Below are 144179 nucleotides of genomic sequence, written 5' to 3' on the forward strand. Positions count from 1 at the left end.
GTTAAGTATTGTCATTTCCTTTTTGTAAGAAAACTCACTAATACGATTTGCTTGACTTATTGTCTAGCGATCCGAGACAGCAGGCTTTCTAATCACCCCATCTTTGACGACTAAGCATGATTCATCAGTCTCACCGTATCGCAATATGATTTCGTTGCATTACGTGACACCGTCAACAATTAGCAGCTTCTATGGCAGCTCTATTCTAGACGACCACGGAAGCGGAAAGGAGAGGTAAAGTTTCTCGCTGAGATGAAAATACAGTTAAGAAGATTTGCTATTAAATTTCCGCCGGCTGAAGTGGCCGAGCGGTTCTAGGCGCTACAGTCTGGAACCGCGCGACCGCTAGGGTCGCAGGTTCGAATCCTGCCTCGGGCATGGGTGTGTGTGTTGTCCCTAGGTTAGTTAGGTTTAAGTAGCTCTAAGTTCTAGGGAACTGATGACCTCAGAAGTTAAGTCCCATAGTGCTCAGAGCCATTTGAACCATTTGTTAAATTTCCTAGAAACTTTATTTCAGATATATTTGATGCGGTCTGTTTAGTAGCCGGCCGTATAAGCATTTCATTAACTTCCAGTTGCGACCTCACAGTTAAAAGTCGGAAAACATTGCCAATTCAAAAGCTCCAATTCATTATCCAGACAGTAGTAAAAAAAGAGACCAGAAGAGTATAACCGTCTGGTCCTGGAACTGGATGATGATCTCTGTGATGCTTTCGTGCTGACTGAACCAACCTGTTTGCCCTCTACCAATGCTTCCTGGTAAGCTGCGATTTCTAAAACTGGATAAAGTGAAACCAAACCCGCATTTGTCTCACGTGACACACTGAAAGCTTTGGATCAAGGCAACCAGGCAGATGCAGTGGTTCATGATTTCTGAAAAGCATTTGACTCGGTACCGTACCAAAGCTTATTGTCAAAAGTACGATCATATGGGTCACAAGTGAGATTTGTGACTGGACTGAGGGCTATTGGCCAGGAAGGACGCAAACACGTTAGCTTGGATGCAAAGTCATCGTCAGATACACACAATGTGATCAAAAGTACCCGCACCCCCCCCCCCCCCCTCCTTATAACATACGTTTTTCATATTAGGTGCCAGGTACTCCATATCAGGGACCTCAGTAGTCATTAGACATCGTGAGAGAGCAGAATGGGGCGCTCTGTGGAACTCACGGACTTTGAACGGGCTCAGGTGATTGGGTGTCAGTCTGAACGCCAGATTTCCACACTACTAAACATTCCTAGGCCCACTGTTTCCGATGTGATAGTGAAGTGGAAACGTGAAGGGACACGTACAGCACAAAAGCGTACAGGCCTACGTCGTCTGTTGACTGACAGAGACCGCCGACAGTTAAAGAGGGTCGTAATGTGTAAATCCATTAAACAGGAATTCCAGACTGCATCACGATTCACTGCAAGTACTACGACAGTTAGGCGGGAGGTGAGAAAACTTGGATTTCACGGTTGAGTGGCTGCTCATAAGCCACACATCACGCCAGTAAATGCCAAACGACGCCTCGCTCGGTGTAAGGAGCGTAAACACTGGACGATTGAACAGTTGAAAAACGTTGTGTGGAGTGACGATTCACGGTTCAGAACGTGGCGATCCGACTGGCAGGGTGTAGGTATGGTGAATGTCCGGTGAAAATGGTTCAAATGGCTCTGAGCACTATGGGACTTAACATCTGAGGTCATCAGTCCCCTAGAACTTAGAACTACTTAAACCTAACTAACCTAAGGACATCACACACACCCATGCCCGAGGCAGGATTCGAACCTGCGACCGTAGCAGTCCCGCGGTTCCGGACTGCAGCGCCAGAACCGCACGGCCACCGCGGCCGGCGAATGTCCGGTGAACGTCATCTGCTAGCGTGTGTAGTGCCAACAGTAAAATTCGGTGGTTCAATGGTGTGGTCGTGTTTTTCATGGAGGGGGCTTGCACCCTTCATTTTCCGTGGTGCTATCACAGCACATGCCTACATTGATGGTTTAAGAACCTTCTTGCTTCACACTGTTGAAGAGCAATTCGGGGATGGCGATTGCATCTTTCAACACGGTCGAACACCTGTTCATAGTGCACGACCTGTGGTGGAGTGGTTACACGACAGTAACATCCCTGTAATGGACTGGCCTGCGCAGAGTCCTGACCTGAATCCTGCAGAACACCTTTGGGATGTTTTGGAACGCCGACTTCGTGCCAGGCCCCACCGACCGACATCGATACCTCTCCTCAGTGCAGCACTCCGTGATGAATGGGCTGCCATTCCCCGAGAAACTTTCCAGCTCATGATTAAACGTATGTCTGCTGGAGTGGAAGCTGTCATCAAGGCTATGGGTGGGCCAACATTGAATTCCGGCATTACCAATGGAGGGCGCCACGAAATTGTAAGTCATTTTCATTCAGGCGTCCGGATACTTTTGATCACACAGTGTAGAAGTTACTTCGGGCGTACACCATGTAAGTGTGTTGGTACCACTGCTGTTCATTTTGTACACTAACGACCTTGCAGAACATATGAATAGGGTTGCAGATGATGCAGTTATTTATAATCAAGTGCTGTCCGAAAGCAGCTGCATAAATATTCAGTCAGATCTTAATAAAATTTCAGTGTGGTGCAGAAATTGGCAACTTGCTCTAAATCTTCAGAAATGTAAAATTTTGCTGTTCACAAAACGAGCAAACGTAACATCCTATGACTACGATATCAATGAGCTGCAGTCGGTCAGCTGATACACATCGTAGTGATATAAAATGGAATGATCACATAGGTTTCTGTCGGGGCTAAAGCAGGTGGTAGATCGGTTTATTGGTAGAATATTGGGAAAGTGTGATCAGTCTACATAGGAGATTGCTTACAAATCAGTCGTGAGACCAGTTCTAGAATATCGCCCGTGTGTGTGGGACCTGTACGGTGGATATTAAACGTGTACAGAGAAGGGCAGCACAAATGTTCACAGATTTGTTTAATCCGTGGGAGAGTGTCACAGAGATACCAAAGGAGACCCTTGAAGACAGACGTAAACCATCCCGAGATAGTCTATTAACAAAGTTTCAAGAACCAGGTTTTAAATGATACTCGAGGGATGTACTACCCGCTGCGTATCGCTCACATAGGGATTATGAGGATAAGAGCAGAACAATTACTGCACGCACAGAGGCGTTCAAACAGTTATTGTTCCCGCCCTCCATTCGAGAAGAAATCCTAATAGCTGAAGTGCGCGTCATTTACGACAGCGGCCGAGTTTAGGTTCATTCTGCGCATCTGACGTCACAAAACACAGTCAGCCAATGAACAGAGAACGACGTTGCCAGAGCTCGACTGCAGAGCAGAGCACGGACGAGTGGCTTCAGTTTTAGAAACGTTCAGTCATAAATAAAGTAATTGAACAAAAGCAGTGTCTTGATAGCAGACTTTCTATAAAAGAAAGTTTGGAAAAAGCATTCTTTATACCAGCTGCTTCATATTCTATTAATTAATTAAAACAAACAAGCAATAAGCCTCCTAATTCAGACGATAGCAAGGAAAGGTGTTTGTATCATTCTCACGAACCGCTTTTTCGCGATAAAGAACAGCGGTAATTGTTTATTTCCTATTCGACGAAATGTGAATAATTCATAGTCATACCAACAGTGTTTGTCGGTATTTTGCGTGATGTTTTGGAGTCTTTCAGGTTTAAATTTGAAAGACCAGCTGTGTTAGCATAACGGTTAAGATGTTTGACTACAAAGTGAAAGGTTTTGAGTTCAAACTTTGTTCGGTGTTTAATATTTTGTTTATTTAAAAAAAATATCGAAGTGTCTTACTTCATGAATTTTATTCGTTTGAATGTAATTTTTAGAAATTTCTAGTTCTTTGTCTCCTCATTATAATCATAATAAGTTTTCGGTTTTTCTAATTTTGTCCTCCAATATTTCTTTTCACAGCAAATAAAAACAATGAAAAGGCACACAAACAATATTCGTGTCATCTGTTTTGTTTGTATATCTTCTCTTCCACAGTCGCTGTTTTACTATTCATATTGAAATATATTATTTGCGACAGTATTAAAAGTATTATTTAGAGCAGAATTTCGGCTCGTACGTTGCCAAGCTACTTGATTGTCTGACGCAATTCTTTGCTTCGCTGCTTTGGGAACATCATCATATTCAATGTTTTCATCAACTGATCTATGTTTTGGCAAGTATATGCTGTCCATGGTTACAAACACAAATTTTTTGCGCATTGCGCCTCACTGACAATTTTAGTTTCTGTGTTTTATTACGTCGACAATTCAGTTTTGTGTACTCCGCCAATTTTAAACAGAACTTTTCAGAAAAAAGCGAAATGACTCTGGTATAAATAAAACTTTTATTACAGTCGTGAAAGATGGAATATTTCTCAATATTATATACGACACCTATCTGGTACTTAAATTAAATGAGATATTGTTATACAGTAAATTTTATACGAAATTTAGGTAGATTGTCCACATTTCATTCTAAACATTGTGGCAACTAAAATCGACCATACGGAAAGTATACGGTATGGACTTTTACCTCTGCAAACTCTTCAAAATTTCGTGCAATGGTTTACTACTTTTAATGCTGCACAATAACTGCGTTGAACATCGAAACAGAATTAAGTCATTTATGGGGGGGGAAGGTATCAGTCAAGAAGATGTGTAAAAATCGAATTTTTGGGCCAAATAGTTTTAGTGAAATCGAATGATAAGTGTGTCAAAGCTGTGGGAACACCATGTGTCTGCACAGGCGAGCAGTGTAGTGATGACAAAATGGCGCACAGCGCGGAATGCGCGGAGCACGTCTCTGTAGCAGCGAAAGGGTTAATGCGGCCGTGGTGGCTGTACTTCATAAACTGCGCGCTCCCCCCTGAACGTTAAGTGTGCGAACTATACTATACTATGGCGCTGCTTCTCTTGGCGCGTACAACTGGCAACGCAGCAATCTCCCGCGTCTGGGCGGGCATGCGCGAGCCGCCAAGATAAAAGAATTCAACTGTAGTACAATTGGACGATCCCTCTGCCATGCACCTCACGGCGGCTTGCAGAGCACAGATGAAGATATAGAATGCAGACAACTGTATCTATACGCGCTTCAGCCCATGGAGCAGCGACGATGCTCATATACTGGTCTGCTGCGTAGATCCTGCCTGGGATTCCCCTGTCACGGTAAGAGGTGGGGACGGTCCTCCAATTGGCTGTTAACAGTTCGCTTCCCGCCCTACGCTCACCCAATCAAGCCGCGATTTGTGCTGTGCGGAGGATCTACGCAACGAGAAGACACCTTGCAGTTTTGTACTTACCGTGTGCAGTTACGGCAAAGTGAAATAACTGCCTTCACGAGCACACCTTTTTACAGTGATTCGTAACCAACGCTCAGACGGTTAGGGCGTAACCTGTTACCCAAGACGACATTACTTCCACAGAAAGTTCTTGTTGTTAGCTTCATCTACACCTACACCTACGTGGATTCTCTGCAAATCACACTTAAGTGCACGGCAGTGGGTTCATCGAATCACCTTCACAATAATTCGCTATTATTCCAATCTCGTAATATCGTGCAGCGCGCGGAAAAAGCTAACGTCTGTACCTTTCCGTGCGAGCTCTGATTTTCCCTGTTTCATTTTGATGATCGTTTCTCCCTACGGAGGTTTTCGCATTCCGAAGACAAAGTTGTCGACTGAAATTTCGCGGAAAAACCGGCCGCAATGAGAGACGCCTTTAAATGAATTTTATCCATAGCGGATGCTGTCGAACTCCGAGACTGTTCCTTTATAGGGTGTAGAAAAGTATCCGCTACCAGTCACAATAAAAGGTTATTTATTTGTCACACGACAGGTTTCGGGCTTGCGCCCATCCTCAGGTGTTTATACATTCATGTACATGTTTATGCTACTGGAGATCACTGTAGAACCACAAAAAAAAATATATATATATATATTTGCTTGTGACTAAACACATACAAGTGGGACAATTGTAAGTGGCAAGGCACCATTTGACAAAAATATATCTGTACTTACATAAAGATGAAGCACCATTATTACAGTTACGCAGTTTTGCCACAATTAGTTACACATTTATTTTCATTTTCACGTCCATGTTTCAGTTTTACCAAGTGTAAAAAAAAAAATGGTTCAAATGGCTCTGAGCACTATGGGACTCAACTGCTGAGGTCATAAGTCCCCTAGAACTTAGAACTACTTAAACGTAACTAACCTAAGGACATCACACACATCCATGCCCGAGGCGGGATTCGAACCTGCGACCGTAGCGGTCGCGCGGTTCCAGACTGAAGCGCCTAGAACGGTATGGCCATTACCAAGTGTAGTTGCATATTTCACTATTACGATGTGAACTCGTGAAATACACTATGTTTATATACCAACATTGTAAGAGGTATGTGCTGTCTGCGATATGTAAGCTATAAGAGAATCTGAGACCAGAGAGCAGTGTTGACTGCAGTACGAACTGTGTAGCAGTTGCAGTAAATTGTTGCTAGTCTGGAGTCTGCTCTGGTCTGGTCTGGTCTGGTGTATCGTGTTGGCTGGGCCGGTCGCGGTGCAGCGATGCTGGAGCCTGAGTATTATTGTATAAGGTAAAAAAGCAGCCTCGCACATATCTAGTAATATTATGTAAACTCACATGTAAATCTTTTAAAAATATCCTAATAATAATCTTTGTCTAATTTCTAACAAGCATTCATTTCAATTTAAAGAATTTAATATTTTTTTTAATGCATGATCATTCCGATTGTTGCAAAAGAAAAATCATTTGCTTCCTTTCATAAATAACAAATGTATAGGCCAGCATTGCAAAGAGCTGTGCTGGAAAAGAGCTATTGTAAGAGCAGATAGTTGCCGACTTTATCGAGGTGAGAACTTTTGCTTTTTATTCAGAATGATCTAACAGGGCCATGACGCAGCACTGCTGTCGTCCAAATTTTACCAGGTTACTGAATTTACTTTTTATTACGAGATTTAGGAAATTTTCTGTTTCGAGCTTATATTAAATGAGAAAAGAATTTTGTGGGTACATTAAATGGGAACCAATTTTGTTCAGAGGTTACACAAAAAATAGAATCATATTATTATTATTAATTAAGTTTTTTTGTGAGGTTACACAGAAATTAGAATCATTAACCAAATAATATTTAAATTATTTCGTGTGGGGAGGTTACAACATGTGGGCTGTGGCCAAAGAACTTAAATGTAGCAAATGTATGAGCAACATCTTTACATCTCCTACGTCTAAGTTCTTTGAGCACTGCCAACATGTTCGTATGTAAACATAGTGTATTTCACGAGTGCACATCGTAATAGAGAAATATGCAGCTAAACTTGGTAAAACTGAAATATGGACGTGAAAATGATAATAAGTGTGTAACTAAGTGGCAAAACTGTCACCACAGTGTAACTATAATAATGGTGCTTCAGATATATTTTCGTCAAATGCTGCTATGCCACTTACAACTGACCCACTTGTATCTCTTTTTAGTCACAAGCAAATAATTTTTCTCGTGTTTATACAGTGATCTCCAGCAGTATAAACATGTACATGAATGTATAAATACCTGAGGATGGGCGCAAGCCCGAAACCGGTCGTGTGACAAATAAATAACCTTTCACTGTGACTGGTAGCGGATACTTTTCTACACCCTAGAAACGCCTTTGTTTTAACGATATAAACCACAAACTCTATATCATGTCCGTGACACTCCCTCCCCAGTTTCTCGATAATGCAAAACCTGCTGCCATTATATGAACTCTCTCGCTGTACTCCATCAATCCTATCCAGTAAGGATCCCACATCGCGCAGCAGTATTCCAAAAATGGACGGACAAACGTAGTGTAGGTAATCTCTTTAGTAGATCTGTTGCATCTTCTAATTGTTCTACATAAATCGCATTCTTTGGTTCTCCTTCATCTAACAATACCACCACTTGCAAAGTAGGTTAGAAATCAGATTAATAATATTGCTCACGCAGCATATGTTCGCTTTATCGGGCAACAACAAAGTTATTGACTGTGAATGGTATCGTCAGAATGGAAATAATGAAGGTACTGTTAAAAATTTATAATTTTGGCACTTATCTTGAATGGATTCCCACGTAGATTTCGTCGAAGTTATTATGGCTCATCTTGTTGATTCTAGGGTGATTCCACTTAGACTACTACAAGGTCCGGATCTGTATTTTAACAATATTTGAAGACCTAACAAATGCGTTTTTCAGGAAATTCTTAATGTTCAAACAGTCCCAGATCAGAACAATGGTATGGCAGAAATTATTTTTGACTTGGTGTTGACAATCCACATTTTTATTAAACTTCTTGTAAATTCACATATGTTGTTGTGGTCTTCAGCCCTGAGACTGGTTTGATGCAGCTCTCCATGCTACTCTATCCTGTGCAAGCTTCTTCATCTCCCAATACATACTGCAGCCTACATCCTTCTGAATCTGTTTAGTGTATTCATCTCTTGGTCTCCCTCTACGATTTTTACACTCCACGCTGCCCTCCAATACTAAATTGGTGATCCCTTGATGCCTCAGAACATGTCCTACCAACCGGTCCCTTCTTCTTGTCAAGTTGTGCCACAAACTCCTCTTCTCCCCAGTCATATTCAATACCTCCTCATTAGTTATGTGATCTACCCATTTAATCTTCAGCATTCTTCTGTAGCACCACATCTCAAAAGCTTCTATTCTCTTCTTGTCCAAACTATATATCGTCCACGTTTTACTTCCATACATGGCTACACTCCATACAAATACTCTCAGAAACGACTTCCTGACACTTAAATCTATACTCGATGTTAACATATTTTTCTTCTTCAGAAACGCTTTCCTTGCCATTGCCAGTCTACACTTTATATCCTCTCTACTTCGACCATCATCAGTTATTTTGCTCCCCAGATAGCAAAATTCCTTTACTACTTTAACTGTCTCATTTCCTAATCAAATTCCCTCAGCATCACCCGACTTAATTCGACTACATTCCATTATCTTCGTTTTGCTTTTGTCGATGTTCATCTTATATCCTCCTTTCAAGATACTATCCATTCCGTTCAACTGCTCTTCCAAGTCCCTTGCTGTCTCTGACAGAATTACAATGTCATCGCCGAGCCTTAAAGTTTTTATTTCTTCTCCATGGGTTTTAATACCTACTCCAAATTTTTCTTTTGTTTCCTTTACTGCTTGCTTAATATACAGATTGAATAGCATCGGTGGAGGTTACAACCCTGTCTCATTCCCTTCCCAACCACTGCTTCCCTTTCATGTCCCTCCGCTGTTATTACTGCCATCTGGTTTCTGTACAAATTGTAAATAGCCTTTCGCTCCCTGTAGTTTACCCCTGCCAACTTCAGAATTTGAAAGAGAGTATTCCAGTCAACATTGTCAAAAGCTTTCTCCAAGTCTACAAATGCTAGAAACGTAGGTTTGCCTTTTCTTAATCTAGCTTCTAATATAAGTCGTAGGGTCAGTATTGCCTCACGTGTTCCAATATTTCTACGGAATTCAAACTGATCTTCCCCGAGGTCGGCTTCTACCAGTTTTTACATTCGTCTGTAACGAATTCGCGTTAGTATTTTGCAGCCGTGACTTATTAAACTGATAGTTCGGTAATTTTCACATCTGTCAACACCAGCTTTCTTTGCGATTGGAATTATTATATTCTTCTTGAAGTCTGCGGCAATTTCGCCTGTCTCATACATTTTGCTCACCAGATGGTAGAGATTTGTCAGGACTGGCTCCCCAAGGCTGTCAGTAATTGTAATGGAATGTTGTCTACTCCTGGGGCCTTGTTTCGACTTAGGTATTTCAGTATCATATCTCCCATTTCATCTTCATCTACATCCTCTTCCCTTTCTATAACATTGCCCTCAAGTACATCGCCCTTGTAGAGTCCCTCTATATACTCCTTCCACCTTTCTGCTTTCCCTTCTTTGCTTAGAACTGGGTTTCCATCTGAGCTCTTGATATATATACAAGTGGTTCTGTTTTCTCCAAAGGTCTCTTTAATTTTTCTGTAGGCAGTATCTATCTTACCCCTAGTGAGATAAGCCTCTAAATCGTTACATTTGTCCTCTAGCCATCCCTGCTTAGCCATTTTGCACTTCCTGTCGATCTGATTTTTGAGACGTTTGTATTCCTTTTTGCCTGCTTCATTTACTGCATTTTTATATTTTCTCCTTTCATCAATTAAATTCAGTATTTCATCTGTCAGCTAAGGATTTCTACTAGCCCTCGTCTTTTTACCTACGTGATCCTCTGCTGCCTTCACTACTTCATCCCTCAAAGCTACCCATTCTTCTTCTACTGTATTTCTTTCCCCCATTCTTGTCAATTGTTCCCTTACGCTCTCCCTGAAACTCTGTACAACCTCTAGTTTAGTCAGTTTATCCAGGTCCTATTTCCTTAAATTCCCACCTGTTTGCAGTTTCTTCAGTTTTAATCTACAGCTCATAACCAATAGATTGTGGTCAGAGTGCACAACTGCCCCTGGAAATGTCTTACAATTTAAAACCTGGTTCCTAAATCTCTGTCTTACCATTATATAATCTATCTGAGACCTGTGAGTATCTCCAGGCTTCTTCCATGTATCCAACCTCGTTTTATGATTCACATATACTTCTTCTTAATTGTCACATAATCAAGAAAACAGTTTCGTATCAATCTTCATATATTTAATTTCCGCTTAAACCAAACACAAGACTTGACTGTTCTTTTAGAAAGCGAAATAGCAACTTAACTTCTGCAAAGTGAAATAAATACTGCTCTGTGCGCATTCGTGCCAAAACGTTTACAAGTAAGTCACAAAAATATGTCTGTTACTTCGCAGAAAAGTAATACGATATTACTGGTATCGAGAACTGGGTTTGGAGTGTCGTAATGGTCACGTAAATAAAGAACCATTACACCCACCACAGTTTCTATGTGTTCTCTCCAATTTAAGTTCTTCGTAAATGCAATTCCTAGGTATATAGTTGAATTTACGACCTTTAGATTTGACTGTTTTGCCGTGTAACCGAAGTTTAACGGATTCCTTTTAGTACTCATGTGTATGACCTCACACTTTTCATTATTTTGTGCCCATTACCATTTTTTTCACCGTACAGATATATTTCCTAAATCGTTTTGCAATTTGTTTTGGTCTTCTGATGACTTTACTAGACGATAAACGACAGCATCATCTGCAAACAACCCAAGACGGCTGCTGAGATTGTATCCTAAATCGTTAATATAGGCAAGGAACAGCAGAGGGTCTATAACACTACCTTGGGGAACGCCGGAAATCACTTCTGTTTCACTCGACGACAATCCGTCAGTTACTACGAACTGTGACCTCTCTTACAGGAAATCGCGAATCCAGTCACGTAGCTGAGACGGTATTGCATAAGCACACAATTTGACTACAAGCCGCTTGTGAGGTGTAGTGTAAGAAGCCTTTTGGAAATTTAGAAATACGGAATCAATTTGAAACCCCTTGTCTGCAGCACGCAGAGCTAGTTGCATTTCGCAAGCTTGATAGTGCTTGGCGGGCTATTTTTAAAAAATGGCTCTGAGCACTATGCGACTTAACTTCTGAGGTCATCAGTCGCCTAGAACTTAGAACTAATTAAACCTAACTAACCTAAGGACATCACACACATCCATGCCCGAGGCTGCATTCGAACCTGCGACCAGAGCGATCGCGCGGCTCCAGACTGTAGCGCCTAGAACCGCTCGGCCACTCCGGCCGGGCGTGGGCTGTTTTTCCATGAAGTCATAAGCCTCATTGTTCCAGTTTGAATGTGTGAAAAACGTACGTTGGGGCAACCAAATATCCCCTGGATACATGTATGTTTGTAAAATAACCACAGTACGTTCTTTTCCTTTTTTGCAGGTACGGCGAATGAAAGAATAGTAGAGCCAGTACATCCTGACCTCGAAAATACTATTCACCGATGGATAGTCGAATCTGAATCAGGGGAACATGAAACTGTGAGTGAAGTTGAAGGTATCGATGAAGTTTTATCAGAACCGTATGACGAATTATCCGGCGATAATTCATGAAGAAGTAAGCCACTTACAGAATACCGTTATTATTGGTAGACATGGTTATAAATGCACGTTAGAACCTCTTCCAACCGAAACTGTCTTAACATAGTTTTGAGAATGTTTGGAGCACGTTTCCGACCAAGAAGCTGAAATCAGGAGAAATTGCGGAACAAGTAGTAGAAAAAGCAAGTCAAACACGTAACACGCCAGCCTCGGTTGCAAATAGAAACCAGTCTTTACCCAGGTTTCAACCAAAATAATTTGGCCTTCTTCAGAAGCTACATACTTGACATGGCCAAACTTTGGCATGCAGTTATTTAGTGTCACTGGCTTCTGAAGAAGGCCAAATTATTTTGGTTGAAACCTGGGTAGAGACTGGTTTATATTTGCAACTGAGGCTGGCGTGTTACATGTTGAATTATCACTGTTGCTGAAGGGGTGCACAATGTCAAAAATTCTTAAAAAGCTTGTCTTTTATACAAAATCAACAAAATCGGAAGACAAGAAGTGAGTTATGGACAAGAAGCACGGTATGTAGATGTTGCAGATCTTACTGAGATACTGGCCCTAATTGGCCACCTGTGTATCTCTGGAGTTAGAGACGATTTTTACTTTTCCGTGAACGACATGTTTTCTAAAGAAGGACCAAGAATATATAGCTCCATTATGAGCGGACCAAGGTTTAAATTTTCACTTTCATGCCTTCGTTTTGACGACAAAATTTTATGACATAAATAAGAAAAGCTTTTGCTCCAGTTTTTCGAGTTTGGTTAGCATTTATAGATAACTGTACAAGGAGTTACACTATGTGATCAAAAGTATCCGGACAGCCCCAAAAACATACATTTTTCATATTAAGTGTATTGTGCTGCCACCTACTCCCAGGTACTCCCCATCAGCGACCTCAGTAGTCATTAGACATCGTGAGAGAGCAGAATGGGGCGATCCGCGGAACTCATTGACTTCGAACGTGGTCAGGTGATTGGGTGTCACTCGTGCCATACGTCTGTACGCGAGATTTCCACACTCCTACACATCCCTAGGTCCACTGTTTCCGATGTGATAGTGAAGTGGAAACGTGAAGGGACACGTGCAGCACAAAAGCGTACAGGCCGACCTCGTCTGTTGACTGACAGAGACCGCCGGCAGTTGAAGAGGGTCGTAATGTGTAATAGGAGTAGGAGATTAGTGTTTAACGTCGCGTCGACAACGAGGTCATTAGAGACGAAACGCAAGCTCGGGTGAGGGAAGGATGGGGAAGGAAATCGGCCGTGCCCTTTCAAAGGAACCATCCCGGCATTTGCCTGAAGCGATTTAGGGAAATCACGGAAAACCTAAATCAGGATGGCCGGAGACGGGATTGAACCGTCGTCCTCCCGAATGCGAGTCCAGTGTGCTAACCACTGCGCCACCTCGCTCGGTCGTAACGTGTAATAGGCAGACATCTACAGGGTGAGTCAGCTAACGTTACCGCTGGGTATATTTCGTGAACCACATCAAATACTGACGAACCGATTCCACAGACCGAACGTGAGGAGAGGGGCTAGTGTAATTGTTTAATACAAACCATACAAAAATGCACGGAAATATGTTTTTTCACACAAACCTACTTTTTTTAAAATGGAACCACGTTAGTTTTGTTAGCACATCTGATCCTCTAAAGAAATACGTAATCAGTGCCGTTTGTTGCATTGTAAAATGTTCATTACATCCGGAGATATCGTAACCTAAAGTTGACGCTTGAGTACCACTCCTCCGCTGTTCGATCGTGTGTATCGGAGAGCACCGATTTACGTAGGGATCCAAAGGGAGCGGTGATGGGACCTTAGGTACAGAAGAGACTGGAACAGCACATTACGTCCACATGCTAACACCTTTTTATTGGTCTTTTTCACTGACGCACATGTACATTACCATGAGGGGTGAGGTACACGTACACACGTGGTTTCCGTTTTCAATTACGGAGTGGAATAGAGTGTGTCTGTCCCGACATGTCAGGCCAATAGATGTTCAATGTGGAGGCCATCATTTGCTGCACACAATTGCAATCTCTGGCGTAATGAATGTCGTACACGCCGCAGTACATCTGGTGTAATGTCGCCGCAGGCTGCCACAATATGTTGTTTCATACCCTCTGGGGTTGTAGGCACATCACGGTACACATTCTCCTTTAACGTACCCCACAGAAAGAAGTCCAGAGGTGTAAGATCAGGAGAACGGGCTGGCCAATTTATGCGTCCACCACGTCATGGTAATGTACATGTGCGCCAGTGAAAAAGACCAATAAAAAGGTGTTGGCATGTGGACGTAATGTGCTGTTCCAGTCTCTTCTGTACCTAAGGTCCACCACCGTTCCCTTTGGATCCCTACGTAATTCGGTGCTCTCCGATACACACGATCGAACAGCGGAGGAGTGGTACTCAAGCGTCAACTTTAGGTTACAATATCTCCGGATGTAATTAACATTTTACAATGCAACAAACGGCACTGATTACGTATTTCTTTATAAGATCAGATGTGCTAACAAAACTAACGTGGTTCCATTTTAAAAAAAGTAGGTTTATGTTAAAAAACATACTTCCGTGCTTTTTTGTATGGTTTGTATTAAACAATTACACTAGCCCCTCTCCTCACGTTCGGTCTGTGGAATCGGTTCGTCAGTATTTGATGTGGTTTACGAAATATATCCAGCGGTAACGTTAGGTGACTCACCCTGTATAAAGACCATTACACAGGAATTCCAGACTCCAACAGGATCCACTGCAAGTACTATCACAGTTAGGCGGGAGGTGAGAAAACTTGCATTTCACGGTCGATCGGCTGCTCATAAGCCATACGTCACGCTGGTAAATGGCAAACGACGCCTCGCTTGGTGTAAGGAGCGTAAACATTGGACCATTGAACAGTTGAAAAACGTTGTGTGGAGTGACGAATCACGGTACACAATGAGTCGTGTGAAGTTAGCACCTCTTTTTCGAGAAATATACATTTTTTTCACAGTTCTTGTTAGATGTGCCGTAGTTCTAGAGTTCTTTGCATAAAATTTCAGTAGTTCTGCAAAATGTAACGAAGAAAACAACAATACTCGAAAAAATTTTCGTACCGAAAACATTCTCTGACAATTTCCGCGAAATGTAAATAAGTACAAGAGTTCTGAGCACAGTTCTGAACAGAGTTTCAAGAGTTCTTTCGAAAATCCAAGTAACATTTTTTTCTGCAGCTAATAGTTTACGAGATAATTGCAATTTAAGGAGAAAATCTTTTCACTTACTGTGAAGTTGGCACCCTTTTTTTCAGAAATATATATTATTTTCAGAGTTCTTGATAGATATGCCATAGTTCTAGAGTTCTTTGTACAAAATTTCAATAGTTCTGCAGAATTTAGCGACGAAAACAACAATATAACAATATTCGAAAAAATTTTCGTATCGAAAACATTCTTAGGCAATTTCCGCAAAATGTAAATAAGTACAAGAGTTCTGAGCACAGTTCTGAACAGAGCTCCAAGAGTTCTTTCGAAAATCCAAGTCACATTTTTTTGTGCAGCTAATAGTTTACGAGATAATTGCATTTTAATGAGAAAATCTTTTCACTTACTGTGAAGTTGGCACCCTTTTTTTCAGAAATATGTAATTTTTTCAGAGTTCTTGATAGATATGGCATTGTTCTAGAGTTCTTTGTACAAAATTTCAATAGTTCTGCAGAATTTAGCGAAGAAAACAACAATATTCGAAAAAAATTTCGTATCGAAAACATTTTTTGTCAATTTTCGCAAAAATTAAACTTGTACAACAGTTTTGAGGACAGTTCTGAACAGAACCCCAAGAGCTCTATCGAAAATCCTAATAACATTTTTCTATGGCGATAGTAGTTTGTGATAAATTGATTTAATGTGGGACACACTTTCTCTACAGAAAATACAAATATATTCGTACAACAGTTCTGATGACAGTTCTGGACACCACGTGAAGAGTTCTATCGAAAATCCTAGTAGAATTTTTTAGTGCAGGTAATAGTTTAAGAGGTAATTGCAACTTAATTAAGAACCCCATAAGAGCTCCTACTGTGAAACTGGCGCCCTTTTTTTCAGAAATATATTTTTTTCAGATTTCTTGATAGATAAGTCAGTTCTAGAGTTCTCTGTACAAAATTTCAATAGTTTTGCAGAATTTAGCGAAGAAAACAACATTGTATAACATAGCTGATTCAGGAACCCTTTCCTTCTGATACAATTCTTACTGTTGCCACAATATATCACTTGTGCATAGATTCCAACTGTACTGATCATTACAAAAATACATCCATTGACCAGCGGCGCACATTTCTTGCAGCGTTGTGCAAAGCATTCGGCTTATCTGCTGTGAAAATACCACACTTAACGCTATCGTAAAATTTACGGTGGATGGCTTCCGTTTATCTACAATGTCAGCATCTATCGAATTATCTTCATGCAAACGTGATGCCTGGATTACACACTTCCCCTTTTTAGGTACGGAGGAAACTAGAGTTCAGTCTTGTGGAAGCCAAAAAAGGAAATGTGGGCAGCCCTTCTTTTACTGATAGCAAACTCTAGAGAAATCTCCACGCTTGTTTTTCCTCATCATGCCAACAAAAGAAAAATTCTCCCTTCATAGCTCTATTATCATTCCAGTACTACAAAACCAGTTGTCCGCTTTCACATATCGACCTGACTGATATATAGGTTTACACAGTCACAGAACAAAATCAAAATGTTTATTGCTGAGTTGGTAAATTCTTCTGGTTGCAACACAGCGTATATTTCCAAATTGAACAGGTAAAATACTTAAGAATCCACACTTAAGAATCCATACTCGTTTGTTTTGATTGATACATATTGGCGAAAACTGTACGTTCCACAGAATCCTTCCAGCTTCTTGTCTACTGTAACATTTTCTCCATGGGTGTAAGATTTGTGGTAGTTGCATACAAACACAGTAAATATTTCCCGAATAGCTGTTAGCTTGTCTAATTGTCTCCTTTCATCACGAATAGCACGACTGTAAAATCTAAGGCTCTCCAGAATAAATCTGAAACGTTTTATGTTCACTTGCGAGGTGAAATTTTTCAATGCCATCACCATCAGTTCCACACAGATCTTCCAGGCTTTATCTGTTACTTTTGTTAACAACAATTAAACACAAGAGACTGATGAAGGCTTTCAATTCAATATCATCTATTGATTTTACCCCTCTCTCACGCTGAAATGAGGCTTTGATGCTCTCAAAATTCTGATTGGAATACAAAACTACAGTAGACAAATATCGTTATCTATGAGGTAATTACAGCATCACAAATGCTGCTTTGGCTGCACCTATTGGTACAGGTAAATTTCGAATAATATTATGCTCTTCGAACAATATGCTTTGGATTTCTTCAACATTATCTAGTACTTCCCACTTACAATAATAAAATTCCTATAAAATAACGCAACCAGGCGCAGTGTATTAATCTGAAATTTGACATTCAGACAGCGGACACTGACGATTAAACAGCTCAAACAGAATTTAAGTGCAGTTTACATTCTGAATTAGCTTTGTACTACTTACTACGTTGATAAACAAATAAATTAATCGCTGAAATGAAATACGAAAGGGCACAGTGGATAAAAACGAGCAATCGGCTCATATCTCATCAAGAGAGCATTAGCGTCGATACTGAATCATACAACAATAAAAGGCATACATGAAGTGTATATTTTTAGAATCAGGAAGAACCAGATGAATTTTATTACGTAAAACAGTAATTGTTTTGAGCTCTCATGACATCCAGGACCCACTAACAGCTAAAAATATGCCCAGGACCCCCATGGATGAAAGTTATGTGGCAACATCACCAGACGCTAGGATACATAAAAACATGTGCTGTGTGTAACGAATAAATTTGAAATTCCTGTCGTTAATATTGTTGCAAACATTTGTTCTAGTTAGAAAGGAAGTGTGGAAGTTTGATGAGTTACACTACAGGGAGAGTTAAAAGTCTTTACAGTGTATAGAAATGTTAGTATATTTACTGAATATATCGTACAAACGAACTAAGTAGTATGTCTAAATCCTAATTCAATACATGACTGATAGAGGAGTTATAATGTTGAGGGGATACAGTATTAAAGTTAATAAGAAGTTCGAAATTTGTAAATAAGAACCTCGTTTATTTGGTCCTCAGTAATCCGGATTTCCGGTTTATCCGGATTCATATTTTGTGTCCCTTGGTATTTTTCCCTTTTTTTCTTATAACACGAAGATGTGTAGTCTGTGAGGTACATAGGCTGCTTATCACTAGGCCGGTAATTTAGTCTAGTACTGAGTGATAAGGAACTCAGAGTGTGTAAATGACACTGTTTCTCAAGTATTGTACATTAATATAACGGTGCATTGATGCCCATCAAGTAAGTTGCATAGTAACCACGCCAACAGCACTCCACCACAGCTCATTGTACCTCTGGTGCGATTCTCGACAGGAGTGACACCATCTGGTTAGTGGCGCGTGTGAATGTATCTGCTCTCTCAGCCATCTGTTTGTTTTGCACTGACGAGCCTTCTCTCCTTGAATCATCTAAGCGTGCACATCCCACGCTTCCACCTACAGTTACTACAGTCAGTCTCAAGAAGGTGTACTGGCATTTGTATAGTGCTGAACATTTAGACTTTTTGCATTTAGTAGAATATACATCCGGGTTTTCGATTTTCGGTTTTCCAAAATAAAAGTGAGAATTTACGATCGTCCTCATAGCTGTACTTCCAGCAGTACTTCATCTCCTGCGTTCCCAATTTCGTAGAAGTTGTCCTACGAAAATTGCAGAAGAAGCACTCCTGGACGAATGGATATTGTGAAGATATTCCTTCGTCACAGCCTGGGGTTAGAGACCCGGTCCGGCACACAGTTTTTATCTGCCATTTTCACATCGGCGCACACCCACTGCAGAGTGAACACACAATCTATTTCATAATCTACTGGCACCATAAAAATGTTATGGGATTTTTTGAAAGAACTCTTTCGGTGCTATCCAGAACTGTCAGCAAAAGGGTTGTGCCAATTTATTATAATGTAGACCAAGTGGGTCTCTCGAAAATGCTATTATCTCATTAACTGTTATCCCCACAAACAATGTTATTACAGTTGTCGGTAGAACTCTTAGGGTCGTATTAAGAAATGCCATCAGATCTTTTGTACGAATTTATTACTTTTACATGACAAAAGTGAGTCCCACATTAATTATCTCATATAATGTCATCGTCACAAATAATGTTATTATAGTTTTTGGTAGAACTCTGTGGGTGATATTCAGAACTGTCATCAGAACTATTCTACGAATTTTGCTATATTAGATAAAGTAAGTATCAGATTAAAACAATTATTGTATAAACTATTATCGCTACAAAAAAGTTCTTATCATTTTCAATGCAACTCTTCCGGTGCTATCCAGAACTGCCAACAGAACTGTTATACAAATTTATTTTTTCCAAACTGACAAATAATTTTTTACCATACCAAAATTTTGCCGACTTATTGTTTTGTTCCCGAAATTATGCAGAACTATTCGTGTTTTGAGCAGGGAAATCTAGAACTATTGCATATATATCAAGAACTATGAAAAAAAAATTATGTTTATCGTAAAAGGGGTTCAAACTTCACGGGAAATGCTCATAAGCATTCCTTAATAAGGGCAGTTACTACGTAAACAATTACCTGCACAGAATATGTTACTAGTATTTTCGATAGAACTCTTACAATGCTATCCAGAGCTGGCATCAGAACATACGAACAGACATAATTTTTTTTTTGAGTAAGTGTGCGCCACAATTAATCAATTACCATACAAACTATTATAACCACAAAAAATTTTATTATGATTATCGATAGAAGTCTTGAGGTGTTAACCAGAACTGTTCATCAAAACTGTTGAACGAATTTACTTTTTCTGTGGAGAAAGTGGGTCTAACATCAAAGCAGTTACCATATACACTATCATCGCCACAGAAAGATGTTATTTGGATTTTCGATAGAGCTCTTGGTGTTCTGTTCAGAACTGTTGTACGAATTTCTTTTTGCGAAAATTGACAAAGAATGTATTCGATACGAAAAATTTTTCGAGTATTGTTGTTTTTTTCGCTAAATTCTGCAGGACTATTCAAATTTTGTACAAAGAACTCTAGAACTATGACATTTCTATCAAGAACTCTGAAAAAATATATACACTCCTGGAAATGGAAAAAAGAACACATTGACACCGGTGTGTCAGACCCACCATACTTGCTCCGGACACTGCGAGAGGGCTGTACAAGCAATGATCACACGCACGGCACAGCGGACACACCAGGAACCGCGGTGTTGGCCGTCGAATGGCGCTAGCTGCGCAGCATTTGTGCACCGCCGCCGTCAGTGTCAGCCAGTTTGCCGTGGCATACGGAGCTCCATCGCAGTCTTTAACACTGGTAGCATGCCGCGACAGCGTGGACGTGAACCGTATGTGCAGTTGACGGACTTTGAGCGAGGGCGTATAGTGGGCATGCGGGAGGCCGGGTGGACGTACCGCCGAATTGCTCAACACGTGGGGCGTGAGGTCTCCACAGTACATCGATGTTGTCGCCAGTGGTCGGCGGAAGGTGCACGTGCCCGTCGACCTGGGACCGGACCGCAGCGACGCACGGATGCACGCCAAGACCGTAGGATCCTACGCAGTGCCGTAGGGGACCGCACCGCCACTTCCCAGCAAATTAGGGACACTGTTGCTCCTGGGGTATCGGCGAGGACCATTCGCAACCGTCTCCATGAAGCTGGGCTACGGTCCCGCACACCGTTAGGCCGTCTTCCGCTCACGCCCCAACATCGTGCAGCCCGCCTCCAGTGGTGTCGCGATAGGCGTGAATGGAGGGACGAATGGAGACGTGTCGTCTTCAGCGATGAGAGTCGCTTCTGCCTTGGTGCCAATGATGGTCGTATGCGTGTTTGGCGCCGTGCAGGTGAGCGCCACAATCAGGACTGCATACGACCGAGGCACACAGGGCCAACACCCGGCATCATGGTGTGGGGAGCGATCTCCTACACTGGCCGTACACCACTGGTGATCGTCGAGGGGACACTGAATAGTGCACGGTACATCCAAACCGTCATCGAACCCATCGTTCTACCATTCCTAGACCGGCAAGGGAACTTGCTGTTCCAACAGGACAATGCACGTCCGCATGTATCCCGTGCCACCCAACGTGCTCTAGAAGGTGTAAGTCAACTACCCTGGCCAGCAAGATCTCCGGATCTGTCCCCCATTGAGCATGTTTGGGACTGGATGAAGCGTCGTCTCACGCGGTCTGCACGTCCAGCACGAACGCTGGTCCAACTGAGGCGCCAGGTGGAAATGGCATGGCAAGCCGTTCCACAGGACTACATCCAGCATGTCTACGATCGTCTCCATGGGAGAATAGCAGCCTGCATTGCTGCGAAAGGTGGATATACACTGTACTAGTGCCGACATTGTGCATGCTCTGTTGCCTGTGTCTATGTGCCTGTGGTTCTGTCAGTGTGATCATGTGATGTATCTGACCCCAGGAATGTGTCAATAAAGTTTCCCCTTCCTGGGACAATGAATTCACGGTGTTCTTATTTCAATTTCCAGGAGTGTATTTCTGAAGAAAAGGATTCCAGCTTCACAGTAAGTGAAGAGGTTCCCTCCTTAAATTGCAATTATCTCGTAACGTGTTAGCTGCACAAAAAATTGTAATTAGGATATTGGATAGAACTATTGGGGTTCTGTTCAGAACTGCCCTCAGAGCTGTTGACGGAATTTACTTTTTGCGAAAATTAATAACGAATGTTTGCTATACGAAATTTTTTTTCGAGTATTGTTGTTTTCGTCGCTAAATTCTGCAGAACTATTGAAATTTTGTACAAAGAACTCTAGAACTATGCTACATCTATCAAGAACTGTGAAAAAAATGTATATTTCTTGAAAAAGGGGTGCTAACTTCACACGACTTACACAATGTGGTAATCTGATGGCAGGGTGTGGCTATGGCGAATGTCCGGTGAACGTCATCTGCCAGTGTATTTAGTACCAACAGTAAAATTCGGAGGTTGTGGTGTTATGATGTGGTCGTGTTTTTCATGTAGGGGGCTTGCACCCCTTGTTGTTTTGCGTGGCACTATCACAGCACAGGCCTACACTGATGTTTTAAGCACCTTCTTGCTTCCCACTGTTGAAGAGCAATTCGGCGATGGAGATTGCATCTTTCAACATGATCGAGCACCTGTTCATAATGCACGGCCTGTGGCGGAGTGGTTACACGACAATGACATCCCTGTAATGGACTGGCCTGCACAGAGTCCTGACCTGAATCCTACAGAACACCTTTGGGATGTTTTGGAACGCCGACTTCGTGCCAGGCCTCACCGACCGACATCGATACCTCTCCTCAGTGCAGCACTCCGTGAAGAATGGGCTGCCATTCCCCAACAAACCTTCCAGCACCTGACTGAACGTATGCCTGCGAGAGTGGAAGCTGTCATCAAGGCTAAGGGTCGGCCAACACCATATTGAATTCCAGCATTACCTATGGAGGGCGCCACTAAGTTTTAAGTCAGTTTCGGCCAGGTGTCCGGATACTTTTGATCACATAGTGTGTATTCCTCATGCTCGCTGCAGAAGTGATGAGTAGATATTAGGTTTCAGAGGACACTATCCTTTTAGGGTTTACGTACCATCGAAGCACGTTAAGTACAGGATTAAAATTAATACTGTGTGAAACAGTAGAACGTTCTGTATGATAAGTGCAAGACGCTCCGAGCAGTGAATGTATAGCTAATCACATTGTTAAAAAAAAAAAAATTATCTGCGGAACAAACAGAAACTAAGGCAATGGATAATTATTTTACTTCGATCTCACTGGCGGACGAAGAGTATGAAAAATACAATCTTAGAATTGCTGGCCTTTTGCACCACAATAAGAAGGAGATTCCTGCATTATTATTACCAAACAGGGAAAAGGAACTTTTACAACCTCAGTTTGCATTCATCGAAAATACAACGTTGTTCTCCGTCACATCTAGACGTTCGAAATCTGTTGTTTTACAACTAATTTGGGTACCTGGCTTCATTCAGGGAGTTGACATGAGAGTGTGTGGTGGTTGGAGTAAAAGAATAAAGTATTAGAGGTAAAAAAATAATTGAAAACATATTCTGTTTACAATACTTGTTTATTAACAACTTTTTACATTTTGTTATCCGGGGTATCTACGTAGAAATTTTTCGAATTTACTACTCGAGAGAAAGCTACGTGTAGTTGGCCGCGAGAGAAGCAGGACTCTTTCAGGTTGATGCGTCAATATTTTAAAGTTTGTCCTTGCTCTTTCTTAATTGTAAAACTGTACGCTAATTCGATTGTAAACTGCAGTCTTTTTAAACGGGAAAGGCAGTCCAAGCGATCAGTGCTATTCTGGGGATAAATAGTGTGTGTTCTTTGTACTTTCCAGTCATAAGTTCGGCTTCGACTATGTTATTCGGTAGGTGTTTGACGATCATCCTTGTCGCATTACATACCAGGTGATCAAAAAGTCAGTATAAATTTGAAAACTGAATAAATCACAGAGTAATGTAGATAGAGAGGTACAAATTGACACACATGTTTGGAATGACATGGGATTTTATTGGAACGAAAAAAATACAAAAGTTCAAAAAATGTCCGACAGATGGCTCTTCATCTGATCAGAAAAGCAATAATTAGCATAACAAAGTAAGACAAAGCAAAGATGGCGTTCTTTACAGGAAATGCTCAATATGTCCACCATCATTCCTCAACAATAGCTGTAGTCGAGGAATAATGCTGTGAACAGCACTGTAAAGCATGTCCGGAGTTATGGTGAGGCATTGGCGTCGGATGTTGTCTTTCAGCATCCCTAGAGATGTCGGTCGATCACGATACACTTGCGACTTCAGGTAACCCCAAAGCCAATAATCGCACGGACTGAGGTCTGGGGACCTGGGAGGCCAAGCATGACGAAAATGGCGGCTGAGCACACGATCATCACCAAACGACGCGAGCAAGAGATCTTTCACGCGCCATCTGTCGGACATGTTGTGTACTTTGTTTTTTTTTGGTTCTAATAAAACCCCATGCCATTCCAAGCGTGTGTGTCAATTTTTACCTCTCTATCTACATTATTCCGTGGTTTATTAAGTTTTCAAATGTACACCGACTTTTTGATCACCTGATAGTTCTGGTAAATTGAGATACCTGAATAGTATGTTCAGAGATCCAGTTTTATGTCAGTATCGAACATGTAGCGCAGTTGTTAGAGTAATTGGTGTGAACTGAATATAGTTATTCTGTTTGCTGGTTCAAATCTCACCAGTAACATTGTTTTGGTCAGAGAGCTGGTTGGCCTCTGTAATAAAAAAACTGAGTGGAAGGACTGACAAAAGAACTTGAACGGATGTCATGTGACGTCCGCAACTGCCAAACACAACGATAAACAATGAACAAAATGAAAAAAAAGGAATGTCAATCCTAAGGGCCCGGGTTCGATTCCCGGTTGGGTCACAGATTCTCCCTGCACAGGGAGAGGATGTTGTGTTTTCCTTATCATGATCATTTCATCCCCATCGACACACAAGTCGCCAAAATGGCGACAAATCGAAAGACTTGGTCACACGACATTCACATTTACCATCGCGACGATAGATTTCCATATTTTCTCTTCACCGGGAATTTTGTTTTGATTATTAAAGCTGATATCGTCAACAATATTAGTTTTAGTTGCCAAAATTGCTCTCTCAAATAGCGTGTCCGCATTGGTATAGTTGTGAACAACAGTTGATAAATTTTCTCATTCTCGTTCGTGAACTTAAACGCGCTTCGTCTGTTTCGTTTTTTCGTTGTCCTATTTGTTTTCGCCGGATTGGCTTCAGAACTGGCAAGATCTCCTCCTCTTTTACGTTTGGGTATTGTCTGAAATGTAAATCAAATCAACTTTACGTTAACAAATACGTTAAGTTAACAAAAAATGGTTCAAATGGCTCTGAGCACTATGGGACTTAACATCTGAGGTCATCAGTCCCCTAGAACTTACAACTGCTTAAACCTAACTAACCTAAGGACATCACACACATCCATGCCCGAGGCAGGATTCGAACCTGCGACAGTAGCAGTCACGCGGTTCCAGACTGAAGTGCCTAGATTTAAGTTAACATTCCATACTTTATTTACGATTTAATTTCAGTCGCTATATGACTTGTTCTTTGGGGCCCGCAGTGCAAAATATGTCTTTTAATGACATGATTGTTTATGAATAATATCTAGCTTCACTGCTATGTAAGTTGTTTATATTTTATCTCATTAACAATGAGCCCGTTTCGGAAAACTGCCATCGTCAGGTACACCTGACGATGGCAGTTTTCCGAAACGGGCTCATTGTTAATGAGATAAAATATAAACAACTTACATAGCAGTGAAGCTAGATATTATATATAAATAATTGTTTGTTTTATTCACTCACCACACTACTTTTTCGGTTCCTCTATTCGTCACTGATAAGAAACTGACGTTCGTACCCACAACGAGTCTTGCTTTATAAACCCTTACCAGTTTGCAGCCCCACCAGTGGCGAATTCCAGAACGTACGAAAAAGCCTTCGAATGGTCCACCATGTACCAAAACATTCCACAGGATTCGAGAGTAGTGTTCTGGAATATTTCACAATGATCTGGGATGTTCCGGGACGTTCCCGAACATTCAGGAATCTACCCGAATGGTCCAGACTACTCCCAAACATTACAGAACATTCCACATGATTGTGGAATATTCCATAACATTCTGGAATGTTGTGGATTGTTCCGGAACATGGTGGACCATTCCAAGCCTTTTGGTATGTTCTGGAATTCGCCACTGGTGGGGCTACAAACACTGGATCTAAAAACAGTTAGAAATTGCCACTCCAAATCACTGACAACATGGAGTGTCTCTGATGCGAGAAGATCAGCTTCGAGGACAGCAGAGAATGTTGACGGAGTTCGTAAAACGTTCACGAGGAGCCGTAAGAAATTTCTGCATCAAGGATATCGAGAAAGTTGTCTTTCACGTTACGTAGTTGCAACCGTTCTTAAGGAAGTTCACACTTTTAACGCCGTGGAAGCCACATAATTTGCAGCAGTAACTTCCTGATGACCAAGGCAGGAGAATAGAGTTCAGAGAAATTTGCTCAGGTCGGTATGATGGTTGGCCTGAACCCTTTGAGAACATTCTGCGAACTGATGAGGCAGTTTTCTGCACTGGAGGATTTACGGGGTGAAAATTATTGAACCATATGAAACAAAATCGTGATAACTTCTGAACGGTTTGTGTTAGGACGTTCAAGCTGCAGGGGTGGCTGTGGGGCGTGATGCGGTTTGGTTTAGGGGCGAAGCCACTTGGCTGGGTTCGTCAACGAGCAAAATCGGCGCATTTGGGGAATGACCATTTCCCGATGGAAAAGTCTCTTCACCCTCAATGGGTAACTGTGTGGTGTGCAGTGTCCAGTCACCGAATGTTGTTGTTGTTGTGGTCTTCAGTCCAGAGACTGGTCTGATGAAGCTGTCCGTACTACTCTATCCTGTGCAAGCTTCTTCATCTCCCAGTACCTACTGCAGCCTACATCCTTCTGAATCTGCTTGGTCTCCCTCTACGATTTTTACCCTCCACGCTGCCCTCCAATGCTAAATTTGTGACCCCTTGATGCCTCAGAACATGTCCTACCAACCGATCCCTTCTTCTAGTCAAGTTGTGCTACAGATTTCTCTTCTCCCCAATTCTATTCGATACTTCCTCATTAGTTATGTGATCTACCCATCTAATCTTCAGCATTCTTCTGTAGCACCACATTTCGAAAGCTTCTATTCTCTTCTTGTCCAAACTATTTATCGTCCACGTTTCACTTCCATACATGGCTACACTCCATACAAATACTTTCAGAAACGACTTCCTGACATTTAAATCTATACTCGATGTTAACAAATTTTTCTTCTTCAGAAATGACTGGAAGCGAGGTGTAGCAAAGCTAATGCAGTGAGCGCTCAGCTACGATCTACTCTCTTCTGCAAGAAGGAAGTCAGTACCAAGACAAAATTATGTGTGCACCGTTCAATCTTTCGACCAACTTTGTTGTATGGGAGCGAAAGTTGGGTGGATTCAGGTTACATTATCAACAAGGTTGAGGTTACGGATATGAAAGTAGCTAGGATGATTGCAGGTGCTAGTAGATGGAAACAATGGCAGGAGGGTGTCCACAATGAGGAAATCAAAGAAAAGCTGGGAGTGAACTCTATAGATGTAGCAGTCAGGGCGAACAGGCTTAGATGGTGGGGTCATGTTACACGCATGGGAGAAGCAAGGTTAGCCAAGAGACTCGTGGGTTCAGCAGTAGACGGTAGGGGGAGTCGGGGCAGACCAAGGAGAAGGTACCTGGATTCGGTTAAGAATGATTTTGAAGTAACAGGCTTAACATCAGAAGAGGCACCAATGTTAGCACTGAATAGGGGATCATGGAGGAACTGTATAAGGGGGGCTATGCTCCTGACTGAACGCTGAAAGGCATAATCAGTCTTAAATGATGATGAGAAATGCTTTCCTTCCCATTGCCAGTCTCCATTTTATATCCTCACTACTTCGACCATCATCAGTTATTTTGCTCCCCAAATAGCAAAACTCCTTTACTACTTTAAGCATCTCATTTCCTAATCTAATTCCCTCAGCATCACCCGATTGTATTCGACTACATTCCATTACCCTTGTTTTGCTTTTATTGGTGTTTATCTTACATCCTCCTTTCAAGACACTGTCCATTCCGTTCAACTCCTCTTCCAAGTCCTTTGCTGTCTCTGACAGAATTACATTGTCACGGAATAATCGGTCTGAAATTCCTCGATGGCACGGTGGCTACCGAACGGTACGTGAAGGTTTTGGAAGATCATTTTATCCCCATTATCCAAAGTGACCCTGGTTTCTACAAGATGTTCATACAAGACGGACCTCGACCCCGTCGACGCAGGAGAATGTTTGATGCCCTGGAGGAGCACTTTGGGGACCGCATTCTGGCTCTGGGGTACCCAGAGGCCATGGCATGGGCCTCGATTGGCCGCCATATTCTCCGGATCTGAACACATACGAATCCTTTTTGTGGGACTGTATTAAAGCCAATGTGTAAAGCAATAACCCCAAAACTATAGCTGAGCTGAAAACAGCCATTCAGGAGGACATACACAGCATCGATGTTCCGATACATCAACGGGTCACGCAAAACATCACTATTCGTCTCCACCACATCATCGCCAGTCCGAATATCTTTAGTGACGTTTACATGTTGAATAAAGTGTGTGCACACTGTAGTTTGTAACTACGAGGGTAAGTCAATTATCATCCGCCATTTAGTTACATTTTTGTTTATTTTGGTAGTTCTGTCGTTTTACGTTGATGACGCATGCTTTGTTTATTTGTTGTTGTATCTTTGCAATTTTCAAGCTGCTAGGCTAGTTTCATTACCGCTCCAGTGCTGTTAATCAGGGCTGCTCCGCTGTCTCTTTGCACCAAAGAAGAGCAACGTCCAGTGGTCCGTTTTTTGTGGTCGGAAGTCGTATCAGGGGCCGAAATTCATCGAAGACTTTCGGTACAGTACAGGAACAGTGTTTTGCCACAACGGAGAATTCCGAAATGGCCGCACAAGTGTTACGCACGATGAAGGAGCCGGGCGACCGTTTACCGCCACAAATGAAGAAACCATTGAGCGTTCACGTGAAACGATTCTCTTAGACAGACGTAGTGGCACATCGTTGCAAATTAGTCACGGTTCTGCCTACGAAATCATCCACAACAGACTTGGGTTTCATAAAGTTTCTGCAAGATCGGTCCCGAAACAATTCACACACTTGCGTAAACATACACACTTGGATATCTCCAAAAGAACATTTGCATCGCTATGGTAACGAAGGGGACAACTTCTTAGACAGGATGATTACTGGTGACGAAACACGGATCCATGGCTAATGGTTCAAATGGCTCTGAGCACTATGGGACTCAACTGCTGAGGTCATTAGTCCCCTAGAACTTAGGACTAGTTAAACCTAACTAACCTAAGGACATCACAAACATCCATGCCCGAGGCAGGATTCGAACCTGCGACCGTAGCGGTCTTGCGGTTCCAGACTGCAGCGCCTTTAACCGCACGGCCAGTTCGGCCGGCCACGGATCCATCATTACGAGCCGGAGAGTAAACGGCAGAGAATGAAATGGAAACATCCAAATTCGCCGTGCAAGAAAAAGTTCAAGGCCCAACCGTCCGCAGGAAAACTGATGCCTACGGTTTTTTGGGATGCACGAGGTTCAGTACTGGAACATTACGGGGAAAGGGGTACAACAGTAAACAGTGTGACGTTACAGTTAGATGCTTACTGCCAGGCTGAAGGCTCCAGTTCGAAGCAAACGCCGAGGATTGCTGTCAGAAGGAGTTGTGCTGTTGCACGACAATGCCCGTCCGCATACTGCTGCCCACGCTGCTGAAACGCTCCAGAAACTCACATTGGAAGTACTGGATCATCCTCCGTGTAGTCCCGATCTTGTCCCTTCTGACTATCACTTGTTTGGTCCACTCAAACAGGCATTAAGGGGCCGTCGATTCGCCTCGGACGAAGCAGTGAAACCCGGTCGCTGTGACCGAGCGGTTCTAGGCGCTTCAGTCCGGAACCGCGCTGCTGCTACGGTCGCAGGTTTGAATCCTGCCTCGGGCATGGATATGTGTCATGTCCTTAGGTCAGTTACGTTTAGGTAACTCCAAGTCTAGGGGACTGATGACCTCAGATGTAAAGTCCCATACTGCCATTTTGAAGCAGTGAAAGAAGCAGTGAATTCCTGGCTCGCAGCTCAACCGAAAACCTTCCTTTATGAGGGCATCAGGAAGCTTGTACAACGATGGACCAAGTGCGTTGAAACGCAATGAGACTATGACGAAAAATGATGTTCTTGTAAGTTTTCTATTTGATTACAATAAAATTTTATAATTACTTTGGGGATAGCAATTGAGTTGCCCTCATAGGTACACACACATTTGGGTCGCGCCGCGCCAACGATAAAGCCGGAGTTAAATATCCAAAACATTCCTTTATTTCATTAATGGTGTGGCAAATGATATACTCGCAAAGACGAGAGTATTTTGCCATATGGTTACTACGCAAAAGTCAGTTACCCACAGTGTTACCCCACCAAATACAGACTTTTTTGGGCCATTGGTTGGTGGTGAACCGAGAAATGCTACAGGTTCTGGAACAACGTAAGTGTAGATTTATATGTTTAATTTGTAGTGAGGGTGTGCTTTTTCATAATGGATATAAGAAACCACTGTTTCACAATTCTCTGGCAATTGCGTTTGTACAACATGGTAGAAAGGTGACACTACTTAGCCTTCACTTTGTTATGGAAGAAGAAACAAATTTTAACATGGCAACAAGAGAAATTTGTAAGTTTTACTCAAAATTCGTTGCTCTTGACGCTTCTCTGAAAGTTGTGAATGGTTAACAGGTCAGCCGAAAATAAATCGCTGCATTTTCAGATACTGACCAAAGCAGAAGTGACAGATCATTTTGAATGGCCACCATGCAAGTGTGGGTGTGGAAGACCCCTCCCCTCCCCCCAATTACTACACTACTGGCCATTAAAATTGCTACACCAAGAAGAAACGCAGATGATAAACGGGTATTCATTGGACAAATATATTGTAATAGAACTGACATGTGATTACATTTTCACGCAATTTGGGTGCATAGATCCTGAGAAATCAGTACGCAGAACAACCACCTCTGGCCGTAATAATGGCCTCGATACGCCTGGGCATTGAGTCAAACAGAGCTCGGATGGCGTGTACAGGTACAGCTGCCCGTGCAGCTTCAACACGATACCACAGTTCATCGAGAGTAGTGACTGGCGTATTGTGACGAGCCAGTTGCTCGGCCACCATTGACCAGACGTTTTCAATTGCTGGGAGATCTGGAGAATGTGCTGGCCAGGGCAGCAGTCGAACATTTTCTGTGTCCAGAAAGGCCCGTACAGTACCTCCATCATGCGGTCGTGCATTATCCTGCTGAAATGTAGGATTTCGCAGAGATCGAATGAAGGGTAGAGCCACGGGTCGTAACACATCTGAAATGTAACGTCCACTGTTCATGGTACCTTCAATGCGAACTAGGGATGACCGAGATGTCTAACCAATGGCACCCCATACCATCACACCGGGTGATACGCCAGTATCGCGATGACGAATAGACGCTTCCAATGTGCGTTCACCACGATGTCGCCAAACACGGATGCGACCATCATGATGCTCTAAACAGAACTTGGATTCACCCGAAAAAATGACGTTTTGTCATTCTGCACCCAGGTTCGTCGTTTAGTACACCATCGGAGGCGCTCCTGTCTGTGATGCAGCGTCAAGGGTAACCGCAGCCACGGTCTCCGAGTTGATAGTCTGTGCTGCTCCAAACGTCGTCGAACTGTTCGTGCAGATGGTTGTTGTATTGCAAATGTCCGCATCTGTTGACTCACGGATCGAGACGTGGCTGCACGATCCGTTACAGCCGTGCGGATAAGATGCCTGTCATCTCGACTGCTAGTGATACGAGGCCATTGGGATCCAGCACGGCGTTCCGTATTACCCTCCTGAAACCACAGATTCCATATTCTGCTAACAGTATTGGATCTCGACCAACGCGAGCAGCAATGTCGCGATACGATAAACCGCAACCGCGATAGGCTACAATCCGATCTTTATCAAAGTCGGAAACGTGATGGTAGGCATTTCTCCTCCTTACACGAGGCATCACAACAACGTTTCACCAGGCAACGCCGGTAAACTGCTGTTTGCGTATGAGAAATCGGTTGGAAACTTTCCTCATGTCAGCGCGTTGTAGGTGTCGCCATCTGCGCCAACCTTGTCTGAATGCTCGGAAAAGGTAATCATTTGAATATCACAGCATATTCTGCCTGTCGGTTGAATTTCGCGTCTGTAGCACGTGATCTTCGTGGTGTAGGAATTTTAATGGCCAGTAGTGTACTTAAACCTAACTAACCTAAGGACATCACACACATCCATGGTCGAGGTAGGATTCGAACCTGCCACCGTACCGGTCGCGCTGTAGTGGCTAGAGGCGCTCGACCACTCCGGCCGGCTGTATTGGCTAAGATCCAGTCGTCTTGCTGTGAAATTTAATTACATTTATTTCCTACTATGGAAGTTCACCAGCGGTATCTTCTGCCTTGTGGCCGTTGACATTCCGGTTATCTGCCCTGGTCGTTGACGTAATTTTCAGCGGTGTACTTTCCTCGTCGTGTTGTTGCTGTCCAGCGCGGCGTGTAGTTCGACGGCTGAGGTGCTGTTGGTCGCCGTGGGCGCCGATATTCTGTGAGTCGTTGTATTGACATCTTGTGTTCGTTTTGCTGGTTGCATCGGGCGGAATTGATTTGGTTGATTGGCCAGTCGGCTGTCTGTCTGTCGATTGGGTTGCCTTCCGATTAAGAGATTGTTGTTCAGGCTGCCTGTCTCGCTTAAGCGGGTGTTAGTGTTACAATTCCAGGTCGACCCTTGGAAACTTCTGAGCGCCGTTCCGTGTATGTTACATAGTAACTTCCCTGTTTGAGTTTCAGTTTTTGATGTGTGGCCTTCAGACGAATTTTATATATCCTGAATTCATGTTCTCGTGTTGCCGTTAGGGCATGAGATTGTTGTTCCTATAGGGGCCTCACCCGAATTTTACATCAAACCTTTTAAGGCCTTAAGCCATTAAATTATTGTGTTGATGTGTGGCCTTCAGCCAAGTTTTAATATCTCTTGAATTAATGCTCTTGTCTTGCCCTTGCGATATTTTGCATCGGCCTTCAGCCGAATTTGCTTCAGTTGTTTTAAGATTGGGCCTTCTGCCGTTGGACTGAAACACTTCTTATTGCTTAATATACGGCCTCCAGGCGAGTTCCATTAAAATTAAAGTGCTAAAGCCCTTAGCCTGTTTAGATTGAAGATTTAGAATATATTCTTGGGTGAAACCTCCAGAAGAACCTTGTATGCCAGGCGGTGTGGCCGAGCGATTCTAGGCGCTTCAGTCTGGAACCGCGCGACCGCTACGGTCGCAGGTTCGAATCCTGCCTCGGGCATGGATGTGTGTGATGTCCTTAGGTTAGTTAGGTTTAAGTACTTCTAAGTTCTAGGGGACTGATGACCTCAGATGTTAAGTCCCATAGTGCTCAGAGCCCAGAACCTTGTATTTTAATTTCTTGCTTAGGCCTTGCTTCTTGCATATTGAGTGTGAGCTTCAGCCAATCTAAAGTTAATCAAAGGAGATCCATTACAACCTTGATTGTTTTACTTTCTTGTGTAATATTGTGTGTGGACAAATAAAGTATTTATGTTGAGTGCAACTGACAGCAACCTCGTTTTGGCCCCTTTCCGCAACCTAACCCGCTCTGGTCTGCTAGCCCAGTCATTTTAAAAGTGTTTCAGACAACATTGTCAAAATCTTTCTTTATGTCTACAAATGATATAAGCGTAGGTTTGCCTTTCCTTAACCTATCTTCTAAGATAAGATCAAATGGTTCAAATGGCTCTGAGCGCTATGGGACTTAACAGCTATGGTCATCAGTCCACTAGAACTCAGAACTACTTAAACCTAACTAACCTAAGGACATCACACACAACACCCAGCCATCACGAGGCAGAGAAAATCCCTGACCCCGCCGGGGATCGAACCCGGGAACGCGGGCGCGGGAAGCGAGAACACTACCGCACGACCACGAGCTGTGGACTCTAAGATGAGTCATAGAATCAGTACTGCCTTGCGCCTTGTTACATTTCTGTGGAATCCAAACTGATCTTCCCTGAGGGTGGTTTCTACCAGTTTTTTCACCCTTCTGTAAGGGATTCGAGTTATTAGTTTGGAACTGTGACTTAACGTTCTCCTCCTCCTCCTCCTCCTCATCATCATCATCAGCCAATTCAATCATTAAATGATGTGTCCCATCTGTCTGGTGGTCTTCCTCTAGGCCCCCGGTGCTCTCTCGGACTCCACTCCAGTACTAGCTTCGTCCATCTCTTGTCTTTTTTCTTGCGACGTGGCCAGCCCACTGCCATTTTGAGTAACCTACTAAGATGTCGTTGACCTTCGTCACAGACCGGATGTCATCTGCCCTTTTCCTGTCCTTTCTTGTAGAGCCCAGCATTGATCTCTCCACGGCTCTCTGTGCTGTCCTAAGTTTCCCTTTTGTGAATGAGTTCAGTGTCCATGTCTCGCAGCCATACGTCATCACAGGAAGAGTGCGTTGGTCAAATACTGCTTTCTTCAGATTTACTGGCATTTTTGATCTGAATACTGTCGAATTCTTCCCAAATGCTTGCCAGCCAAGCTTGATGCGTCGATAGATTGCTGGCCTTATGTCTCCCTTCATATTTATAATCTGGCCAAGGTAGACATATTCACTGACCTCTTCTAGTAGACTGTCCTTGACTTTCACATCTCTTATTCAGCATTAATTACAATATTCAAAGATGGGATATGTATCAGTTATTCAATGGACTTATTTTTAGTGTAGAAATAATCTTTTTGAAAGTTTCAGCATATTGGCATGAAAATGACAAGATTCTTTAGTAAAGTACCAGAAATTAATCTACACCACTGATTCTTCACAGAATCGAAGTACCGTATATTAAGCAGCTTCAGGCCTCTGATAGCATTACAAATTAGTTCACATGTTAAATATTTGACCTCAAGTGTATGAGCGATAAAAACTCTGGAAAAGGGCTCAAATTACGTATAAAGTTTGTTCTAAGTGGCTAACTACTTTTGAGCCGTGTATCGGCTCGTGCTACACCTTGTGTTTAGATTGCATTGGTTTTCCTTTTCTTACCCTGGCATGTTTGTTTGATGTGTTGTCTGCCATTAAGTGGCTGCTTGGTTGTCTTTTCCCTCTGCTATCGATATCTGCGTTTTTGCTTCTGGGAAACTGCTATGGAGGAAGTGAGGTCTTTGACCGGTGGTAACCTCGTGTGGTGGCGCGGAAGTAGGGGCGTTGCGCGCAGAGAGACTCTGGTCGACACGGGAGGGCAGTGTGGCTCTCCAGCGAGAAGCAGGCGTGGTCGGCTGTACCGAGTCGCCACGTGATGTACGAGGGCAGTTCAATAAGTAATGCAACACATTTTTTTCTGAAAAAGGGGTTGTTTTATTCAGCATTGAAATACACCAGGTTATTCCCCAATCTTTTAGCTACACAACACTATTTTTCAATGTAATCTCCATTCAATGCTACGGCCTTACGCCACCTTGAAATGAGGGCCTGTATGCCTGCACGGTACCATTCCACTGGTCGATGTCGGAGCCAACGTCGTACTGCATCATTAACTTCTTCATCATCCGCGTAGTGCCTCCCACGGATTGCGTCCTTCATTGGGCCAAACATATGGAAATCCGACGGTGCGAGATCGGGGCTGTAGAGTGCATGAGGAAGAACAGTCCACTGAAGTTTTGTGAGCTCCTCTCGGGTGCGAAGACTTGTGTGAGGTCTTCCGTTGCCATGAAGAAGGAGAAGTTCGTTCAGATTTTTGTGCCTACGAACACGCTGAAGTCGTTTCTTCAATTTCTGAAGAGTAGCACAATACACTTCAGAGTTGATCGTTTGACCATGGGGAAGGACATCGAACAGATTAACCCCTTCAGCGTCCCAGAAGACTGTAACTGTGACTTTACCGGCTGAGGGTCTGGCTTTAAACTTTTTCTTGGTAGGGGAGTGGGTGTGGTGCCACTCCATTGATTGCCGTTTTGTTTCAGGTTCGAAGTGATGAACCCATGTTTCATCGCCTGTAACAATCTTTGACAACAAATTGTCACCCTCAGCCACACGACGAGCAAGCAATTCTGCACAGATGGTTCTCCTTTGCTCTTTATGGTGTTCGGTTAGACAACGAGGGACCCAGCGGGAACAAACCTTTGAATATCCCAACTGGTGAACAATTGTGACAGCACTACCAACAGAGATGTCAAGTTGAGCGCTGAGTTGTTTGATGGTGATCCGTCGATCATCTCGAACGAGTGTGTTCGCACGCTCCGCCATTGCAGGAGTCACAGCTGTGCACGGCCGGCCCGCACGCGGGAGATCAGACAGTCTTGCTTCACCTTGCGGCGATGATGACACACGCTTTGCCCAACGACTCACCGTGCTTTTGTCCACTGCCAGATCACCGTAGACATTCTGCAAGCGCCTGTGAATATCTGAGATGCCCTGGTTTTCCGCCAACAGAAACTCGATCACTGCCCGTTGTTTGCAACGCACAACCGTTACAGACGCCATTTTAACAGCTCCGTACAGCGCTGCCACCTGTCGGAAGTCAATGAAACTATACGAGACGAAGCGGGAATGTTTGAAAATATTCCACAAGAAATTTCCGGTTTTTTCAACCAAAATTGGCCGATAAAAAAAATGTGTTGCATTACTTATTGAACTGCCCTCGTATGTCGGCTGTGTGTAACGAGCGGGTCGAGTTGGCGGAAGAGCTCCCGGCGTGATGGTTGTATACAGAATCGCCCCACGAGTAGTTGCTGTTCGTTTCGCCTCGGTGGGACGTTAACGAGCTTCTTTAAGTCCTCCGTTTCAACGCTGGAGTTTAAAAGGAGACACCTAACACGAAGGAGCGGTCACTACCCGTCAACGTTGCAGAGAAGACGTGAACTCCGGTGACAGAGCGTGTTGTCGCGTGACCGTGGCGTGTCGGGTACGCCGGCGACGCGTGCGTGGTCGGATGTGTGGATGCTGGCCATCGGAGGTCGTGTACTGCCTGTTCGAGCATAATTGCAAGTTAAGTTCGTCGAAGGTTTAATCATTAGGTAATAAGTTTGCGTAACCAGCGCCTCTTCTACCTTGTGGCCTCCGCCGACCGGGTTTCCTGTCCCCAGCACCGGTGTAATTGAAGACAGTGATCTTTCCTCCTCCTCTCGTTACTATCCGACGGCAGTTTAATTGTTTCGCTATTCTGTCGTGGGTTATGAGTAAATTCGTGCTTCTTGTTGGTCGATCATGTGGTCTCTCATTCAGGACTGTGTGGTGTAATGTTTCCTTGCACGAGGTTAGCTCTAATTCTGTCAGCAAGTTAAGCCATGTTACAACAAGTTGTCGCTGGCTAAAAGTCTGTGCAGTGACCAGCCTGAGAGTGGCCATTGTGTTTACGGGCGTATTTAAATTGGTCAGTATTCTGCCCAGCCTGAGTGGGTGATTTGTGGCCGCCTTACACGGGTCAGTCATACCTGTGATGTTCTAATGATATTCCAGGACACTTTTTTTTTAAAAAAAAAATTCCTCCAAGTTCGTAAATTCTTTTATTGGCATTAATCGTGTGTTTGCTGAGACCTGTTTAATTTTTTTAATGGCGGTGTTGGTAGCTTCACTACCTCAACGTACTTTATTAACAAAGTTCTGTATATACTTTAGTAGCCTGTTTACTAATGTTCTTTAATTTTTTTTACATTGTTGTATTGCTATAAATTACTTGATTGCCGTTAGCGGCGTGTTTAAAAGGCTGTTTATTGCCGTACTGCTAGTTTCTGTAAGATACGAATAAAACATTTGTGAAAATCTCAACTCGACAGTACACTACTAGAAATTTGGCCCCGTTTCCCAACTTGTGGTGTGGCTTGTAGTAACCGTAACCACTGTGTGTGTCAACTCTCTTTAGTAAATACAGGATGGAAATTCTGGGTAATTCGTGCGTCACTAGGTATGCTACCTCCAGACACACACACACACACACACACACACACACACACACACACACACACACACATTGTGTCTCATTGTTTACTTACCTTATTGCGTTAAACCTTGAACACAACGCTTAAAATGGTTCAAATGGCTCTGAGCACTAGGCGACTTAAAAGCTGAGGTCATCAGTCCCCTAGAACTCAGAACTAATTAACCCTAACTAACCTAGGGACATCACACACATCCATGCCCGAGGCAGGATTCGAACCTGCGACCGTAGCAGTCGCACGGCATAACGCTTATTTGAGTAGGTTATAACAATATTTTCAATTTTTAAATTCGGTCAATCTTTATGTGAAATATTGAATCAATTTTTCTTCTCCTCGATGCTGTTAGATAGGCAATCGGTCAAGCTGCTAATTGGATTATGCACTATGTTCACTGTTTAGCAGTATAGCCATAATGTAGAAAGTAACTTCTTGAACTAAAAAAAAAAATTTTTTTTTGAGCGAAGACACGTGTAAATGTTAGTAACTGAAATAATTACTGTGATTTAGTAGAAAATTGTCTTTTAGAACTAACTGTTTATAGAATGTGTCTCACGAAAATTAGGGTAAAAATGACAGTACATAAAAGTCAAACTCTGTTAGACCGAAAAAATACGTGAGATATTCTCATTGGCGCTTGTGTGAATCCCTGAAAGCCTTGATTTAACTGTGGAGGAAGTTGAGGAGATACTGTAACATACAGAAAATATCAGATGACTTTATTAAACCTTGAACAATCTGAAATACTCAACTTGAAAACAATCCATGCCCACAGGAATGATGCAACGTATTCTTTTTACTTCCGCTGTACGCACACTGCTGTCGTGAGGTACCAATTTGACAAGGGACCTCGTTCTTCAGACGACACCGCACGCCGTTGGCTGTATAAAATATTTATTGTTACTATTACAATTTCAGCCTTACGGCCATTTTCAAGTAACACTGCAAAGTTACATTCTGTCAGAATATAAAACTACCTGACATGAGTACATGTCGTCGTCAAAAATGCAGCCTTTTGACTGTGAGAGTCCCACAAGATCCGATGAGTACGACACTTATTACATCGTAATATGTTGTTAAATACCGGATGATCAAAAACTGAGTATAAACTTGAAAGCTTAATAAACCGCGGAATAATGTAGATAGAGAGGTAAAAATTGACACACATTCTTGGAATGACATGGGGTTTTATTAGAACAAAAAAAAAAAAAAGTATTGCTAGACGCGTGAAAGATCTCTTGCGCCCGTCGTTTGGTGATGATCGTGTGCTCAGCCGCCACTTTCGTCATTCTTGGCCTCCCACGTCCCCAGACCTCAGTCCGTGCGATTATTGGCTTTGGGGTTACCTGAAGTCGCAAGTGTATCGTGATCGACCGACATCTCTAGGGATGCTGAAAGACAACATCCGACGCCAATGTCTCATCATAACTCCGGACGTGCTTTACAGTGCTGTTCACAACATTATTCCTCGACTACAGCTATTGTTGAGGAATGATGGTGGACAATTGAGCATTTCCTGTAAAGAACACCATCTTTGCTTTGTCTTACTTTGTTACGCTAATTATTGCTATTCTGATCAGATGAAGGTCCATCTGTCGGACATTTTTTGAACTTTTGAATTTTTTTGGTTCTAATAAAACCCCATGTCATTCCAAGTATGTGTGTCAATTTGTACCTCTCTATCTACGTTATTCCGTGATTTATTCAGCTTTGAAATTTATACTGACTTTTTGATCACCCAGTATATACTGAACTGTCTATGTTACCTTCGTTCTAATAATCTATCAAACATACTCTTGGAGTATGTGTGATAGATTGTTAGAACGATGGCTGCATTTTGACGACGACATGTACTCATGTCAGGTAGTTTTATATTCTGACAGAATGTAACTTTGCAGTGTTACCTGAAAATGGCCATAAGGTCGAAATTGCAGTAGTAACAATAAATATTTTATACAGTCAACGGCGACTATGTACTCTTTTAAGAAATATTTCATGACTGTGAATCCCAGCCATGAGAAGTTTTCGATATATCGTCGCAATGAACCAGAATTTACAATTTAAACTTTTGTATTTCTTTTTTTTTTTTTTTTGTTCTAATAAAACCCCATGTCATTCCAAGCATGTGTGTCAATTTGTACCTCTCTATCTACATTATGCCGTGATTTATTCAGTTTTCAAATTTATACTGACTTTTTGATCACCCCGTATGTTTCATCGTGACTTGCGGCGCGTCGCAAAAACCTTCAGGCGCCGACGCTACACTGCAACACACAGCCGTCCGGCTGGTTGCCTGCTCAGCCCCTGCGACTACATGACATAACGGCTCCGCACTTCGCAGCACGACCTGCAAAGGGCCTTCACGTGCCCTGGACAAAAGTACCGAGGGCGTGTAAATCGGCAAGAGAAGTCGCTCCTGCCGCAAACCTTTTGCTACATCCACCACTGTGGCGCGCAGCCGTTCAGGAGGAGTCTACCGCCACCTAGCGGGTATTTAGAGCCACGCCCGTCCCGATCACAGCAGTTACGATGCAGCCAGCCAAGAGAAGAAGTTGGAACATGTACATTTGTACGAGGGTCATTCAGTAATTAAAGAGAGAAATTGCTCTGGGGGTAAAAACTGTTTGTAGAGCAAGTTTGATACTTTTATGGCTTTAAGTTGGCATCACTGGGATGAGCCCTAATCACCTGATGTGTCGATATTGTTTTGTTTATAACCTCAAAAATACATTTCAAGATGGCGAGTCCGCTTGAAACGTCCACGTTAGTTGAACAACGTTCTCTTGTTCGTTTTTTTCTTGCCGAAGGCGAGAAACCAGCGAATATATACTGTAGAATGTCTAAAGTTCATGGTGGAGGTAGTATGAATCGTGCAAATTTTTACAAGTGGGTGGAGCAGTTCAGTGACTGACGAACACCGTTCTGGCCGACCAGTTGCAGTTTCAACTCCCTCACTTGAAAGTCGAATTGATGTCATTATTTGTGCCGACCGCTAGTGACTATGGAAATGATAGTTGAAAAGGTTCAAGTTAGTACTGGTACAGTTCATAACATTATCTGTAACAAGCTGAAGTGCCGCAAAACATGTGCAAGATGGGTCCCAAAAGAGATGACGCAGCTACACAAGAAAACAAGGTTGAGAATGTGCATAGAGCTAAAGGAACGTTACGAAAGAGACAGTGAGCCCTTCCTCAACAAAATTTTAACTTGTCATGAAACTTGAGTTCACTATTATGAGCCAGAATCAAAAAGACAAAGTACAGACTGGAAGAACACCAACTCACCTGTCAAGAAAAAATTCAAAACCCGAGCGTCAGCAGGAAAAGTCATGTAGACGCTGTTTCGGCATGCTGAAGGTCCAGTTTTCTGTGATTATCTCGAAGAGCAGCGTCCAATGAACAGTCAATACTACTCGGATTTGCTTTTAAACAAAGTTGAGCCAGCTATGAGAGAGAGACGTCTTGGATCTCAGAGTAGAGGTGTGACTCTCCAGCAAGATAACGCACGTCCTCATATTGCTCAACTAACCCCTGAAACCGAGGCCAAAATGAGCAGGGAAGTACTGCCTCATCCCCCTTACAGTCCTACTTTAGGGCCTAGCGTTTTCCATTTGTATGCTGCCCTGAAGGAGGCATTACGTGGGAAGAGGTTCCAAGACAACGGGGACGTGAAAAAGTTTGCGGGAAATTGGTTCAAACATCGAGATAAGGACTTCTTTGTAGCCCGAATGAAAAAAGCTTGTATCCCATGGGAACAAGTGCATAAATGTTCAAGGGGATTAACTGAAAAGTAGAAACAGTGTTTTGTAAAAATAAACGCTTTTTTCTCCAGACCAATTTGTGTCTTTACTGAATGACCCTCGTATATATATATGTGTGTGTGTGTGTGTGTGTTTATTAAAATCCCAGTCTTAAAACGCTATAGATAGAGAACTGCAGCTCAGAATGATGTCAAATATATAAAAAAAATTAAGATAGGGTTTGGCCAAACTGAAAAATATATTCATCTTCAAGTAGTTTTATACAGAAACCACATCACGTGATGTGGTTTCTGTCTAAAAATATATATATATATATATATATATATATATATATATATATATATATATATATTCCTATCAAACGCAGTGATGTTTGTGTATAAAACTACTTGAAGATGAATATATTTTTCACTTTGGCCAAACCTTAATTATTTAGGAGAAAACGACATTTTGTCTATGGAGTGCATGATTGATTCATTTGTTAATTTTTTTTTTGTTTATTTAAGACGCAATCACATGTGTATGACACAATCATAACCGGTTTCGGCTATATATTCTCCACCTTCAGATTCTAAAGGCGGCCTGCATTGGACACAGGTTCATGCGTTGTCAAAGTTTTGACAACGCATGAACCCATGTTCAGTGTATGCCGCCTTTAGAATCTGAATATGGTCATTGTATGGCCGAAACGGGTTACGACTGTCACAAACATGTGATTGCGTCTTATCTTTATGATGGAATTCAGAAATTAAAAGCCTGCCGTACCAAACATGTAAGAACAGGTGGGAACTAATTTTTTAAATAAATTTAGTTTTTTGTACCAAAAAGGTTTACTCTTTATTAACCTTACTTCCTGTGCCTCCATTGCGCTATAGTGTACCCACTGGTTGCAAAAATGAATTGAAATACACCGCTGAATTAAGCTTGTGGACATTCTTTAAAACACACGTTCCTCTTAAGTGAGTGTTTTTATTTGTCATATTTACACATAAATTACAACTGTACACTTATAAGAAAAATATACATTTACTTCACCAGTAATTAACTGCCCCTCTTCAAAGTTAATAGCTGTTCATTTCCTGCGTGTGTGTCTCTCGTTTTCTGACAGAGTCTCCAGTTTGAGGTTGGTCGTCCAGTGTGCGGCAAACACGACTTTAGACTTCTGTGAAACAGTGGGAGTCGTAGTTTAGTGCGTGAGTGACGTCTGTACACAGCAGCGGGTTGTCTGACAGGCGAGGCGGCGTGTCTGCGCAGTACAGGTCTCTGGTCCCGCCACAGCGCGACGTCACGGCGGCGGCCACGCCCCCCAGGGGGTGGCGCCCAGTGCTGCCAACCTCGCAGACTAGTAGGTGTAGATGACGTAGTCGGTGCGGAAGCCCCTCCTGTCCACGGAGTACTGGTTGTCCGCCTGACACTCGTAGTAGCCGGCGTCCTTCTGTGTCGCGGGGTCGATCTCCATCTTGGACTTCATCGTGTCGTTCCCTGTGGGCCACTCGTGCACCTGCAACAACACGTCCAGCCACAACAGTGTTAGCCACCGGGCCCAGAAATTCCTCAACCCAAAAACCCAGTTCTTCCGAGGCTGGCCGTGCTTTTTGAGTAGCTAGACAGCTCGTGTCTGTCCGCAGTACTACGGCGGCTATTCAGAAAGTAGGGAACGTTTCGGCATTAAAAAAAACTAAGGACAGCAAATACATTTTATTATACAGGGTGGTCCATTGATAGTCACTGGGCGAAATATCTCACGAAATAAGTGTCAAACGAAAAAACTACAAAGTACGAAACTTGTCTAGCTTGAAGGGGAAAACCAGATGGCGCTATGGTTGGTCCGCTAGATGGATATCAACTGCGTTTTTTTAAATAGGAATCCCCACTTTTTATTACATATTCGTGTAGTACGTAAAGAAATATGAATGTTTTAATTGGACCACTTTTTTCGATTTGTGATGGATGGCGCTGTAATGCCGGTTTACGTTGCCGCTGTTGGTGAATGACGCTTCGTCGCTAAATAGAACGCGTGCAAAAAGTCTGTCATCGTCCCGTGGCCAGTGGCATAGAAACATGGTACAGGTGCAATCGATGTTGATGTAGCATTCTCAACACCGACGTTTTTGAGATTCCCGATTCTCGCACAATTTGTCTGCTACTGATGTGCGGATTAGCCGCGACAGCAGCTAAAACACCTACTTGGGCATCATCATTTGTTGCAGGTCGTGGTTCACGTTTCACATTTGGCTGAACACTTCCTGTTTCCTTGAATAACATAACTATGCGGAGAACGGTCCCGACACTCGGATGATGTCGTTCAGGATACCGAGCAGTATACATATTGTGGTGTCACCGCCAGACACCACACTAGCTAGGTGGTAGCCTTTAAATCGGCCGCGGTCCGTTAGTATACGTCGGACCCGCGTGTCGCCACTGTCAGTGATTGCAGACCGAGCGCCGCCACACGGCAGGTCTAGTCTAGAGAGACTCCCTAGCACTTGCCCCAGTTGTACAGCCGACTTTGCTAGCGATGGTTCACTGACAAAATACGTTCTCATTTGCCGAGACGATAGTTAGCATAGCCTTCAGCTACGTCATTTGCTACGACCTAGCAAGGCGCCATTACCAGTCGCTATTGATGCTGTAAAACATGTACCGTCACGAGCGATGTTCACCAGTTATTGATTAAAGTTAAGTATTCCAGCAGCTACGTACTTTTTTTGCTAGTATAATTACTTGACCTGTTCCAGACCTCCCGCCAGCCTGCGTGAGCTTAAACGCGTGCCTTTCGGCTTCCTCCAAGTGGCTTGGCTGTCTTGCCAGATCACAACACATAGCACACTGCCGTAGGGCATTTTGATCACAATAGCCATACATCAACACGATATCGACCTTTTCCGCAATTGGTAAATGGTCCATTTCAACACGCGTAATGTATCACGAAGCAAATACCGTCCGCACTGGCGGAATGTTACGTGATACCACGTACTGATACGTTTGTGACTATTACAGCGCCATCTATCACAAAGCGAAGGAAGTGGTCCAACTAAAACATTCATATTTCTGTACGTACTACACGAATATGTAATAAAAGTGGGGATTCCTATTTTTAAAAAAACGCAATTGATATCCGTTTGACCTATGGCAGCGCCATCTAGCGGGCCAGCCATAGCGCCATCTCGTTTCCCCCTTTAAGCTAGACGAGTTTCGTTCCTTGCACTTTTTCGGTTTGACGCTTATTTCGTGAGATATTTGGCCCAGTCAGTATCAATGGACCACCCTGTATACATCAGAAAGAGCGACTGACATACCACTTTTCTACACAGTCACCACCGCCCAAGCACATCGTATCTACGACGGAATGGAACGAGCTTTTCTTCGTGAGCGAATACATACAACACGGAGAGACTTGGCAAGAACGGATCAGGAACTTCTGGACATTTTCTATCAACTAAGTAGCAGAATGCATTGAGACGACTGGGACAAGATCGACAGCATCACTCACAGGAGCATGCAGAACAAACTCGAGAAAAAGTTTCAAAGATGCCGGAAGCAGACCGACAAGGCGATTCCCGACATGTCACACACAGTGGTCAACCTCACTGAACGACAATTGAACGAAGTGTCTGTTCTTCAAAAAGGAGGGAATTTCGCTATCATCCCGAGAACTATACCTATGGAGGACATCATTGCCAACGCCGAAGCAGCCATTCGGACACTTCCCTGTGAAAGGGCAGAGGAAATACGCACTGAAACAGCCAGAATACTGCGCCGAGCAAAACCACCAGCTTGCAACCTGAAGAAAGAAGGGGTACAAGCCATTAAGGATCTCAACGCCGACAAGAGTATATTGGTACTGCCTGCCGATAAGAGGAATGCGACCGTTGTAATGAAGACCGAAGATTATGAGCAAAAGATCCGAGACCTATTAGATCCGACGACGTACCGAAAACTAAGCGCAGATCCGACGCAGCGTATCACTCGGAATACGAATCGATTAATCAAGGCGTCTTCTCTGCCGGCGGACATACAGAGAAACCTGCGCAACACAGAAGCCCTACCACCTCGGCTGTACGGATTACCCAAGATCCATAAGAACAACGTTCCACTGAGACCGATCGTTAGCGCTCCTGGCTCACCAACGTATAAACTGGCGAAACACTTGGCCTCTCTGCTCCAGCCACACGTGGGGAAGACCGACACATACATTAAGGACTCAGGACATTTCATTGAGAAGCTGAAGAAACTGAAACTTGCGCCAAACGACATCCTGGTCAGTTTTGATGTTGTTTCGTTATTTACGAAAGTGCCACTCAGCGACGCTGTGGAGCACATCGGTTCCATTTTCCCGCAGGACATCAAAAAGCTCTTCCATGCATGTCTCACCACGAGCTATTTCACGTGGAATGGCGATTTCTACGAACAGCTGGAAGGTGTCGCCATGGGTAGTCCTCTCAGTCCAGTGGTGGCCAACTTCTTCATGGAACAATTCGAAGCACGAAAGTATCGTCGACGTACCTGTACCACACCAATTCGAAGCACAGGCACTGGACTCGGCGACTTGCAAACCTAAGGTGTGGTACAGGTGCGTCGATGATACCTTTGTGGTGTGGAGCCACGGTGAAGAACAGCTCGGTGACTTCCTGAGACACTTGAACAGCCTCCATGCCAACATAACATTTGCCATGGAAGTAGAAAAGGACAAGAAACTGCCATTTCTAGATGTGCTGGTCACAATGGACGGCGAAAACCTGGGACACAGCGTGTACCGAAAACCGACACACACGGACCGATACCTGCACAAACTGTCAAACCACCACCCGAGCCAGAAAAGAGGCATGATTAGTACGCTCGTAACGAGAGCAGGACGAATATATCAGCCGCAACACCTCAAACGAGAAATGCAACACCTGGAAAGTGTTCTGAGGAGCAATGGGTACTCCACAAATTACATTAGAAGTGTAACAGAGCCAAACACTCGGCGAAGTAAGGAACCGGAAAAAGAAATGTCGGATACGGCCTTTCTGCCATACATTCCCAGAGTGACGGTCAGAATCGGCCGTATATTGCGCAAACACGGCATAAAGACGATTTTCAAACCGACAAGGAAGATCAAAGAGTATCTTAGATCGGCGAAGGAGAAAAGAGACCCACTTGCAATGTCGGGAATATACCGTATACCATGCACATTCGGAAAAGTTTATGTCGGAATGACTGGACGATCAATTAACACCAGGATCAAAGAGCATAAGCGACATTGCAGGTTGGGGCAGGTGGAGAAATCGGCCGTGGCAGAGCACGCACTGAATGAGACCGACCGCGTAATAAAATTCGCCGACGGGGAAGTTCTGGCTGTAGAGAAGCACTATCACACGCGCTTGTTCAGAGAAGCTGTGGAAATACAAAAACACGCGAACAGTGTGAACAAGAAAGAGGAAAGCCTTAAGGTAAACGGATCCTGGCTTCCCGTACTGCAGTGAACGACCGTCGCAGGTAGCAAGAGGAGAACCGCACCGGAAATGACCGCGGAGAAGCCCTCGGACGTCGGCGCGCCAGGTACATATAGTCTGCGGCCGCGAGCTCGCTTCCAGCATTCCGAGCTGTGCTTCCGAAGCGTGCGGACGCTGTTCTTACTGCGCTCCGCCGCCTTTGTGTTGTCACGGCTGGGGATTTCCGACTGCCGCTCCCGCCACGGAGTGGCCTCCTCGCTGCTTGGGACTCGTGCGCCTGTCGCCGTCCTTGGTAGCTCCGTCGACTGCAGGCTCGTTTACGAGCGTGCAGTAGCAATCTTGTCGTTGTTTTATTTTATGTTCATGATGCTCGTCGTGATTCCAGGCTAGCTGGACTCTAGGCTGGTTAGTGAGGGAAATTGTGAGTCAGGGCCCCCTTCACGTGGGACCAGCCCGCGCTCACAGAGGCAAAGGCAGATTACAAAGCATAATATCCGACTGTCTGAGATTCTAGAATCATCCTATCACCCACCCCAGCCCGCCGTGGTCCCCCCTGGGGCTCCCGCGGCCGAAAATCATCCGACTACACACACAAACCACACTGACTTACATACAGACAATGCATCACCTTCACTAGGCAATATGGCGGGGAACGATCAAAAACCCAAAAAAAAAAATTAAGCGCAAGAGCGACACAAGCCAGGCAGAGGGTTCATCTGACTCAAAGCGGAAGATCGAGGCTTCTGACTCTGAACAGGCACCCAATGTAGACGAAACCATGGAAGCGGAATCAGTACAACCACAAGTACCAACCCAAAACCGCTTTAGCGAACTTCCTGACAATGACCCAGGCCACAATGCAGTCCCTCCAAACAAGGAAAGGACATAGTTCAATGTGCCACCAATAGTAGTCTTTGACACGAAAAGCTACACCAAAATCCTTCAGGTGATCAAACCGACCCTCAGTGGAACGCTGAAGTCTCACTCCAGGGGAGGAAGAATAACATATCAATTCAGCGAAGCGAAGGACTTCAATGCCCTATGCACGCTACTGAAGAACGAAAACATACCGTTCTACACTCACGAAATAAACCAGAAACGACCCCTAAAGGTGGTGATAAAGAAACTATTAGTCACCATGGAACCAAACCTAGTACATGAAGAGCTCTCCCTTCTTGGATTCCCAGTACACAAGGTCACCCAAATGTCCATCCTGGACGTAGGCGCCACGGAGAGGAGGTTACGACCAAACTTCATAGTAGAACTGGAAAACTCAGATGAAGGCAGAAAAGTATACAAACTTAAGTCACTCCTTCACCTCGGAGTGACTGTAGAGTCATACAGGGCCCCCAAAGGCCCAACTCAATGTCACAACTGCCAAGGTTTCAATCATGGCGCCAGGAACTGCCATCTAAAACCAAACTGCGTAAAATGCGGCAAACAGCATGCGACCGCTACCTGCACCAAGAAACGGGAAGAAAAACCAAAATGCTACAACTGCCAGGGAGAGCATACTGCAAATTTCAAAAAATGCCCAGTTTACCTAGAAATTCTCAAGAAAAGGGAGGAGAGAAAAAATGCCTCCACCACAGCCACGAATCAAACTAAACAACCACCAGTACCTGCGATGACCGGGAAAAGCTGGCCAAATCTATGGCACCGACAAACCATAACAAATCAAAATCCGGCAAACGCACCGACTTCAGCGGCCCAGAACGAGGCACCAACCGCGCAAGACGGAGGAGCCAACACCCCCTTCCCTGGAATCGCAAGCCTGGGAACAGATGTAAAAGAAATTCTCGGCCTCATCAATCAGTTCAACGTCCCAAAAATACTGGGAACAATTCAGAACACAGCAGCCCAGCTAAGGCAAGCTGCTGATCCGATCTCAAAATTCACGATTATATGCCATGCAGTTGTCAGTCTTCTCGGGCCTTAATCAAAGAAGCACAATCATGACTTGGAATGCCAATGGCATTCTATTTCAAAGGAATACCCTCCAAGAATTCCTTGACTCATACAACGTTGGTGTGGCACTAATTACAGAAACGCACCTAACACCAGATGATAAATTTAAAGTACGGAACTACACAATGTACAGAACTGACAGGCCAAACCGGCAAGGGGGCGGTACAGCCGTGTTAGTCAAAAACAGATTGCCGCATAGAAGACTAAACACGCCAAGACTCAGAAGAGCAGAAGCCACAGCAGTAGAAACGACAATAGAGGGGAAAACAGCCACCCTAATCGCTGTGTACAACCCTCCATGTAAACCAAATATACAACCTGAAGACCTAACTGACCTGACAAACATGGCCGAATATATCATTATAGGTGGGGACTTAAATTCCAAACATGGCACATGGAACTGCAGGGCCACCAACACCAATGGAAGAATACTACGGAAATACCTGGACAACCATAGGAGCCTAACAGTCCTAGCGCCAGACACCCCTACTCACTTCCCATACTACTCGACACACAGACCAGACATACTGGACATATTTATATGCAAAAACCTGAGACACCAGGCCACCATTACCGTGGTAAATGATCTGGACTCAGATCATAATCCAGTTTTAATGACATTAGATGACAACCCGGCAAGGCAGTTCGACACCAGAACTATTAAATCGTTTCACACAAACTGGGAAACGTTCAACAACATTGTTCAGGGAAAAACACCGGAGATTCCTCAGCTCCACACAAGGAGAGCAATCAACACAGCAGTAGAAAACATCAGCAAAATCATAGTAGAAAGCGGGAAGAAAGCCACTACTGCTATAATCCACACCACATCCAGAAATGCTCTCCCTCAGCACATCCAAGACTTACTGCAAGAAAAGAAATACCACCGCCAGAGATGGCAAACCCTTAGGGACCCAGCAGACCGAGCCAGAACCGACAGACTCGCCAGAAGAGTCAGACGAGAACTTCAGGCCTTTAGAGAATCCACCTGGGGAGATGTTCTACGCGATGCAGACAACAACACCGAAAAGTTCTGGAAACTTGTCAAAACCAGAAAGGGGAAACCAGTTGACAATAAGCCACTCCACGGCAGGAACGGAATCGTTTACGAACCGGAGGATAAGGCTGAAACAATGGCCGACACTCTCGAACTACAATTCACCACGCCAGCAGCTGTGGATGACGAGAGCGACGATCACGAGGAACACGTCATAAGACATGTCAACAGAATACTCAGAACCCCAAGCGACACCACATTTCCACCAGTGGACTCTGAAACAGTCAGAACATGCTTCAGAAACATAGGAAACAAAAAGCCGCCTGGACCAGACAACATCCTACCTCTTCAACTGAAACATCTACCTCAAAACGCACTAGAGTTTCTAACAGCAATCTACAACGCTTGCCTAACCTTGCAGTATTTTCCCATGGCTTGGAAACAAGCTAAGGTGATAACCATACCAAAGCCAAATAAGGACCACCTTTTCCCCCAGAACCACAGACCAATTTCCTTACTGAGTTTCTTGGGGAAAGTCCTAGAAAGGTTCATCTACAAGGAGCTCCAGAAATTCAGCACAGAAAACAACATCATCATACAGGAACAGTTCGGCTTCAGGGGTGAACACAGCACCATTCACCAATCGATGAGACTGACTGACGAACTATGCAGAGCTCGAAGTATCAGGCACAGCACAGGGGCAGTCTTCCTTGACATAGAGAAGGCCTTTGATAAGGTCTGGCACCAGGGCCTTATCTACAAGCTCAACCTACAAGGCTGTCCCAAACACATCATTCAAATCCTGACATCCTTCCTTAGGAACAGAACTTTTTATGTAAGACTATCAGGTGCCCAAAGTAACATCAGACAAATAGAAGCTGGAGTGCCCCAAGGTTCAGTATCGGGCCCAGCTCTCTACTCTCACTATACAAATGACGTACCAAAGCAACCAGGGGGCCACCTGTCACTGTTTGCTGACGACACTGCTGTGTACAGGAGCAGTAAAAACTTACTGTTCATCGCCAGGAAACTCCAGGATCACCTACAATTAATCCAGAACTGGGCTAACCTGTGGAAGATAACCATAAATAGTGCCAAAACACAGGCTATTATGTTCATCCACAGGAGAATGAGCCCAAACATAGCCATTAGATTTAACAACGTAAACTTAGAATGGAATGATCATGTAAAATACTTAGGCATAACATTTGACAAAAGACTGACATTCAGCGAACATGTCACCCAAATCTGTAACAGAGGGTCACAGCACATATGTACATTATACCCCCTCCTCAAAGGAGAAGGACTATCAGTAAATACCAAGTTAAAACTATACAAATCAGTAGTGCTACCATCCATACTATACGGTTCAGAACTCTGGTCACTGGCTTCAAACAAGAACATCAAAAAAGTTCAAGCAGTGCAAAATAGATTCTTGCGCTTGGCACTAAATGCGTCCCGCTATTTGCCAAACAGACACCTGTACCTCTTGGCAAACATCGAGCCAATCTCGCAACTCATCAAAACAAAATCCGAAAAATTCTTTGCCTCAGCCTCCATTTCTAATCATCCAACCATCAGAAGCTTAGGAATCATTCCCGACAACCCCACAGCAAAATACCCGAAAATGACGCTCACGCGCCAATTTCACGTCTAAAAACCAAACAATCCGACTAACATTCAATCATGAAACACTACCCAATTCATTATCAAACACATCCCTTATCATCCTACCACTTTATCATGCAACATCACTCATGACGCACTCCAAACCCATCATTCCAATCCCCACATCTCAGACAGAAGGTATGGGCTTCAATCAGTCCCGGTCCTTCGAAACAAATAAGGGGTCCAGAACCCATCCGACATCCCACACGCTCGCTTCCAGTTCACCACCGGCAATGGAGGGTGAAGCTCTGACAATGCCAGCCACTCGTGCTGGCGAAACGTCAAAAAAATCATTAGATGAACGTCGGCCGAAGAACCCGAGACAGAAGCCAATAGGTAGTTTGTCAACAAGTGGCCACGAAAGCCTTAACAATTTTGAGTCACCAAACACATTGAGGCTCTTATCATGGTGGTGGACAAGCTTTGAAAGGCCTCCGTCGTAAAATTCTGCCGTCTGAGACTTCAGCCAGGGAGTGACGCCCGTCTTGAGTTCCACGGCGTCATCAGAGCGCTTCGTTGCAAACCATCTTGGGAAACAAGTGGAAGTCACTTGGTGCAAGATGGAGGTTGTAGGGTGGATGAGGGAAAATTTCCCATGTGAGTGAGTTAAGGAGTTCTTGAGTGCGGTTTGCCGTGTGAGGTCTGGCATTGTCATGCAAAAAAAAAAAAAATTTGGACGTCACCTTTCCTCGGCGTTTGTTTTGAACTGCTCTTCTAAGGCTGTGCAAAGTTTGACAGTACCGGGCAGAATTTATGGCGGCTCCACGTTCGAGAAAATCAGTAAGAAACACACGTTGCCTATCCCACAACACTGTCGCCATCAACTTCCCTACTCAAAAGGTTTGCAAACATTTTTGAGCAGCTAGGCAGCTGGTGTCTGTCCATAGTACCGGGTGATCAAAAAGCCAGTATAAATTTGAAAACTTAATAAACCACGGAATAATGTAGATGGAGAGGTAAAAATGGACACACATGCTTGGAATGACATGGGGTTTTACTAGAACCAAAAAAAAAAAAAAAAAATTCACAAAAGTGCGACAGATGGCGCATGACGAGCGTGTATAAAAGGAGCTGTAATGAGAGAGACGTGACGGGTGAGAGGTACGCCGATATGTTACAGAATCGCATCATCCCCAGCCTGGCTGATAAACACCTGCTGGAACGTACGATGTTTATGCAGGATGGCGCTCCACCCCATATTGCTTGACGCGCGAAAGATATCTCTTGCGCGCGTCGTTTGGTGATGATCGTGTGCTCAGCCGCCACTTTCGTCATCCTTGGCCTTCCAGGTCCCCAGACCTCAGTCCGTGCCATTATTGGCTTTGGGGTTACCTCAAGTCGCAAGTGTATCGTGATCGACCGACATCTCTATGGATGCTGAAAGACAACATCCGACGCCAATGACTCACCATAACTCCGGACATGCTTTACAGTGCTGTTCACAACATTATTCCTCGACTACAGCTATTGTTGAGGAATGATGGTGGACATATTGAGCATTTCCTGTAAAGAACATCATCTTTGCTTTGTCTTACTTTGTTATGCTAATTATTGCTATTCTGATTAGATGAAGTGCCATCTGTCGGACATTTTTTGAACCTTTGTATTTTTTTTTTTTTTTTTGCTCGAATAAAACCCCATGTTATTCCAAGCATGTGTGTCAATTTGTACTTCTCTATCTACATTATTCCGTGATTTATTCAGTTTTCAAATTTGTACTGACTTTTTGATCACCCGGTACTACGACGCCTATTCAGAAACTAGGGAAAGATTTTGGCATTATAAAAAACTAAGGACGAGAAATACATTTTATTATATACACCTGAAAGAGCGAGTGACATATTACTCTTCCACATAGTCACCAAACACATCGAGATACTTATCAAATGGTTCAAATGGCTCTGAGCACTATGGGACTTAACATCTATGGTCATCAGTCCCCTAGAACTTAGAACTACTTAAACCTAACTAACCTTAGGACATCACAACAACACTTATCAAAGCACGCCAAATTCAAAAGAACACAAATTCCCCAAGATTGCCAAACTTTGACAGAAGTTCGAAATATGGCGCGTACTTCAATGCGAGATGCTTTTAATAATTCCACAACATAATTCTGTCTCGAAATCTGGCGGAAAACCCAAAGAGATTCTTGTCATACGTAAGCACACCAGTGGCAAGACGCAATCAATACCTTCACTGCTCGATAACAACGGTGAAGTCACTGATGACAGTGCCACTAAAGCAGAGTTATTAAACACCGGTTTTCCGAAACTCCTTCACCAAAGAAGACGAAGTAAATATTCCCGTATTCCATTGAAGAACAACTGCCAAGATGAGAAACATAGAAGTAGATATCTTCGGAGTAAGGAAGCAGCTTAAATCACTTAACAAAGGCAAGGCTTCTGATCGAGATTGTATACCAGTCAGGTTCCTCTCAGAGTATGCTGATAAAGTAGCTCCATATTTAGCAGTTATACACAACCACTCGCTCACAGAAAGATCCGTACCTAAAGACTGGAAAATTGCTCAAGTCACACCAATACCCAAAAACGGAAGTTGGAGTAATCTGCTGAATTACAGGCTTATATCACTAACGTCAATTTGCAATGGGGTTTTTTGAACATATACTGTCTTCAAAGATTATGAAGTACGTCGAACAAAACGATTTCTTGACACACAGTCAGCACGGTTTCAGAAAATATCGTTTTTGTGAAACACAACTAGCTCTTTATACACATGAAGTAATCAGTGCTATCGACAGGGGATGTCAAATTGATTCCATATTTTTAGATTTCCAGAAGGCTTTCAATACCGTACCGCACAAGCGTCTTCTAACCCAACTGCGTGCCTACGGAGTATCGCCTCAGTTGTGTGACTGGATTCGTGATTTCCTGTCAGAAAGGTCACAGTTCGTAGTAATAGGCGGAAAGCCATCGAGTAAAACAGAAGTAACATCAGGCGTTCCACAAGGAAGTGTTATAGGCCCTCTATTGTTCCTGATCTATATTAACGACATAGGAGACAATCTGAGTAGCCGTCTTCGATTGTTTACAGATGATGCTGTCATTTACCGTCTTTTAAAGTCATCAGATGATCAAAACAACTTACAAAATGATTTAGATAAGATTAAGATACCTGTATGGTGCGAAAAGTGGCAATTGACCCTGAATAAGGAAAAGTGTGAAGTTATTCACAAAAGTAGTAAAAGAAATCAGCTAAATTTCGATTACGCGATAAGTCACACAAATCTGAACGCTGTAAATTCAACTAAATGCTTAGGTATTACAATTATAAGTAACCTCAATTGGAACGATCACATATATAATATTGTGGGTAGAGCAAACCAAAGACTGCGATTCATTAGCGGAACACTTGGAAGGTGCAACAGGTCTACTAAAGAGACAGCTTACACCACGCTTGTCCGCCCTATTCTGGAGTACTGCTGTGCGGTGTGGGATCCGCATCAGGTGGAACTGACTGATGACATCGAAAAAGTACAAAGAAGGGCAACTCGTTCTGTATTATCACAATATAGGGGAGACAGTGTCACAGACATGATACGTGAACTGGAGTGGCAATCATTAAAAAAAAAGGTGTTCTTCGTTGCGACGGGATCTTCTCGTGGAATTTCAATCACCAGTTTTCTCCTCCCATTGCGAAAACATTCTGTTGGCACCCTCCTACATAGGGAGAAATGATCGTCACGATGAAATAAGAGAAATCACGGCGCGCAGAGAAAAATTTAAGTGCCCTTTTTTCCCGCGTGCCGTTCGAGAGTGGAACGGTAGAGATAGCTTGAAGGTGGTTCATTGAACCCTCTGCCATGTACTTTATTGTGAATAGCAGAGTAATGACGTAGATGCAGATGTAGAGAAAGCGATGCAATGATGATATTTTCTCTTCATGTTCTTGTGGTATTTTCTGAGATATTTTGATCCGTTTCATAAAGCTGTAGCACCAGCCAACTCCACCCTTAAAGTCTGTCAAGTTCTACTGTAGCCCTAGCTTACGAGCGTGTATTCGGATCATTTTTGTATTAATGCCAATGCCATTTTGACGGTGTCCTTGACTCCATTTCAGTACGTCATCTTCTAGTATTGGCCATTTTGCATTCAGTCGTCTTTTTGCATATTTAGCCTTCCTCATTTTTTTCAGTTGTTCTTTACTAGCCCGCCAATCGTGGATGCTTTTTTCTGTTGGTGGAGGGCCGAAATGCCGCTCAAGTGCTCTGTTTCCACGTTCTTCTGCGTATGCTATTACTTTCAATTTATAGCTCGCATAATATGAATACCTTTTATTTTTTCCGATTACGAAACTAGCTACTAACGAAAACATTTTACTGTTACTAATAACACAACTCACTTTCCATTCACTGGAACGGTAGACTGCAATGATGCGTCATAGGCTAGACGGTAATCTGGGTTTGTCGTGGCAGGGCGAGAGCGAGATAGTATTAGCGAGATTGCGAATACCAGCAACTCACGTTCGTCGCATTGGTGCGCTGCTGTTAAAGTTGAATCCAGTGTTGCCAGATTGAGATAGGTTTCCCGCAGCATCGAATATACACTCCTGGAAATTGAAATAAGAACACCGTGAATTCATTGTCCCAGGAAGGGGAAACTTTATTGACACATTCCTGGGGTCAGATACATCACATGATCACACTGACAGAACCACAGGCACATAGACACAGGCAACAGAGCATGCACAATGTCGGCACTAGTACAGTGTATATCCACCTTTCGCAGCAATGCAGGCTGCTATTATCCCATGGAGACGATCGTAGAGATGCTGGATGTAGTCCTGTGGAACGGCTTGCCATGCCATTTCCACCTGGCGCCTCAGTTGGACCAGCGTTCGTGCTGGACGTGCAGACCGCGTGAGACGACGCTTCATCCAGTCCCAAACATGCTCAATGGGGGACAGATCCGGAGATCTTGCTGGCCAGGGTAGTTGACTTACACCTTCTAGAGCACGTTGGGTGGCACGGGATACATGCGGACGTGCATTGTCCTGTTGGAACAGCAAGTTCCCTTGCCGGTCTAGGAATGGTAGAACGATGGGTTCGATGACGGTTTGGATGTACCGTGCACTATTCAGTGTCCCCTCGACGATCACCAGTGGTGTACGGCCAGTGTAGGAGATCGCTCCCCACACCATGATGCCGGGTGTTGGCCCTGTGTGCCTCGGTCGTATGCAGTCCTGATTGTGGCGCTCACCTGCACGGCGCCAAACACGCATACGACCATCATTGGCACCAAGGCAGAAGCGACTCTCATCGCTGAAGACGACACGTCTCCATTCGTCCCTCCATTCACGCCTGTCGCGACACCACTGGAGGCGGGCTGCACGATGTTGGGGCGTGAGCGGAAGACGGCCTAACGGTGTGCGGGACCGTAGCCCAGCTTCATGGAGACGGTTGCGAATGGTCCTCGCCGATACCCCAGGAGCAACAGTGTCCCTAATTTGCTGGGAAGTGGTGGTGCGGTCCCCTACGGCACTGCGTAGGATCCTACGGTCTTGGCGTGCATCCGTGCGTCGCTGCGGTCCGGTCCCAGGTCGACGGGCACGTGCACCTTCCGCCGACCACTGGCGACAACATCGATGTACTGTGGAGACCTCACGCCCCACGTGTTGAGCAATTCGGCGGTACGTCCACCCGGCCTCCCGCATGCCCACTATACGCCCTCGCTCAAAGTCCGTCAACTGCACATACGGTTCACGTCCACGCTGTCGCGGCATGCTACCAGTGTTAAAGACTGCGATGGAGCTCCGTATGCCACGGCAAACTGGCTGACACTGACGGCGGCGGTGCACAAATGCTGCGCAGCTAGCGCCATTCGACGGCCAACACCGCGGTTCCTGGTGTGTCCGCTGTGCCGTGCGTGTGATCATTGCTTGTACAGCCCTCTCGCAGTGTCAGGAGCAAGTATGGTGGGTCTGACACACCGGCGTCAATGTGTTCTTTTTTCCATTTCCAGGAGTGTACAAGGTGTGACAATAAAGCAATTAGACTGATTTTCTTTGCAAGATGTGGCAACCCTGCAGGCTTGGGTAGGCACAATATCATTGACCTTGGGTCTATAAGCTGCTTCTAGTCCAAGCAGCACACCAATGCAACTGCTCAGTCTTGAGTTGTGCTGTAATAAGTTAACACATGTTTGTGTCTCTCATCACGGAAATGGAACCGCATAATATTGCGCAACGGTATCCCATTTCTTTTTGCATTAAATTTGGTGAAAACGCGACGACAACTTACGGTAAGCTTCAGAAGGCTTCTGGAGAGGAGGTAATTTCAAGAGCTCAAGTTTTCCCTTGGCATAAAATGTTTAGTGAAGGCAGAACGAATGTCGAAGATGAAGACCGCAGTGGACGACCATCAACATCAGGGACGGATGTCAACTTGGCCAGGGTGCGTGAACTCGTACGATCTGATCGAAGATTATCCGTGAAAATGACTGCAGAAGAACTGAACATCAATCGAGAAACGGCTCGTCTAATAATAACTGAAGATCTTGGTATGAGAAAGATTTGTGCAAAAATTGTCCCCCAAAACCTTACACCACAACAGCGAGAAACACGGAAAAATGTGGCAGCCGATTTGTTAGAGAAAACGGAAATCAATCCAGAATTATTGAGCCATGTTATCACTGGTGATGAAAGTTGGTTTTTTCAGTACGATTCAGAGACAAAATGCCAAAGTTCGCAGTGGTGCTCAAAGGGATCACTCAGACCAAAAAAAGCTCGCATGTCAAAGTCAAAAGTGAACTGCATGGTTGTGTGCTTCTTTGATTCCAAGGGAACTGTTCGTAAAGAGTGGGTGCCTACTGGACAAACAGTTAACCAATTTTAGAAAGACTTCGTAAAAGAGTTCTTCATGTCCGTACTGCTCTGTCAGTACAGCAGTTTTTCTCAAAACAAATTTCACTGCTACTACAGCCACCTTATTCACCAGATATCGCTCCATGCGACTTTTTGTAATTCCAAGAGTCAAAACGGCGCTGAAGGGACACCATTTTCAAACAACACAAGAAGTCCAAAAAGCTGTGACGAGGGTCTTGGAGGATATTGCAGAAGATGAGTTCTAGAAATGATACCATCAATGGCACAAGCGCTGGAAAAAGTGTGTGGAATCAGAAGGGAGCTACTTCGAAGGAGACAACACTACACTTGACTAAAACGGTAAGCAACATTTCTTTTCACATCAGTCTCGTTACTTTATTGTCGCACCTTATATGGCCATTTTTAAGACTGGTGGGAATTTTAAATCAAACACTGCATATGTCCGTACTAACATCGAGTAAACGATGTAACTGAATTTTGGAGGCCATTTTTGGTAGGAAAAAGTGCGTCTTATAGTCCATAGAATGCGATAGATGCATGAACAGCATCCCCACGAAACAACCGACGAAAGTTTAGTACTGGCAACAATGCTTCGATAATTTGAATGTAATGACTGATCTCTCTTGTTGTGCAACTTCACATATTTCAACGATAAGCAACTAAACATTTGCATTGACTTTTTTCCGTTAGCAATGGCAACAATGCTTTGATAATTTGAATGTAACGACTGATCTCTCTTTTTGTGCAACTTCACATATTTTAACGATATTTCAACATTTGCAATGACATTTTTTTAAAAAAATGCGTGTATCCCAGTCACACAAAAATAAAATTTTACTACCCATATTGGTTGTACATATTACGAATTTTTAAACACTCTGTTAATACAGAGCATAGAGACACAAGTGTAACAAATTAACCTTAGACAAGGGGGGGGGGGGGGGGGAAATCTATTGTATTCATAAAGCTCCGAGTGCTAGCGTTTAAATATGGGGTGTCCCAGTAGGAATGGCCAGTATTCACGAATATGACAGGAATAATCATTCCGAGAAAAAAATTCTACCAAAGATAAACTCTAAAACCGATACCCAAAGAGCTACAAGCACTTCTTTATCTTCGAAACTGTGAAACAAATTTCTTCTACTGTTAGCTCTTTGCTTTCCAGTTTTGGAGAGGAGATAGCACGTACCAAAACAAGAAAAAAACGTCTGATAAACATGGCCTCTAAAATGCATGCTTCGTGATCTGTGAGCACTTGTTCATCATCGCTACTGTGAAACACATCTCTTCCACAGAACAAGTGCTTATAGCTTTTAAGGCATACATTTGAGAGCCATGTATACTCGGCAGTTTCTTTTTGTTTTGGTGTATGCTCTTTGCTCCAAAAATATGGAGACCAAAGAGCTTGCAGTAGAAGAGATTTGTTTCACAGTATCGAGGAAGTGCTCGTAGCGCTTAAGGTATGCATTTAAGACGCCGTGTTTACGGGACTTTTTGCTTTCAAAGATCGTTCCTGTGATACGCCACACCTGTTGGGACAACATGTATAAAAACATTGTGAAAGGACAAAACCCTTTCCAAATCAAATTCAGCCATAGATACGAGGGATATTTTTTTCAACCTCTGGTCAGTTGTGAGATGGAAACAACAGAGAGAATACACTACTGGCCATTAAAATTGCTACACCAAGAAGGAATGTACATGATAAACGGGTATTCATTGGACAAACATATTATCCTAGAACTGACATGTGATTACATTTTCACGCAATATGGGTGCATAGATCCTGAGAAATCAGTACCGAGAACAACCACCTCTGGCCCTAATAACGGCCTCGATACGCCTCGGCATTGACTCAAACAGAGCTCGGATGGCGTGTACAGGTACAGCTGCCCATGCAGCTTCAACACGATACCACAGTTCATCGAGAGTAGTGACTGGCGTATTGTGACGAGCCAGTTGCTCGGCCACCATTGACCAGACGTTGTCAATTGGTGACAGATCTGGAGAATGTGCTGGTCAGGGCAGCAGTCGAATATTTTCTGTATCCGAAAGGCCCTTACAGGACCTGCAACATACGGTCGTGCATTATCCTGCTGAAATGTAGTGTTTTGCAAGGATCGAATGAAGGGTACAGCCACGGCTCGTAACACATCTGAAATATAACGTCCACTGTTCAAAGTGTCGTCAATGAGAACAAGAGGTGACCGAGACGTGTAACCAATGGCACCTCTTACCATCACGTCAGGTGATACGCCAGTATGGCGATGGCGAATACACGCTTACAATGTGCGTTCACCACGATGTCGCCAAACACGGATGCGACCATCAAGATGCTGTAAACAGAACCTGGATATCATCCGAGAAAATGACGTTTTGCCATTCGTACACCCAGGTTCGTCGTCGAGTACACCTTCTCAGGCACTCCTGTCTGTGATGCAGCGTCAAGGGTAACCGCAGCCACGGTCTCCGAGCTGACAGCGCGTGCTGCTGCAAACGTCGTCGAACTGTTCGCGCAGATGGTTGTTGTCTTGCAAACGTCCCCATCTGTTGACTCAGGGATCGAGACGTGGCTGCACGATCCGTTACACCCGTGCGGATAAGATGCCTGTCATCTCGACTGCTAGTGATACGAGGCCGTTGGGACCCAGCACGGCGTTCTGTATTACCCTCCTGAACCCACCGATTCCATATTCTGCTAACAGTCATTGCATCTCGACCGACGCGAGCAGCAATGTCGCGATACGTTAAACCGCAATCGCGATAGGCTACAATCCGACATTTATCAACGTCGGAAACGTGATGGTACGCATTTCTCCTTCTTACACGAGGCATCACAACAACGTTTCACCAGGCAACGCCGGTCAACTGCTGTCTGTGTATGAGAAATCGGTTGGAAACTTGGGTTATGTCAGAACGTTGTAGGTGTCGCAACCGGCGCCGACCTTGTGTGAATGCTCAGAAAAGCTAATCATTTGCATATCACAGCATCTTCTTCCTGTCAGTTAAATTTCACGTCTGTAGTACGTCATCTTCGTGGTGTAGCAATTTTAATGGCCAATAGCGTGAAAAAGTGTTTTATTTGCATCATTTAGCTGCACCTTCGAAGTACTCTACAAAGAAGTCAGTCTGAGTTAGATGTTTGTCATGGTGCCATCTGTCCAATACCATCATCATAGAAGGCAGACACCCGTGACTTCGGCCAGTTCTATACACTGGTCTGCAGCTCGTTCTCTGTGCGAAAATGCAGTTCTCATAGCCAGCGGTTCATGTGAGCCAACAGATGAGAATCAGAGCGAGTCAACTCCGGGCTGTGTGATGGGTGTTCCAACAGTTCCCATTCAAAGCACTGCAGGACCATCTTCATTGCCCCTGCAGTGTGGGGCTGAGAATTGGCATAGAGAAGAAAATGCATGACAGGTATGTTATGGGGGCTGTAGGAAATCAGGGGGAACCCCTCAGCAGGCACCCGACACTTGACGGGAGACAGTGTTCTTTGCGTATTTATGTGCTCACTATGTGCTCCGAAGTGAAAAGTGTTATGTGACACTATAGACACATCCAAACCTTCACCGCTCTTGCACTTAATATTGTGACCCATCGGAGGCTGACGAAAAGAAGAACGGAATTCATACCATTAGGGTTTAGCTGAATGGCATACTGACCTGGAAGTACTTGTGGCCGAAGAGCTCGATGCCGTCCTTGAACCAGGTGATGTGTGGCCGGGGGTAGCCCTGGGCCATGCAGAAGAAGGAGATCTTCCGGCCGAGCATGTAGTCCAGCTCAAAGTGCGACGCCTTCACGATGCGTGCTCCCTGCAACCGTGCAACATCTCTCAGCATGGCTTGAGCCTTGTGTGTGTGTGTGTGTGTGTGTGTGTGTGTGTGTGTGTGTGTGTGTGTCTGAGCATACTTCAACCACTCATACACTACTGACCACTAAAGCTTAAACATTGTCAAGGCAGCTCACAACAAACATCAAGTTGTCATCAAGGGTGCTACATCATTGGATATGAAAATTAAATGCAACTGCCCAAAGTAGCATGAACTAACACCATGTGGACAGTATGCTACTCGATATTTTATTTTAGTATATAAGCTGATGTGGTAGATGGACACAGTCAACTGTGAGTAATCTATTACTGCTATCCTTGTCCATCGAGGACAACGTACTGGGTTCTATTAAGAAGTCTTCGAGCCACTCACATACTTGGTAACCAATCCCATATGCTCGTACCTTAGTTAGGAGTCTGCAGCCGGCCAGTGTGGCCGTGCGGTTCTAGGCGCTTCAGTCTGTTCAGTCTGGAACCGCGTGACCACTATCCTTAGTTGTTGGATGTGATTTCTTTCCTTGTTTTAAATTTGTTTTGTTCGACAATTTGATGTTGCATGTGAATTAAAATATGTTTTTTATCATTTTGGCAGTCATAAGAATGCAACTTTGACTGTATATATATATATATATATATATATATATATATATATATATGTATATACCTGTAGGTAATGGCGGAGTCATGCTTGGATAGCTCAGTTGGTAGAGCACTTGCCCGCGAAAGGCAAAGGACCCGAGTTCGAGTCTTGGTCTGGCACACATTTTTAATCTGCCACGAAGTTTCAAACCTGTAGATAATCTGCCCATTACTACTCAATACAATATATTGGTTATGAACTGCAGATTGAAACTGAAGAAAATGCAAAAAGGTGGGAATTTAAGGAGATGGGACCTGGATAAACTGAAGGAACCAGAGGTTGTAGAGAGTTTCAGGGAGAGCATAAGGGAACAATTGACAGGAATGGGAGAAAGAAATACAGTAGAAGGAGAATGGGTAGCTCTGAGGGATGAAGTAGTGAAGGCAGCAGAGGATCAAGTAGGTAAAAAGACGAGGGCTAATAGAAATCCTTGGGTAACAGAAGAAATATTGAATTTAATTGATGAAAGGAGAAAATATAAAAATGCAGTAAATGAAGCAGGCAAAAAGGAATACAAACGTCTCAAAAATGAGATCGACAGGAAGTGCAAAATGGCTAAGCAGGGATGGCTAGAGGACAAATGTAAGGATATAGAGGCTTATCTCACTAGGGCTAAGATAGATACTGCCTACAGGAAAATTAAAGAGACCTTTGGAGAGAAGAGAGCGACTTGTATGAATATCAAGAGCTCAGATGGAAACCCAGTTCTAAGCAAAAAAGGGAAGGCAGAAAGGTGGATGGCGTATATAGAGGGTTTATACAAGGGCGATGTACTTGAGGGCAATATTATGGAAATGGAAGAGGATGTAGATGAAGATGAAATGGGAGATAAGATACTGCGTGAAGAGTCTGACAGAGCACTGAAAGACCTGAGTCGAAACAAGGCCCCGGGAGTAGACAACATTCCATTAGAACTACTGATGGCCTTGGGAGAGCCAGTCATGACAAAACACTAACATCTGGTGAGCAAGATGTATGAGACAGGCAAAATACCCACAGACTTCAAGAGGAATATAATAATTCCAATCCCAAAGAAAGCAGGTGTTGACAGATGTGAAAATTACCGAACTATTAGTTTAATAAGTCACAGCTGCAAAATACTAACGCGAATTCTTTACAGACGAATGGAAAAACTAGTAGAAGCGGACCTCGGGGAAGATCAGTTTGGATGCCGTAGAAATGTTGGAACACGTGAGGCAATACTAACCTTACGACTTATCTTAGAAGAAAGATTAAGAAAAGGCAAACCTACGTTTCTAGCATATGTAGACTTAGAGAAAGCTTTTGACAACGTTAACTGAAATACTCTCTTTCAAATTCTAAAGGTGGCAGGGGTCAAATACAGGGAGCGAAAGGCTATTTACAATTTGTACAGAAACCAGATGGCAGTTATAAGAGTCGAGGGACATAAAATTGAAGCAATGGTTGGGAAAGGAGTGAGACAGGGTTGTAGCCTCTCCCCGATGTTATTCAGTCTGTATATTGAGCAAGCAGTAAAGGAAACAAAAGAAAAATTTGGAGTAGGTATTAAAATTCATGGAGAAGAAGTAAAAACTTTGAGGTTCGCCGATGACATTGTAATTCTGTCAGAGACAGCAAAGAACTTGGAAGAGCAGTTGAACGGAATGGACAGTGTCTTGAAAGGAGGATATAAGACGAACATCAACAAAAGCAAAACGAGGATAATGGAATGAAGTCAAATTAAATCGGGTGATGCTGAGGGGATTAGATTAGGAAATGAGACACTTAAAGTAGTAAAGGAGTTTTGCTATTTAGGGAGTAAAATAACTGATGATGGTCGATGTAGAGAGGATATAAAATGTAGACTGGCAATGGCAAGGAAATCGTTTCTGAAGAAGAGAAATTTGTTAACATCGAGTATAGATTTAAGTGTCAGGAAGTCGTTTCTGAAAGTATTTGTATGGAGTGTAGCCATGTATGGAAGTGAAACATGGACGATAACCAGTTTGGACAAGAAGAGAATAGATGCTTTCGAAATGTGGTGCTACAGAAGAATGCTGAAGATAAGGTGGGTAGATCACGTAACTAATGAGGAGGTATTGAATAGGATTGGGGAGAAGAGAAGTTTGTGGCACAACTTGACTAGAAGAAGGGATCGGTTGGCAGGACATGTTCTGAGGCATCAAGGGATCACCAATTTGTTACTGGAGTGCAACGTGGAGGGTAAAAATCATAGAGGGAGACCAAGAGATGAATACACTAGGCAGATTCAGAAGGATGCAGGCTGCAGTAGGTACTGGGAGATGAAGAAGCTTGCACAGGATAGAGTAGCATGGAGAGCTGCATCAAACCAGTCTCACGACTGAAGACCACAACAACAACAACAACGGGAAAGTGGCACAAGTTGCCCACTTCAGATAACTGGGAGAGATAATCCAACCATTAGGTCTCAACTCAATAGCCAATAAAGATAGAATCTCCAGATTACAAAAAGCATATAAGCTCACTTGGAATCACTATAATAAGAAATCTAGTTCTGTCAATGCGAAACTAAGGCATTACAACACAGTAGTACTACCAGAAGCACTTTATGCTGCAGAAACTACAGTGATTCATAGTCATACGAAGATCAGAGAGATTGGAAAGCAAGAAAGAAAAATTGTGAGGAAAACATATGGACCAGTGTTTCTGGAAGGAATTAGGATGAAGAGACCAACGAGAGAGATTTACAAAGATATAGAATCAATAACAGACACCATTAGAAAGAGAAGAATGAAATTTTATGGGCATATCAGCAGGATTAATAAAGGCAGACTCACAAGACAAATCTTTAAGATAGTAAGCAAGAGCAAAAACAAGACAAAGTAGGTCACTGAAGCAGAAGAAGACATTAAAAAACTTGGGATCATACAAGACAACATAAGCAATAGAGAACAGTTTAGAAACATCATACAGAAACACACACTTAAACAAGAACATACGGAGAACAGAACCGGAAAAAGATGGTCGGAAGAATGGAAGAGAGAACGCAGTGAACGTATGAAGAGAATGTGGGAAGAACGAAGAAAGAATCATGACCACTCAAGTTCAATCGCTCTCTCAAAAGGGAATAATCGAAAATAATAATGATATATATGTGTGTGTAAGCAGTCAAAGTTGCATATATATTATATATTCATAGAAGATGTTGAAAGTGGCCCCCTGTAACAACATTACACAATTCTACACATCTCAGGGTATTTAGATACTATTGGCTGCAACTTCACTGTTTATGTAGCCTTTCAGTTCCTGTATTGTGTGTGCATTTGTTTACTAGACATTGCTCTTCAAGCGTCCCCATAGGAAAAAAAATCACATGTTGTTAGATCCTTACAACGTGGTGGCTATAAATATTTCCTGATACTTCGTTCCTCAGTGAAGACATACGGATTCGTTCCAGGGATGCAGTAGATGTGTGGCATGTTGCCCCATCTTGCCAGAAGAAGCAGTGTTGTCTTTCATATTCAGTGAGTTGTATAAAGAATTTCCATACATGCAACCATGTCGAAGGTATTGTCGAGGAATATCGGTGCAATGTTGTGCGTTCGTGTTGCACCTCACCAAACGCCGATTTTTTCATAACAGAGTGGTTGCTGACACACAATGTAAAGATGGTCTGATACCCAGTACCTTGTGTTCTGTGAATTCACATGACCAGAAAGATGAAACCATGTGTTATCACTCACGATGTAATGGAAAGGTTTACCAAATCATCATTGGCCACAAGCAGTAATCTACACTTTTTGGTGTCGTCGTCCCATAATTGCTGCACAACCGTCACATGATATGGCATCAACACACGCTGGCAACACCTCCTATTTACATGCGCCTCTGAATAATCCTTCAACGGATTCCTGCTATAACTTCTGGTGTGCGAACTGAAGGAGTTCTTTGTCATTTTACGTTTTACACAGATCTGTAGGTGCGCCTGTTTTTATACAGACTCTGTATTGCTCTCTTTACTGGTAGTTCTCTATCTGGGTGCTTGACTGAAATATGCTATTGTTATACCTTTGCATAAAAAGGGGGATGGATCTGATGTCAACAATTACCGTCCAATCTCCCTTCTAACAGCTTTATCCAAAATTTTTGAGAAAGTAATGTATTCAAGAGTAGCTTCACATATCTGTAAAAATGAAGTACTAACAAAATGTCAGTTTGGTTTCCAGAAAGGTTTTTCAACAGAAAATGCCATATATGCTTTCACCAGTCAAATTTTGAATGATCTGAATAACCGAACACCACCCATTGGGATTTTTTGTGATCTCTCAAAGGCTTTTGATTGTGTAAATCATGAAATTCTGCTAGACAAGCTCAAGTATTGTGGCATGAGTGGGACAGTGCACAAATGGTTTAATTCGTACCTAACTGGAAGAGTGCAGAAAGTTGAAATAAGTAGTTCTCGTAACATGCAAAGATCAGCACATTCCTCAAACTGGGGAACTATCAAGAATGGGGTTCCACAAGGGTCAGTCTTGGGTCCTTTGTTGTTCTTATTATATATTAATGACTTGCCATTCTATATTCATGAAGAGGCAAAGTTAGTTCTCTTTGCTGATGATACAAGTATAGTAATCACACCTGAGAAACAAGAATTAACTGATGAAATTGTCAATACTGTCTTTCAGAAAATTACTAAGTGGTTCCTTGTAAACGGACTCTCACTGAATTTTGATAAGACACAGTACATACAGTTCCGTACAGGGAATGGTATGACGCCATTAATAAATATAGACCTTAATCAGAAGCATATAGCTAAGGTAGAATATTCCAAATTTTTAGGTGTGTCCATTGATGAGAGATTAAATTGGAAGAAACGCATTGATGATCTGCTGAAACGTTTGAGTTCAGCTACTTATGCAATAAGGGTCATTGCAAATTTTGGTGATAAACATCTTAGTAAATTAGCTTACTATGCCTATTTTCACTCATTGCTTTCATATGGCATCATATTTTGGGGGAATTCATCACTGAGGAATAAAGTATTTATTGCACAAAAGCGTGTAATCAGAATAATAGCTGGAGTCCACCCAAGATCATCCTGCAGACATTTATTTAAGGATCTAGGGATATTCACAGTAGCTTCTCAGTATATATACTCTCTTATGAAATTTGTTATTAACAACCAAACCCAATTCAAAAGTAATAGCAGTGTGCATAACTACAATACTAGGAGAAAGGATGATCTTCACTATTCAAGATTAAATCTAACTTTGGCACAGAAAGGGGTGAATTATACTGGCACTAAAGTCTTTGGTCACTTACCAAATAGTATCAAAAGTCTGACAGATAACCAACAACTATTTAAGAAGAAATTAAAAGAATTTCTGAATGACAACTCCTTCTACTCCATAGAGGAATTTTTAGATATAAATTAAGGAAAAAAAATAAAGAAAAACAAAAAACACAAAAAATAAAGTTGTTATATTAACTTAAGTATGTTGTAAAATTAACCTAATTATGTCATGTATTGGAAAATTCGACTTGTTCCACATCATTACGAAATATCGTATTCATGATCCATGGAACTAGTATTAATCTAATCTAATCTAATCTTGACCCCAAAAAGTTCTCGACTTTGTTCAAGCGAACTTGTATTTACATATGCTTCAAAAAATGGTTCAAATGGCTCTAAGCACTATGGGACTTAACATCTGAGGTCATCAGTTCCCTAGACTTGTAACTACTTAAACCTAACTAACCTAAGGACTTCACACACATCCATGCCCGAGACAGGATTCGAACCTGGGACCGTAGCAACAGCGCGGTTCGGGACTGAAGCGCCTACAACCGCTCGGCCACAGAGATCGGCTAAATATGCTTCCACAATTTCAGTTCTTTCCTCTATATAAAAAGACTAAACTCCATCTGAACAGGCGATGAAGGCCCAAAGGTACCGACCGGCCGCCGTGTCATCCTCAAACTCTAGGCGTGAGCAGATGCAGATACGGAGGGGCATGTGGTCAGCTCACTGCTCTCCTCTCGATATGTCGGGTTACGAGACTGTCTTTCCTCTATCAACAAAGTCATTTTGCCGACCCACGAAGAGACACGTTTAACTTCAGTGATGAAATAAGCTCAAATGCTGACAGAAGAATGCTAAGAAACGGTTATTGCCTAAAACTCTCCATTGTTGTAGCTGCTTTCAGAAGTCGAAATATTGCAGTCGCTTTCAAAGGGGAGGTGGGCCACCCAATGTATGTAAACAACTAGTTGTCAAAAAATAAAAAAGTATTATAATATACATGCAACATCAAATTATCGAATAGCTTTAAAACGTCACTGAAAAAATAATACATCTAGCAAGTAAGTATAGTAGCAACAGCTCAGTCAGAGTTGAAATGTCCATCTACAACATCAAAATATGTACTGATGAAGGCAGTAAAGCTGAAATGAGCTTATATATTCAAATAAAATATCAAGCAGCATACTGTTTACTAATTCTCTGCGTAATATCCTACTATGACATAATATATTCTGCAGATCCCACAATAAAAGAATTTAACGCAATGTACATTCTGTATACAGGGTGTATGAAAATTAATGATGTACGAGGGGCGTTTGAAAAGTCCGTGCAAAAATAAACACTACTTACGTGTTTGGGGTAAACCTTTTTCATTTTTCGGTATAATCTCCTTTTAGACTTACACGCTTCGTCCAACGCTGTTTTAATTTGTTGATCCCTTCCGAATAATAGGAATTGTCCAAGTCTGCAAAATAGCTATTACTTGCGGCAATCACTGTTTGAGTAAAATCTTTGTCCCACCAGCCATTTCTTCAAAGGGGAGAACAAATAGTAGTCCGAGAGAGCCAAGTCTGGAGAATAGGAGGGTTGTGAAACGAGTTAGAATCCTATTTCCATTAATTTTGCGACCACAACTGCTGAGGTGTGTGCTGGTGCATTGTCATGATGAAAAAGGACTTTTTTGCGGTCCAATCGCCGGCGTTTTTCTTGCAGCTCGGTTTTCAAACGGTCCAATAACGATGGATAATATGCACCTGTGGCTGTGTCAAGTGCTACACTACTAATGGAGTATTCAAACATTACGGGATTCTTTTTCCTATTCATCTGCATTAATTTACATTTGTCTATATTTAGAGTTAGCTGCCATTCCTTACACCAATCACAAATCCTGTCCAAGTCATCTTGTACCCTCCTACAGTCATTCAACGACGACACCTTCCCGTACACCACAGCATCATCAGCAAACAGCCGCACATTGCTATCCACCCTACCCAAAAGATCATTTATGTAGACAGAAAACAAGAGCGGACCTACCACACTTCCCTGGGGCACTCCAGATGATACCCTCACCTCCGATGAACACTCACCATCGAGGACAACGTACTGGGTTCTATTACTTAAGAAGTCTTCGAGCCACTCACATACTTGGTAACCAATCCCATATGCTCGTACCTTAGTTAGGAGTCTGCAGCCGGCCAGTGTGGCTGTGCATTTCTAGGCGCTTCAGTCTGGAACCGCGTGACCGCTACGATCGCAGGTTCGAATCCTGCCTCGGGCATGGATGTGTGTGATGTCCTTAGGTTAGTTAGGTTTAAGTAATTCTAAGTTCTAGAGGACTGATGACCACAGATGTTAAGTCCTATAGTGCTCAGAGCCATTTGAACCATTTAGGAGTCTGCAGTGGGGCACCGAGTCAAGGAATGTGGCATCCGTCTGATACCCTTCATCCACGGTTCGCAAGATATGTGAAAAAAGGGAGAGTTGCGTTTCGCAGGAGCGATGCTTTGTAAAGCCGTGCTGATGCAGGGACAGCAACTTCTCTGTCTCAAGGAAATTCATTATATTCGAACTGAGAATATGTTCGAGAATCCTACAACAAACCGACGTTAAGGGTATTGGTCTAACTTCCCCTACTATAAAGACTGTAATACTTGTGATCACTACTGTACTTATGCTCAGTGTCGGTGAAGTAGTCCAGTGGTCGGGTAGCTCCGGTTTGCGGTAACCCGCAGCGAACTCACGTCTTTGTGGTCGTAGTAGGGGCTGTGAGTCTGCACGATGCCGGCCAGGATGCGCGATCCGTAGGTGCGCCTGCCGCCGCGCCCGCCGGCTCGCCCCCGGCCGCCGCCGCCCCCGCGCGCCGCCTCCGCCGCCCCCAGCGCCAGAGCCACCACCAGGATCACCGACAGGGCCACCGCGCCCACACAGCGGCCGCAGGCCTTCATGGGGCAGCCCTGCTGACCTGCCAACATCACTCAGTTGTATGACCTGCCAGTGTCAGACAGTTGTATGACCTGCCAACACTAGATAGTTCTATGACCTGCCACCATCACACAGTTGTATGACCTGGCAATGGCAGACAGTTGAATGACCTGCCAACACCAGATAGTTCTATGACCTGCCAACATCACACAGTTGTGTGACCTGCCAATGTCAGACAGTTGTATGAGCTGCCAACACCAGATAGTTCTATGAAATGCCAACATCACACATTTGTGTGACCTGCCAGTATCAGAAAGTTGTATGAGCTGCCAACACCAGATAGTTCTATGAAATGCCAACATCACACATTTGTGTGACCTGCCAGTATCAGAAAGTTGTATGAGCTGCCAACACCAGATAGTTCTATGAAATGCCAACATCACACATTTGTGTGACCTGACAGTGTCAGACAGTTGTATGACCTGCCAATACCAGATAGTTCTATGACCTGCTAACATTACACAGTTATATGATCTGCCAACATGGGATAGTTGTATGACCTGCCAACACCAGATAGTTCTGTGACCTGCCAACATCACACAGTTGTATGACCTGCCAATGTCAGGCAGTTGTATGACCTGCCAACACCAGACAGTTCTATGACCTGCCAACATCACACAGTTGTATGATCTGCCAATGTCAGACAGTTGTTGGGACCTGCCCTATAGACATAACAATACGTTACAGAGCTGCTCTTTACTGACTTAAGAGGGACAAGGTCGATAAAGTCACTGAAATTATGGGAACCAACATTATGAACAAAACACAAATGAAACAGTGGCAGATTCAGACATGGCAGAGAGAGTGGGATGCATCCAACAAGGGTCGCCGAGTACACTCTTTCTTTCCTGAAGTACACAAAAGACTACAACTGAAACATGTCGACTCAAGCCGGGGGATGACAGGTCACAGGCCGTATCCGTTACATTTAAACCGCAGAGGACTAACTATCGATGAAGTATGTGTATGCGGAGAAACTGGGACACCAGAACATGTCACACTGCTGTGCAACACGCTGGTACAAGTGACACCTATACAGAATGACAATGACATCGCCAGAATAACACGTAATCCCGATGACTGGAACACAATAAATAGCGTAGCTGATGTTGTATCGAACACTCTGCATGAAGAATACATGCGCCAAAACCCATATGGAAGGAGGTGTAGGGAAGCAGAAACAACACAACAAACCACATGGGAGGACACAAAGACGAACACAGACTCTGAAACCGAGGAAGGAACTCTAAGTGAACATGACTTGAAAGGGATCAACATGTAAGGGACCAAAACCAACAGTGTATGACACTGCGTGCCACAACACAGTCACAAACAACACAACAATCACGAAACAAATAAACACCGGCGCCACATACTGAGACTGCAGTAATGAGGTTATATCTCTTGGGAGGAGAAGGCTCGAAGGACTTTAATTCCGAGGCTCCTCCTCCATAATGGTATCCTGCATAGTGTTTAAAGTATACCGCACACAAGCAGTAAAGTATTGCTCTTCTTATTGTGTGCAGACAGAAACATATTCTCTTCTCTATTCAAACCTATAATCAATGAATTTCAAATATCCGAAATTAATTAAGTTATTTAAGAAATAATGCATTCAAGTAGCAATGAACTATATTCTATTTCAAATAACAAGTTACAAACACAAGTGTATTTATCACGTGAAGCTAAAATTCATGTATTCCATGTATGAAGTGCTCAGTCGACATTTAATCTGTATAATCTGTGTGAACATACATTAGCGCAAACCATTCAGAATAGCTCGAGGTTGTAGCGAGACCTTCTGCTCTGAAATAGGTAGAAATAGGCCATTACTAACCAACATGCTACGTAGACTGCATTACTCATCCAAATACAGCATATCACTTCCCTCTATATATTACACATTATTCTTAACCACGCTCATTGTGTTACATTTCCTGTTTTTTCTTTTTCTTTAACATTTGCATTGCATAAATTATATTCCCATCAACTAGGTGGTAACAAATTATATGGAACCATTTTAAACAGTTGGTCCCGGCGGAGTTTCGAGTCCTCCCTCGGGCATCAGTGTGTGTGTTTGTCCTTAGGATGATTTAGGTTAAGTAGTGTGTAAGCTTAGTCCCATAAGATTTGACACACATTTGACATTTTTTTAACCATTTTAACAATTGTTAAGCATTCAATTCGCTCAGAGAAATCTTTATATATTATGTTCCTTATATTATTTAAAAAAAAAGATTTAACAACTGTATACCAACAAGACTGTAACAGTGAGAAGTCTTTGCTGTTAGATTCAGAAGCATCTGACCCACATTACATTTCAAGGCAGTGGGTTACTCTGCACTGTTAATGAAACAAATAAATAAATAAATAAAAGTTGTATGACCTGCCAACACCAGATAGTCCTATGACCTGCCAACATTACACAATTATATGATTTGCCAACATGGGATAGTTGTATGACCTGACAATACCAGACAGGTGTATGATCTGCCAATGTCAGACCTGTCAACACCAGGCCGTTTTATAGCTTGCTAACATCAAACAATTGTATGTCTAGTCTTAACCACATAGCAACTTGAAAATCACTGAGCACACACAACAGCTGCAGGCCTTAATGCAAAAGGTAGATTAACGGGACAGCACTGGGCAGCTGTGTGGAATGCTACCGTCCAGTCAAACACACTCATACAGCAGCTGTAGGCATCCGCGGGGGAGCCCACCTAATATGATAACACCAGATAGCTGTACAGCTTGACAACACCAGGTAAACGACAGTATTCTGCAAACTCTTCAACCTCTTCGCATACTAATATATACATACATCAAAAAAAGTTATGCATCACCCCAGTTCCCAGAACTCTGGAAGATATACGTTGACTGTGGGTATTGTATCACAGACACAGTCTCTTTCACTGTTCAGAGATCAGCGCCTATTAGGCGGAGGGGGTCCGACAGCCGATCAGTTCCAGTCATTCCACCAGGAAGGAGGTACACGGCTCGTGTTGTCTGTAGTTCAACCGTGCCTAGACGGTCAATACCGCGGTTCGATCGCGTCCGCATTGTTACTTTGTGCCAGGAAGGGCTCTCAACAAGGGAAGTGTCCAGGCGTCTCGGAGTGAACCGGAGGGATGTTGTTCGGACATGGAGGAGATACAGAGAGACGGGAACTGTCGATGACATGCCTCGCTCAGGCCGCCCGAGGGCTACTACTGCAGTGGATGACCGCTACCTACGGATTATGGCTCGGAGGAACCCTGACTGCAACGCCACCATGTTGATTAATGCTTTTCGAGCAGACAAAAGACGTCGTGCGCAATGGGCTGCATGATGCGCAACTTCACTCCAGGCGTCGACGGCGAGGTCCATCTTTGCAACCACGACACCATGCAGTGCAGTACAGATGGGCCCAACAACATGCCGAATGGACCGCTCAGGACTGGCACGACGTTCTCTTCACCGATGAGTGTCACATTTGCCTTCAACCAGACAATCATCGGAGACGTGTTTGGAGGCAACCCGGTCAGGCTGAACGCCTTAGACACACTGTCCAGCGAGTGCAGCAAGGTGGAGGTTCCCTGCTGTTTTGGGGTGACATTATGTGGGGCCGACGTACGCCGCTGGTGGTGTGGAAGGAGGTGTAACGGCTGTACGGTACGTGAATGCGATCCTCCAACCAATATTGCAACTGTATCAGCAGCATATTGGCGAAGCATTCGTGTTCATGGACCGCAATTCGCGTCTCCATCGTGCACATCTCGTCAACGACTTCCTTCAGGATAACGACATCACTTGACTAGAGTGGCCAGCGTGTTCTCCAGACATGAAACCTATCGGACATGCCTGGGATAGACTGAAAAGGGCTGTTTACGGACGACATGACCCACCAACCACTCTGAGGGATCTACACCGAATCGCCGTTGAGGAGTGGGACAATCTGGACCAACAGTGCCTTGATGAACTTACGGGTAGTTTGCCATGACGAATATAGGCATGAATCAAATGGTTCAAATGGCTCTGGGCACTACGGGACTTAACATCTGAGGTCATCAGTCCCCTTGAACTTAGAACTACTTAAAACTAACTAACCTAAGGACATCGCACACATCTATGCCCGAGGCAGGATTCGAACCTGCGACCGTAGCTACTGACCTTACTTTTCGTCAGTTACTCACTTAATAAACTAAATAAACCAATGTTTCATACTTCTCTCCAATGTGTCTGCACATTGGAGAGGTGAGAATGCGTAAATTCTGCTATGTTTTGCGAAAAGAAAGAAATTTTAACACGACAACAGGAAGAATGTGTAAGTTTTACTCAAAATTCACCACTCATGGAGCTTCTCTGATAGTTACAAATAGTTAACAAGCCAAGGGAAAATAAATCGCTTCATTTTCAGCGTTATTCGCTTTAGATACTAACCAAAGAACAGGTGATAGTAAATTTTTCTGAATGTGTGAGCATGAAGGGGTTCCACTTGTTGTTGTGATCTTCACTCCAGCGACTGCTTTGATGCAGCTCTCCTCGCTACTCTATCCTGTCCAAGCTTCATCATCTCCCAGTACCTACTGCAACCTACATCCTTCTGAATCTGCTTAGTGTATTCATCTCTTGGTCTCCCCCTACGATTTTTACGCTCCACGCTGACCTCCAATACCAAATTGGTGATCCCTTGATGCCTCAGAGTACGTCCTACCAAGCGATCCCTTCTCCTAATCAAGTTGTGCCACAAATTTATCTTCTCCCAAATTCTATTCAATACCTCCCCATTAGTTACGTGATCTACCCATCTAATCTTGAGCGTTCTTCTGTAGTACCACATTTCGAAAGCTTCTATCCTCCTCTTGTCTAAACTATTTATCCACCACGTTTCACTTTCATATATGGCCACACTCCATACAAATACTTTCATAAAAGACTTCCTGACACTTAAATCTATACTCGATTTTAACAAATTTCTCTTCTCCAGAAACGCTTTCCTTGCCATTGCCAGTCTACATTTTATATCCTCTCTACTTCGACCATCATCAGTTATTTTGCTCGCCAAATAGCAAAACTCATTTACTACTTTAAGCGTCTCATTTCCTAATCTAATTCCCTCAGCACCACTCGATTTAATTCGACTACATTCCATTATCCTCCTTTTGCTTTTGTTGATGTTCATCTTACACCCTCCTTTCAAGACAGTGTTCATTCCGTTCAACTGCTCTTACAAGTCCTTTGCTGTCTCTGACAGAATTGCAATGTCATTGGCGAACGTCAAAGTTTTTATTTCTTCTCAATGGATTGTAATTCCTACTCTGAATTTTTCTTTTGTTTCCTTTACTGCTTGCTCAATATATAGATTTAATAACGTGGGGGATAGGCTACAACCCTGTCTCACTCCGTTCCCAACCACTGCTTCCCTTTCATGCCCCTCGACTCTTAATGTTTACAAGAAAGTGAGCATAGGCTTCAGTTCAGAATGACGCTTCCCCTTCTGTGCTCGGCATTTCCCCTACAGTGGCTGCCTGTAACACCCACCCCTACCACTCTCCCCACGTGTGTCCTACCAATCGCGCACCTGCCGGCCGCGGTGTTCTGTCTGAACTGTACAGTGCTTGTGCAGGCATGAATGTTTTGGAGCACATCGTCAAATGTGTGACTCTACTGGAGATGGCCACTACATGCTTGCATGATCAGGCGGTAAGCCAATATCGTGGTCATTAACGACTGCAATGGGCACTACAGCATCGACATTGTGCCGTGCACTGGTGTAAATGTATCACCTAGTGGAATGAATCTCGAGAAGCTCAGTGGCTGTGCCAGGACGTGCTAAAATCCAGACAAACGGCAGCTAGAAACATTAATGCGCCGTGAACAGGGTGAATATTCCACTATGGCGACATTCACATTGGCTTCCGTGTGACCTGTGGTAGAATCGAAGGCTGCACGATAGCTATGGATTATCGCAGACCATCGGCATCCCTTCAAGCTCGATGTCTTCCCCGATGACAATAGCATCTTCCAGCAGGTTAACTGTCTGTGCCAGAATGCCAGAATCGTGTGGTTTGAGGAACGTGACCGTGAACATACGGTGATGTTTTGGCCACCAAACTCGCCTGATCTGAACACAATAGGACACATCTGCGATGATATTGGATGCCAGCTCCGAACCCACAGACCACTCTCCAACAATTTACAGGAGTTGCGTGTCCTCTTCGTAGACACCTTGTGCCAGAAACATAGCAAGGACTCGTCGCCCCCATGTCACGCAGGATCGGTGGTTACTGCGTTTGTAATGGTACTTGAATTAGGTAACCATTACGGCACCTCACCTGAACCTCTCGATACCAGCAATGTTCTACTGTGTTTCTGTAAAGTAGTTGACATATTTCTGAGACAACATTCAGATTTGATTTCATTAATGTAGAGGTACTTTGTTACATCGATATGTTTATATTGCAATGATATTATTCTTATGTGTATTATTTCTTTTGCCACTATGATCTTTGTCGTACTTGTAACTCTTGATTTTTGGGCGCGTAAGCGGTTATTTGTTAGAGTTAGAGGGTCGGACCTTGAAAAAGTCAAGTCTTGGACGTCATGTTGGAAAGACGTATAACGTAGTCAGCTTATAAAATGTGAACTTTAACAGTGTGCAAGATGTTTTCAAGTAAGTTTTGTATTGTGAAGTGATGTTTTGTGTGTTATGTGATACTGCAACAAAAGCAATAATAAAGAACTGTAACTGAAATTCGGAGTGCTGATTACTTTTTTACATCACCATTGTGCTAACTTTGTAAGTTTTAATCTTCAAGAATGGTTTGTGAAACACATCTATAAAACTTTTGAATATAGCAGAATAACACCTAGGCCTCTTTGCATCCGAGCTTGGAATCATCACCACCTAGATTTTCGACGATTGAGCCATGATTTTACAACGAGGCCAGCGTGGGAAACACGAAAAGATGAGTGCCTAGTTGACCCATTATTTCAATAAATGACTTTATTAACTGTGCTCTAATGACACCTGCCACATAATAACTTTGTTGTTGCCCGAAAATGCAGTATTTAGCAGCGTGAGCAACACCATAATCATTATTAAAATTTTGACCTTTGTTGTGGTAGCGTTGTTAGACGTTCCACAGATGGACAACATGCTATTAGTCAGCTGGCCATAATGCTTTAATGCTTTAGCTCACCATTGTACATCTGTAACACTTCACATCACCCTTACAACACTGTGTGATCAATCACTTACTGGAGACAGGTAATACGTCCATATTTCCTATTTCTAAAGTACGTAGCCACGCTTTGACTGCCTGAAGCCGCAAATACAATAAAAGATAGTCCGCCCCCCCCCCCCCGCCCCCCCGGTAACTGAGTGGTCAGTGCGACAGACTGTCAGTCCTAAGGGCCCGGGTTCGATTCCCGGTTGGGTTGGAGATTTTCTCTGCTCGGGGACTGGGTATTGTGTTGTCCTACTCATCATAATTTCATGCCCATCGACGCACAAGTCGCCGAAGTGGCGTCAAATCGAAAGACTTGCACCCGACGAACGGTCTACCCGACGGGAGGCCCTAGTCACACGACATTTAATAAAAGATAACCATTCATTAGTGTGACTGAAATATTTAAGCATTAGTTATAAAAAAAGAATACAATATACACTGAAGAGCCAAAGATACTGGTACACCTGCCTATTATCATGTAGCGCCCCCGCGCGAACGCAGAAGAGCAGCAACACGACGTGGCATGGACTCGACTGATGTCTGGAGTAGTGCTGGAGGGAACTGACACCATGAATCGTGCAGGGCTGTTGATAGATCCGTACGAGGGGGTGGAGATCTCTTCTGAACAGCACGTTGCAAGGCATCCCAGATATGCTCAATAATGTTCATGTCGGGGAGTCTGGTGGCTGACGGAAGAGTTTAAACTCAGAAGAGTGAACCTGGAGCCACTCTGTAGCAAATGCTAGATTCATTGTCTTGCTGGAATGGCACAAGTCCGTCGGAATCCACGATGGACACGAATGGATGTAGGCACTGTCGTATCCAGACGTATCGGAGGTCCCATATGACTCCAACTGCACACGCCCCACACCATTACAGAGCCTCTACCAGCTTGAACAGTCCCCTGCTGACATGCAGGATCCATGCATTGATGAGGTTGTCTCCATACCCGTACACGTCCATCGGCTCGATACAATTTGAAACGACACTCGTCCCACCAGGCAACATGTTTCCAGTCATCAACAGTCCATCGTCGGTGTTGACGGGCCCATGTGAGCTGTAAAGCTTTGTGTCGTGCAGTCATCAAGGGTACACGAGTGGACCTTCAGCTGCGAAAGCCCATATGGATGATGTTTCGTTGAATGATTCGCATGCTGACACTTGTTGATGGCCCAGCATTGAAATCTGCAGCAATTTTCGGAAGGGCTGCACTTCTGCACGTTGAACGATTCTCTTCAGTCGTCGTTGGTTCCGGTCTTCCAGGATCTTTTCCGGCCGCAACGATGTCGGATTCCTGATATTCAAGGTACACTCGTGAAGTGGTCGTACGGGAAAATCCCCACTTCATCGCTACTTCGGAGATGCTGTGTCCCATCGCTCGTGCGCCTACTATAACACCATGTTCAAACTCACTTAAATATTCTAAGCTGCCATTGTAGCATCAGTAACCGATCTAACAACTGCGCCAGACACTTGTTGTCTATTATAGGCGTTGCCGATCGCAGCTCCATATTCTGCCTTCTTACATCTCTCTGTATTTGAATACGCATGCCTATATCAGTTTCTTTGGGGCTTCAGGGTAATCTTAAGAGATTAAGGGGGGTAGGGCGTCAAACGGGCCGACTTGGAGAAGGAGAGGCACCACAGGACATCTTAATTTCCTCTGTCTATACTTTTACAAATAAATTCATAAAAGTTTGTCAGCATGACCAGGAAGGATTCAATATTCACGCTCATAGCAGTGAGCAGTGGAAGTTCAAAAATATAACAATATATATTTTTTTGTTACATGTGAAATGTCATCATTTTTCACTTACTATTGGCTGCATTTGTTGCTGTAGGTACGCTTTTCTTCATAAGTAAGGGAGATTCTTCGATGAATTTTGCACAGCATACAAACCATACTTACTCTAGAATTTTCCAAATCTATTAAAAACTGTGCTAAAAATTGAGATAATTAACCATAAAATTTGATTTTTTTCTAAACATGAAGTTTAAAGTGTAACAGCTCATTCATTTTTTCATTAATTAAATAAATTCAAGAGTTTCATACACCATACATACATACTTACGTATGGTTTGTATGCTGTGCAAAATTCATCGAAAAATCTCTCTTACTTGTGAAGAAAAGTGTACCTATAGCAGCAAATGCAGCCAATAGTAAGTGAAAAAATGATGAAATTTCACACGTAAAAAAAATTTATTTTGTTATACTTTTGAACTTACATTGCTGTGAGTTTTAATCCTGAATCCTTCCTGGTCGTGTTGACAAAGTTTTATGAATTTATTTGTAAGAGTATAGACAGTGGAAATTAAAATGTCCTGTGCTGCCTCTCCTTCTCAAAGTCGGTCAGTTTGACGTCCTACCCCCCTTAAAGGAGTAAGAATAGTCTAGATTACAACTGTTCTGCTTGTATTACTCTATAAGTGATAGAAACAAATCTCGCTCCCACTATGTTTAGATCTGTTCTGTGAGAACAGCCCGTTAACAGTAATGGCTTCGATGTAATTGTGAATTGGAAGTTGAAACAGTGTGTTAGTATTATTAAAATAGTGTTTTACCTGATTTATTCCAAAAACTGAATTCGCCGAATGGTAGATATTGATTCCAAAGATCACGAGTTTTTCCCAAGTGTGATAAGTCAGTCAAAGAAATGGAAAGCCTTATTTTTGGGGATGCTAAAGTGACTGAAATTCTTAACAGTTAAAAAATACGAACAGCAAACAGCATTGAAGTGATAACGCTTACATTCGTTTCCTGACATTTTAACGTAGCGAACATTACGCTACGCGATAATCCATTGTTAAATAATCAGTCAATTTTGAGTATCAGCCTAGCATCTCTGGTCGCTGTAGAAAGTATAATAAGCATTGAAATCATTTTTGCTGCGAGAAAGTAGTTTTACAATATAACCAAAGTACACCTGAATCCAAGGCTATAAAACCAAATGATGAACTACATTTATTTATCTGTGATTAATTTCTGTCACACAAATACATCATCAACATTTGGTTTACGATAAAAGGAAAACTTATTTAACCTGAATCCTGGATAGTTTTATCTTCTTGCTCGTTTCTGAGATACATCGATGTGTGCTTCATCATAAAGTCTACTGCTAGAACGTAACAAAAAAGAAGCCACATAAGTACGTCGAACTTTTGATACGACCACCAATGAAAAATAGCCAGTAGATCATCAGACTAAATACAAGTAGAGACTAAAAGTGAATAAAATCGCTTTAATGCAATTTGTCTCTTGACCTGATTTCTGGTTTCTTAGCGAGCGTGGTAGCATTAGTCCGTTGTCTTCCTCTACATCACCAGATGTCGCTGTTCTGACTGAACAAAACTACATTTTTTCTTCAGGGATGTACACCAGACACTGGTTGATCTCATCCATTTTGTTGTTCTTTACAGGCGGTACATACACATAGAGTAAATTTACTCTATGTACATACACGTAGGCTTTCTTTGAGAAGGGCTCCAAAGGTTGTACATCTTTCCTCAGCCAACAATTAGCGACCACCGTAGGCTAGCAATATTCGTGTTGCACGTAACACAAGTGTGTTTTCCGCTGAAAAGGACAGCACATGATACACTACTCGCCATTAAAACTGGACCACAAAGACGACATGCTACAGACGCGAAATTTAACCGACAGGAAGAAGACGTTGTGATATGCATATGATTAGCTTTTCAGAGCATTCACACAAGGTTGGCGCCGGTGGCGACACCTGCAACGTGCTGACATGAGTAAAGTTTCCAACCGATTTCTCATACACAAACAGCAGTTGACCGCCGTTGCCTGGTGAAACGTTGTTGTGATGCCACGTGTAAGGAGGAGAAATGCGTACCACCACTTTTCCGACTTTGACAAATGTGGGATTGTAGCCTATCGCGATTGCGGTTTACCGTATCCCGACATTGCTACTCGCGTTGGTCGAGATCCAATGACTGTTAACAGAATATGGAATCCGTGGGTTCAGGAGGGTAGTATGGAACGCCGTGCTGGATCCCAACGGCCTCGTATCACTAGCAGTCGAGATGACAGGCATCTTATCCGCATGGCTGTAAGGGATCGTGCAGCCACGTCTCGATCCCCGAGTCAGCAGATGGGGACGTTTGCAAGACAACAACCATCTGCACGAACAGATCGACGACGTTTGCAGCAGCACGGACTGTCAGCTCGGAGTCCGTGGCTGCGGTTACCCTTGACGCTGCATCACAGACAGGAGCGCCTGCGATGGTGTATTAGACGACGAACCTGGGTGCACGAATGGCAAAGCGTCATTTTTTCGGATGAATCCGGGTTCCGTTTACAGCATCACGATGGTCGCGTCAGTATTTGGCGACATCGCGTGGACGCACATTGGAAGCGTGTACGAGGTGCATTCATGTCCTAAGGCCTCCGATTTTTTTTCTAATTAACTTCTCACCCGAAATCGATGAAACTGGCGTTACGTCTCGACGTAATCGCCCTGCAGACGTACACATTTTTCACAACGCTGACGCCATGATTCCATGACAGCGGCGAAGGCTTCTTTAGGATTCTGTTTTGACCACTGGAAAATCGCTGAGGCAATAGCAGCATGGCTGGTGTATGTGCGGCCACGGAGAGTGTCTTTCATTGTTGGAGAAAGCCAAAAGTCACTGGGAGCCAGGTCAGGTGATTAGGCAGCATGAGGAATCACTTCAAAGTTGTTATCACGAAGAAGCTGTTGCGTAACGTTAGCTCGATGTGCGGGTGCGTTGTCTTGGTGAAACAGCACACGCGCAGCCCATCCTGGACGTTTTTGTGGCAGTTCAGGAAGGAATTTGTTCTTCAAAACATTTTCGTAGGCTGCACCTGTTACCGTAGTGCCCTTTGGAACGCAATGGGTAGGGATTACGCCGTCGCTGTCCCAGAACATGGACACCATCATTTTTTCAGCACTGCCGGTTACCCGAAATTTTTTTCGTCGCGGTGAATCTGTGTGCTTCCATTGAGCTGACTGGCGCTTTGTTTCTGGATTGAAAAATGGCATCCACGTCTCATCCATTGTCACAACTGACGAAAAGAAAGTCCCATTCGTGCTGTCGTTGCGCGTCAACATTGCTCGGCAACGTGCTACACGGGCAGCCGTGTGGTCGTCCGTCAGCATTCATGGCATCCACCTGGATGACACTTTTCGCGTTTTCAGGTCGTCATGAAGGATTGTGTGCACAGAACCCACAGAAATGCCAACTCTGGAGGCGATCTGTTCGACAGTCATTTGGCGATCCTCCAAAACAATTCTCTCCACTTTGTTGATCGTGTCATCAGACCGGCTTGTGCGAGCCCGAGGTTGTTTCGGTTCGTTGTCACACGATGTTCTGCCTTCATTAAACTGTCGCACCCATGAACGCACTTTCGACACATCCGTAACTCCATCACCACATGTCTCCTTCAACTGTCAATGAATTTCAATTGGTTGCACACCACGCAAATCCAGAAAACGAATGATTGCACGCTGTTCAAGTAAGGAAAACGGCGCCATTTTAAGTATTTAAAACAGTTCTCATTCTCGCCGCTGGCGGTAAAATTCCATCTGCCGTACGGTGCTGCCATCTTTGGGACGTATTGACAATGAACGTGGCCTCATTTTAAAACAATGTGCATGTTTCTATCTCTTTCCAGTCCGGAGAAAAAAAATCGGAGGCCTTAGCACTTGAATGCACATCATATTTGTCATCGGCATACTGGCGTATCACGTGGCGTGATGGTGTGGGCTGCCATTGGTTACACGTCTCTGTCACCTCTTGTTCGCATTGACGGCAGTTTGAAGAGAGGACGTTACATTTCAGATGTGTTACGACCCGTGGCTCTACCCTTCATTCGATCCCTGTGAAACCCTACACTTCAGCAGGATAATGCACAACCGCATGTTGCAGGTCCTGTACGGGCCTTTCTGGATACAGAAAGTGTTCGACTGCTGCCCTGGCCACCACATTCTCCAGATCTCTCACCAATTGAAAACGTCTGGTCGCAGTACGTCAGTCACTACTCTTGTGGTATCGTGTTGAAGCTGCATGGGCAGCTGTACCTGTACACGCCATCCAAACGCTCTGTTTGACTCAATGCCCAGGCGTATCGAGGCCGTTATTACGGCCAGAGGTGGTTGTTCCGGGTACAGGTTTCTCAGGATCTATGCACCCAAATTGCGTGAAAATGTGATCACATGTTAGTTATAGTATAATATATTTGTCCAATGAATACCCGTTTATCATCTGCATTTCTTCTTGGTGTAGCAATTTTAATGGCCAGTATTGTATTCTGAAACAGTGAAAAACCTGTTCAGATGTCTAGCAACGAGTCTGACACACGGATCATCGCTCAGGCAGGTTCTTTAAAAGAGTGCAGGACAGCCACAACTGTAGGTGATAAAATAATCTGCTTGGTTTGAGGCGCCATTTCACGGATTGCCCGGCCCCTCCCGCCGGAGTTTCGAACGTGAACGGGTGTGTGTGATGTTCTTAGCATAAGTCAGTTTAAGTAATGTGAAAGTGTAGGAACCGATGACCTCAGCAGTTGGGTCTCTTAGAAATTCACACACATTTGAACATTTTTTTAAAAGAATCCGCCTTCATTAGATGAATGCAAATCCTGTTACTCTTTTTTTTTAGGAATGTTTTATGACTTCAACATCGTCTCCAATTGTACAGTGTCTTTCCTCCTTTTTCCAGTTTCCTCCTAACTATCCCGAAATCCCTATCATTCGAGACGAACGAGTCACATCTAATGCGAAAAATAACTTTGATGTCATTTAATCTTTTGATCTCAAACAGTCTGACCATTATCATCATAACCATGTTATTGCTTTTGTTCTGGCCCTCACGTATGTCCCCAAACACATGTAACATTTTCATGTTCTTGTCGATTTCACTTGCAACGTACGCGTTCAACAATGTACGCACGGCATTTGAGCCTTCTCCTCCATCACCTTCATAACAGATGATAGAGCTACTCATTTTATTCAGTTACAGTAACACAACACAGGAGACCAACAATTAGAACGTGTCCTGCGACAAAGGACTACGGAAAAGGAGGCTGAGCCCAACTTTGAAAACCAACAAAGTGTAGTTCGCAAACTAGCCGCGCAGCGCTACTGTCGACTTGTGTCAGACTAGCTACTTACGTGCAATTACATTAGATTAGTACTTGTTCCATAGATCATGAATACGACACTTCGTAATGATGTGGAACGTGTCAGGTTAATAAAAGTTGTCAGTACAAGATATTACATTACACAAAATATTACATGACACTTAATATTTTTTGTGGGGGTTGGGGAAATTACCCACTTACTATATCCAAAAACTCATCTAATGAGTAGAAGGAGTTGCTATTAAGAAATACTTTTAATTTCCTTTTAAATGCTATATGGCTATCTGTCAGACTTTTGATGCTATTAGGTAAGTGACCAAAGACTTTTGTGGCAGCATAATTTACCCCCTTCTGAGCCAAAGTTAGATTTAAACTTGAGTAGTGAAGATCATCCTTTCTCCTAGTGTTTCAGCCACGTACACTGCTATTACTTTTGAGTTCGTTCGGGCTGTTAATAACAAATTTCGTAAGTGAATATATACATTGTGAGGCTACAGTGAAGATCCCTAGCTCTTTAAATAAATGTCTGCAGGATGATCTTGGATGAGCTCAAGCAATTATTCTGATTACACGCTTTTGTGCAATGAACACTCTTTTACTCAATGATGAGTTACCCCAGAATATGATGCCGTACGAAAGCAGAGAATGAAAATAGGCATGGTAAGCTAATTTACTCAGATGTATATTGACAAAATTTGCAATGACCATAATAGCATAAGCAGCTGAACTCAAATGTTTCAGCAGATCCTCAGTGTGTTTTTTTTTTCTTCAGTTCAGCCCCTCATCAATGAATACACCTGGAAATTTTGAATATTCTACCTTAGCTACCGTTTTCTGATCGAAGTCTATATTTCTTAATGGTGTCATTCCATTTACTGTGTGAAAATGTATATGCTGTGTTTTGTCAAAGTTTAATGAGAGCCCATTTGCAGAGAACCACTTCATGATTTTCTGAGAAACATCGTTTACAATTTCACCAGTCAATTCTTGTCTGTCGGGTGTGATAGCTATACTTGTATCATTGGCAAAAAGTATCCCATCCTTGATTGTTCCCCAGTTTGAGAAATCACCAGTATTTTCCATATTATGTGAACTGCTTATTTCAATTTTCTGCACTCTTCCAGTTTGGTATGATTTAAACCATTTGAGCGCTGTACCATTCATACCACGGTACTTGAGCTTATGTAGAAGTATTCCATGCTTTACTCAATCAAAAGCCTTTGATAGATCACAAAAAATCCCAACAGGTGACTTCCGGTTACTCAGAGCATTTAATATTTCATTAGTGAAAGTATATATAGCATTTTCCGTGGAAATCCCTTCTGGAAACCAAACGGACATTTTGTTAAAACTTTATTTTTACAAAGGTGTGAAGCTACCCTACAATACATTACTTTATCAAGATTTTTGGATAAGGCAGTCAGAAGAGAGATTGGGCGGTAGTTGTTGACATCAGAATATTCACGGCGTTGCCAGATCCACGTCAGTGAGCAAACAGGTTTTCTTTTTGCGATAAACAATGCATTGATCCACTCAGAACCATGTTGTTGTTGTGGTCTTCAGTCCACAAACCAGTTTGATGCAGCTCTCCACGCTACTCTATCCTGTGCAAGCTTCTTCATCTCGCAGTACCTACTGCAACCTACATCCTTCTGAATCAGCTTAGTGTATTCATCTCTTCGTCACCGTCTACGATTTTTACCCTAGATGCTGCCCTCCATTGCTAAATTTGTGATCCCCTGATGTCTCAGAACATGTCCTACCAACCGGTCCCTTCTTCTAGTCAAGTTGTGCCACTAATTCCTCTTCTCCCCAATTCTATTCAATATCTCCTCATTAGTTATGTGATCTACCCATCTAATCTTAAGCATTCTTCTGTAGCACCACATTTCGAAAGCTTCTATTCTCTTCTTGTCCAAACTATTTATCGTCCATGTTTCACTTCCATACATGGCTACACTCCATACAAATACTTTCAGAAACGACTTCCTGACACTTAAATCTATACTTGATGTTAACAAATTTCTCTTCTAGAGAAACGCTTTCCTTGCCATTACCAGTCTACATTTTGTATCTTCTCTACCTCGACCATCATCAGTTATTTTGCTCCCCAAATAGCAAAACTCCTTTACTACTTTTAGTGTCTCATTTCCTAAACTAATTCCCTCAGCATCACCCGACTTAATTCGACTAAATTCCATTATCCTCGTTTTGCTTTTGGTGATGTTCACCTTATATCCTCCCTTCAAGACCCTGTCCATCCCGTTCAGCTGCTATTCCAGGTCCTTTGCTGTCTCTGACAGAATTACAATGTCATCGGCGAACCCCAAAGTTTTTATTTCTTCTCCATGGATTTTAATACCTACTCCGAATTTTTCTTTTGTGTCCTTTACTGCTTGCTCAATATACAGATGGAATAACATCGGAGAAAGGCAACAACCCTGTCTCACTGCCTTCCCAAGCACTGCTTCCCTTTAGTGCCCCTCGACTCTCATAACTGCCATCTGGTTTCTGTACAAATTGTAAATAGCCTTTCGCTCCCTGTATTTTACCCCTACGACATTCAGAATTTGAAAAAATGTATTCTAGTCAACTTTGTCAAAAGCTATCTCTAAGTCTACAGATGCTAGAAACGTACGTTTGCCTTTCCTTAATCTTTTTTCTAAGATAAGTCGTAGGGTTAGTATTACCTTACGTGTTCCAACATTTCTACGGAATCGAAACTGATCTTCCCCGAGGTCGGCTTCTACCAGTTATTCCATGCGTCTGTAAAGAATTCTCGTTAGTATTTTGCAGCTGTGACTTATTAATCTGATAGTTCGGTAACTTTCACATCTGTCAACGCCTGCTTTCTTTGGGATTGGAATTATTATACTCTTCCTGAAGTCTGAGGGTATTTGGCCTGTCTCATACATCTTGCTCACCAGATGGTAGAGTTTTGTCAGGACTGGCTGTCCCAAGGCCGTCAGTAGTGGGATGTTGTCTACTCCGGGGGCCTTGTTTCGACTCAGGTCTTTCAGTGCTCTGTCAAACTCTTCACGCAGTATCGTATCTCCCATTTCGTCTTCATCTACATCCTCTTCCATTTCCATAATATTGTCCTCAAGTACATCGCCCTTGTATAGACCCTCTATGTACTCCTTCTACCTATCTGCGTTCCCTTCTTTGCTTAGAACTGGGTTTCCATCTGAGCTCTTGATATTCATACAAGTGGCTCTCTTTTCTCCAAAGGTCTCTTTAATTTTCCTGTAGGCAATATCTATCTTGCCCCTCGTGAGATAAGCCTCTACATGATTACATTTGACCTCTAGCCATCCCTGCTTAGCCATTTTGCACTTCCTGTCGATCTCATTTTTGAGACGTTTGTATTCCTTTTATCCTGCTTCATTTAGTGCATTTTTATATTTTCTCCTTTCATCAATTAAATTCTCTTATGTCACCCAAGGATTTCTATTAGCCCTCGTCTTTTTACCTACTTGATTCTCAATCGTTAACCTTTCTCGCAGTAAGCGATCCTTGTACTGCAATAGGGGTAACTTATTCAGTATAGACTCTAACGAGAACATCATCACCTTCTGTCGGTTAACTTGAGAGGAAGTGTTGTGGTTTTCGTGTAGCGCGCTCCCTTCTTTCTGTACCGCATTCAGACCTGACCCAGATGCCTGCTCCTATCCTTCACTCAGAGCGAGATAAACACTTCTGCGTCCGTCCTTCATTCAAACGCTCGCGAACAGCCTGGCAAAAGCACAGTGACCTCCATGAAAACTCTGCACTTAAAACCTAAAATACTGACACACACATTCGAAATACTTGTGCACCATTCAAAATCTTTACAGAATGCCGCAAGATGGCGGTATAGTCACATGCACGACAGTTTTATTACTGTTAAAACAATGTCGTCTTACTAGCTGGCGCAGTATATTGTTTTCAATGCGTATGTGAAGCACCAATGTTGTGAAAAAAAATGGAAATCTCATGCGAAGATTATCTGCTGTGCGAATTATCTACATCTACATCCATACTCCGCAAGCCACCTGACGGTGTGTGGCGGAGGGTACCTTGAGTACCTCTATCGGTTCTCCCTTCTATTCCAGTCTCGTATTGTTCGTGGAAAGAAGGATTGTCGGTATGCCTCTGTGTGGGATCTAATCTCTCTCATTTTACCCTCATGGTCTCTTCGCGAGATATACGTAGGAGGGAGCAATATACTGCTTGACTCCTCGGTGAAGGTATGTTCTCGAAAATTCAACAAAAGCCCGTACCGAGCTACTGAGTGTCTCTCCTGCAGAGTCTTCCACTGGAGTTTATCTATCATCTCCGTAACGCTTTCGCGATTACTAAATGATTCTGTAACGAAGCGCGCTTCTCTCTGTTGGATCTTCTTTATCTCTTCCATCAACCCTATCTGGTACGGATCCCACACTGCTGAGCAATATTCAAGCAGTGGGCGAACAAGCGTACTGTAACCTACTTCCTTTGTTTTCGGTTAGAATTTCCTTAGGATTCTTCCAATGAATCTCAGTCTGGCATCTGCTTTACGGACGATCAACTTTATATGATCATTCCATTTTAAATCACTCCTAATGCGTACTCCCAGATAATTTATGGAATTCACTGCTTCCAGTTGCTGACCTGCAGTATTGTAGCTAAATGATAAGGGACCTTTCTTTCCATGTATTCGCAGCACATTACACTTGTCTACGTTGAGATTCAATTGCCATTCCCTGCACCATGCGTCAATTCGCTGCAGATCCTCCTCATTTCAGTACAATTTTCCTTTGTTACAACCTCTCGATACACCACAGCATCATCCGCAAAAAGCCTCAGTGAACCTCCAATGTTATCCACAAGGTCATTTATATGTATCGCGAATAGCAACGATCCTACGACACTCCCCTGCGGCACACCTGAAATCACTCTTACTTCGGAAGACTTCTCTCCATTGAGAATGACATGCTGCGTCCTGTTATCTAGGAACTCTTTAGTCCAATCACACAATTGGTCTGATAGTCCATATGCTCTTACTTTGTTCATTAAACGACTGTGGGGAACTGTATCGAACGCCTTGCGGAAGTCAAGAAACACGGCATCTACCTGGGAACCCGTGTCTATGGCCCTCTGAGTCTCGTGGACGAATAGCGCGAGCTGGGTTTCACACAATCGTCTTTTTCGAAACCCATGCTGATTCCTACAGAGTAGATTTCTAGTCTCCAGAAAAGTCATTATACTCGAACATAATACGTGTTTCAAAATTCTGCGACTGATCGACGTTAGAGATATGGGTCTATAGTTCTGCACATCTGTTCGACGTCCCTTCTTGAAAACGGGGATGACCTGTGCCCTTTTCCAATCCTTTGGAACGCTACGCTCTTCTACAGACCTACGGTACACCGCTGCAAGAAGGGGGGCAAGTTCCTTTAGATTTTGTTCACAGTTGGTTTACAGAATGTCTTAGACATTGAGCTTCCATCCGCAATGACTTTCGGGACGTTCTTCTACTTGGAAAAACCTCTACAATTAAATTAAACGAGTTGCTCAAGGAAGTGAAACTCTTCCATTAAAAAAAAAAGAAAGGCTGAAATTTTTATCTCTCTCATAGCTTTCAGCTGATATATTTTTTTTTTTTCATCAGTCTTCTGACTGGTTTGATGCGGCCCACCACGAATTCCTCTCCTCTGCCAACCTCTTAACCTCAGAGTAGCACTTGCAACCTACGTCCTCAATTACTTGCTGGATGTATTCCATCTCTGTTTTCCTCTACAGTTTTTGCCCTCTACAGCTCCCTCTAGTACCATGGAAGTCATTCCCTCATGTCTTATCAGATGTGCTATCATCCTGTCCCTTCTCTTTACCACTGTTCTCCACATATTTCTTTCCTTTCCGATTCTGCGTAGAACCTCCTCACTCCTCACCTTATGAGTCCACCTAATATTCAACATTCGTCTGTAGCACCACATCTCAAATGCTTCGATTCTCTTCTGTTCCAGTTTTGTCACAGTGCATGTTTCACTACCATACAATGCCATATTCAGGACGTACATTCTCAGAAATTTCTTCCTCAGTTTAAGGTCGATATTTGAAATTAGTAGACTTCTCTGGGCCAGGAATGACCTTTTTGCCATCGCTAGTCTGCTTTTGATGTCCTCCTTGCTCCGTCCGTCATTGGTTTTTTTACTGCCTAGGTAGCAGAATTCCTTAACTTCATCTACTTCGTGACCATCAATCCTGATGTTAAGTTTCTCGCTGTTCTCATTTCTACTACTTCTCATTACCTTCGTCTTTCTCCGATTTACTCTGAATCCATACTCTGTACATTCACATCTACACCTACATGGATACTCTGCAAATGAGATTTTAAAGTCCCTGGCAGAGGGTTCATCGAACACCTTCACAATTCTCTATTACTCCAATCTCGTATAGCGGGCGGAAAGAATGAACACCTATATCTTTCCGTACGAGCTCTGATTCCGCTTATTTTACCATGCTGATCGTTTCTCCCTACGTAGGTCGGTGTCAACAAAATATTTTCCCATTCGGAGGAGAAAGTTGGTGATTGGAATTTCGTGAGAAGATTCCGTCGCAACGAAAAACGCCTTTCTTTTAATGATTTCCAGCTCAAATTCTGTATAATTTCTGTGACACTCGCTCCCATATTTCGCGATAATACAAAACGTGCTGCCTTTCTTTGAACTTTTTCGATGTACTCCGTCAGTCCTATCTGGTGAGGATCCCACACCGCGCAGCAGTATTCTAAAAGAGGGCGAACAAGTGTAGTGTAGGCAGTCTCCTTAGTAGGTCTGTTACATTTTCTAAGTTTCCTGCCAATAAAACTCAGTCTTTGGTTAGCCTTCCCCACAACATTTTCTATGCCTTCCTTCCAATTTAAATTGTTCATAATTGTAATACCTAGGTATTCAGTTGACTTAGGCTTTTAGATTAGACTGATTTATCGTGTAACCGAAGTTCAACGAGTTCCTTTTAGCACTCTAATGTGGACGACCTCACACTTTTCGTTATTCAAGGTCAACTGCCACTTTTCGCACCATTCCGATATTTCTTCTAAATCGTTTTGCAGTTTGTTTAGATCTTCTGATGACTTCACTAGTCGATAAACGACAGCGTCATCTGCAGACAGCCTAAGACGACTGTTCAGATTGTCTCCCAAATCGTTTATATAGATAAGGAACAGCTAAGGACCTATAACACTCCCTTGGGAAACGCCAGAAGTCACTTGTGTTTTACTCGATGACTTTCCGTCAATTACCACGAACTGTGACCTCTCTGTCAGGAAATCACAAATCCAGTCACATAACTGAGACTATATTCCACAAGCACGCGATTTCCCAACAAGCTGCTTGTGTGATACAGCGTCAAAAGCCTTCCGGAAATCCAGAAATAGGGAATCGATCTGAAATCCCTTGTCAATAGCACTCAACACTTCATGTGAATAAAGGGCTAGTTGTATTTCACAAGAACGATGTTTTCTAAACCCATGTTGACTGTGTGTCAATAGACAGTTATGAAATGGTTCAAATGGCTCTGAGCACTATTGAACTTAACTTCTGAGGTCATCAGTCCCCTAGGACTTAGAACTACTTAAGCCTAACTAACGTAAGAACATCACACACATCCATGCCCGAGGAAGGATTCGCACCTGCGACCGTAGCGGTCGCGCGGTTACAGACTGTAGCGCCTAGAACCGCTCACCCACACCGGCTGGCTCATAGGGTCAGGGACAAGAAACTAGTGATCACGTTTGTCGATTTAAAAGAAAAAAAGCCTACAATAGTATCCATCGCGAATCTCTACTGTCAATTTCTTTGAATTTAAGCCACATCTGGTCTACACTTATATTATTAATCTGGAATGAGTGGAGATTGCCTCTCATGAAGGCGTCAAGTGAATTTTTATCTGCTTTTTTGAATAGGTATATTTTTCGCTTATTTTTTCGAGGATTTGGGGATTGCAATATTGAATCTCGCTACGACAGTCCTGTGTTCACTAATCCCTGAATCGGTTTTGATGCTCGTTAATAGCTCAGGATTATTTGTTGCTACGAGGTTACGTGTGTTTTCACAACCGTTTACTATTCGCGTGGGCTCACGAACTAACTACTCGAAATAATTTTCAGAGAATGCGTTTAGCACAATTTCGGATGATGTTTTAGGCGTACCTCCGGATTTGAATATGTATTTTCGCCAACATATCGAGGGTACATTAAAGACACCACCAACTATTATCGTATGAGTCGGGTACGTGTTTGAAATCAAACTCAAGTTCTCATTGAACCTTTCAGCAACTGTATCATCTGAATTGAGAGGTCGGTAAAAGGATCCAATTATTATTCTATTCCGGTTGCCAACAATGACCTCTGCCCATACTAACTCACAGGAAGTATCTACTTCAATTTCGCAACGAGTTAAACTACTTCTGACAGCAACAAACACGCCACCGCCGACCTTGTTTAGCTTATGCTTTCGGAACACGGCTTTAGCGAGCTTCAAGTGCCTGTAACTATTTGAGCATCAGTGCTGTCTATTAGCGCTTGGAGCTCTGCTACTTTCCCAACACAGCTACGACAGTTTACAACTGTTATCCCAATGGTACCTGCATCTACGTTCTTGCTGTGTTCAGCCTGCACCCTTTGTGACTGAAGCCCTTCTTGTATTTTCCCGAGACCCTCTAACCTAAAAAACCGCGCAGTCCCCGCCACACAGCCCCTGCTACCCGTGTAGCCGCCTCATGCGTATAGTGGACACCTGACCTATTCAACGAAACCCGAAGCCCAACCACCCATTGGCGCAAGTCCAGGAATCTGCAACCTACACGACCGTTTACCTCCACAAATGAAGAAACCATAGAGCGTTCACGTGAAATGATTCTCTTAGACAGGCGATAGTGGCACATCGTCTGCAAATTAGTCACGGTTCTGCCTACGAAATCACCCACAACGGACGTGGTTTACATAAAGTTTGTGCAAGATGGGTCCCAAAACAACTCACACAGTTGCATAAACAAACGCCCTGGGAATCTGCAAAAAAAAAAAAAAAAAAAAATTGGATTGCTGTGGTAACGAAGGGGACAACTTTTTAGACAGGGTTATTACTGGTGACGAAACGAGGATCCATCATTAAGAGCCGGAGAGTAAACGGCAGAGTATGGACTGGAAACATCCAAATCCGCCGTGCAAGAAAAAGTTTAAGACCCAACCGTCCGCTGGAAAACTGATGCTTACGGTTTTTTGGGACGCACAATGTCCAGTACTGGAACATTATGGGGAAAGGGGCACAGCAGTAAACAGCGTACGTTACAGTGAGATGCTTACTGCCAGGCTGAAGCCTGCAATTCGAAGCAAACGCCGAGGACTGCTGTCAGAAGGAGTTGTGCTGTTGCACGACAATGCCCGTCCGCATACTGCTGCCCACACTGCTGAAACGCTCCAGAAACTCAAATTTGAAGTACTGGATCATCCTCCGTGTAGTCCCGATCTTGCCCCTTCTGAATATCACTTCTTTGATCCGCTCAAACAGGCATTAAGGGGCCGTCGATTTGCCTCGGACGAGGCAGTGAAAGAAGCGGCGCATTCCTGGCTCACACCTCAACCGAGAACCTTCCTTTATGAGGGCATCAGGAAGCCTGTACAATGATGGACCAACTGCGTCAAAACGCAAGGAGACTATGTCGAAAAATGATGTTCTTCTAAGTTTCCTATTTGATTCGAATAAAATTTTATAACTGCTTTCCGGATAATAATTGACTTACCCTCGTAAAAGGCTAGCGTAGAAAAATTTTGTGGACAGAGTTCCGAGATTTTTTAAACAGACTTTGTACGTGGTTGACGTCAAATATTTAACAGGTTTGTAAAGGAATGAGACGTATGAGCTGTTTTACACATGGGATATTTTATAAAACTAAGAGTTTTCTGGTGTGTGTCTAACTAACTAATCCGTTCACCCGTATCTAGTATTTGCAGTAAAACACGTGTAAATAAGTTGAGCTGCGTTGCAAACGGCTACACTACTGCCAACAGTGACTTCCGTAAAATACGTCGGAGTTTAGACGCGAAGTTCAATGACCACATAAAGAAAATACACTGCCGGATAAATAATTGGTACACACTTTTAGAGGCTGCCAGATTACTTAAGCTTTATTTTTGCAACGGTTATTGTGGATTACAAATGGCTCTGAGCACTATCGGACTTAACATCTGAGACTTGTTGTTGTTGTTGTGGTCTTCAGTCCTGAGACTGGTTTGATGCAGCTCTCCATGCTACTCTATCCTATACAAGATCTTCATCTCCCAGTACCTACTGCAACCTACATCCTTCTGAATCTGCTTAGTGTATTCTTCTCTTGGTCTCTACGATTTTTACCCACCACGCTGCCCTCCAATACTAAACTGGTGATCCCTCGATGTCTCAGAACATGTCCTACCAACCGATCCCTTCTTCTTGTCAAGTTGTGCCACAAGCTCCTCTTCTCCCCAATTCTATTCAATACCTCCTCATTAGTTATGCGATCTACCCATCTAATCTTCAGCATTCTTCTATAGCACCACATTTCGAAAGCTTCTATTCTCTTCTTGTCCAAACTATTTATCATCCATGTTTCACTTCCATACATGGCTACACTCCATAGAAATACTTTCAGAAACGTCTTCCTCACACTTAAATCAATACTCGATGTTAACATATTTCTCTATTTCAGAAAAGCTTTCTTTGCCATTGCCAGTCTACATTTTATATCCTCTCTACTTCGACCATCATCAGTCCTTTACTACTTTAAGTGTCTCATTTCCTAATCTAATTCCCTCAGCATCACCCGACTTAATTCGACTTAATTCCATTACCCTCGTTTTGCTTTTGTTGATGTTCATCTTATAGCCTCCTTTCAAGACACTGTCCATTCCGTTCAACTGCTCTTCCAAGTCCTCTGCTGTCTCTGACAGAATTACAATGTCATCAGCGAACCTCAAAGTTTTTATTTCTTCTCCATGGAATTTAATTTCTACTCCGAATTTTTCTTTTGTTTCCTTTATTGCTTGCTCAATATACAGATTGAATAACACTGGGGATAGGCTACAACCCTGTCTCACTCCCTTCCCAACCACTGCTTTCCTTTCATGTCCCTCGACTCTAATAACTGCCATCTAGTTTCTGTACAAATTGTAAATAGCCTTTCGCTCCCTGTTAGAACAACTTAAACCTAACTAACCTAAGGAGACCACACACAACAATGCCCGAAGCAGGATTCGAACATGTGACCGTAGCAGCAGCGCGGTTCTGGACTGAAGCGCCTAGAACCGCTCGGTCACTGCGGCCGGCCCATGTGGATTTCGTGAAATGATAACATTTACAGATCAATAGCACAAGCGGTTCTGAGGTTTCGGGTATCGTCTCCATGGGTGGCAATGGAGGCTCTGCCATCATGTCGATCGTGTAGGCGGGGAATACGCCACGCATGTTCGACGTGTTTGCGTACTCCTATAAGAGTTGTCGCTTGACGAGTGACACAAGACACTTCTCGTCCCATCGTATGCCACACGTGCTTGGCAGGTGACAAGTCCAGAGATCGTACTGGCCAGGGAAGCTGCTGTGCATCTTGCACAGCACTAGAGATGGGTAGTTCGCGAATGAACTGGTGCAAAGGAACGGTTCACCAAGCTGAACGAAAGGACCGAGGAACGAATCCCAAGGAACGAACGGTTCATAGTTGACTTCGGTCGCGGCGGTCTACTTATACACTAGTGGAAATTGAAATAAGAACACCGTGAATTCATTGTCCCAGGAAGGGGAAACTTTATTGACACTTTCCTGGAGTCAGATACATCACATGATCACACTGACAGAACCACAGGCACATAGACACAGGCAACAGAGCATGCACAATGTCGGCACTAGTACAGTGTATATCCACCTTTCGCAGCAATGCAGGCTGCTATTCTCCCATGGAGACGATCGTAGAGATGCTGGATGTAGTCCTGTGGAACGGCTTGCCATGCCATTTCCACCTGGCGCCTCAGTTGGACCAGCGTTCGTGCTGGACGTGCAGACCGCGTGAGACGACGCTTCATCCAGTCCCAAACATGCTCAATGTGGGACAGATCCGGAGATCTTGCTGGCCAGGGTAGTTGACTTACACCTTCTAGAGCACGTTGGGCGGCACGGGATACATGCGGACGTGCATTGTCCTGTTGGAACAGCAAGTTCCCTTGCCGGTCTAGGAATGGTAGAACGATGGGTTCGATGACGGTTTGGATGTACCGTGCACTATTCAGTGTCCCCTCGACGATCACCAGTGGTGTACGGCCAGTGTAGGAGATCGCTCCCCACACCATGATGCCGGGTGTTGGCCCTGTGTGCCTCGGTCGTATGCAGTCCTGATTGTGGCGCTCACCTGCACGGCGCCAAACACGCATACGACCATCATTGGCACCAAGGCAGAAGCGACTCTCATCGCTCAAGACGACACGTCTCCATTCGTCCCTCCATTCACGCCTGTCGCGACACCACTGGAGGCGGGCTGCACGATGTTGGGGCGTGAGCGGAAGACGGCCTAACGGTGTGCGGGACCGTAGCCCAGCTTCATGGAGACGGTTGCGAATGGTCCTCGCCGATACCCCAGGAGCAACAGTGTCCCTAATTTGCTGGGAAGTGGCGGTGCGGTCCCCTACGGCACTGCGTAGGATCCTACGGTCTTGGCGTGCATCCGTGCGTCGCTGCGGTCCGGTCCCACGTCGACGGGCACGTGCACCTTCCGCCGACCACTGGCGACAACATCGATGTACTGTGGAGACCTCACGCCCCACGTGTTGAGCAATTCGGCGGTACGTCCACCCGGCCTCCCGCATGCCCACTATACGCCCTCGCTCAAAGTCCGTCAACTGCACATACGGTTCACGTCCACGCTGTCGCGGCATGCTACCAGTGTTAAAGACTGCGATGGAGCTCCGTATGCCACGGCAAACTGGCTGACACTGACGGCGGCGGTGCACAAATGCTGCGCAGCTAGCGCCATTCGACGGCCAACACCGCGGTTCCTGGTGTGTCCGCTGTGCCGTGAGTGTGATCATTGCTTGTACAGCCCTCTCGCAGTGTCCGGAGCAAGTATGGTGGGTCTGACACACCGGTGTCAATGTGTTCTTTTTTCCATTTCCAGGAGTGTAGTTCCCAGGAACGAGGAACGATCGGTTAATAGTTCACTTCGGTCGCGACGGTCTACTTATAGTTTCCGGGAACGAGAAACGATCGATTCATAGTTCACTTCGGTCGCGACGGTCAACTTATAGTTCCCGGGAATGAGGAACGATCGGTTCATAGTTCACTTCAGTCGCAGGGGCTACTTACAGCTCCCGGGAACGAGGAATGATAGGTTCATAGTTCACTTTGGTCGCAACGGTCTACTTATAGTTCCCAAGAACGAGGAACGATCGTTGAATAGTTCACTTCAGTCATGGCAGTCTACTTATAGTTCCTGGGAATGAGGAACGATCGGTTCATAGTTCACTTCAGTCGCAGCGGTCTACTTATAGTTCCTGGGAACGAGGAATGATCAGTTCATAGTTCACTTTGGTTGCGACAGTCAAGTTATAGTTCCCGGGAACGAGAAATGATTGGTTCATAGTTCACTTCAGTCGCAGCGGTCTACTTATAGTTCCCAGGAACGAGGAACGATCGATTCATAGTTCACTTCGGTCGCGGCAGTGTCCTGATGGTTGTGGCGGTCTACTTATAGTTCCTGGGAATGAGGAACGATCAGTTCATAGTTCACTTCGGTCATGGCAGCCTACTTATAGTTCCTGGGAACGAGGAACGATCGATTCATAGTTCACTTCGGTCGTGGCGGTCTACTTATAGTTCCTGGGAACGAGAAATAATTGGTTCATAGTTCACTTCGGTCGCGGCAGTCTCCTTATGGTTGTGGCGGTCTACTTATAGTTCCTGGGAATGAGGAACGATCAGTTCATAGTTCACTTCACTCATGGCAGTCTACTTATAGTTCCCAGAACGAGAAATGATCGGTTCATAGTTCACTTCGGTTGCGGCAGTCTACCTACAGTTCCCGGGAACGAGGAATGATCGGTCCATAGTTCGGTCACGGCAGTCTACTTATAGTTCCTGGGAATGAGAAACAATTGGTTCATAGTTCACTTCGGTCGCGGCAGTCTACTTATAGTTCCCGGGAACGAGGAACGATCGGTTCATAGTTCACTTCAGTCGCAGCGGTCTGCTTATAGTTCCCAGGAACGAGGAACGATCGGTTCATAGTTCACTTTGGTCGCGGCAGTCTCCCTATGGTTGTGGCGGTCTACTTATAGTTTCTGGGAATGAGGAACGATCAGTTCATGGTTCACTTCGGTCATGGCAGTCTACTTATAGTTCCTGGGAATGAGGAACGATCACTTCATAGTTCACTTCGGTCGCGGCGGTCTACTTATAGTTCCTGGGAACGAGAAAAGATTGGTTCATAGTTCACTTCGGTCGCGGCAGTCTACCTATAGTTCCCGGGAACGAGGAACGATCGGTTCATAGTTCACTTTGGTCGCGGCAGTCACTTGGGCAGTTCTCGTTCCAGCCTGGGTCGCGTGCTCGTCTCAGTCTCGGCCTCCCTCGGCCGCACTCGTCGTTCTTCGCATGACCGCCTGTCTCAGTTCCACTGCCGACTGCTTCCAGTTAGTTCAGTGTCCAGTAGTTCGTTTCGTTCACTGCGCTCGCCAATTTTAAATGTGCTCCAAACTGTTCTTGCACTTGGTTCTGGCTATTCAGCATCCACGACCGGCAATCAAAAAGTATTTTATAGTTAGGTAAATTACATAAAAAGTACGTCGTACGTAATAGGTACGTCTTTTCAGGTAACAATAGGGCATATCAACTCAGTCCATTATATCGATGACCAGCAGAAGACATACTTATAACAAGGCAAGTTTTCTTTTTTTTTGTTATTCATAATTTTTTTGGTTTCATCGACTTGATTTAGCATCTTTCAATAATTTCCTTAGATTTAGTGTAAGAAAATTCATATAAAACGATTTTCGTGTCTCTTTGATATACAAACCATTACATTTAGGAAGGCTCTAATTATTTTTTAAGTTTGGTTGTTTCCAATTTGCATTACCTGCTAGTTTGGTTTCTTTGGAAAAAAAAAAAAAGAACTTGGGTTGTGGGTCATTCTGGCTCAGTAGGAAAAGTGCTGCCTCTCCAATTGAAAAGACGTAGATTGCCATAAAATCATATTGACTTATTATCTCAAAAACATTTGTTCAGAAGGAGCTTTGAAACAAAAACTTTATTACTGCGAACTTCATTATTATTATTATTTCTGCATTAACTTTAATAATGCGACATAAAAACCTAATTTTTACTAAGCATGTGACGCAAGTATGATGAGAAAACCACATTTTATTTTATGCTTCCATAAAGTCTCTACTTCGCCCACGAACTTTGAGACAACGTGAAGTATATATAGGGTCTAAACGATTATTATTTACAACGAGGCATAGCTATGTAGTGGATGTGGAAACGAAGAATTTTATACAAGACACTTGTGGTCTATTAAGTTCGGAAGCAGCCACCAACAGGTTACAAGACTGCTTGAGCTATAACCCATACGCGTCGCGTGAGATTTTCATGTTCTCTACTCCAGCTCTCTAAACACCGTCATCGATTGTTTCGCAATTGTTGCTTGCATTAGCTTGTTATTTCTTCACTGCCTAATTATTACATGTTTGTCTGTTTGTTGTATCTGCTTGTAACGCGCAACCCATCGTCCGTAATTGGCGAGCAGTCTGTACTCGGGGCCAGTTTTCCGTGCGCCACCCTATATTATTTCCCTGCGATCAGCCTCACAACGCTACAGTTGGCTAAGCGAGAGGTTCTGCAGAATCACAGAAATTATTTCTAAAAGTGTGTAAGAATTCTGTAATGAATAAAACCTCTCTACTCCAGTGGGGAGGCAAATGTACCCTCTTGGTGCCCTCCATCCTTCAGTCACCTACACTACTAGTTTTCAGTTTTTCATATACTAAGCGCAAATGAACGGTTCCCAAAAAAGAACGACCAGCAGTGAACTAGTTCCCAAGGATGAACGAGTTTGCCCATCTCTACACAGCACGTTCACTTTCTCGGGCAGTGTGTGCTTGAGCATTATCCTTTTGGAACAACAAACCACCTCCGTTTTGAAAGGATGGCAAAAGAACAGCTCCAGCAACTTTCTGCACGTAGCGAGCGCTCGTTTGCGCCCTCTACAGAAAAACCAAAGGTAAACGAGAGTTCCGGATTATCGCACCCCAGACCATAAGACCAGAGGTGTGTCTCGAACGAATCCACTCTACATCTGCATCTACGCTATGTGGTCAAAAGTATCCGGACACCTGGCTGAAAATGACTTACAAGTTCGTGGTACCCTCCATCGGTATTACTGGAATTCAATATGGTGTTGGCCCACCCTTAGCCTTGATGACAGCTTCCACTCTCGCAAGCATAAGTTCAATCAGGTGCTGGAACGTTTCTTGGGGAATGGCAGCCCATTCTTCACGCAGTGTTACACTGAGGAGAGGTATCGATGTCGGTCGGTGAGGCCTGGCACGAAGTCGGCGTTCCAAAACATCCCAGAAGTGTTCTATAGGATTCAGGTCAGGACTCTGTGCAGGCCAGTCCATTACAGGGGTGTTACTGTCGTGTAACCACTCCGCCACAGGCCGCGAATTATGAACAGGTGTTCGGTCGTGTTCAAAGATGCAATCGCCATCCCCCAATTGCTCTTCAACAGTGGGGAGCAAGAAGGTGCTTAAAACATCAATGTAGGCTTGTGCTGTGATAGTGCCACGCAAAACAACAAGGGGTGGGAGCCCTCTCCATGGAAAACACGACCACACCATAACACCACCGCCTCCGAGTTTTACTGTTGGCAGATGACTTTCACCGTGCATTCGCCATACCCACACCCTGCCATCGGATCGCCACATTGTGTACCGTGATTCTTCACTCCACACAACGTTTTCCCACTGTTCATGTGTCCAATGTTTACGCTCCCTACACCAAGCGAGGCGTCGCTTGCCATTTACCGGCGTGATGTGTGGCTTGTGAACAGCCACTCGACCACGAAATCCAAGTTTTCTCACCTCCGCCCTATCTGTCATAGTACTTGCAGTGGATCCTGGTGCAGTCTGCAATTCCTGTGTCATGGTCTGGATAGGTGTCTGCCTATTACACATTACGACCCTCTTCAACTGTCGGCTGTCTCTGTCAGCAACAGACGAGGTCGGCCTGTACGCTTTTGTGCTGTACGTGTCCCTTCACGTTTCCACTTCACTATCACATCGGAAACAGTGGACCTAGGGATGTTTAGGAGTGTGGAAATCTCGCGTACAGACGTACGACACAAGTGACACCCAATCACCTGACCACGTTCGAAGTCCGTGGGTTCCGCGGAGCGCCCCATTCTGCTCTCTCCCGACGTCTAATGATTACTGAGGTCGCTGATATGGAGTACCTGGCACTAGATGGCAGGACAATGCACCTAATATGAAAAACATATGTTTTTTGTGTGTCAGGATACTTTGATAACGTAGTGTACATGGATACTGCGCAAGTCACACTTAAGTGCCTACAAAAAGAGTTCATGGAGTAAAGGCACGCCCCAAGGAATAATAGGGCTTGAAACTACTTTGCTTTGGTAATCATCGTATATTAAAGTTTAGGAATCGGTAAGATAAGAAGAGATATTTCGAAATATGTACTGAGCTATATAATTTAATAAATTTCTGTAAATATCGCGGAGAGACCGCTGCAAGAGACATTACACGTTCTGAGAACTTTTCAAACCACTCTCGTACTAGAGACAGCTGTAGAGGGCAAAAACTGTAGAGGAAGACAGAGACTGGGATTTCATCCAGCAGATAACTGAGGATGTAGAGTGCAGTTGCTTCTCTGAGATGAAGAGGTTGGTGCAGAAGCGAACTTCATGGCGGCCACATCAAACCAGTCACAAGACTGAGGACTCGAAGAAATAAATAAAATGAACAAAATAAGAAATGAAGTCCAGGTGGTATTTTTTTAAAATCCTAATTATAGTAGGAGGCGTGGTTCTTAAGTAAATACCGTTATGAAATTAAAAAGCCGGCCGAAGTGGCCGTGCGGTTAAAGGCGCTGCAGTCTGGAACCGCAAGACCGCTACGGTCGCAGGTTCGAATCCTGCCTCGGGCATGGATGTTTGTGATGTCCTTAGGTTAGTTAGGTTTAACTAGTTCTAAGTTCTAGGGGACTAATAACCTCAGCAGTTGAGTCCCATAGTGCTCATAGCCATTTGAACCATTTTGAAATTAAAAAAAGACGTGTTAAGATATCTCAATAATTTTACTTTCACATGAAAGCCTGTACCTTAATCTACGCACTGACGCCATTACTGTCTGATTCTTCCTTGTTTACGCTGTGTGCTGAGTGTTTAAGATGCCTCCAATAATCGTGAGTCCCACCGACTGTGAAGTACGGGCTCTTATAAGATTTCTTAGAGCTAAAGGCCAAAAAGCGATCGATGTTCATCGTGAGATCTGTGCAGTTTACGGAGAAAACATTATGAGTCATGGAATGGAAGAAAGTGGGTGAGAGCATTTAAAGATGGCCGCACAAATGTGCACGATGAATGACGGAATGGGCGTCCTTCGGTCGTTAATGAAAATTTGGTGCAGGAAGTCGACAATAAGGTGAGAGAAAACAGACGCTTTACGATTTCCTCCTTGCGGGATGACTTTCCTAATGTTTCTCGTAGTGTTTTGTATGGCATTGTGGCGGAGCACTTGAACTACCGAAAATTGTGCGCGCGTTGAGTACCGAAAATGTTGACGGATGTGCGCAAAACCAAACGTTTAGACAGTGCATTGACTTTCCTTGGGCGGTACCACAACGACGGCGATGATTTCTTAAGCCAAATTGTTACGGGCGATGAAACATGGGTGGCCTACGCCACACCAGAATCAAAACAACAGTCCACGGCAGTTGAGCAAGGGCATCGTTTTGCTGCAAGACAATGCCCGTCCGCATGTGGCGAATCAGACCAAAGATCTCATCACAACTTTTCGATGGGAAACTCTAGATCATCCTCCGTACAGCCCCGATCTTGCAACCAGTGACTACCTGTTCCTGCACTTGAAGAAAGACCCGGGCGGTCAGCGTCTTCGAGACGATGACGAAGTCAAAACAGTGGTGATGCAGTGGTCAACAAGTCAGGCGGCAGACTTCTATGAGGAGGGTATTCAAAGACCTGAGTCGAAACAAGGCCCCGGGAGTAGAAAATATTCCAATAGAATTACTGACAGCCTTGGGAGAGCCAGTCCTGACAAAACTCTACCATCTGGTGAGCAAGATGTATGAGACAGGCGAAATACACTCAGACTTCAAGAAGAATATAATAATTCCAATCCCAAAGAAAGCAGGTCTTTACAGATGCAAAAACTACAGAACTATCAGTTTAATAAGTCACAACTGCAACATACTAACGCGAATTCTTTACAGACGAATGAAAAAACTAGTAGAATCCGACCTCGGGAGAGATGAGTTTGGATTCCGCCGAAATGTTGGAAAACATGAGGCAATACTGACCTTACGAAATATCTTAGAAAATAGATTAAGGAAAGGCAAACCAACGTTTCTAGCATTTGTAGACTTAGAGAAAGCTTTTGGCCATGTTGACTGGAATACTCTCTTTCAAATTCTAAAGGTGGCAGGGGTAAAATACAGGGAGTGAAAGGCTATTTACAATTTGTACAGAAACCAGACAGCAGTTATAAGAGTCGAGGGGCATGAAAGGGATGCAGTGGTTGGGAAGGGAGTGAGACAGGGTTGTAGCCTATACCCTATGTTATTCAATCTGTATATTGAGCAAGCAGTAAAGGAAACAAAAGAAAAATTCGGAGTAGGAATTAAAATCCATGGAGAAGAAATAAAAACTTTGAGGTTCGCCGATGACATTGTAATTCTGTCAGAGACAGCAAAGGACTTGGAAGAGCAGTTGAATGGAATGTACAGTTGTCTTGAAAGGAGGATATAAGATAAACATCAACAAAAGCAAAACGACGATAATGGAATGTAGTCGAATTAAATCGGGTGATGCTGCGGGAATTAGATAAGGAAATGAGATGCTTAAAGTAGTAAAGGAGATTTGCTATTTGGGGAGCAAAATAACTGATGACGGTCGAAGTAGAGAGGATATTAAATGTAGACTGGCAATGGCAAGGAAAGCGTTTCTGAAGAAGAGAAATTTGTTAACATCGAGTATAGATTTAAGTGTCAGGAAGTCGTTTCTGAAAGTATTTGTATGGAGTGTAGCTATGTATGGAAGTGAAACATGGACGATAAATAGTTTGGAGAAGAAGAGAATAGAAGCTTTCGAAATATGGTGCTGCAGAAGGATGCTGAAGATTAGATGGGTACATCACATAACTAATGAGGAGGGATCGAATAGAATTGGGGAGAAGAGGAGTTTGTGGCACAACTTGACTAGAAGAAGGGATCGGTTGGTAGGACATATTCTGAGGCATCAAGGGATCACCAATTGAGTATTAGAGGGAAGAGTGGAGGGCGAAAATCGTAGAGCAAGAGATGAATGCAGTAAGCAAATTCAGAAGGACGTAGGTTGCTGTAAGTACTGGGAGATGAAACAGCTTGCACAGGATAGAGTAGCATAGAGAGCTGCATCGAACCAGTCTCAGGACTGAAGACCACAACAGCAACATTCAAAAACTGGTACAACGTTACGACAAGTGCATCAGTATTGACGGGAATTATGTAGAAAAGTAGATTAAGGTAGAGGCTTTCATGTAAAAATAAAATATCGAGATATCTTAGCAGGTCTTTTTATAATTTCAAAACTGTAGTTACTTAAAAAACACGCCTCGTACTTCCTCTAACACACGATTGCCAACGTTCGCTCAATTTCGCCCAGTTACCATGTCATCTGTACCGTTGAACAATTTGACATTAGATGGGAGGTCCAGTGCTGGTCGAACGTCAAATGTGGAGCGGGGAACGAGTTCATGCAATCTCCAACAAGACAGCTGTTTCCTGACAATAATTTTTTTTTAGTTCATCACAAATTTCCCACCGTGGTACTTACCGAGTCGTGTGGGTGGGGGGGAAGTGAGCGAGAGAGTGATAGACGGCTGGCCGGCTCTCGGGGCGTCCTTGATGCGTCCGCGGTGTGTGGCAGGAGAGTGCTTCAGCTGCGGGCCTCCCGGCGGCGTTTTGCTGCAACGTGAGACCGACTAGCTGCCGCTCCACGGGGCGGTGGGATTTTCCCTCTGGCGGGCGCGGAGCGAGGTGAATGGTGGAGGGGGGAGGGATGAGTGAGGAGGAGTAGGGGCGGGAGGAAGGGAGGGGGAGCCCCGGCCGATGTGACGGGAAGTTCGTCGTTGGAGGCCTTGCTCAACCGCTCGCCGATTGCGGCGTTAGCCAATGGTGCCAATCCCCCCCTCGCCTATTAAACAGACACGTACAGCCTGCTACAGAACTCGCGCGACACTTAGAGGCGGCTCTCAATCCAAGGGCGTACCCAGCATCTGAACTAGGGGGGGGGGGGGGGGCACGTCATACTAGTCTCAGGAAACAAGGACTCGAGACAACATACAGCACTTCTTATTAAATAAAGCAATAAACCAGTGAAAATCTAGAATGAGATTTTTACTCTGAAGCGGAGTGAGCGCTGATATGAAACTTCCTGGCAGATTAAAACTGTGTGCCCGACCGAGACTCGAACTCGGGACCTTTGCCTTTCGCTGGCAAGTGCTCTACCATCTGAGCTACCGAAGCACGACTCACGCCCGGTACTCACAGCTTTACTTCTGCCAGTACCTCGTCTCCTACCTTCCAAGGTACCTAAGCCATGTCTCCGCAGTATCCTTTCTTTCAGGAGTGCTAGTTCCGCAAGGTTCGCAGGAGAGCTTCTGTAAAGTTTGGAAGGTAGGAGACGAGATACTGGCAGAAGTAAAGCTATGATTATGAAATTTTTGCTGGAGCTCAGAGCAATATCATAATACCTGGTGCTATGGATCTAGGAGCTAGCATCAATGTTGTTGTGCGTCTTACACAAACAGTCCCACGACATGTGAATCACAATTTTTTTTTTTTTTTTTTTGATAACTGGTTCACAAGTGTACCCTTGGAAGTGTATTTGCACAAGGAAGGTATGCAATCACTAGGGACAGTCTGGTCCAATCGAGTACGTGGTTGCATTTTACCTAAGGAGGCAGCAATGAAGAAGAATGGTCGAGGCAGCATGGAGGAAAAGATAGCAACAGTAGACGGTGTGCAGCTGTCAGTAGTCTCCTGGTTTGATAATAAAATAGTCAACACTTTGTCAACTTACGTTGGATGCAAACCAGAAGGCGAGATCAAGAGGCTTTTCAGGAAGGAAAAAGAATACCAAATGGTACCTTGTCCACGCTCTGTGATGATCTACAATGACTACATGGAGGGTGTCGATCTATTAGATTCTATGCTAGTATATTACAGAATTCAAATCAGATCAAAGAAATGGTACTTGAAGATATTCTTTCATCTAAAATGAAATGATAATTAAATGGACACCCTAGCTGCAAACAGGCGTTGGTGTACTTCATTGGGGATATGTTGAAAATGTGTGCCCCGACCGGGACTCGAACCCGGGATCTCCTGCTTACATGGCAGACACTCTATCCATCTGAGCCACCGAGGACACAGATGAATAGCGCGACTGCAGGCACTTATCCCTTGCACGCTCCCCGTGAGAATCCACATTCCCAACATGTCCACACCACTACGTTCGTAGTGCGCCTAATAGATGTTTGTGGTGTGGACATGTTGGGAATGTGGATTCTCACGGGGAGCGTGCAAGGGATAAGTCCCTGCAGTCGCGCTATTCGTCTGTGTCCTCAGTGGCTCAGATGGATAGAGCGTCTGCCATGTAAGCAGGAGATCCTGGGTTCGAGTCCCGGTCGGGGCACACATTTTCAACATGTCCCCAATGAAGTACACCAACGCCTGTTTGCAGCTAGGGTGTCTATTTAATTATCATTTCATTTCTAGCAAGCTGCATGGTCATCCACGGTAACTGTTCTTTCGGGAACAGATACTACCGTCATATATAATTCTTTCATCTAGTTGGCTTGTGTGAACAGCTGGCTGTTATGGAGAAGAAGAAATACAGACTACATGCCCCCTTGTTGATATCAAGGTCGCAGTTGCAGCGGCCCTCTGTAAAACTGGGAAACCCTTATCCAAGAAACATGGTAGGCCAAGCAATGAAATACAAAAACAGCTTGACTGCAAGAAGAAGAGAGGCCCTACAGCAGATCTTCCACAGCGTCAGGTGCGACTGGATGGGATACATCACATGCCTATCTGGCTGGAAAACCGTGGTCGTTGCAAGTATCCAGAATGCAAGGGAAAATCCTATATGGCGTGTATGAAGTGCAGTGCGACATTGCGCTTGAATAAGGAGAGAAATTGCTTCATCAAGTTTCATAATGAACAGAGAGAAATGGAAACAGAATTTGTGTCATTTTCTCAAAATATGTGTATTGTAATGAATAGAAAGTGTAATTGTTTTATATAAATACAGTTCTGCTAGTTCATGTACGTATCTTATTGTATATTTTCCACATTGTGCATCATCAATTCCAAAACTGGTATCACATGCTATTAGTGGTTACTGCATGCTGTCCCATATATGGCACAAACCCTTAATTCTAAAATAACTGCCCCTACGTAAGATTTAGAATTTTTTAAGCATTTTTTATGAAATCAGAACATCCAACATAACATGTAACATTTTTTTTTTTCAGAAAAATAAAAAAATAATGCAGTAAGGGGTTAAAATGGCTTGTACACCGCTCTCTCTACCTGCCATTGTAGAACAGCCATCGAAGCCAAATCCTACACAGTCTTCTGCTGGAAGATTATTACTGATCAAGAAACTGCCAATTGCTTCGGCGATTGAAGAGGCATTTTGTGACTTTAGTTCTATAAAACCTACAAATTCTTCCCAGATTTTCACTTTTCTTTCGTCGTAGAACCGCACGCAGCTGTTTCATCATCCAAGACTGCACAAAACGTCGTTTTTTAATGTCAGTGATTATATTCACCTTAATAACATCGCCACACGAATTTATGAATTCATTTTGTATTTTTGGCGATGTGTAAACAGCATTGCGGCGACATTTTTCCAGATGTCTCCTTAACTTGTCGTCGCCAGAATCGATTCTTAAGTTCGGTAAATCTAATAAAACGCATTCATCTGTCTGTTTTCCTCTAAGAGGCATATCATGTGTGCCGCAAAACGCTATACAAGAAAGAATGGATGACAGTATTTGCCTGTTTTCATCGATCACTCTTTGGTGCACATTCTGCAATTGGACGTCCACAGGTACATTTTCAAGAAAAGATTTTGCTGCAGCTGACGCTGTTAAGTGAATGTGGGTTTTAACATGTTTCCGAGGGTCTTCATGCATATTCTTGAATTTTGTGAATGGCCTAGTGATAAACGATCCCAAAACGCCTCTAACAGTGGCAGTGACAGGAGGGAACAAAACACAGTGCTTGCATAGGGCGACTTTCACAAACTCGGAGTATACTGGCCATGGTGCATATTGATCTAACCATGCATGATTAAATTTTCTTTCCAAATGGCTTGTATCACTTTCAAAATCATAATTATTTGAAGGGATCCAAGGATTCAGTAAGGGATCCTTCTATTTGTCCACTGGTAGCTGGGTAGTTAGCCCAATAAACCATCGTACAATATGCGTTAGATGAGTATGTGCCAAGCAAGATCGTTAGAGATGGGAAAGAGCCACCGTGGTACAACAACCGAGTTAGAAAACTGCTGCGGAAGCAAAGGGAACTTCACAGCAAACATAAACATAGCCAAAGCCTTGCAGACAAACAAAAATTACGCGAAGCGAAATGTAGTGTGAGGAGGGCTATGCGAGAGGCGTTCAATGAATTCTAAAGTAAGGTTCTATGTACTGACTTGGCAGAAAATCCTAAGAAATTTTGGTCTTATGTCAATGCGATAGGCGGATCAAAACAAAATGTCCAGACACTCTGTGACCAAAATGGTACTGAAACAGAGGATGACAGACTAAAGGCCGAAATACTAAATGTCTTTTTCCAAAGCTGTATCACAGAGGACGACTGCACTGTAGTTCCTTATCTAGATTGTCGCACAGATGACAAAATGGTAGATATCGAAATAGATGACAGAGGGATAGAAAAACAATTAAAATGGGATACCAGTTCGATTTTACACAGAGTACGCGAAGGAACTTCCCCCTTCCTGCAGCGGTGTACCGTAGGTCTCTAGAAGAGCGTAGCGTTCCAAAAGATTGGAAAAGGGCACAGGTCATCCCCGTTTTCAAGAAGGGACGTCGAACAGATGTGCAGAACTATAGACCTATATCTCTAACGTCGATCAGTTATAGAATTTTGGAACACGTATTATGTTCGAGTATAATGACTTTTCTGGAGACTAGAAATCTACTCTGTAGGAATCAGCACGGGTTTCGAAAAAGACGATCGTGTGAAACCCAGCTCGCGTTATTCGTCCACGAGACTCAGAGGGCCATAGACACCGGTTCACAGGTAGATGCCGTGTTTCTTGACTTCCGCAAGGCGTTCGATACAGTTCCCCACAGTCGTTTAATGAACAAAGTAAGAGCATATGGACTATCAGACCAATTGTGTGATTGGATTGAAGAGTTCCTAGATAACAGTACGCAGCATCATTCTTAATGGAGAGAAGTCTTCCGAAGTAAGAGTGATTTCAGGTGTGCCGCAGGGGAGTGTCATAGGACCGTTGCTATTCACAATATACATAAATGACTTAGTGGATCACATCGGAAGTTCACTGAAGCTTTTTGCGGATGATGCTGTGGTGTATCGAGATGTTGTAACAATGGAAAATTGTACTGAAATGCAGGAGGATCTGCAGCGAATTGACGCATGGTACAGGGAATGGCAATTGAATCTCAATGTAGACAAGTGTAATGTGCTGCGAATACGTAGAAAGATAGATCCCTTATCATTTAGCGACAAAATAGCAGGTCAGGAACTGGAAGCAGTGAATTCCATAAATTATCTGGGAGTACGCATTAGGAGTGATTTAAAATGGAATGACCATATAAAGTTGATCGTCGGTAAAGCAGATGCCAGACTGAGATTCATTGGAAGAATCCTAAGGAAATGCAATCCGAAAACAAAGGACGTAGGTTACAGTACGCTTGTTCGCCCACTGCTCGAATACTGATCAGCAGTGTGGGATCCGTACCAGATAGGGTTGATAGAAGAGATAGAGGAGATCTAACGGAGAGCAGCGCGCTTCGTTACAGGATCATTTAGTAATCGCGAAAGAGTTACGGAGATGATAGATAAACTCCAGTGGAAGACTCTGCAGGAGAGAACGCTCAGTAGCTCGGTACGGGCTTTTGTTAAAGTTTCGAGAACATACCTTCACCGAAGAGTCAAGTAGTATATTGCTCCCTCCTACGTATATCTCGCGAAGAGACCGTGAGGATAAAATCAGAGAGATTAGAGCCCACACAGAGACATACCGACAATCCTTCTTTCCACGAACAATACGAGACTGGAATAGAAGGGAGAACCGATAGAGGTACTCAAGGTACCCTCCGCCACACACCGTCAGGTGGCTTGCGGAGTATGGATGTAGATGTAGAGATAAACCGACCCAAATCATTTTCATTTCAGTAACTATTAATTACAATTTCCGAATCGTCTTCGGACACACAAGCTAGTTGGGCTGTTGAGTGAGAATAGTGAACAGGGGCTGCTATAGCTACAGGTGCTGCTGATGAATTTGATTGTTGCTCAGCGTCACTTTTAGGTGATGATTGTGACACTTCATTTTTCTTATGATCGTCATCGCATCCACTGCTACTATTCCGACTCCTTTTCCTTTCGTGGACGGTAGTCCCTACAAAATAAATAAACGTAATTTATTTTCCTACTACTTAGCCAGAGAAAGAAAACAGGGTTAAGGGAAATAAAGGGAAGACTTATAGGAAATGGAGGAGGGTTGCCTACATTGGACCACCTTTAGATTTCGTCACCCCCAAGTCCTCAATATGTATTTAATTGAAACAAAATATACTGAACAATAGTGTACAAACTATACACTTCCATCAAATGATATTAGATGTTGTCGTTGTTGTTGTGGTCTTCAGTCCTGAGACTGGTTTGATGCAGCTCTCCATGCTACTCTATCCTGTGCAAGCTTCTTCATCTCCCAGTACCTACTGCAGCCTACATCCTTCTGAATCTGCTTAGTGTATTAATCTCTTGGTCTCCCTCTACGATTTTTACTCTCCACGCTACCCTCCAACACTAAATTGGTGATCCCTTGATGCCTCAGAACATGTCCTACCAACCGATCCCGTGTTCTGGTCAACTTGTGCCACAAACTTCTCTTCTCCCCAATCCTATTCAATACTTCCTGATTAGTTATGTGATCTACCCATCTAATCTTCAGCATTCTTCTGTAGCACCACATTTCGAATACTTCTATTCTCTTCTTGTCCAAACTATTTATCGTCCATGTTTCACTTCCATACATGGCTACACTCCATGCAAATACTTTCAGAAATGACTTCCTGACACTTAAATCTATACTCGATGTTAACAAATTTCTCTTCTTCAGAACGCTTTCCTTGCCATTGCCAGTCTACATTTTATATCCTCCCTAATTCGACCATCATCAGTTATTTTGCTCCCCAAATAGCAAAACTCCTTTACTACTTTAAGTGTCTCATTTCCTAATCTAATTCCCTCAGCATCACCCGACTTAATTCGACTACATTCCATTATCCTCGTTTTGCTTTTGTTGATGTTCATCTTATATCCTCCTTTCAAGACACTGTCCATTCCAAGTCCTTTGCTGCCTCTGACAAAATTACAATGTCATCGGCAAACCTCTTAGTTTTTATTTCTTCTCCATGGATTTTGATTCCTACTCCAAATTTTTCTCTTGTTTCCTTTACTGCTTGCTCAATATACAGATTGAACAACATCGGGGAGAGGCTACAACCCTGTCTTACTCCCTTCCCAACCACTGCTTCCCTTTCAAGTCCCTCGCCTCTTACAACTGCCATCTGCTTTCTGTACAAATTGTAAATAGCTTTTCGCTCCCTGTATTTTACCTCTGCCACCTTTAGAATTTGAAAGAGAGTATTCCAGTCAACAATGTCAAAAGCTTTCTCTAAGTCTACAAATGCTAGAAACGTAGGTTTGCCTTTCCTTAATATTTCTTCTAAGATAAGTCATAAGGTCAGTATTGCCTCACGTGTTCCAACATTTCTACGGAATCCAAACTGATCTTCCCCGAGGTCGGCTTCTACCAGTTTTTCCATTCGTCTGTAAAGAATTCGTGTTAGTATTTTGCAGCTGTGACTTATTAAACTGATAGTTCGGTAATTTTCACATCTGTCAACACCTGCTTTTTTTGGGATTGGAATTATTATATTCTTCTTGATGTCTGAGGGTATTTCGCCTGTTTCATACATCTTGCTCACCAGATGGTAGAGTTTTGTCAGGACTGGCTCTCCCAAGGCCGTCAGTAGTTCCAATGGAATGTTGTCTACTCCGGGGGCCTTGTTTCGACTCAGGTCTTTCAGTGCTCTGTCAAACTCTTCACGCAGTATCGTATCTCCCATTTCATCTTCATCTACATCCTCTTCCATTTCCGTAATATTGTCCTCAAGCACATCGCCCTTGTATAGACCCTCTATATATTCCTTCCACCTTTCTGCTTTCCCTTCTTTGCTTAGAACTGGGTTTCCATCTGAGCTCTTGATATTCATACAAGTCGTTCTCTTATCTCCAAAGGTCTCTTTAATTTTCCTGTAGGCAGTATCTATCTTACCCCTAGTGAGATAAGCCTCTACATCCTTACATGTGTCCTCTAGCCATGCCTGCTTAGCCATTTTGCACTTCCTGTCGATCTCATTTTTGCGACGTTTGTATTCCTTTTTGCCTGCTTCATTTACTGCATTTTTTTATATTTTCTCCTTTCATCAATTAAATTCAATATTTCTTCTGTCACCCAAGGATTTCTACTAGCCCTCGCCTCTTTACCTACTTGATCCTCTGCTGCCTTCACTATTTCATCCCTCAAAGCTACCCATTCTTCTTCTACTGTATTTCTTTCCCCCATTCCTGTCACTTGTTTCGTTATGCTCTCCCTGAAACTCTGTACAACCTCTTGTTCTTTCAGTTTATCCCGGTCCCACCTCCTTAAATTCCCACCTTTTTGCAGTTCCTTCAGTTTTAATCTACAGGTCATAACCAATAGATTGTGGTCAGAGTCCACATCTGCCCCTGGAAATGTCTTACAATTTAAAACCTGGTTCCTAAATCTCTGTCTTACCATTATATAACCTATCTGATATCTTTTAGTATATTAGATATACGCATCGAAAAGCAGGCTTGATTGATTCTTGTCCTTGCCAAATAAGGAGTTGCCCTTTAAGATCAATGTTCACGTCACAAACCTTTTTATTCTTGCAAACGTTTCACAGATTTATTTTTACAGCTGTGTCACCGGCACCAGTTCATTTTCAACCGTGCCACCGTGCTGTCTCTGGCACCAATGTCGAAGTGCCTTCCTTACATTAGAGTTGGCCAACACGATTCTTTTTCCGCTATTCAATCCCACAATGCGTATCGATTCCTAATATTCGTTCACGATTCTTTCAAGCCTGCGGTGGCACGATTATTACAGAATGCCAAAACGTTCTACATCTTACTCATAAATGGCAGAACAGGTCTGAAAATGTCAAGGAGGTTAGAAACACGCCTATATAGATAAACTTAAAAATCAAAATCCGTGTCTAAATACAAAATTTAATCCACACGTTAAAGCCGTTTCCGAGATACACGAAATTCGCGTTTTTATATAAAAATGTTTTTTGTGTAAAATCGCGTTCTTTTAGGAAAGACACATATATACAGATAAACATAAAAACCAAAATCTTCGCTACATTCAATCATAACACAGATTTACGAGATGGCGTTATAAAAACATGTAAAATCGCGTTTTTATATAATTTTTTTGTAAAATTGCGTTTTTCCGAAACATACAGCTAAGTAAGTGAACTCAAAAAGCAAAAACCTGTCTAAATACAAAATTTCATCCAAATCGTTAGAGCTGTTTCCGAGATATGCGAAATATTGTACGATATGTACAAGAATTACCCATTTAAATATATGTAAACTGTATAAAGAACGTGCGCTCGTGTTGCATTGCATCTGGAACAAATTAGATGTACATATTTATTCATCATACTTTGATTTCTTGATTTTAATCGTGTGTATTGGCAGCTGTGTATTCGCTGTATTTTGTTTCTGTTATCAGTATGTCGTGTATTTAAAAAAACTTTTTCCAGTTCATGGCGGATTTTGGTGCAGCAACCAGTGGTGAATTGACAGGAAACAAAACAAGACTGTTTTGTTTTCTGCCTCGTGTATTTAGTCAACGGCCTACGATATTCGTACCGCGCTTCGTTTGTTCACACGAGTCTCCCTCTTGATTGCTCCCTGGCGTTCGTAATCATTCGGCAAGATTCGGCAGTTGCCATCGATGCATAGCGTTCTAATGAATCGTTGAAACTTGGAATCTTCACGAGACAGAAATACGCAATCGTTCTTACGATTCTTTTGAACGACGATTCGTCCCTACCACGATTCGATTCTTTATTTATATTCATTCAAATGAACGATTCGTTCACAAATCGCCACAACTCTAATCACTAGCATCAAGCCATGTGGACAGGGTGGATAGCGCAGCTGCAGGAGCTACCCTAGCACGCTCCGAGATAGACGCAAATTTTCAACTTTTATCTTTCACTACTATCGTAGTCCAGAATGAAATTTTCACTCTGCAGCGGAGTGTTTGCTGATATGAAACATCCTGGCAGATTAAAACTGTGTGACGGAGCGAGACTCAAAATTGGGACCTTTGCCTCTGTAAAAATAGCCTTCTTTCTCAAGGAATTCAAATATACAACACAAATAAGGCAATAATTTTCCATTCGGCTAGAACAGTATACTTTTAAGTGCTTTCTGGAGGTATCTTATCACTAATATACAGGGTTATTACAAATGATTGAAGCGATTTCACAGCTCTACAATAACTTTATTATTTGACATATTTTCACAATGCTTTGCACACACATACAAAAACTCAAAAAGTCTTTTTAGGCATTCACAAATGTCCGATACGTGCCCCTTTAGTGATTCGGCAGACATCAAGCCGATAATCAAGTTCCTCCCACACTCGGCGCAGCGTGTCCCCATCAATGAGTTCGAAAGCATCGTTGATGCGAGCTCGCAGTTCTGGCACGTTTCTTGGTAGAGGAGGTTTAAACACTGAATCTTTCACATAACCCCACAGAAAGAAATCGCATGGGGTTAAGTCGGGAGAGCGTGGAGGCCCATGACACGAATTGCTGATCGTGATCTCCACCACGACCGATCCATCGGTTTTCCAATCTCCTGTTTAAGAAATGCCGAACATCGTGATGGAAGTGCGGTGGAGCACCATCCTGTTGAAAGATGAAGTCGGCGCTGTCGGTCTCCAGTTGTGGCATGAGCCAATTTTCCAGCATGTCCAGATACACGTGTCCTGTAACGATTTTTTCGCAGAAGAAAAAGGGGCCGTAAACTTTAAACTGTGAGATTGCACAAAACACATTAACTTTTGGTGCATTGCGAATTTGCTGCACGAATGCGTGAGGATTCTCTACCGCCCAGATTCGCACATTGTGTCTGTTCACTTCATCACTGAAAACAAGTTTCGCACTGAACGCATCCTCTTCCGTGAGCTGTTGCAACCGCGCCGAAAATTCAAAGCGTTTGACTTTGTCATCGGGTGTCAGGGCTTGTAGCAATTGTAAACGGTAAGGCTTCTGCTTTAGCCTTTTCCGTAAGATTTTCCAAACCGTCGGCTGTGGTACGTTTAGCTCCCTGGTTGCTTTATTCGTCGACTTCCGCGGGCTACGCGTGAAACTTGCCCGCACGCGTTCAACCGTTTGTTCGCTCACTGCAGGCCGACCCGTTAATTTCCCGTTACAGAGGCATCCAGAAGCTTTAAACTGCGCATACCATCGCCGAATGGACTTGGCAGTTGGTGGATCTTTGTTGAACTTCGTCCTGAAGTGTCGTTGCACTGTTATGACTGACTGATGTGAGTGCATTTCAAGCACGACATACGCTTTCTCGGCTCCTGCCGCCATTCTGTCTCACTCCGCTCTCGAGCGCTCTGGTGGCAGAAACCTGAAGTGTGGCTTCAGCCGAACAAAACTTTATGCGTTTTTCTACGTATCTGTAGTGTGTCGTGACCATATGTCAATGAATGGAGCTACAGTGAATTTCTGAAATCGCTTCAATCATTTTTAATAGCCCTGTATAAATGTAATCGTAGGATTTATGATGTACAAGTTTAAAAGGTAGCTTTATTCAGTACTGTTATCAGAGATATATTGAAAGTAACATGGTTATAGACCTCCGTCCCCTTTCCCAATTGTAACTGCAAGTTACACCAAAAATTACATCCTTTTGACAGATCTTTGAAGCATCAGGGTTTTAAGCGTGGCATTTTCTTAGTATGGCGATATTATAGAACTGCCAAGCACGGTATATTAGTTTTGGAACCATGAAATGCAGCAAGCCGTAGAAACAAATTGGGGGTTGACAACTAGCACTACAAGTAACCAAGGAACGAAATTCCAAACAGAACTGAGATAAGAAGCGTATGAGCAGCGCAAACACCAAACACGGGTTTTTACGTCATCGTAGCTGTGCATGAGCAGACGCGTTTTCTAGCACTCGAAAGTAGCTCTTTGGCAGCCGCTTGAACGAACATGATAATGCTACGGGAACATACAAAATTAAATTCTAATTTGCGATGTCTAGTTATCGGATAATGAAAGGCACTTACGAACTATACTGCCTATACAGAAGTTTGATTTGTAACACAATACTTATAACAAAGACGAAGAGACAAACTGCCTATTGGCTTCCGTCTCGGGTCCTTCGGCCGACGTTCATCTAATGATTTTTCTGACGTTTCGCCAGCACGAGTGGCTGGCATTGTCAAAGCTTCACCCTCCATTGCCGGTGGTGAACTGGAGCCGAGCTCGCGGCCGCAGACTATATGTACCTGGCGCGCCAGCGTCCGAGGGCTTCTCCGCGGTCATTTCTGGTGCGGTTCTCCTCTCGCTACCTGCGACGGTCGTTCGCTGCAGTACGGGAAGCCAGGATCCGTTTACCTTAAGGCTTTCCTCTTTCTTGTTCACACTGTTCGCGTGTTTTTGTATTTCCACAGCTTCTCTGAACAAGCGCGTGTGATAGTGCTTCTCTACAGCCAGAACTTCCGTGTCGGGGAATTTTATTACGTGGTCGGTCTCATTCAGTGCGTGCTCTGCCACGGCCGATTTCTCCACCTGCCCCAACCTGCAATGTCGCTTATGCTCTTTGATCCTGGTGTTAATGGATCGTCCAGTCATTCCGACATAAACTTTTCCGCATGTGCATGGTATACGGTATATTCCCGACATTGCAAGTGGGTCTCTTTTCTCCTTCGCCGATCTAAGACACTCTTTGATCTTCCTTGTCGGTTTGAAAATCGTCTTTACGCCGCGTTTGCGCAATATACGGCCGATTCTGTCCGTCACTCTGGGAATGTATTGCAGAAAGGCCGCACCCGACATTTCTTTTTCTGGTTCCTTACTTCGCCGAGTGTTTGGCTCTGTTACACTACTAATATAATTTGTGGAGTACCCATTGCTCCTCAGGACAGTTTCCAGGTGTTGCATTTCTCGTTTGAGGTGTTGCGGCTCACATATTCGTCCTGCTCTCGTTACGAGCGTACTAATCATACCTCTTTTCTGGCTCGGGTGGTGGTTTCCTGATGTCCATTTGATGGTTACAATAACTCCATGGAACAATAAAAAAAATTGGTAGCTTAGTTTAAATTTACACTGCTCCCCCGATGAAACACAATGCTATGTCGAGCCGAACCGAGCGATGACAATGGAATGGAAGCTGAAATCGTGTAATGAGCGAGGGTGGGCTGGGGGGGGGGGGGGGGGGACGCTTGGTTTCAACAGTAGCATAGCGAGGTGCCCGTTTAGACTGTGGGCTGAGCAGAGCGATGCAGAACAGGGCTGCACGGTAGCTCCGAGTTTTGTTTCGTGCGATCCTTGGACGCGATTTCTTGCGATGGACATTGAAAGTCCCATATGTACGTCAACATCCCCTGTTGTGGGATCAGAAAAACAAACACTGCCACGACAGAGGTCTGGTATGCCAAGCTTGGAATGAACTGTGTAAGTACAAAAAATTAAAATAAATAACTACCAAAAATACTACAGACAAGAAACGCATAAACTTTGGTATATTATCATATTTGAGTTACGTACAAATTTTATCATTTTAATAAAGAAATGATAGCCCCAGTAGTTACAGAATTCAATAAACGATTCATGAGGTAAATTTGCAATAATGGCAGTTGACAGGTTTTGAACACCTCTCCTCCGCTCCTCATCCTTCTTGAAGCTCCGCTGTTTGCTTCTGGAAGCATGCTTCAAAGCGCTGTTTTCGATTATGCCCTGGTAAAGACTCAACTGAAGGGAGATTTTGGGTCTACCTTTATCGATTAATATGATGTGAAAGAAGGAGATGCACTGAATAACAATGTCTTCGTGTTCTAAAGGAGTACTTTTTCTTTGAGAGAATATGCAACTTGCTCGTAAAAAATCCGAACGTGCGTTCCAGTAGCACTCTAGCCGCCGATAATTTCTTGTCAAATAATCTTTCTACGTCACCTACAAGGGAACATCCCCATCGCACCCCCCTCAGATTTAGTTATAAGTTGGCACAGTGAATAGGCCTTGAAAAACTGAACACAGATCGATCGAGAAAACAGGAAGAAGTTGTGTGGAACTATGAAAAAATAAGCAAAATATACAAACTGGGTCGTCCATGCGTAAGATAGGCAATATTAAGGGCAATTTGAGACGAGGAGCGCCGTGGCCACGATGTGGATACTCGCCGTGACTGCACACGCAGTCACTGCCAAAAACCAGTCAGACAGCGTGCAGTTCCTCACGGACTTGTGGGAAGAGCACAAGAGGGCAATACAACGCGCTACATATCGTCAGACTTTCCACAACTTCCTGGAGATCCCGCTGACCGCCGCCTTCAGGGACGCCCTGTCTGCCGCCACGTGACGTGTCCACCACCGCCACCACCGTTGCCGCCGCCGCCGCCGCCGCCGCCGCCGCTGCCATCGCCGCCGTCCACCGCCACAAACCCCCCCACGCCCTTGCCGCAGTCGCAGATGTCCTCCCACATCCCAAAAGCACCAACAGTGATGCGTGTGTTACAGTGCTAAAGTGCTTTTTATTAAAAAAAGAAAAAAAAAGTGACAGTGAAAAGTGATCGAACGCGTAAAAGTTTACAATATAGTGTCAATATAACCGTAGCTCCGAGTGTCCCTTTGTCTTTTGTGTTTTTGTGCTTCTTTTTTTTTTTTTTTTTTTTCTACCTTCCATCGTGTGCAATCGAGAGGTGTGCGAAACTGTGAGTACTACAAAACTATTACAGGCCTATCAGTACAACACACTAGTGATTTACATGCTTATGTATGTCTGTCTCGCCACCACGAATAGTTTCCTCCTTTCAGTCTTCCGCCCTCTCACGCACCACCGATAGTAAACTAGCTCTAAAATTGCACTATATAACGCATCCTAGTGTATTGCTCTTTGCTCAATCGAAAAAAAATAGGTTTAATAATTCGCTAAAATAGTAATGTCCTTTTTCTTTTGTCATGGATTGTTTAATATGTTAAGATAGTTTTTCATGAGCGTTTCACCTTTGGATACCACTTTACCCAGCAAACAAGAGCTGACAACTGATACACTCGTTAATATTTCTATCAAACTGATTTCATGCCTAGTGCAAGTCCCACTAAGGTCTCGTTTTTCAAGACCCAACGTAAAATGCCTCCCCCTTGTTTTCTAACACAAGATTTAAAAAGAGGATAGTAATAACACAACATTATTTTAAAATGAATAGAGCACATCCTCAACTCAAAACGTCTACAAAAATAATAACAATAATAATACCATAACTAGTAATAAGTAAAATTCCATAAAATAACTTTGTTTTCTTATATACTAATTATTCTCTGTAAATAACTATATCGTACAATCAATGCTTACTCCATATTCACTCTGCCATACGTATAAATGTAGCACACAAAGGCTCAGAAAAGCTAAATTGCTAAACTACAACAATAAACTGTGCAAGAAACAACTAAAAAAACCTCTGACTGACAGACTTTCGAAAAATATTAAAAAAAATTAAAAAAAAAAACAAATGAAATAATTACCTGGACAGAACAGTAACAGAAAAATAAAAATAAAGAATGGATTGTCTCGTCTTTACAAGTAAAATGTAAACTGTATTTTGTAAAACGAAATTGTTATTTTAAAATAAAGTCCCGTGGTTAGTGTGAACAGCTGCGGAACGAGCGGTCTTCAGTTCAAATCTTCCCTTGACCGAGAATTTTAACTTTTTATTTTCAGTTTATGTGAAAAACTCTTATGCTTTCATCACTTTTTTTGGAGTGATTATTACATCCACAAGAAAACCTAAATCGGGCGAGGTAGAAGAATCTTTTTACCCATTCGCCAAGTGCACAAGTTAGGTGGGTCGACAACATATCCCTGTCATGTGGCGCACATGCCGTCACCAGTGTCGTATAGAATATATCAGACGTGTTTTCCTGTCGAGGAATCGGTTGACCTATGACCTTGCGATCAAATGTTTTCGGTTCCCATTGGAGAGGCACGTCCTTTCGTCTACTAATCGCACGGTTTTGCGGTGCGGTCGCAAAACACAGACACTAAACTTATTACAGTGAACAGAGACGTCAATGAACGAACGTACTGATCATAGCTTTGCGAAAATAAAGAAAGCAAAATTTTCAGTTGAGGGCAGATTTGAACCAAGGACCACTCGTTCCGCAGCTGTTCACACTAACCACGGGACCACGGCGCTCCTCGCCTTAATATTGCGTATCTTACGCATGGACGACCCAGTTTGTATATTTTGCTTATTTTTTCATAGTTCCACACAACTTCTTCCTGTTTTCTCGATTGATCTGTGTTCAGTTTTTCAAGGCCTATCCACTGTGCCAACTTATAACTAAATCTGAGGGGGGTGCGATGGGGATGTTCCCTTGTTAGTAACAACCCAGAAAATGGACTCATTAAATTATGCAAGTGAGCAATGGTTTCAGGCAGCCCTAATGGGGCTTTTACTGAAGTGCCCGGTAGTTTTTTCGGCGATGGCCAGTTTTGTGCAACGTTCTAAAAATTATTTTACAAGTCACTTGGACCAAATGTCTCGCCATCTACTGCTTGTTATAACCTGCACGTCAACTACTATTAATCTGCAGTTAGCGTCAGCTGTGACTAAAAAATTAATAGCTTAGGAGCAGAAAAGCATTTTACATTTAAATATGGTAGGAGAAACGATGTTGTTCGTTAGAAAGTTCACATAGTCACGATCCTTTACTGCCTACAAGTGAATACGCTGTTCCTTGGCGACATAACATGCCTGCGCATAGCAAAGCAGATTGCTTATCGCTAAATTTATTATTTCTATAAACTTCCCTGCCGACAGTAATGTGCCGAATACGAAAAAATTACTCCCGTATCTGCGCGAACGAGTTCGAATATCTTCTAGGGAGGGGTAGCCGCTACCCCCCCCCCCCCCCCCCCTGCCCATCACTGGGTACGACCGTGTCTCAATCTGCAAGTTATCCTAGAATATAGCCTGAAGAAAGGCAAATCTACAAAGTTGTAGGGTTGCTCTTGGGGGTGGGGGGATGTGGGGGGGGGGCCAAGGGACAAAAGAATTGTTATTTTTATATTTTTTAAAAATGTCGAAAAAGTGAATAGTTTGGTGGGCCACTTGGCAACAGAATCAGGGATTGATTACACTATTATGATAACATACGTTGAGTCAATACTGACCCTACGACTTATCTTAGCAAACAGATTAAGGGAAGGCAAACCTACGTTTCTAGCATTTGTAGACTTAGAGAAAGCTTTTGACAATGTTGACTGGAATACTCTCTTTCAAATTCTGAAGTTGGCAGGGGTAAACTACAGGGAGCGAAAGGCTATTTACAATTTGTACAGAATCCAGATGGCAGTAATAACAGCGGAGGGACATGAAAGGGAAGCAGTGGTTGGAAAGGGAGTGAGACAGGGTTGTAGCCTCTCCCCGATGTTATTCAATCTGTATATTGAGCAAGCAGTAAAGGAAACAAAAGAAAAGTTCGGAGTAGGAATTAAAATCCATGGGGAAGACATTAAAACTTTGAGGTTCGCCGACGACATTGTATTTCTGTCAGAGACAGCAATGGACCCGGAAGAGCAGTTGAACGGAATGAACAGTGTCTTGAGAGGAGGGTATAAGATGAACATCAACAAAAGCAAAACGAGGATAATGGAATGAAGTCGAATTAAATCGGGTGATGCTGAGGATATTAGATTAGGAAATGAGACACTTAAAGTAGTAAATGAGTTTTGCTATTTAGGGAGCAAATAACTAATGATGGTCGAAGTAGAGAGGATATAAAATGTAGACTGGCAATGGCATGGAAAGCGTCTCTGAAGAAAAAATTGTTAACATCGAGTATAGATTTAAATGTCAGGAAGTGTTTTCTGAAAGTATCTGCATGGAGTGTAGCCATGTATGGAAGTGAAACATGGATGATAAATAGTTTGGACAAGAAGAGAATAGAAGCTTTCGACATGTGGTGCTACAGAAGAATGCTGAAGATTAGATGGGTAGATCACATAACTAATGAAGTATTGAATAGAACTGGGGAGAAGAGAAGCTTGTGGCACAACTTGACTAGAGGAAGGAATCGGTTGGTAGGACTTGTTCTGAGGCATCAAGGGATCACCAATTTAGTACTGGAGGGCAGCGTGGAGGGTAAAAATCGTAGAGGGAGACCAAGAGATGAATACACTAACAGATTCAGAAGGATGTAGGTTGCAGCAGGTACTGGGACGTGAAGAAGCTTGCACAGTATAGAGTAGCATGGAGAGCTGCATCAAACCAGTCTCTGGACCACAACAACAACAATGTTGAGCATTAAATACCTGGTTGGATTATTTCGAACAAGAGCAGCAGATCGATTTATTTGAGTTCGTTCGGAAGAAACATTATCATTTCTGTGCATTTTTATAGTCGCGATGTAGTCATACCCGGAACAACAACTGTAAGAGACCAGAAGATTTATAGACATTAAAAGAAATGTAGCACTACACAATTAAAAATAAAAGCTGATTCAGAAATAATAGGAAAACGATAATGTTCCTTCTGCCTCATGCTGCATTCGGCCCATCACCGTGATCGTAATTTCTGGTGATGAACTAACACAAAATAATTAACATTCAAGTAAGTGAGGAGATGGAAATCATCAAGGTAAATATACTAAAATAAGCACACTTATCTTTAACACACGTTTTTTAATGCTACGCACCTTTTCATATTAAATTACAATGGATGACCATTGTGGTTAAATACTTTATACGTAACAGTCAAAGTGTCCTCTTGGTGCTACCTGTTCGTAATCAGTTACAAGAAACTACATGTTTTCTGATTGTAAAAATAACATTTAGCATAATTACTGAATATTTTCACATAAAATATAAAATACCGATGCGTTACGCAGCAAGTCCGCGTTCACCTTTCATGGAATACAAACAGTATAAGGTGAGGCGCCCAATGCTTCATTTGTTTTGAAACAACAGAATTCTTTTTTGTATCATTAATCGATACAGGTACATAGGGATTTACACGCACCGCGCAAGAACGACAAAGATAAAGAGTAATAGATTCTGTCGCTGCTATGCGATGGTTCATTTCTTTTACTTTACAATTGTTCGCTAACTTTAGGCCATCAGGCGTTTACTATTGAGCGTATATTAATGTTAGTGAGGCGAAAATTACTAATATTACAAGGTGCAGACAAACGAATGCGGGACAGCTGGAAAAAAAAACCAGCGAATTGTTTTCCATTGGGTTGGTGCATAATTTCGTACCGTTCTTCCATAAGTTGAATATACACAACAGATACACATAAAAAAGCTTCTTCTGCACTGAAATTATTGGGCAGTTCGTTTCGTTCTTCAATTTTGAACGCACGTTTTCTTACTTCCGGCATGAATACACCGAACGCATCTTCAAATGTAATAATATGCTCTTCCAATTCCAATTCGTTTCATCTTCTTAAAAAGCACTTTGCTGCGGCCTAAAACTTTTACACCCCCTTTTGAATATTTATTTTCATTTTCAGAATACTCCTTAATTATTGGCTTAGGCACAATTATACAAGGTGAGACAACTGCCACTACCGACGTCGTTCTACGCAACTCGCAATGTTACAGCTGGCCTTCGTAAACGACGCGCGACATTGTTGTATTCTCTCGCTCGCTATGTGTCCTACAGAAAAGAATGAAGACAACCTTTCTGTATGAAACTTACGTAGTTACACTTTGTACTGGGGTACGTTTTCGCTGCAGGCGTTCGTAGCACTGCCTCCTATCGCTGTGCAAAAATTCCGACTACACGAACTATTCGAGATATTTGACCTTTTCTTGGTGTCGACTGATTGGGCTATTACACCATGAGCATAGTCGGCGATTTCGTAATCATTTTAAAGTTAAACGTAACGAAAGAAAAACGAATTTTGTAAACGTTGCACAAAAACTGATTACGTTGACAATTCGGTCCAAATTCAGCCCTTACAAGCGAAGTAGTTTCTTGGTGTTGAGTGCTACTGACGAGGGATTTCAAATTGATTCTGTATTTGCAGATTTCCAGAAGGCTTTTGACACTGTACCTCACAAGCGGGTCAAGTTGCATGTTTATGGAATATCGTGTCAGCTATGCGACTAGATTAGTGATTTCCGATCAGAAAAGTAGTAACTGCCGGAAAGCCATCGAGTTACACATCAGTGGTTCCTAAGGTAGTGTTACAGGCCCTCTACTGATCCTTATCTGTATAAACCATTTATGGGAGTAACTGAGCAGGCGTCTTAGGCTGTTTGAAGATGATGCTGTCGTTTACCATCTAGTAAAGTCATCAGAAGATCAACACAAACTGCAAAAATATTTAGAAAAGATATCTGTACGGTGTGAAAATTGGCAGCTGAAATAATGAAATGTGTGAGGTCATTCACATGAGTGTTACTAATAGGAATCTGTTAAACTTAGGTTAGACGATAAATAAATCAAATCCAAAGGCCGTAAATTCAACTAAATACCTGTTGTTGTGATCTTCAGTCCAGAGACTGGTTTGATGCAGCTCTCCATGCTACCCTATCCTGTGCAAACTTCTTCATCTCCCAGTACCTACTGCAACCTACATCCTTCTGTATCTGTTTAGTGTATTCATCTCTTGGTTTACCTCTACGATTTTTACCCTCTGCGCTGTCTTCCAATACTAAATTGGTGATTCCTCGATGGCTCAGAACATGCCCTACTAACCGATCCCTTCTCCTAGTCAAATTGTGCCACAAATTTCTCTTCTCCCCAATTCTATTCAATACTTCCTCATTAGTTATGTGATCTACCCATCTAATCTTCAACATTCTTCTGTAGCACCATGTTTCGAAAGCTTCTATTCTCTTCTTGTCCAAACTATTTATCGTCCATGTTTCACTTCCATAAATGGCTACACTCCATACAAATACTTTCAGAACGGCTTCCTGACGCTTAAATCTATATTCGATGTTCACAAATTTCTCTTCTTCAGAAACACTTTCCTTTGCCATAGCCAGTCTACATTTTATGTCCTCTCTACTTCGACCATCGTCAGTTATTTTACTCCCCAAATAACAAAACTCCTTTACTACTTTAAGTGTCTCATTTCCTAATCTAATTCCCTCAGTATCACCCGACTTAATCCGGCTACATTCCATTATCCTCGTTTTGCTTTTGTTGATGTTCATCTTATATCCTCCTTTCAAGACACTGTCCATTCCGTTCAACTGCTCTTCCAAGCCCTTTGCTGTCTCTGACAGAATTACAATGTCATCGGCGAACCTCAAAGTTTTTATTTCTTCTCCATGGATTTTAATACCTACTCAGAATTTTTCTTTTGTTTCCTTTACTGCTTGCTCAATATACAGATTGAATAACATCGGGGAGAGGCTACAACCCTGTCTCACTCCCTTTCCAAGCACTGCTTCCCTTTCATGCCCCTCGACTCTTATAACTGCCATCTGGTTCCTGAACACATTGGAAACAGCCTTTCGCTCCTTGTATTTTACCCCAGATACCTCCAGAATTTGAAAGAAAGTGTCAAAAGCTTTCTCTAAGTCTACTAATGCTAGAAACGGAGGTTTGCCTTTTCTTAATCTGGCTTCTAAGAAGTCGTAGGGTCAGTATTGCCTCACGTGTTCCAATATTTCTACGGAATCCAAACTGATCTTCCCCGAGGTCAGCTTCTACCAGTTTTTCCACTCGTCTGTAAAGAACTCGCGTTAGCATTTTCCAGCTGTGACTTATTAAACTGATAGTTCGGTAATTTTCACATCTGTCAACACCTGCTTTCTTTGGGATTCGAATTGTTATATTCTTCTTGAAGTCTTACGGTATTTCGCCTGTCTCATACATCTTGCTCACCAGATGGTAGAGTTTTGTCAGGACTGGCTCTCCCAAGGCTGTCAGTAGTTCTAATGGAATGTTGTCTACTCTCGGGGCCTTGATCCGACTTAGGTCTTTCAGTGCTCTGTCAAACTCTTCATGCAGTATCATATCTCCCATTTCATCTTCATCTATATCCTCTTCCATTTCCATAATATTGCCGTGAAGTACATTGCCCTTGTATAGACCCTCTATATACTCCTTCCATCTTTCTGCTTTCCCTTCTTTACTTAGAACTGGGTTTCGGTCTGAGCACTTGATATTCATACAAGTGGTTCTCTTTTCTCCAAAGGTCTCTTTAATTTTCCTGTAGGCATTATCTATCTTACCCCTAGTGAGATAACCCTCTACATCCTTACATGTGTCCTCTAGCCATCCCTGCTTAGCCATTTTGCAGTTCCTGTCGATCTCATTTTTGAGACGTTTGTATTCCTTTTTGCCTGCTTCATTTACTGCATTTTTTTATATTTTCTCCTTTCATCAATTAAATTCAATATTTCTTCTGTCACCCAAGGATTTCTACTTGCCCTCGTCTCTTTACCTACTTGATCCTCTGCTGCCTTCACTACTTAATCCCCCAAAGCTAGCCATTCTTCTTCTACTGTATTTCTTTCCCCCATTCTTGTCAATTGTTCCCTTATGCTCTCCATGAAACTCTGTACAACCTCTGGTGCTTTCAGTTTATCCAGGTCCCATCTCCTTAAATTCCCACCTTTTTGCAGTTTCTTCAGTTTTAATCTACAGTTCATAACCAATAGATCGTGGTCAGAGTCCACATCTGCCCCTAGAAATGTCTTACAATTTAAAACCTGGTTCCTAAATCTCTGTCTTACCATTATATAATCTATCTGAAACCTGTCAGTATCTCCAGGCTTCATAAACCTAAAGGCCGTAAATATCTAGGAATTGCAATTACGAAACTGAAGAGAACACATAGAAAATTCTGTGGGGAACGTGAACCAAAGACTACGTTTTATTGGCAGAACACTTAGGAGATAGGTCTACTAAGGAGACGGCCTACACTACGCTTGTCCGTCCTGTTTTGGAGTACTGCTGCGCGGTGTGGGATCCTTACCACATGGGATTACATCGAGAAAGTTCAACGCAGAGCAGCACGCCCTGTATTGTCGAGAAATGCCGAGAGATGTCACTGGCGTGAAGTGGGGATGGTGGTGGACATAATTAAAAGAAAGCCCTTTTTCTTTGCGGCGGAATCTTCTCACGAAATTTCAGTCGCCAACTTTTGTCTTCCGAATGCGAAAATATTTTGTTGACGCCGACCTACATAGGGCGAAACGATCTCCACAATAATATAAGGGAAGCCAGAGCTCGCACCGAAAGATATGGGTGTTCGTTCTTTCCGCGCGCTATACGAGATTGGAGAAATAGAGAATTATTGTGAAGGTGGTTCGATGTATCCTCTGCCAGGCACTTAAATGTGATTTGCAGATATGTAGATATACATGTAGATGTATTCAGAGGGCCTGACGAATAATTGAATATAACCGTTAACTGTATGCTGTTAAAAGTTACAAAACTATCAGGTAAAATTTACACAAAGGTCTGGTTTTACCATCTGTAATGGCTCGACTAAGCCGGTAGCAGACAGTCTTATTCTTGCAGTGCAGTGTTGTATTTGCGTATCACCTAACGTTTAGAATTTTCTTTTACGCACGTAAATTTACAGGGAATTTCTATAGAAACGTTTTGGGTACTTATTGTTCAGTATTACTACATCTACATCTACATACATACTCCGCAATCCACCATACGGTGCGTGGCGGAGGGTACCTCGCACCACAACTGGCGTCTTCTCTCCCTGTTCCACTCCCAAACAGAACGAGGGAAAAATGATTGCCTATATGGCTCTATACGAGTCCTAATCTCACTTATCTTATCTTTGTGGTCCTTCCGCGAAATGTAAGCTGGCGGCAGTAAAATTATACTGCAGTCAGCCTCAAATGCTGGTTCTCTAAATTTCTTCTGTAGCGATTCACGAAAAGAACGCCTCCTTTCCTCTAGAGACTCCCACCCGAGTTCCTGACGCATTTCCGTAACACTCGCGTGACGATCAAACCTACCAGTAACAAATCTAGCAGCCCGTCTCTGAATTGCTTCTATGTCCTCCCTCAATCCGACCTGATAGGGATCCCAAATGCTCGAGCAGTACTCAAGAATAGGTCGTATTAGTGTTTTATAAGCGGTCTCCTTTACAGATGAACCACATCTTCCCAAAGTTCTACCAATCAACCGAAGACGACTATCCGCCTTCCCCACAACTGCCATGACATGCTTGTCCCACTTCATATCGCTCTGCAGTGTTACGCCCAAATATTTAATTGACGTGACTGTGTCAAGCGGTACACTACTAATGGACTATTCAAACATTACAGGATTCTTTTTCCTATTTATCTGCATTAGTTTACATTTATCTATATTTAGAGTCAGCTGCCATTCTTTACACCAATCACAAATCCTGTCCAAGTCATCTCGTATCCTCCTACAATCACTCAACGACGACACCTTCCCGTACACCACAGCATCATCAGCAAACAGCCGCACATTGCTATCCACCCTATCCAAAAGATCATTTATGTAGATAGAAAACAACAGCAGACCTACCACACTTCCCTGGGGCACTCCAGATGATACCCTCACCTCCGATGAACACTCACCATCGAGGACAACGTACTGGGTTCTATTACTTAAGAAGTCTTCGAGCCACTCACATACTTGGGAACCAATCCCATATGCTCGTACCTTAGCTAGGAGTCTGCAGTGGGGCACCGAGTCAAACGCTTTCCGGAAGTCAAGGAATATCGCATCCGTCTGATACCCTTCATCCACGGTTCGCAAGATATCGTGTGAAAAAAGAGCGAGTTGCGTTTCGCAAGAGCGATGCATGGACAGCAACTTCTCTGTCTCAAGGAAATTCATTCTATTTGAACTGAGAATATGTCCGAGAATCCTGCAACAAAGCGATGTTAAGGATATTGGTCTGTAATTTTGAAGATCCGTTCTTCTACCCTTCTTATATACAGGCGCCACCTGCGCTTTTTTCCAGTCACTCGGGACTTCACGTTGGGCAAGAGATTCGCGATAAATGCAAGCTAAGTAAGGAGCCAGTGCAGTAGAGTACTCTCTGTAAAACCGAATTGGAATCCCACCAGGACCTGGCGATTTATTTATTTTCAACCCATTCAGCTGCTTCACAACCCCAGGGATGTCTATCACTATGTCCTCCATACGGGAATCTGTACGAGACTCAGACGGCGGTATGTTTGTACGATCCTCCTGCGTGAAAGATTTCTCAAATGCTAAATTTAAAATTTCGGCTTTCGTTTTGCTGTCTTCCGTTGCCAGGCCAGACTGATCAGTGAGTGACCGGATGGAAGCCTTCGACCCGCTTACCGATTTTACGTTAGACCAGAATTTGCTTGGGTTTTCAGCAAGATCTTTTGCTAAGGTATGACGGTGGTAGTGGTTGAATGCTTCGCGCATCTCTCTTTTTACAGCAACACGAATCTCTACTAACTTCTTCCTGTCCTCATTCTCCCGATCTTTCTTGTACCGCGAGTGCAACTGCCTTTGCTTCCTGAGCATTCTGCGAATCGCGCTGTTAAACCACGGTGGGTCTTTTCCGTCTGTAGCCCACTTTTTCGACACATACTTGTCGAATGCGTGATTTACAATGTGTTTAAAATTTGCCCATAATTCTTCCACGTCCATCGTACTGGAAGCAAATGAAGTCGGTTCATTTACTAAGTGGGGTGCTAACAACTGCTTATCTGCTCTTTCTAGTAAGAATACTCTCCTAGCCTTCCTGACCGACTTTTTAACTTTCGTAACCATAGTCGTAATGACAAAATCGTTATCATTAATGCCTGTCTCAACACTGACACCGTCGATGAGGTCTGGTCTGTTCGTGGCTACCAGATCTAAAATATTTCCATTACGCATTGGCTGTCGATTTAGATGCTCAAGACAGTTTTTGGATAATGTGTTCAAAAGTAATTTACACGACGGTTTGTCTGTACCACCTGTAATAAATCCATAGACATCCCAGTCTATACTAGGTGGGTTGAAGCCGCCTCCGACTGATATAGCATGATCCGGGTACTTCCGCGATACAGAATGTAGACTCCCTATGAATGATTTTAGAACTATGACGGTGGAACCTGGTGGCCGATAATAATACCCAACAATTGCCTGTCCTCATTCTCCCGATCTTTCTTGTACCGCTAGTGTTGTCTTTCTCGTAGCCCTGTTAAACGTGTCCAGATAACTTCAGAATCACACTCTACTTCGACCTCAGTAGACACAATATTTTTGTCAACTGCAATGAAGACACCACCTCCTACGGTGTCTAATCTGTCTTTCCGATACACGTTTCAACCCTCACTAAATATTTCAGAACTTCCTATCTCAGGGTACGGCCAGGTCTCAGTCCCGAGAATAATTTGCGCACCACACGCTTCCTGGAGGGCAGTAAATTCAGGAACTTTATTCCGAACATTACAAGCACACATCAAGTTATAAAAAATACGAAACCGGTCGAGTTATCAAGTTCACAACATCAGATCTAAATAATGTTTTTTACGTACACACAATACAATTTTCCTTCTTCGATACGGTGCCCCTTTGAAACACCGAATACTTTCGTACCTTCGGTTCGGAAACACGCAGCATTCAAGCACAAACAATAATTTCCCCACGTTCGAATTCACTTCGCCTCGACGTAACGCACTCACAACTACACAAACACTGTTCTAACCAGCGGTTGAGACTTGCAACGCATTGAGGACATTATTTGCACAGATGTCGTTCGTGGTCGGTTAATACAGCGCAATGTTCTGGCTTGGCTGGCTAGTGTAGGGTAAATATACGGTATACAGGGTGTTACAAAAAGGTACGGCCAAACTTTCAGGAAACCTTCCTCACACACAAAGAAAAACAGAAAGGTTATGTGGACATGAGTCCGGAAACGCTTACTTTCCATGTTAGAGCTCATTTTATTACTTCTCTTCAAATCACATTAATCATGGAATGGAAACACACAGCAACAGAACGTACCAGCGTGACTTCAAACGCTTTGTTACAGGAAATGTTCAAAATGTCCTCCGTTAGCGAGGATACGTGCATCCACCCTCCGTCGCACGGAATCCCTGATGCGCTGATGCAGCCCTGGAGAATGGCGTATTGTATCACAGCCGTCCACAATACGAGCGCGAAGAGTCTCTACATTTGGTACCGGGGTTGCGTAGACGAGAGCTTTCAAATGCTCCCATAAATGAAAGTCAAGAGGGTTGAGGTCAGGAGAGCGTGGAGGCCACGGAATTGGTCCGCCTCTACCAATCCATCTGTCACCGAATCTGTTGTTGGGAAGCGTACGAACACTTCGACTGAAATGTGCAGGAGCTCCATCGTGCATCAACCACATATCGTGTCGTACTTGTAAAGGCACATTTTCTAGCAGCGCAGGTAGTGTATCGCGTATGAAATCATGATAACGTGCTCCATTGAGCGTAGGTGGAAGAACATGGGGCCCAATCGAGACATCACCAACAATGCCTGCCCAAACGTTCACAGAAAATCTGAGTTGATGCCGCGATTGCACAATTGCGTGCGGATTCTCGTCATCCCACACATGAATCGAGGAAGTACCGTACATACTGACGAAACTAAAATGAGCTCTAACATGGAAATTAAGCGTTTCCGGACAGATGTCCATATAACAGCTTTTCTTTATTTGTGTGTGAGAAATGTTTCCTGAAAGTTTGGCCTTACCTTTTTGTAACACCCTGTATATTCTGTGTGTGAGTGTGTGTGTGTGTGTGTGTGTGTGTGTGTGTGTGTGTGTGTATAAATGTGAATGGATAATCTGTGTGTAGTCTATCTGTAACGTACTGTGTGTAATTGTCTTTCAAACAGATAACGGTTAATTATTTTTGTTCCAGATCTTACAATCTTTTAAACTGTTAAAATGTTAACACAAATTTATTACATCGAACACTTTTGCTAGATAATCGATTATAATTTACTGAAGTTACGTTATCGTGCAGATACGTTATCGCGCACCTGAGCACAAATGACATACAGTCATGATCTCTTTTGTTGTCAGGGGTTGAAACCTCATGATTCGTGTGTATGTATATTTATTTATTAGTAGGACACTGGTTTGTTAATTGTAATTGCATGAAGCAATTTAATTATGGCTTTCTCTGTAATGGCGCCTACATGAAAAATGACGTACTCCATATCTGTGGGCCAGTACGGCAAAATTTGCGTCGGAAAATGAAAATAATGACTGATTTACGAACGGGGACCCAAAAGAAACCGGACTCAGAGGGCGCTGCCACTCGTAGACGTAGTGCAGGGTTCTCACGCCAGATAGTGTTAGTAGAGACCTTCATGAAACAGTTGTGCTGACGGCGTCAGTGTAGACGCGGGGGTGAGAGCTATATAGGAGAAGAGGCAACAAGCTAGGTAGTTCCTTCCAGACCACTATAGGCGCTATGGGTCAAACGAAGCTGCAATTGACCAATGAGAACTGTACAATGGCGGTTATTGATATTATATCGTCTTGCTGTGTACTGAAGTCCACGGTTACAGTCGTCTTTGTATATGTTTCATATTTACATACTACTCATCTTCATTATAAACAGGGTTATTACTTTAAATTTCATAAAGTTCACTGTGGAACTGAAGAGATTTCCTGCAGAAAAAATGTCCGCAATTAATCCTAAGGTAAGACATTTAATTTTCAGTAAATAATCTCTTCTGTCGTGAATGAAGCTGTGTGATTTCTGTTTGCTTACTTAAATAACTTTGATATGTCAGTAGTAGTTTTATTTGATGAAGAATTTTATGTTTTTCAGAATATTCAACACAACAAATTGACGTAGAAATACTCCTGTAAATTCCCTGGCTGTTCATCTGGATATTACGTCGGTTCAACGGAGAAAGTTAGGAACAAGCATTTCAACAGGTTTCCAAAACTACTTCAAGGATTGCTTCTGAAGCGGAAAAGTGTTTGTAAACTGTGACCTGGTGTGAATTGTGCTACTTATTTTGTTTGTGAAGATCATTTTTTTTAGGAAGATTTTATGAATAAAACTAGGCATAGGCTAAACAGGGGTGAGTTTCCAAAACATGTGGCAGGTGTTCCACGTGAAATTGTTAATATCAGTAGTGAATCAGGTGAAACTGTTGCTCATAGTGAAATTTTTATTTCGTGCTTAACAAATAAAAAGTAAGTTTTGTTTTCATTTCACTGTTTTTATCCACCTTTCCTATTTTTGGTACTTAATATTGATGTCTTCTTTTTTTGTGTTGAAGCGTTTACAGTTGTAAGATGTAGGAACTTTTTTAAGAAATTAATGCTCAGTAGTGCACGTTTCCTGGGCAATTACTCAGAAATTACAGTCCTGAAACATAGTTGTAACAAATTTTAGAGTTTTTCATTCACTAACACTGTGACAAAGATTTCTTAATTGAACCTCTTTGACTGTCGATTATTCTCTTAATAATAGTTTTTCTCTTCCATTGACCCCACAGCTTATAAGATGTCAAAGTATGACATTATTCAGGAATATTTGTGCTCCAATTTATATGCAACAATTTTTATTTAGCTTGTGACAGTTATTTAGACTACAAGCTTGTTTCGACTTACTGTCAACTTCAAGTGTTGCGTCTAGTTTTTGTGACGCACAAAACGTCCTGGAGCTCTTATATGTCGATAGAAATCAATGTAAGTGTGTCAGTGTGCAAGTCTATTCTTGATGTTTGGGCCTGACAGTTGCTGCTCAAGAAAAGATCATAGAAGCAGCGACTGTCAGACGCAAACGTGAAGAATAGACTTGCACACTGACACACTTACATTGATTTCTATCAACGTATAAGAGCTCCAGGATGTTTTGTGCGTCATAAAAACTAGACGCAACACTTGAAGCTGACTAAGTCGAAACCAGCTTATAACTTAAATAGCTGAAGCTAAATAAAATTGTTGCAGCTAAATTGGACCACAAATATTCCTGAATAATAGGTTGTCACTTCTGTATTACAATGTGCTATAGCTATGTTTAAATTATTTTATTATGATGCTAGCCAAAATAATTACATAGCATGCCAAGAAAACTGATATAACAAAATTAAAATAAAAGAAAACAGCGTACATAAGCTAGGAGGGATGCAACCCGCAATGTTTATCCTTTTTTTAGTTCATCTCCATACCACTAGAGGCGCTGGTATCGGTCAGTGTTGCCCTCTTTTAACACGGGAGTTGCGCTTCTCTTTTCTCGTTGTTCTGTGCGAACACCAAGTTTCAGCCATATTGGTCTATTTCTTTGTATGTGGCACTCGGGTGAATCAAAGAAGTCGAGTGATTGTCAAAAAATGGACGAAAAAGAGTTTCGTGTGGTGATTAAACATTACTTTATGAAAGGCAAAACGCCTCAGGAGACAAAAGAGAAGCCTGATAAACATTACGGTGACTCTGCACCTTCGATTAGAACTATAAGTGGTTTCAAAATTCTCGGAGTGGCCATATGGGCACACGTGATGCTGAACGTTCTGGACGCCCTGTGGAGGTTACGACTCCAGAAATCATTGGTAAAATCCGTGATATGGTGATGGATTACAAAAAGGTAAGTTGCTTAAGATGGCTGCAAGCACTACGGCACTTAACATCTGAGGTCATCAGTCCCCTAGACTTAGCACTACTTAAACCTAACCGAGCGGGGTGGCGCAGTGGTTAGACACTGGACTCACATTCGGGAGGACGACGGTTCAATCCCGCGTCCGGCCATCCTGATTTAGGTTTTCCGTGATTTCCCTAAATCACTCCAGGCAAATGCCGGGATGGTTCCCCTGAAAGGGCACGGCCGACTTCCTTCCCGATCCTTCCCTAATCCGATGAGACCGATGACCTTGCTGTCTGGTCTCCTTCCCCAAACCAACCAACCAACCAACTTAAACCTAACTAACATAAGGACACTACACACATCCATGCCTGATGCAGGATACGAACCTACGACTGTAGCGGTCGTGCGGTTCCAAACTGAAGCTCCTAGAACCGCTCGGCCTCACCAGCCGGCAGCGCTTGGCTCGTGGGAAACTTTTTGCAGCAGGGACGATGAGAGCTGTGATTTCTATATTTGGGTGATCTGCCCTGTTCATATGCGCCACCATTCTTCTGCATGTCTGCCATATCTCTTGGTCTGTCCGACAGAGAGTCTATCTGGTTGCACGCTTCACAGTTCGGCGACTCCCGCATGCCGATGCGTGCCAATCTGTTGTTGGTTGGTATTGTCTTGTGGATGACTTTGCATCACGTGTCTCTAGCTTCTGGAGGTATGGCTCTTTCCGAGACGTTTGTGGCCTGGAAGATTCGTCTCTGTCTTGCTTCTGCTTCGTTTGCCTCATAATGCGCAATAGATTCTTCGTGCTGTCCTCATTTCTCTAACTGCTATGGTGGGTGAGGCGTGATTTCTATCCGGTACTATCTGTTTCAGGTAGCGCGTTTTGTAGGGTGTTCCACCGACGTCAATCGGCTCTTCCTCGGAGTCTGGTTTGTATAGCTTTAGTAGAGACGAGGTATCGGGTTTCGGCCACCGTATTGCAAGTCTTCTTAGTTGACTTGTGTGTCAATGGTGAAGAAAATTATTCCCTGCCGGGGATCGAACCCGGGCCCACTTGCACGTTAGGCAGTAAGGCCATTACTGTGCTACAGATGCGAACTACAAGATGAGGCCTAGAGGAGGTTCCAGACAACTGCTGAAACATGTCTTGTGAGCGAGAAACGTAATGTTTCACGGAAGGCAGATCTGTAAAATTGTGCTAAATCTGCCTCTACATTTGAAACAAAATATTACACTACTGGCCATTACAATTGCTACACCAAGAAGAAATGCAGATGATACACAGGTATTCATTGGACAAATATATTATACTATAACTGATATGTGATTACATTTTCGTGCAGTTTGGGTGCATAGATCCTGAGAAATCAGTACCCAGAACAACCACCTCTGGCCGTAATAACGGTCCCGATAAGCCTGGGTATTAAGTCAAACAGAGCTTGGATGGCGTGTACAGGTACAGCTGCCCATGCAACTTCAACACGATACCACAGTTCATCAAGAGTAGTGACTAGCATATTGTGACGAGCCAGTTGCTTGGCCACCATTGACCACACGATTTCAGTTGGTGAGAGATCTGGAGAATGTGCTGGCTAGGGCAGCAGTCGAACATTTTCTGTATCCAGAAAGGCCCGTACATGACCTGTAACATGCGGTCGTGCATTATCCTGCTGAAATGTAGGGTTTCGCAGGGATCGAATGAAGGGTAGAGCCACGGGTCGTAACACACCTGAAATGTAACGTCCACTGTTCAAAGTGCCGTCAATGCGAAGAAGAGGTGACCGAGACGTGTAACTAATGGCGCCCCATACCATCACGCCGGGTGATACGCCAGTATGGCGATGACGAATACACGCTTCCAATGTGCGTTCACAGCAATGTCGCCAAACACGGATGCGACGAACGTCATGCTGTAAACAGCACCTGGATTCATCCGACAAAAATGACGTTTTGCCATTCGTGCACCCAGGTCCGTCGTCGAGTACACCATCACAGGCACTCCTGTCTGTGATGCGGCGTCAAGGGTAACCGCAGCCACGGTCTCTGAGCTGATAGTCCGAGCTGCTGCAAACGTCGTCGAACTGTTCATGCAGATGGTTGTCTTGCAAACGTCACCATCTGTTGACTCATGGATAGAGACGTGGCTGCACAATCCGTTACAGCCATGTGGATAAGATGCCTGTCATCTTGACTGCTAGTGATACGAGGCCGTCGGGATCCAGCACGGCGTTCCATATTACCCTCCTGAACCCACCGACTCCATGTTCTGCTAACAGTCATTGGATGTCGACCAACGCGAGCAGCAATGTCGGGATACGGTAAACCGCAATCGCGATAGGCTGCAATCCGACCTTTATCAAAGTCGGAAACGTGACGGTACGCATTTCTCCTCCTTACACAAGGCATCACAACAATGTTTCACTAGGCAACGCCGGTCAACTGCTGTTCGTGTATGAGAAATCGGTTGGAAACTTTCCTCATGTCAGCACGTTGTAGGTGTCGCCACCGGCGCCAACCTTGTGTGAATGCTCTGAAAAGCTAATCATTTGCATATCACAGCATCTTCTTCCTGTGGGTTAAATTTCGCGTCTGTAGCACGTCACTTTCGTGGTGTAGCAATTTTAATGGCCAGTAGTGTATATTCAGTGCTACTGACCAAATTTCCTATTTAGTTGCTTCAAGTGAACATCTGCATATTTAGCATTAAGATATCTTACGTTATGTCATGAAAGAAACGGGACCTCAAAGATTACTCCTAAAGCCTCGAAATTTCGTAAACCCTACTGCACTGCATAATTCAACTTAAAGTGCACTGTTTAGTGTCCATATGCACATTAAAATACCTGATATTAGGCTTTTCAGTGTGACTTTCGGAATGCTGTATTATCTCATGATTGGTTTCTTATTATGGCATAATGCCATATGTAGCAGAAAGTGAAAATATGTGCTTGAAATTGGGCAAACAAAAACCAGTTGTGTCCAATGAAACGCTTCATTTCCAATAAATTGCCTGCTTCAGCACAAAAGATTGATGTAAGTCAAATTTCTTTAGCAAACCGACAAAATAACGTCATTGTTCTGCAAGATGATTTATATTTGATTACTAATAACGTGGAAGTAAAATAAAATAACCGAAACGATTGACTTATTTTAATCTTCTGTGATTTTGTGAATATATTTTAATTCATTTTATAGCTTCCTGCTTCAGAAATCCGTTGTATTTCCATTAGACGTCAGAACTGTAAACGAAGAGAGAACAGCAAAATTACGAAACATGAGTGAATTCAATTGATGACTTCCCCTCCTACCAGTACTACAACTTTGACGGCTCTACGCATGTGTAAATGTGCAATCTGGCTGCTTGCTGCTATTGCTCATACAGCCAACAGCCAGATTTGGAGTAGCCAGGAGCGGCATAAGGCGATACTTGTTAAAGCTACTCAGCTCTGCGCATGTGTGTGGACCCTGAGTTGCCGTTGCATAATATGTAAAGTAGCTAGCTGGAGTTAAAAAATCCGCTAGACATGTAAAATAACGGTCAATAAAAATCCGCTAGATGTCGCTAAACCTTCTTAAGGGCAAAGATTTGTCGGTGGGGGGTGGGGGTGGGGGAGATTATTATATTTATTTTCGGCTCTTGGGTATTGCCAGGCAATAGTGTACTACAACGCCTACAATATAGTTTTACTGGCCCTATTTTGCTTTTATTCCAGCGATATTTTAGAAACTTGGTATGAAACACTACAAATCACTTTAATTTATCGATAAATGATACTGAAAGTTTATTATTTTCAACAACAATATTAGTGTAAACATACGCACAGTTAGAAAAATATGAAAAAAATTAAATTTGTAAACGAAGCCATTAAATGTTCCACTCAATTGAAATTATTCGTGTCTCGAGCTTCGGATCTGAAAAGACAAAATGAAAAGTATGCTTTCAGCTATTAAAATTCTGTAGTTATAACTATGTACATGAGATTATTGATAAAATAAAATACATACACTGTGACGTTTTAAACGTGTTACAATGAAAGCCCAAATAATGTAGCTACTCATAACTCCAACTTTAATTATGAGACAAACCCTGAAATCGCGGAAAAAATCGGCTGTTTCACACAAAAAGACCCGTTCCACTCAAAAAATATATGGAATAGCTAATTTTTTGCGATTTCACGGCTGGTCCCGTAGCAGAAGTTGTTCGCAATGATGAGTAACTTCGATTCGACTTTCGGTGCAACATGTCACGATGTATATGTTACGCTGCACTTTCATGAAAGAAAATATGATTATTAGCTGAATGCTTTTACCTAAATTTCAAAATCATGTAAGAAGTCTCCAGGGTCATCAATTGCGTTAACTGAAGAAGAAGTTAAAGCCTCTCCAGTTTCTCTTGGTCTTCCTTTGTCGGCTTGGTTAATAACATCTTCTGGCAGATCATAAGTCGAGCAACTCATGTTTTTACTCTTGGGTTAGTTTCTGATGAGAAGAAGAGAATTTACAGTTTGTTCAGAAAGTCTGTTCCGAAGCTTATTTTTCATAATATTCATGGAGCTAAACACCCTTTCTACTTCCGTGTTTGAATGTGATAAAGATAGAACAGCAGCAGCGAAATCACTTAAATCCTTGAAGGAGTTTATTCCAATCGCATTTTTATATTCAGCTACTTTAGCCCAAAAGCTAATAGTGTCCCCGTTTAGCGGATTCCAATCAACGAAGAGAATAGTTTGCCACTGCTGCAAGATTTTGTCAATTTTTCCGTCAGGGTATCCCATTTCCTTTACAAGATTAGTTAATGACGTGTCTTTTGATTGTTGCAAAGTTTCTTGCTCACTCAAGAGTGTCGTTTTTTTCTAAAGCTTTTTAAGTTGGCTGGAAGTCTTTTTTGGATTTCTTCTCCTAACTTTACGTTAAAATCAATACACCGTTTTTTTATTCCTGCAATACTAACATCATGATTTACTGGAAGCTTCTGCACGTGTGACTCAAAAAGATATCCGAGGTAGGGGACGGGATTAAGGTGATCTCTTATTTTGAGATCTGTGTAGTCTTGGTCGGTTCTTGCTGCCGTCGGCAACAGAATTCTTGGGCAGACTGAACGCAGCAAAGCCATCAAACAACAGTTTTACGGGGTTTGCTTTTTGACTCTCAAAGATTAGTTCATATTTTGCTCTATGTTTTTTCGTTTCCAAATGCTTTTTCAAATCGTTAATTTTTGCATACATTTCGGACTGACAATAGCTACAATAGGCTTTAGTTGAGTTACCTGGCACAGGCTTCAACCAATGTTCGAACTCCATCCAGTTTTGCCACTCTTTTCTATACCCCTGGCTGTAGACCTTTCTTTCAGGCGGCACTTCCATGATTTTTTTTTGTAACTGCGTTAATTCCACACACCTACTATCGTTACACAATCAAAACCGATAATTTGTAAACAACTGCAAGAACCTACGACACCGCAACACATCGATACTCCTAAAAGGAATATGACATACCAAACAGTCCAGTTCCAATACAGTATTCTTATTCTCACTTATTGTTGAGTCACGAACCTCCTACAGTTTTTCTGCAGACTCCCTACTGCAGTGCCGCAAAGCGGCTGTTCTGTATAAACGCGGCGAAACGATTGTGCGTTTTGTAAATGATGTACAAAAGCACATTCAAAATAAAAATGCGGTCGTATTTCGGACTTATTATCGCACTATAAATTGCAGCAGGTTTCAAAACTATCATTTTTTCGATTTCCAAAGAATGCTGTGAGGAATGTGAATAATTATTATAGGAATTTAAAAAAATGCCCATTTTAACGTACTTATACCTTTAGGCTTGCGAGAAAATATTTACGTTTTCTATTCACTCGTTTGGCATCAGAACTTTAACACTTAACGAGACTGGCAAAAATCTCTTTGTCATCTTTTCATGATGTTACTACTGTGCAAATGGCTGACCGTTTATCGGATAGAAATAAGCTTGTTAGTTGACAACTTTTCTAATCTGTACCTATTAATATATTGGTATTTCGTTTCATACTTCAGTTTCATTAAAAAAGAAACACAGCTGCGCATTTTTGCACTAGATTAAGGAAATATGTGGATTTTTTGTAAATAATTAACATAGCCGTGTATAGGTTTCCAAGAAAATTGTTAAAATTAGCAGGTCGTAAGAAAGTTCATGATATTGTGAGAACCGGCCGTGAGTCGTGCTTCGGTAGCTCAGTTGGTAGAGCACTTGCCCGCGAAAGGCAAAGGTCCCGAGTTCGAATCTCGGTCGGGCACACAGTTTTAATCTGGCAGGAAGTTTCATATCAGCGCACACTCCGCTGCGGAGTGAAAATCTCATTCTGGAAACATCCCCCAGGCTGTGGCTAAGCCATGTCTCCGCAATATCCTTTCTTTCAGGAGTGCTAGTTCTGCAAGGTTCGCAGGAGAGCTTCTGTAAAGTTTGGAAGGTAGGAGACGAGGTACTGGCAGAAGTAAAGCTGTGAGTACCGGGCGTGAGTCGTGCTTCGGTAGCTCAGTTGGTAGAGCACTTGCCCGCGAAAGGCAAAGGTCTCGAGTTCGAGTCTCGGTCGGGCACACAGTTTTAATCTGCCAGGAAGTTTCATATCAGCGCACACTCCGCTGCAGAGTGAAAATCTCATTCTGGAAAGTTCATGATAGCAAGGAAGCGTTTTGAATCGCAATTGACTACATTATGTGAGTACAAACGAAGAGTTCATTAAAGACTCTAGCGGATACTGGTGGTGTAAAAGTATTTTGCGGTACAATACGCATGCGTTGAGTTTTTCTCCATAGAGAAATCTTTTATTTTCGCTCCCCACATGGGTAATTAGGGGAGTAAAGGAATGTTGATATTTATTAGTTAGAGAAAATTAGCACAACACTGAGGATGTAACGGTGTTCCATAGCCGAAAGTGACTAAGTTTTAAGACCGACTCATATGCAAAAGATTTAAAAGGTAACTGCCTAAAAAGTCGCTAAAAATTTTTTCCGCTAAAGCCACAATTTTGCCCGCTAAAAGTTCATAAAATACGCTTGCGTGGGCCCACTAGCAATTGCTCAGACGAATCTCAAACCATAAGATGCATTGCCAGTATCAAAGCACTTCATTGAACACCAGGCTGTCTCTTGTGCATCATGGCAAAAAGTTACACAATGTATTTCAAATGCCAGCGGAAAGGAAAATCAAGATTACATCGTCAAAAGCA

General features: G+C 43.2%; 1 protein-coding gene and 2 non-coding genes across 3 annotated transcripts; 1 reads left to right on the forward strand and 2 right to left on the reverse strand.

Moving 5' to 3' along the window:
- Positions 1 to 42553: 42553 nt before the first annotated feature.
- Positions 42554 to 106836, reverse strand: LOC124553905 (immunoglobulin domain-containing protein oig-4-like). Its single transcript, XM_047127918.1, has 4 exons — positions 106666 to 106836; positions 70980 to 71200; positions 62187 to 62336; positions 42554 to 43105 (listed from the first exon to the last, which is right to left on the reverse strand). Exons 2-4 carry the CDS (start codon positions 71181 to 71183, stop codon positions 42947 to 42949), a joined length of 513 nt encoding a protein of 170 aa, XP_046983874.1. The 5' UTR covers positions 71184 to 71200; positions 106666 to 106836; the 3' UTR covers positions 42554 to 42946.
- Positions 106837 to 108187: 1351 nt separating this feature from the next.
- On the reverse strand, positions 108188 to 108261 carry Trnat-ugu. The gene has a single exon. It is a non-coding gene; the product is annotated as a tRNA-Thr (tRNA).
- A 34911-nt stretch (positions 108262 to 143172) lies between these two features.
- Positions 143173 to 143247, forward strand: Trnas-cga. The gene has a single exon. It is a non-coding gene; the product is annotated as a tRNA-Ser (tRNA).
- Positions 143248 to 144179: the final 932 nt, after the last annotated feature.

Source organism: Schistocerca americana, chromosome 11, assembly GCF_021461395.2.
Source record: "Schistocerca americana isolate TAMUIC-IGC-003095 chromosome 11, iqSchAmer2.1, whole genome shotgun sequence".
NCBI classification, from domain to species: Eukaryota; Metazoa; Arthropoda; class Insecta; order Orthoptera; family Acrididae; genus Schistocerca; species Schistocerca americana.

What these genes read in the sequence shown, in the direction of transcription:
- LOC124553905 (XM_047127918.1), bottom strand. Translation starts at nt 71,183, where the DNA reads ATGAAGGCCTGCGGCCGCTGTGTGGGCGCGGTGGCCCTGTCGGTGATC. An exon ending in CCTACTACGACCACAAAGAC is followed by an intron (nt 62,337 to 70,979) that starts GTGAGTTCGCTG and finishes GCACGGTTGCAG; the next exon opens with GGAGCACGCATCGTGAAGGC. An exon ending in TCGGCCACAAGTACTTCCAG is followed by an intron (nt 43,106 to 62,186) that starts GTCAGTATGCCA and finishes GTGTTGTTGCAG; the next exon opens with GTGCACGAGTGGCCCACAGG.